Here is a 144,179-nt window from a genome sequence, read left to right as displayed (position 1 = left end):
GTGCTTGGATTTACTATTCTTGTGCAGTGCAAAGCAAGGACAAACTCAGACAAACAGTGCCACCTTTCACCAAAGCAATAACAATCGTACACCCTTTGTGCCACACCCCATACTTGCTTCTTGCAGCTAGGTATAAAATTCCAGTGTCTTTCTCCATTGCTAACTACCTTCCAATCACCAAATTGTTTCCCTCCAAACCTCACCCATGAATGTGAGGTGGGTCCAATTCCTAGAAGTCACCAACCATCAGGAATAACCTGTGCTCATGGAAACAAGTGTCTTCTAGCCAGCGCTCCCTAGAGAGACCAACTCTGCAATTAATGATGTTGTTAATAGAGAAATTATAATCTCCCATGTCCAAAGAGGATGCTTACAATATGTCAGTCCTTTATAGAAGGAAGACTCTGGCAAGTTCTCCAAATACATACATACATACATACATACATACATACATACATACATACATACATATTTAAAAAACCCAATAGGAATGTTTTAAGATGCATTATTTTCAAAGAAAGATGTTGGAAATACAGAGTGTTGTAGTTGGGCAGCCCAGCCCTACTGAAATTCCCACCACCACCAATGCTGCTGTGTCACCAAAGTTCATGCTGCATCCTGTGGGGGAGTTTCAGGTCCCAGAGGTCTCCTCCAGGCAAGGGAACATTTGTTTCCTTCCCTGTGAGTCTCTGCTGCCCAAATGGGTCTGTGCCCAGACCTGTGCACAGATCTGTGCCAGCTTTTGTTATTAAAAACATGCACTAGTCTGAGTGAATCTGGAGGGTGGATCCAGGTTGGGAAAAGGGATAGGATTATAGTGGTGGTGCGGCTATCACTGATAACACCCTTTCTCAGCCTTGAACTGCCCCTTCCTGCCCAGGTCTCCACACTATTCCCCCCTCTGCTCCCTGCTCAGTTCTGCCCACTGGTTGCCCCCCCCCCAACTGATTTACCAGCCCTGGGGCTCTTTCTCCAGCCACTGGCATGTGTCTGTGGCCTGGCCATGCTGCATTTTCCAACAGCCATAATGAACTTGCGCTGTCTGAACAAGTGTACCAGCAATGCAAGTCCCATTAGGAGTGGGTTCCTGACATCTTGTATGCCTGTTGGTATCCAAAAAAGCCTCCAAGGATAAGTGTTGCTGTTTAAAACTCATCTCTTGAATTTTCCCTGCTGTAAATCTTTTTTCCTTATTGGCTCACTAGTCAGACTGGGACTTTAAAATGAAGCAGGGAGGGCTCAACTCAATGTGTCTGGCACTTCATATGCCATTTTATTAAACTGGTGCATGTGTGTGCATTCACACGCATCCTTGCATGTGTGGTTATGCATGATCAATATTTTTTAAGTTCCACTGAGTATTGCAAGCAGATTGAAACTTGCAATTAAATCTTCTTTTGAAATGGTGCCATTACTGGATGACTTTGAAAGGTACTTTCGTTTTATGTGCAAGACACAAAGCTGTGTGTCTGTGTGTGTATTGTGTGTCAGGACAATACACAACAAAAATCTAAAGGCAGAAGGCATGCCTGTTTGGAATAACAATTGAGTTGAGTCAGGAGTTTCTCCTGGAGGATATTTGCAAATACAAAAATCTGTTGCAAAGCTGTCCCCGTCTCCCTTTGATTTTGTATAGCAGCTTGTAAGCTAGGACTGGCTCATAAACACACGCGCCTCACTTTTGTTCTGTGCATTGATGATTGTACTCTTGATTATTGACACAGCTGACAGGCTGCATTGAAAGCGCAGTGTCTGTATGATAAAAAAAGCAGCTCTAGCTGGAGTGTTGAATGCGATGGGCTCACAAAAGATGGGGCAGAATCCAGGGAACAAGATGGGGGGGTTGAATGGGAACAGGTAAACATTAACAGCAGGAGGAAACCTGCGGTGTCCTGGCTTACCTCCCTCATGTTGATTGCTCCGGGACATTTTCTTTCTTCCAGGTTCATTGGTATCAAAGCCAAAAAGAAAATTTGAATAAAGTCAGAGGAGTAATCCGATGACCAGAAAGGTGGTATATAAATACCGAGGAGTTGTTGTTATTATTATTATTATTACGTATTTAAAACTGCCTGGAGCAGCCAACTAGAGGGAGGGAGGACGGGAAGGGTTAAGGATGGAGGAGTCCCTATGCAGTGAGTTTAACCCCACTTCCCTTTTAAAGCAGAATGAGTCAGAGATATGAGTGAGGACCCTCTCTTCATTAATTCTGCCCTCCTCCACTCCCCACCGTGAATGAATTAACATGGATGAATGAACAAATGTCTTCATTGCATCCATGAGAGCTCTTCTTCATCTGTCTGGTTGGGCTTCACAGCGGCTCTTTCAAGACAAGAGGAGAAGACCAGTGGGTTTGCTTGCAGGAGATCCCAGGTTCAATTCCAGGCATCTCTAGGTAGGGATGGAAAAGACCCCTGTCTGCAAACACAGTATAAGGCAGGTTCATATATTCATAAGAGTGGTCTTGAATGAGTTCTTCCTATGACAATCATTGCTAATATCTTACACAAATTATGTACTTGCCATTATCCTTTCTTTTGTTATTTGGTTACTGCCATCCAGTGCTTTTTTTTGTAAAAAAAAAAAAAAAAAAAAAAGTTGCAGGAACTCACAACTTGTTAATCTTTTATTTATTTATTTATTTATTTATTTATTTATTAACCATTTTTTTATTGGAGAAATAAAAGATTTTTTATGTGCTTCGCCCCTAAAGATGAACTTACTTCTGAGTAGACATGCATAGGATTCAGCTGTCAATCTCCACATCCCCTTCCCCCTAGCTACTTTTTCTACACATGGGGAAAAATACTGTACAGGTGCACTTGTAGCGTGTAGAATGTAGTGTGGCACTACTTCGAGAAGAGGAAGCAGTGAATGGATTCCAAAAAATGGTTTACATGAGTTCCATGTAGTAAAATTACTCTAAGCAACTGTGGGAGTAAGAACAAAAAAGGAATTCTTACACGAGAGGGGTCCTTAGGTGCACATAGAAACAGCTACGTTTGCAAACAAGCGATTAAATATGGTTTAATTCTGGTATCAGAATACTCTGTGTCTTTGGGAAGGCGCTTGGCATGCAATTGTATGTTCTCTGCTGCCCTGAGGAGCTGCTGTGCATTGCTAGAGAGGAGCTGCAAACGCTGGCTGGTGGAGGGCATGCTTGTGGGGGAAGGATGACGAGGATCTCTGGCAAGGCTGGACAGCACATTGTACACACATAGAATCCCTTTTCACCTGCCCTTAGCATGTGAAAACGGGTGCAGATATATATCTCTGCCAGGATTAAGAGCCCAATCCTAGGTATGTCTACTCTGAAGTAAGTCTAGTCAATGGAGCTTACTCCCAGGAAAGTGACTAGGATTGCAGCCTAAGAGCCCAATCCTATGCATGTCTACTCAGAAGTCAGTCCCAGTAGAGGCAGTGGGGCTTCCTCCCAGGAAAGTGTGGAGAGGACTGCAGCCTCAGGCGAGAGATTGGAGATGGGGGCAGGAGGCGGTCGTTGTGCGGTCAGGCAGGGGCCTGGCGCCTGCCCACCCAGCACCCCCCAGTACCCACCCAGCTAATGCCTCTGTTTTGCTCCCCCCCTCCTGGAATGCCTCTGAAGGGGAGGGGCCCCTGCAAAAAGGTGCAAAACTCCGTGTCCCCCCCGTCCCGTGTTCCATTAGAAAAAAAACCCTACTGCCATCAGGGTCAGCCCAAGGCAACTGATAAATGAGGTGACATGCCAGATGCTGCCCCCTACTACTCCCTGGTGATGTCCCAGCCTCTCTTCCTCCCATTCCCTTGATTGGAAAGGGAATAGGGGGACGGAGAAGAAGAGGAAGAGAGGAGAGGCCTAGAGCAATTGTCTCCAACACTCGAGCCCAGGGCTGCCCAAACCCCGGCCCTGGGGCCACTTGCGGCCCTTGAGGCCTTTCAATGTGGCCCTCAGGGAACCCTCAGTCTCCAATGAGCATCTGGCCCTCTGGAGATTTGTTGAAGCCCACACTGGCCCGATGCAACTGCTCTCAGCGTGAGGGCGACTGTCTGACCTCTTGCATGAGCTGTGGGATGAGGGCTCCCTCCACTGCTTGTTGTTTCACATCTGTGATGCAGTAGCGGCAGCAAAGGAAAGACCAGCCTTGCTTTGTGCAAGGCCTTTTATAGGCTTTGAGCTATTGCAAGACCTTCATTCATTAATATGTTCATCTTTAATATATTCATTTATGTAAACTTATGTAAATTTATTCAAATTTTAAATGTAAATTAATTCTTTTTTTCCCCGGCCCCCGACACAGTGTCAGAGAGCTGATGTAACCCTCCTGCCAAAAACTTTGGACACCCCTGCTCTAGCCTACCACCATCCTCTCCTCCACACTGCCTTTTGGCTCTGTCCCCTCTTTCTTTTCCAGTTCAGTGAGTGAGAGAAGGAGCAATGGAGGTAAGTGGCTGTTGCCTGAGGCAACGGCCACAGTTGGCCTTGAGGATGGGACAGTTCTGCCTGTCAGGTAATGATACCACCAGAAACACACTTGTGACTCCATTTACTACATACAGGCTTAGAGGGGGAAGCTCTTTGGCCTACACCAGGGGTATCCAAAGTTTTTGGTAGGAGGGCCACATCATCTCTCTGACACTGTGCCCGGGGCCAGGGAAAAAAAGAATTAATTTACATTTAAAATTTGAATAAATTTACATAAGTTTACATAAATGAATATATTAAAGATGAAGTTATATGAATGAATGAAGGTCTTGCAATAGCTCAAGGCCTATTAAAGGTCTTGCACAAAGCAAGGCGGGCCTTTCCTTTGCTGCCACTACTGCATCACAGATGTGAAACAGCAAGCAGTGGAGGGAGCCCTCATCTCACGGCTCACACAAGAGGTCAAACAGTGGCTCTCACGCTGAGAGCAGTTGCGTTGGGCCAGTGCAGGCTCCAATTTCTGGAGGGCCAGAGCTTCATTGGAGACTGGGGGCTCCCTGAGGGCCACATTGAAAGGCCTTGAGGGCCGCATGTGGCCCCAGGGCCGGGTTTTGGGCACCCCTGGCCTATATTATCCATTGTGGGAGTCAATTTTACCCTCTTCATGTTCATATCTCCCTAAAGTGCTACTTCATTTCCCCCATTCATCTTCTACTAATTTATGACATCTGAATGCAAAGAAAACACATAAATATGTGACTTACAATTATGCAGCTATGGCTGAAATCCTACACACTTACCTGGGAATAAGTCTTATTGAACTAAATGGGATTTCCTTTTGCGTAGACATGCATATGATTGTAGTATACATTCCTCATTCTGCAAGACTTATTCAGCATGCTTTATACTGTACATGTTTAGTCACTTTAATCTGTCATAAAACAAGATGTATTTATATACATATTTTAAAATATCAGAGCTTTTGTATGTATTGTATTGATACAAACATATACCGTATTTATCGGCGTATAACACGCACAGGCGTATAACACGCATCTTCATTTTAAGAGGGAAATTTCAGGAAAAAAATAAGGGTAGCTCAGAACTTTTTTTTATTAATATTATTACCACATATAAGGTAAATAATGTAAAAGGACAGTAAAAGCAACTGTTTTAACAAAAGAAACTTGGATATTTTGTTTTTACAAAAGTTTACTCAGAAATCACTATCTGGGAAACCAAGAAACTCTTCATCTTCACTGCTATCTTCAAAATCGCAATGAACACTGCTGCTTTCACTGCTACTATCTTCATAAATCAGCTCATCTTCTTCACCATCCAAAGCATTACTTATGCCACCTCACCTCAATCCCTCCCCCTCCCCTCCCCAAAGAAAGGGTCTCCACTTACCATATTCATCAGCTGCCAGCGGCTGTGATAATATGCGGCGGGCGCAGCGCACGACGCTGTGCCGCCGCTAGGCACTATTGGGAACGGGATCCCTTAAAGAGACATCGCCGTATAACACGCATACATCATTTGCCCCCTATTTTCAGGGGGAAAAAGTGCGTGTTATACGCCGATAAATACGGTAGATTCCTTATGACATCATTATGTGCTAAGTGGCCAATCTTCCACATAACTACACCTGTTTTTTTTACAACACAACTTTTTACAACCTTCCTTTTAAGTCTCGTGTGAAGTTTTATGATAGAGAAGTGCACAGAGGAAGGTATCCAGTTACAGGACCCATGGTCCAATCCTATCCCATCAGTCCATAGCATAACCCATAGCGCTGCATGCTATGTTGGGCGGGATCAGTTTGTGAGAGGTAAGTAAAAAAATATCTTTTACTTACCTCCCAGTAGGCTGCCTGATTGCCAAGGGATCTACTCAGACTCACACCAGCTATTTTGCTGGCATAAGTTCCAGGAAGGAAGGAGGCACAGGTCTGGACCAGGAAAAGGGGATAAGATCCAGCATACACAACTGCTGCTCAAGATCTCACAACCGCTGCTCATGATCAAGGCATGAAAGCAACGGACCCCCTCACAAGTTTCCTCCCCCCCTCGAACCTGCTATTCTGTATGTTATTACTGCCTCTGCATCTGAGCACAGAGTTTCCTTTTAGCCACTGTGTGTAAGAGCTATAGAAAGACCTCTCCTCCATGCACATGTGTCTGATCTCTTCTTAAAGTCATCTAAGGTAGTGGCCATAACATTTTGTGGCGGCAAACAGTGCCAATCCATTTAATTGGATGACTCCAAGTTCTGATATTACAAAACTGCCCACTTCCTCTCCAAAACTCTTGAAAGTTTTGGTTAGTTCTCAGCTAGTGAATTCCATCCTCCCTGTTCCCTGTAACTCCTGGCCATGTGCACTTGTTTTCATTTCTTGTTCTGAGTCTAAATATTCCATCCCCCTCCAAGTCCTGAATCCAATTTATTGAAAGCATCATCCCTCCTCTTTAGTCCCACTAAGGCACAAATGAAACTCTTTTCTAGGAAGTGGACATTGTCCTCAGCCCCAATGCTATCCCCCTAGTTTATAGTTCCCAGCTGTGCCAACAGAAGCTGCACTGCATGCTAAGGTGGGGGGGGGGGCAACAGACAGCCTGCAGGAAGTAAGTAAATGTATTTTTCACTCATGACCTGATAGGCTGCCCAAATCACCTATGCCCATAGACTATGTGTCTCCTTGGACATACACCAACCACTTTGGTGGCACTTGTCCAAGGAGAGAAAAGCGATGGGGAGGTTTTGAAATGAGGGGATTAGATTTGGCATGTGCTACTGCCACCAGATCCAACCCTTCCCTCCCCTGATGTGCCCTGGTTCCTCCCCCTACATGCCCCATTACTCCCCCTCCCCACTCACAGCCTCCATGATGACTTACCTGCTGTGGTGCTGACTGCAAGCCATGACAGTAGGCCTCTGATGCTGATGCTGCTCTGCAGTGGTGGCTTGGAAATGTCTGCTGGCAGCGCATCCTGGTCATAATTGGCAGCCAATTTACGACAGCGGGGCTGTGTTCTGCTGCCATAAATCTAAAGATAGGGTTGGGCAGTTTGTTTGCTAGCAGGAAAAGACTTGGTTTGGAAGGTTAAAAAGTTGAACAGGGTAAAAATGGAATCAAACCCATCTGTCCATCAATATCCATGACAGCATCTTGTCTGGCTGAACTACTTTGCAGCTATTCACCACTAACATTTGGGATTAGGACAGCTCAGTCAATGACAGCTCTTCTAACTGGCCTCCCCCTCTACATCTGGCAGGCAGTGGTACCAATCACAATCAGAGGCGTCATCAGTACTGCAGCCACCACCACAAAATACTTTTGTGATCACAGTATAGATGTGAAGGTGTCACAACATGCTTTTTCCTCTGGTCTCATGCCATCATGTGAAATGGTAAGTGAGAATTGACCCTGTAATTCCAATGAAACTGATCAGATACAAAGCCCTGTCTGAAACCATTCTCTTCTTGAGCTGTGAAAGTCGGGAATAGAAATTGCAACAAAGGATGGAGAGATCAAGGCAAGGCAAAGCACAAGATAGCCTGTAACCTTGTCTCTGATTACTAAAGCAAACTGTATCTTTTTTCATTTCAAGGCATATTGGGGATGGTGGCTAAAAGCATTAAGGAGAAAATAATGTGCAGGTACATGACTAGAGGCAGGGCATGGATATTAACCTGAATGTTTCAAATGTTTTCTCATGAAAACAATTCTCATGAAAACAATTCATTCTCCTTCATGTGCTATCCTTATGATTAAGCACAATGGCAAAAACTGTCCTTAAGAAATGCTGGGTCAATGAATTCATAATTCATTGTCTCAAAGCTACAATTCTCAGAGTGATGATTTGGTCTAATAATAATTCTGGTAGGGAACCCGACCCATATCAGAGGGAGTTTCAAGTCTGAAATCTTATTTTTATATTTGCTGCAGTAAAAGTACAGGTTGCTAGGTTTTAGGAGAGGGATTCAATAAAATACACTTACCAGCTGTCATCATTGCACCTCTTCCACTAATGCTATAAAGTATATACCAGTCACAAACAGCACTCTGGCAGCATGCTACTCAGTGCGCTGCTGGGGAAGCTGGCAAGAAGACTGGCACATTCCTGCACACATCATCAGCTCTAACACCACCCACCGGAGCAGGTAAGTCAATGGGAGAGACAGGAGGGGTGGGGGGAGGATGTAGGGGCAGGGCAGGGACGAAACTGGGCAGGGAGGGGGCAAAGCAGGAAGCAGGGAGACTGCAGGAGGGGGTGGACAGTGGTGTCACTAGGATTTGCGTCACCTGATGCAGTGGGCAGAACAACGCCCCAGGTGGTGGGCGTGGTGATGTACCATCGCCCCGCCCCCACTGGTTTTTTGGCGGTACCTTTTGTTAGAATACAGATATTTCAATGTGGTTTGTTTCATTGCATTCTGCATGAAATTACACATTGATTGATATATAACATGATGGTATTATTCCTCCAAAGTGTTTGAAGAGACACTTTGCCAACAGTCTGAGGCTAAGAGGCAAAGAAGGAAGGCCCATAGCCAGGGAGACAGACCAGGGACAGACTGCACTTGCTCCCGGTGTCGAAGGGATTGTCACTCCCGGATTGGCCTTTTCAGCCACACTAGACGCTGTGCCAGAACCACCTTTCAGAGCGCGATACCATAGTCTTTCGAGACTGAAGGTTGCCAATACAATACAATATACAAAAAATTATTCCTCCAAATTGATTTTAATGATTTTGAAAACTTGTAGAGTCTCTCTCACACATACCCCATGTCAACTTGCAAACACTTATTGCAGCAGTTCTCAAACTTTAGCACTGGGACCCACTTTATAGAATGACAATCTGTTCAGGACCCATTGGAAGTGTTGTCATAGCCAGAAGTAACATCAGCAAGCAAATTAAAATAAATAATTATAAATAATTAAATTAAATAAAAAACATAATTAAATAAGGGGGAGCCAGTCCTGATCCACCAAGTGAATTTTCTCTGTAGTCTGCCTGCAATAACACCCCCCAAAAGAATCAGTGAGATTTCCAGCCCTCCCCAGTGCCCTGTTTATAAAGTCCTTCTATTTCAGGCATATCAAGATAAAGACCCACAATAGAAAATTTTCCCCTTTCCAGTTGAAGCCTCTTTTTTTGTCCTTTTGAGTGGGGGGGGGGGAGGCTGCCTTCTGGAGCAATTGTTGTGCTCCAGTTCCATTGGAATGGGATGCTTCTCGTGTCCTCACATTCCCCTTTGCCTGGCCTCACCACCAGCCAAGGCACGTCTGCCTACTCGTGAGAAAACGCGACCGTGAGGCTGCTTAGCTTTCCATAGGGCTCAATAGACTTGCAGCTGGGAGGGACCTCCTTCTCGGGTGTTTTTGGGGGCTGCATTCATTGGATCAGGACCATTCAGACGTTGTTGGAGTCCTCTCAGCCTGCCCTTTCCAACGGACTATGGTAAGTTTGCCTACTCACGAGTAAACACGGCCACGTGGCTTCGTTTCGCTTTCCATAGGGCTGAATACACTTGCAGCTGGGAGGGAGGGACCTCCTTCTTGAGTGTTTTTTGGGGCTGCATTAATTGGATCAGGACCATTCTAGAGTTGTTGGATTCCTCTCAGCCTGCCCTTTCTGACGGACTATGTCAAGTACACCTACGCACAAGTCAACGCGCAATAAGGCTTGCACTTTCCATAGGGATCCATGCATTTTTTTTCTTTCTGGTCTTTTTGGCCATAACTTTTGAAGGAAAGGAGCTATTTCATTCAGGTTTTTTGCATTGCGTTCCGCTGGACATTCCACATCCAATGGTTTATGGCATGATGGGATAGCTCCTAAAGCCGCGATTTTAGCGCATCATCCCCCCGGGCACGTTCACCCCCCCGGCATGTCACCCGGTGTGGCCTGCACCCCCCTAGCGACACCACTGGGGGTGAATCTGGTGGCAATGGTGTGCACAAGATCTGATCCCCCCTTTTCTGCAGCCTCTCCACCCCTTTCTCTTGCACTAATGAAATTGCTAGGAAAAAGTCTGAGGCGATCCATTGCAGGTTGAAAGGCTTACAGAGGTGTAAGGGTATTTAAATCCCATTTCATCTCTGAAGTCTCCTGATCGCCTCCCCCCCCCCATTGGATACACTCAGCCATTTTTGACACAGCTGTGTGTGTGGGGGGGGGGGAGGATAGGATTGGGCTCTCAAGACAAACTTGTGGAGGACAGGTCAATTTCCAGGGAAACCAATGGGCAGTCAATTCAGGACAGACAAAATGTTGCTTCTCCACACATGCATGATTGCGCGTTGCAATCCTATTCACGCTTACCTGGGAATAAACTCCACTGAATCCAGTGGGACTTACTTCTGAGTAGACATGCCTAGAATTGCACTGCAATTGATAGAATTGCACATCTTTGTTGCCAGAAGATGTGATGATCACTGGCTTAGATCACTTCACAAGGGGATTGTACAAATTTGGTGAGAATAATAACTGACAATATCTTACATAATCTAGGCTGGGAAAGACCCCTGTTTGGAACCCTAGAGAGCTGCTCCCAGCTTAGACAATACAGAACTAGATGGGCCATAGGATGACCCAACAGAAGACACCTTCATATCTTTGTTATATGACAACTCATACATGTTTGTATCCCAGACTTCCTTTGCTGAATTCAAGTGAACATACATGAATGGTGAGGTATCCCATGTGATCCTTACAACAACCCTTTGAGGTAGGCAGGCTCAACTGAGAACAATTGGGCCAAGGCCACTGTAGTAAGCTTCAGGGCTGAGTGAGGATTTGAACTACTACGCCACATTATATCATATATAGAAAAGGTCAAGAAGCTTTATTCTACTTTGTGGAGATCTATTCATCTGTTGAGCTTTTATTTTATACTGTCACATTTTTACTGTCTTGTGATATTTTATCGCATACTGATGTGGCTGTTTTGTTTTTGCCTGTATGCAGCCTTGGAAAAATTTCTGTTATGAAGTGGCTATAGAACCATTTCATAAATTTGAAAGTCCTCTATCGAGTCTGTTCTCCCTTTCCTCTAGTCTAGCAGTTGCCTTTCCCTCCCATGTGCAATTCAGGCATGCAAGTGAAGGAACCCCAGGCTGAAACAGGGTATGTTGGAAATGGGGTTAATGGGGACACTCCAGTTCTTGAGATGCTTTCCCCAAAGTAGTGCTGCCTATGCATGGTGGAACTGCTGACAGAGTGATGCACATTGTAATTGGACTCCACAAGTATCTTGTCAAAGTATTTTTTAAAGTTCTCTGCTGCAATGGCTGTAAATATTCCCTTTAGGGCCTTGTTTGTTCAGAAAGTGGTTTCTGCTGCATATCACTTACTGTAGAAGAGAGAGAGAGAGAGAGAGAGAGAGAGAGAGAGAGAGAGGGTGTGTGTGTGTGTGTGTGTGTGTGTGAGTCTCCCCATTGGTGTTCTAAAGAACTGACTGCTTCAGAGATCTCACTTGTAAGCATGGTCGCATCTTGAATTCTCTGTATCACCCGCTGCTTTCCTAGGTCTATGCCCCCACAAAAGTATATTCTGAAAGACTCCTAAATTCATCTTCTTACTTCTCAAACCACTGTGATTTATAAACAGACCTAAAGATATTTTGAACATAATATTGGGAAGGACTATTTTCATTCTGAATGGGCTTTGCCGTGCATCTCAGTTTTGAAGTGTTGGTTCTTGGCGGCAAAGTTTGGATCACAGCAGTCAAACATTAGAAAGAGACTGAAAGGCTCATAGCCCAATCCTAATGAAAGTCCCGTTCTGCATCCAATGGGGCCAGTGCAGCGTCTGCTGCATCCGGCATGGGACTGGAGGCTGCTGGAGGTCCCCTTATGCCAGGTAAAGCCCCAGCGGCCTCTATGGGGCTACACAGATCTACACCAGCAATATTGCTGGCACAAATACAAGACACCCCTTGTAAGGGGACAAGGTTTGGAAGAGGAAATAGAGTATGGCAGAGGCCTGCTCTGCCATTCCCGCCTCTCCCAGGTCTGATCCATTCCTTCCCCACCCTTCCCCACCCTGTAATGCCTCCCTCACCCCATTCTACCCTCCCTCATCCCCCGTCAGTCAGTGGATCACCTAGCTGCTCCAGTAGGTGCTAATAGGCCAGCATAGGCCTTTCTGCTGGTGCTAGGGTCCACTACACTGTTGTAGCCTGCTTTGTGGCACATTTGTGGCAGTGCACGCACCCATCCCATTGGCAGAGGTTGGCATAGGATTGGGCTGACAGTGACTGTGGCTTGAGATCCTTTTTTGACATACATGTGACATACAGCACAGGAGCAAAATGACAGCTGCTATGTAACCACTTGACTGCTTGCGCCACTGCTGCTGTTTTCTCCTCTTGGGAAATGAAGCACCCTACAGCTACTTGCTTGAGGCAGAAAGAGTTGATAGCTGGAAGATGATTTTGCTTCCCTGTAGCAGCAGTAGAAGGAGAGCATCAGCAGAAGTGGTGCGGAGGAAGCAGGTGAGAAGTACTACAGGTTAACTGAGAGATGCTGGTATCTCCTGCCTGTTCCATCCTTGGTCTTTTCATCTGCTCTCTTCCTGCACCTGCTGCAGTGAGCAGGACCTTCAAGTTTACTGCACAGCAGATTGAGAGCAAACAGGAGAACTGAGGAAGGGACAGACAAGGGAAATAAGGCCAACTGCATTTCCCACTTAACAGAGAGAGAGAGCAGATCTCCCAGGTTGTGACCTGACAACACTTCCCTTGAGTCACCTGCCTGCAACCTGCTTCTTTGTTCTGGCAGTCTTGGATCTGATTCAGTCTTGCCTTTGCCCTAAACCTGATTCTACCCTAGACCTGATTCTGCCAAAAATAAAAATTAAAAAAAATTAAAAAGCCCTTGCAGCCCTGAGTCCGAAAATGTTGTCCCTGCTCCAGCTAGCTCTTTACAGGATACTGTTTGGCTGACTTGTCTGAGTGATCTGATCACTAAATTATTCTGGAACCAGTAGGAACACAGTTGACATGGAATGCCTTTTTGCTTCCTTCCCTCCTGCCATCAGACGTTTTGCACTGCCAAAAAACCTCCAATTTGCTCTGCCCAAGAAAATGTTTTATTGTTATGATCATTTATTTCAATCATTGGAGCTTCTCCTTCTGCCTGAATTCTTATGGCACAGAGTTTGAAAAACATTACCTCCCCCCCCCCCCACCTCCCACCACTACACCATCCCATCTGGAATAAACAAAGAGCATGTAGCCAATAATGGGGATTAAGTGCCCTTTCATCTTAACATACATCAGCACATGCAAAACATAGTCTCCATCTTATTTTGCAATAGCAATTACTGTTACAACCAAGACTAAAACAATATAGAGGGAGCTGCCTTAGAAATTCTCCCACCCAGCTGTGTAGCAGGAGTCCCAGATTCCTAGGAGTCCCCAAAACCGAATGCAGTTGCATCAGGCTAGCAGACATGTAGATGAAGCAGAATGCTCTCCACTAAATCAACCAGGCCAGGCAGCTTTAAGATAAGATTTATGTTTATTAAAACAAGATTAGTAGCCAAAAAAGGGATAAAAGTTATACGGCCAGGCATAGGCAAAAAGATTTGGGTAAAGGAGAACCTAGGCACAGTTTTTACAATGCAATGCAAATACATAAAAGGCAAGCATGTAAAATAACCTAAACCTGATGTGATTTCCTAAACTTAGTCCCTGATCATACTTATTCCAAATGATAGTTCCTGTCCATCATGCCCTCTCTCTTCCTAAAAGGTGGGATGGATCTCAACAATGCACAAATGACTCCGTCAGAGTCAAGAGCAGTGTTTGACTTAACCTTATATGACTTTTGGTGGATTATATCACATTCCACCTCATTGATCAATTCATGGTCTCCTGAGAATTTTTACCTGACTACCTCTTGTCAGGTAGGTAGGGATGCTCAACCTTGGCTCATACCAGCTCCAGTAGGAGGGGCATACTACCAGATGCCTTCTGGAATGAAGAAGCTTAATTCCTACACAACAGAACACGTGCAACAATCCTAAGGCATCTAGTAGCCCATTCTTCACATACAACACATCACAACAGAGATTAGCCACTGACTAAAATCACAAAGAATTTCTAAAAATCTTTCTAGAATCAATAGAATAGTTTTCCATGCTATCCTGAAGACGTGTAGTGATGAGGTCATGTGTACCTCTTTAGGGAGGGTAGAGTATTCCGTAATGGAGAGGGGTATCAGCTCAGTGGCAGAGCACTTTCAATTGTATGCACAATGCATACAAAAGGCCTCAATTTCAAATCCCTGCAACTCCAGGTTGGGTTAGGGAAGGCCCCCCCATCTGGAGAGCTGCTGCCATTCAATGTAAAAAAACAAACAAACAACTAGGTGAACCTGTTGTCTGACTCTGAACATGGCAGGATCAGATGTTCAGAATAGCTTTAGAAGTCTACCTATTCCAACAATTGAGAAGTCCAGATGTAAACAGAAATGTGTCCAGTTTCCTTTGTTTTCCATTAGTAAATCACAATGGGGCCTCCTAAATGCATAAAACATTTTTTGTTTTTTGCCAGATATGACCTTTTCTTAGCATCACATAATCCACAACTTTAAAGTCTCAGCGCTTCTCATCCCCCAAGCAGTTACATGAATTAAACATAAAAACCCCAACACATTAATCAGATCACACAATTCAACTATATCTCCATGCAGGAGCAATGATGACTACCATTAAAATAAAATAGCTTTCACACACAAAAAATTAAAAAATCTACAATTTTTTAAAAATGGAAACACTTGCATACATTTTAACATTAAGGTTTAGCAGCCAAAACAAATGTTTTATCGCTAAAAAGGCATTCAGTCACCGTGTTGCTCACTTTCACAAGCTGTGATATCCCACAGGCTACTGTGTGTAAAAATAGCAATACTGTACTATGCTGAAATACAAAAAATGTAACTGGAGGAAGATTTCAGGCTAGGCTGTTGAGAAGGCCCTCCTTCTCAAATCCTTCCACTGGCCTCCTTTCCCCCTACTGCATCCAGCACAAGTTCCTAGGCCATAACCTTAAGTCTATTTCATCAATGTATTTATTTGTCCCTCATATCCTAATATATCCCTTTGCTCCCATGACCTTTACTCCTCCAGTTCTCTGATTCCATTGCCCTCAGTTGCCCAAAGGACTCTGATTCCATTGCCCTAACAACAACAACAACAACAAGTATTTATATACCGCCTTTCTTGGTCTTTATTCAAGACTTTATTCAAGGCGGTTTACATAGGCAGGCTTTATTTACATCCCTTATTAAATAGGGATTTTTACAATTTGAAAGAAGGTTCTTTCTTTCAAGAACCACTACATTCAGGTGTTTCATTCCGATCTGGCTTCACATTCTAGCCACCATCCTCCCACGCTCAGAGCAGATGGAATAGCTCGGCTTCAGCTTGTCAGCTGCTTCAAGGTCGCACGGTGCCGGTGGCCTCGAACTGGCGACCTTGTGGATGTTATCTTCAGGCAGACGGAGGCTCTACCCTCTAGACCAGACCTCCTGCCCCTAGTTGCCCAAAGGACTCCAGAGGGGTAGCCATATTAGGGCCAAATCTTATACAACTTTCCAGCCCTAGTATAGCTACAGCCCAATCCTGAGCTGCCCGGGGCACCCAGGCTCGGTGGCACCGAGAATGGCTGCCACCGGATCCTGCATGCCCCGGGCTACCGTGGGAGGTGCCTCGGGAGAAGGGGACTTTTGTCCCCTTCCTCCAGGTAAGGTAAGCAGCCCTGCAATGGGGCTACTCACTTTACAGCCAACCAAAAAGTCGGCGGTAAGGTAAAGGCATTCGTGTAGGGCGTGGAGCCCTCCACGAGTGCCTTGGATCCTGGGGAGCTCTGCGGACCCGCCTCCCTCCCTCCCCCCGGCATGCCTCCAGCCCACCCCCTCCCCACATCACACCTCCACGTCACGCCTCACCTCTGCCCTCTCTCTGCCTCCCACCAGCCTCCCCCTACCCAGAACGCCTCCTCCCCACCCCGTCCCCACCCCCACTTACCATGCCACGGCTCGGTGGTCTGGGAGACCGCTGAGCCGCGGAAGCTGGGCGACCGTCCCGCGCTAGCCCAGCACCCGGCCCAGTGCTGGGCCCACGGGAGCCCGGCGGTGAGGCTAGCAAAACGTGCCGCCGAGCACAGGACTGAGCTCTCAGTGGGGTGTGCACTGCATCCTATGGAGGCCTCCACATTTGTTCCCTTGCCTAGGGACTGCATTACAGCTGCACTGGTGCTGGAAAGTTGGATAGGTTTCGACCCCCAAGACTGTTATAGCGAAAGCAAGAAGGGGTCTTGCAACACCTTAGAGTAGTGATTTGCACATTTTTCTTCTCATGGCACACTGACCTCTATGGTCTTCACCTCTTATGATGTCACTTCTGGTTTTTGGGACACTTGTCCAGGTTCTGCAGTTCTATTTCTTGGGCAATTGTATGTAATAATAAATTGTTTGTTCCTTTTCCTCTCCTGGCTCTGCAGAGGAAGAGGGATAGACAATTCAGTACTACTAACAGTTGTCATAAAAAAAGAATTGTAGAACCCTGAAGTTTTTCAGTGATTGTTAATGCTGTGCTCCAAACTCCTGTGACATACCTGCAGGCTTTTTGTGGCACACCAGTTGAAAAACACTGCCTTAGAGAATATTAGGTTTATTCCCAATTAATCTTGGTTGGCCAATATTAGTAAAAATATATACAATATGGGTGCTGCCAAATAATTTGATGTATTGTATCTTGCATTTCAGTTATGACCCTAGCTAACAGGGAAATCACACTGAACTGATTATTTTTTTAATTGAATAAATGTATGTAATGTTACTCTTGAAGTGCAATAAGACTCCTTTTTGTTATTGTTCTCTCCTCCTGTGCTTTGCTGTATTTTTCAAATCAGACAAGGACTTTTGTTGGGGGGGGCAAAGTTTAGGGGGGCAAAATTTGTAGTGGACCCAAAGAATGATGGTTGGGTGAGGGAGGCAATGTAGGGAAGTGTCATGGAGGGGAAAAAAAAATGACTTTAACAGTGAAGAAATGAGTTTGATTCAGCTGTGGCTTTTGATTCCAGTTCTGGCTTTTGGATTTTGATTCACCTTTTCACTTTTCTCCTGGCTTGAAAAAACAAGTCCAGAGGTCATTTATAAGCAAAACATGCCTATTTGTTTCCTTTTGTCTTGCTGATATTAAACTGGCTTAAACAATGTTTGGGAGTCAGGAAGGAAAGTTTAGGTGCCTATCCTTTTTGCCAGTAGCGTTCGGGGGGGGGGGGAGGACACTAAGTTTTGCAGGTACCTCAATGCACTGTGTAAGCAGCCCCTCCCCTTCGCTTCTGAAGCCATCCTAGGTAGTGAGAGCTACATGGAGGAGACACCTCTGTTGCTCTGGCTGCCTGAAATGGCTCTGAAGGTGAGAGCCTTGCATGGCATGTTGAAGCACCTGCAAAACTTAACATTTTGCCCCCCAGAAGCCACTGCTTTTTTGCAAATTATAAAAACTAAATATTTTCAAGTTTTATAATTATTATTACCGGATATGAACTGAGAGTCCACTGGGTTAAAATGTACGTTTAATGTTCATGCTGAGTAAATATATTTAAGAATTTTATTGCTTCTGAAATATTGAGGCTCTCAAACATCTGAAGTTTATCATATGTGGCTCTTACATTAAGTAAGTTTGGCCACCCCTGTCATGAGAGGGCAGGGTATCAGCTGAAATTGGATGGAGTCACCTAAGGGAGAAGCAACCTTTTGGAGAGCTGAGGCAGGACCAATCTGCTCATAGGGTGGGGTGAAGTGGCTGTTTCTCCACCCCACCCCATAAGCAGATTGGTCCTGCCTCAGCTCTCCAAAGGGTTGCTGCTCCCTTAGATGACTCCATCCAATTTCTGCTGATATCCAGCCCTCTTATGACAGGGGTGGCCAAACTTGCTTAATTCTGTTTCTCTAAGGGCAGGCTGTTTCTCTAAGGGCAGGGTGGACGACTGGTAGAGGGTGCACTGCACACACCCTGTGTCTGCCAGCCACCTCTGCCGGCCAGCTGGCTAGCACCTGCAGTAGCCACTTGCATACCTTCTCAGCCTGGCCAGCCCTGTGCCATCCTTCTCCACTTTCCGGCCACCTTCACTCTCCTCTCCTTGTCTGCTACTTAGGATCAGACAGCCATTTTCAAACTATGGAGCCTGGGAACCAGAAGAGGTGGGTGGAGGTGACAGTGTGCCACATGTACAAAAAAGCTGGGCAAGGGGGTAGCACAATGCCCCAGCTGCTGCATGGGCTTCAGATGACTCTAAGCTGAAGTTGGTAGTTTGAGTGCAGGTGACAGGCAGGAATGCATTAGGATCTGTGTTATTCCTCACCCAATAGCATCTGCATATGAGCACTTTGCTATCATGGAAGCACTTCCAGGCTCACTGGGAATGCACAGGAGGCAACATTTCTTAACCTCAAATGGTACATGACTGCTCCAGGCTGGATTCACACTGCCAGGCCTTTCTTGTCTTCCTGGATCAATGCCATTGTATCTGAGACCACTCTCATTTCTTGGCACTTCTGCATACCTACTATTATGCTACATTTCCCTTTTACAAAGTTTGCTTTTCTTGTGCAGAGACAGTTTGGGAGACTTGGGGTGTTGTTTCTTTAATTTTGGCCATTTCCAAATGTGGAATATGGGGAAGCTCATACCAAATATGAAGTATGGGGGAGGCATCCAGGTGTAAGAATTAATACTTGATATTGGTACAGTGCTTTCCAAGGGTGCAAAGCACTTCATATGTATTCTCCTTTACAACAACCCTGTATGATAAGTATTATTATTCCCACGTTGCAGCTGGTGAGCTCAGGGTGAGATGGCATGGCTTGCCTAATGCCACCTAATGAGTTCATGGCTGAGGTGAGAGGGAAGTGTCCTCTTTAGAGCAACATCAGTTCTGCACAACAGAATGCCATGTGAGCCCCCCTAGTGCGCCTTCTTGCCAGCCAGCTGTACAAATCTTATATTTCTACCAGCTTTGCCAGCTGCATTCAAAGTTCCAAACTGTTTCCTTCAGTCCTCACTGAAGAAGGTGCAGGGCCCAAGGACTGAGTACCACTAGCAAATAGCCACTATCCTGTGGAAACCACAGGTATATATATTAACCTGTTAAGCATAGCCCACCTGGAGACCTTTAAGGAAGAACCTTTTACTAGTATGCAGGCACCTCATGGAATTGATCCAGCTCCTTTTTTGTTTTTTTCTATCAGCCTGAAAAAATGTCAGGGTTACTAAGCATGAGAAAACCACAATACATGGCTGATGGACCGAGTTTGAGATTTGAGGTGCCATGTTGTGCTGGCTTGCTTTAAACCAACTGGTCCATGATGAGATGAATGTGCTGAATATGGATATTTGATATGGATATGAATTTGAACAGAACTACACCAAGAGCAAAATGGTAGAATCCAGAAGTGGTAGCGTGGATTCAGGTCCTTTTTGAGGGCTCCTTGTGCTAATCCAAGACTAGGACACTAGGGAAAACTAGTTCTAATCCAGCCCTGCTCTGCGGTACTAATTTGCTGCTTGCCAGGAATTTTTGTATGCAGGGAAGCATTATGAAATGTGGTCCCCTACCTGGAATCAGAGATGGTGCAATCCATTCTATCATCTCAGGAATCTTCCTCCTTCTTCCACAGCCTGCATAGACCAGGCCTTAGAGATAAATACCAGGATATGCAGTGACAAAGCTGATGGCATTTAGAATGTGGTAAATTATAGCAAAACCATATGTCACCCTGACCCACAGAATTTGATGTCATAGACGATGTGGTTCATTTTGTCATTTAATCAGAAGGCAAGATGGGAGTTTGACAATACTACTGCTTACATGATCCAGTCTTTCCAATGTGTGTGTTGTAGAATTTAGACTGTTTCAGACTCTTCACCTTCCAAGCATGCATTGCTCTGCCAGGTGTGGAATGCAGTTGTCTACAAATTGGCAGTTGTGTGAAGACTGATGAAATGCGAATGTGATAGGTAGTCGAGACAATCCAACCTACCAACACAAAATAGAAAAGAGTCCTAGGAAAGAGACGTCTGAGGGGGGACATGATTGAGACATACAAAATTATGCATGGGAAGGATAAAGTGGATAGAGAGATGCTCTTTACATAACACATAACACCAGAACCAGGGGACATCCACTAAAATTGAGTGTTGGGAGAGTTAGGACAGACAAAAGAAAATATTTCTTCACTCAGCATGTGGTTTGTCTTTGAAACTTCTTGCCACAGGATGTGGTGATATACACCTTTAAAAGGGGATTGGTCAAGTTTCTGGAGGAAAAATCCATTATGGGTTACAAGCCATGATGTGTATGTGCAACCTCCTGATTTTAGAAATGGGCTATGTCAGAATGCCAAATGCAAGAGAGGCATTTGGTGGGCTGCTGTGAGATACAGGAAGCTGGACTAGATGGGCCTATGGCCTGATCCAGTGGGGCTGTCCTAATGTTCTTAATGTCTGCTCAACACAGTGAATTTTAAAGCTAATAAAGTCTCCTGAGATTCTGCAGGTCATATCTAATAAATGTTGATCTTGTCATACTTTCTAATGCTGGATATTTCAGCCTTTATGCTTGTTAATATTATTACTAAACAGTTATTTAGCAATGGATTTAGGATCATTTAGAACAAGACTGGATTATGGTTTCAGTGAATTACAAATTGGTTTACAGAGAGGTTATATAGTGGCAAAGGCTTACACTTCCTGGTCAATTAACCTATCCCTACAGTGTCTTCAATTGACTATACTATCCATTGTGTCATTACAAGTGGAAGCTTAGTATCCACTGAGGTTAGGTTTTGGGACTCCTCACAGATACCAAAAAAATGTTAAGTAAAAGCAGTTAAAATAAAACAAAACAAACATGAGTCAGGCAGTCAATTAGAACTGCTATTTTGCAGCTCGTTCCTCCCTTTGCCCTGGCCCCCCTCCCTTTGCCCTGGCTTGTGGCTAGTGATTAATCACTTCTGCATTCCATTGGTCAGTGAACCAGGGCAAGGGGAAGGGGTCACTTTTCTCAAAGCAAGCTGCAAAATAGCAATTCTAATAGTTTGACTCCCTAGAAAAGCGGTTTATAGAATGGGGATTGTAAAGGGACTTTTTCCCCCCTTTTCCAGGGATTGGCAGGGTCCTTATCATCTGCAGTGGCCATCAGTGTTGAGTCTAATCCATGAATAAAAAACTCAGTGTATAAAAAGGTTGTACCTGTACTTCTGTCTTTGCAATCTAACTGCAACTGCTTTCCTACATACACTTAGGGTGCAATCGTACCCTGCGCTGGAACAGGCAAGCCAAGAGGCTTGCGCTGTATCCAGCACAGGATAGGGATCCAATCGGCTCATCCAGAGGCAAAGGGAAACTTTCCACCTTACCTCCAGGTAAAGCACACTGGCCCCTATGGCCTCCGTGCACCGGCTCAGCTTACTCCTGAGGAGATGTAACATGCTTTACGGCACATTTGCGACCTTTCTGGGCCGGCGCAAGGGACGATTGTGCTCTTAGAGAGCCCTTAGATTGCGCCCTTTGAGAGCAAAGATTACCCAATGCCAAATCAACTGAGGGCGAATCCATGCTGTGGATCTCCACTCTGTGAAAGTAGTCTCTCTCTGCTTCTGCTAGGCCACATCTTGCAGCAGGCCAAACTACACATTATGTTAAGTTCAATGTTTGAACCTAAAGTGCTTGAGATATTTTTTTTTTTAGTACATGTAGGAGATGGTGCATACAAGCTATAGCAGGGGTCTCTAAACTTTTTGGGCGAATGGCTGCATCAAATATTTAGCACAGTGTCAAGGGCCGGGGAAAAAAATTAAATATAATATTTAAATAAATACACTAGAGATGGAACTTAGATGAATGAATAAATGAATGGGTTCAAATGTCCAGGACTTCTCCAAGCATGAACACAACCCAAGAAATAAAGCACACACTTAAATGGACCCACATTTCCTTACCCCACATGCACAACTCTGGTTGTGTTTGGTCAGCTGGGCCAGAGGTGCTCAGGGGATCAGAGACTGACTGCGGGCCAGACAGAGGCTTGCCATGGGCCACATCTGGCCCCTGGGCCGGGGTTTGGAGACCCCTGAGCTATAGCATTGGTGAGGGTGCTTTAACATTTTTCCCCACCTGATCCAGACTGGGGGAGGGCTCTGCATATGCTACTTGCTCCAAGATGGATGGACCTATTTTTAAGGCCATTGGATCAAAATACCTGGGTCATCTTAAAGGGGCTTGAACCAGAAGTAGCTTTAGATACAGGCCAACGGAGACTTGCCTAAAACTCTGAGATGGAAGGGTGCACATATTTTGTTGTCAGTTACATTTAAAGCAAGTATCCTCCCAAATAGCTTTCCCCAATTTCATTCCTAAACATCTCCAACCAAGGGCATAGCCTTCTGTCTGGAGCTAACGAGGCTCCATGGAGAAAGTATTGAGGAGAAAGGGAGAAAGTGTTGGCAGAAAGTATTGAGGAGCACTTCTATGGTGACATCCACAGATGATGGAGAGGAAGCTCCTCAGATCACACATCTTTCATCATGTGACCATGAACATGTCTCTCAGTTAATATCCTCTGATACCAACAACTCATTTCCAGAGAAACTCTTTCAGCTCCTGGCATCCTGACTTAGCTACTTTACAATTTTCACAGCAGCAGAAAGGACATTAGGATATTTGCCAGAATCACTGGCCCATACACCTTACCAGAGGACTACCACTATGGCAGCTGATCTTCTCCAGGTGGTGGATGAAGACCACACACCTACCCTCAGCACTATTTCAGGCCTCAGCAAGCTCAGTGTTCAGTGCTGCAGCAACCATCAATGCTATGCTCCAAAACTCAGCATCCCTGGGATCTATTATTGATCCTAAACCATTACTTATTTCACTTTGTATCCTTCTCCTATTGGCCTAGTCAGCTCACGATAAAGGAGATATGAGGCCTGGTCCATCAGCACAACTAGTAGCAGTGAACTCCATTAACTAATTACATGTATGAAGCCCTGTCTTTTGCCTTTGCTGACCCTCTTGTCAATGTCATTAGGTAATGCCCAGTTTTAGTATTATGAGAGGAGAAAAAGTCCTCCCAACTATCTTCTTTACACCATGGATAATTTTATAATCGTCTATCAGAATTCAACCTCTCCCAGTCATCTTTTTTCTAAACTAAAAAACCCCACATGCTTTAGCCTTTCCTTATGCAGTGGTTCTCAAACTTCTTAGCATTGGGACCCACTTTTTAGAATAACAATCTGTTGGGACCCACCGGAAGTGATGTCTTGGCTGTAAGTGACATCATTAAGCAGGGAAATTTTTAACAATCCTTGGCTGTAATCTTATCCACACTTACCCAGGAGTGTGGGTAAGCCCCATGGACTATCATTGTTAAAAACATATACATAACAGCCTGTTAAAGTACAGATCTGTAACATTTCCCCAAATGCAGTCACATATCTGTCGTATACTTGTCGTACACTCCCAGGGTTTTGGGTGCTCAGAGTTCTTGATTCTTGAACCCTAGAGCCTCAAGGACCCCTGTTCAGTAGTACTGCCACCACCCTGTATGTGCCAGTGTCTCAGTCCAGGGACACTGAGACCCTCTAGGCTTAATTCTACCCCTTGCAGGCACTAAGCACTCTCTTTAACTTAAAGCCTCAGTCCTCAAGTTACTAGTCCTCAATGAGGATTTGGTAGCTTGTTGAACAGCTAGGCAGGATTCTGAACCTTTGTCCCCAACAGACAATGAAACAACATGGTAAAAGGATTTTTACTTTATTACTTACATAGGGTTACAAAAAGTTACAAAAGGCAGCAATTGCTAGAGGCATAACTTCTAGGAAACATATCAGCATAAAACAACAAAGCTAACTGACTATCTCTATTATTCCCTAACTCTCACCTGGGTCAGCTTCTTTTGTAGATCTTCAGCCCTAGTTACCTATGTGGCCACATAGTCCTGGCGGGCAGGATGTACACCCACCACCTTTCCCACCAAGAGACAAAGACCAAAGACAAAGAGCCAAGACACCCCTTTGGGCTTTGTTCTTATACTTCTCATGCCAACAGGATGGGGTGACTCTGTACTGATTTCAAACTGCCTAATCAGAACTCTTGGGGACAGAATCTTCTCGAAGTGGGGCTGGATGCTAGTCCTCCTAGTTCTCCCCCTCCCCACTGGAGACTCATGGGCGCCTCTCTGTCTGCTGAGGTGCTACATCATCACCTTCCATGGAGTTGTAAATTCCTTGCAGCTAGGACTGCAAGCCACTTCTCTGTTATTGTGTTACTGGGTTACTTTGGTTCAGGCTTTGCAATGCTACTAGGCCTAAACTGCACATATTCATGACAATACCACAGTAGCATCAAGTCTAATATATTAAAAATAAAATTTTGAAATGAATGGGAACCCACTGGAAATTGGCTCGCGACCCAACTAGTGGGTCCTGACCCACAGTTTGAGAAACACTGCCTTATAGGGAAGATGTTCCACACTTCATAGTTTTGGCTCTTCTTTCCTACATTTCCTAGCTTTATAGTAACTCTTTTTAGAGGAAAGCTTGTTTGGCCAGATAGCCCCACAAAACCTACACTAGCAGCCATCACACCTCAGGCCATCCTTTTCAAAGAGGTAAATAGCCAGCTTTGCTTTCCACAAGGCAGTGCTTTTGGCTCCGAGTGCTTTGTGGCTCCCTTGCTGCGGTTTTTAAACAATAAACGGCAGGCCACTCTGCCATTTGGCGGCAGTATTCCATATTAATGGTTAACAAGAACGATCAGTCAGAAAACCTCTTACTTAATTTATTGAAAGCTGGATGAGGCCTGTACAGCCTGACCTGCAAACCAGTTTGCCCAGAGCGCATTGAATCAAGCAGCTCTGTTAATCAAATTGAAGCCAAAAGAACAAAATCATGTAAAATCCAAGTCTGGCTGTAATTTGTTTTGTCATGGATCAGCCTGTTAGAAATCAAGTAGTCTGTAAACCATTTATTCTGGTTCTACTGATCTCAGTAAATGGCACTAAATGCATTGTTGCTGTTCTTTTAAGTGACAAATAATCTCCAAACAATAGAAAATAAGCAAGTAAATGAGGGAGCCAACGTGCCTTCTTCTGAGAGTTATCTATGATGCAAGTTGGAAACTATACATATATTCACAAAATAGCTGTTGAGTATGCATACAGTGGGCCTACCCATTGCAAACATGGGAAATTCTCCTGTTTCTTATAGATTGGTCTCTATTCTCAAAAGTCATGTGATTCTAAGAAACCACAGATCTGAAACTTAACTTCTGCTGCCCCCCTACTCCTTGGCTGTTGAGTTAACATATTTTTAGGGAAGGCTGGGTCACATTCCTTGAGCAGAGATACAGTATCTCCTCTTGTTTTGAGTATATCCTTATACAGTATATAGATCTATATAGAAAAACTACTGGTCTACTATAGCATTATGGTATAGCATATGATACACCTGAATTCAAATAAAAATGAGCTCTTAAACAGCTCTTTCAGAACCGCAAGTGGCCCGTGGGCCGGGGTTTGGGTACTCCTGCTGTAAGCCATCTGGAGAATCTCTGCCTGCCCAGCCCGCAGGCCACTTATGGCCCACTGCGGGTCCCCATCCAGCCCCCGGGGTTCCCCCCATCTCCAATGGGCATTCGGCCCTCACCCCAGCCTGCGCTGGCCTGCCGCTGCAGCTCCACACCTTGCCACTGAGCTCAGTGGCAGCGAAGGAAAGACAAGCCCAGCGCGTGCGCAGGGCATTTTATAGTGGGAAGGTAACATGAGACTTGCAGGTCTCGCGTTACTTCCCGCTATAAAAGACCCTGTGTGGTTGCCGGCTGGTCTCTTCCTGCCTTGCCCATGGGCTGGGCTGGGCTCTGCTCAGCTGGGCTCGTCTCCCCTCCTGCCACCTGAGCCAGGGGAGTGCAGGTGAGAGAGAGAGAGAGAGAGAGAGAGAGAGAGAGAGAGAGAGAGAGAGAGAGAGAGAGATCCTGAGGGTGGGCAGCCCAGCCCCCAGCACATGTCTCCAAGGGAGGGAGGGCTGGCTAGTTGGCTGGCAGGCAGCAGCACATGCCGACCTAGCTAGTGAGGAAGGTTGGTTAGGTGGGCAAGCAGGCAGGCAGGCATGCAATTGGGTGAGCAGGCAGGCAGCCCAAGCAAACGAGGAAGGTAAGGAGGGAGGGCAAGGGGGCAGGTGATCAGGGGGTGTATGTGTGTGAAAGTGTGGAAGATCCCCCCTCCATTTGTGTGTGTGTGAATAGGATCATAAACTGGCATGAAGATCTCCCCCCCTTATTAGGGTGAATGGGATCATAAACTGGCATGAAGATTCCCCCTATTCGGGTGAATGGGATCCTAAACTGGCATGAAGATTCCCCCCCCCCCTTATTAGGGCGAATGGGATCATAAACTGGATTGAATTCATTCATTCATTTTCCCTCTCTAATATATTCATTCATGTAAATTTATCCAAATTTGAAATGTAAATTAATTCTTTTTTTATTTTCCAGCCCCCAACACAGTGTCAGAGAGATGTTGTGGCCCTCCTGCCAAAAACTTTGAGCACCCCTGCTCCAAGTAGACAAATGTATTTAGCCCTATGGAAAGCTAAAGTAAGCCACACCAGTGCATTTACTCGCGAGTAAGCAAATGTGCCTTGGCTCCTGGTCAAGTCAGGCAAAGAAGAATGCAAGGCTAGCTGCATGGTCCCCATCTAATGACAGTGGAGCTCCAGAAGGCAGCCCCCCCCCCAAGAATAAACTAGAGGCTTGAGCGGTTAAGGTGGGCACTGGGGAGGGCTGAAAATCTCACTGATTTTGTGTGTGTGTGTGTGGGGGGGTGTTATTGCAGGCAGGCTACAGAGAAAATTCACTTAGTGAAACAGGACTGGCTTCCCCTTATTTATCTGTTTTTCTTTAATTTAATTATTTATAATTTTATTTTGCTTGATGATGTCACTTCCAGCCATGACATCACTTCCGGTGGGTCCTGGACAGATTGTCATTCTAAAAAGTGGGTCCCAGTGTTAAAAGTGTGAGAACCACTGCCTTAACTTAAAACAGGCCAATGAGACATCTGGGTGGGGGGACACCCTAGTGACCAAAATTCTGGAAGTCATGGCTTTTAGGAATAATGCCATCATGTTATATACCATTTGATGCAGAATTTCATCCACTGCTTGTGGGGAAATATTCACTGCATTTATTTTTCTGACCATTATTATTATTAATTCCATGTCATAACAATTACTATCTCTGTCTCACCTACCTCACAGGGTTGTTGTGAGGACAAAATAAGGGGAGGAACCATGTACACCATCATGAGCTGCTTAGAGGAAGGGTGGTATAAAAAGTGAATTAATTAATTAAGCAATATAATTATATGGTTTAATTAATTAATTGTATTGCTTAATTAATTCACTTTTTATACTACCCTTTCTCTAAGCAGCACCCTTCCTCTAAGTCATATGGGGTGACAAAAATTTATGGGTCCTGGGTGTCAAATGACCTAGCTACGCCTCTGCTTTCTTGTACTAGTGTGGGGAAGGGAATCTCTTTCTGAGAGTGCCTAAAGAGAGAAACCTCTGCATCCTCTGCAGAGGTTTGTTTTTTTTTGCCCTTTACAGGCATGTCAGGAACCAAGAATGCTGTGATCCAAAACTCCGCAGCGATTCGTGGGTCCTTGCTTATTTTTTCTGCCATCGCTGCTATTATTTCTAACCTTGTAATTGAATTCCTGTTGCCCTCCTTGGGATCTTTTGCCACTGACCATCATAGCCTTGCAGCCCTTTAGGGTCACTCATTCATCATTCAGACCCCAGTTATTGAGGGTCTGCCATGGCCATCTGCCATGGCCAAGTTCAAAGCATTGATGAACTGGAACCCTCACTCAAACCCATGTATTTAGTGAGTTATAAGAAGTACAAAGTGCCTGTTAGCTGATATAGTAGTGGAAAAGGGAAGTCCACATATTTCTTGTGGGTTTCTTCATTGTTTTCCTCTCCGCCTCCATCCCTGTCTTTGTCTAATAAATTAAATTGTAAGCCTTTTGGAATAGCAGTGCAATCCTGTGCATCAGAAGGAAGCCACATCGGGTCCAAATTTAAGAACATAAAAAGAACTCTGCTGGATTAGGCCAAGGGCCCACTAGTCAAACTTCCTTTATCTCACAGTGGCCTGCCAGATGCCTCTGGGAGCATGGAAGACAAAAAGATACTTGTATCCTGTTGCCATTTCCTTGCACCTGGGATTAGGAGGTAGGTGACCTCTAAAACCCAGAAGTTGCATATAGTCATCATGGCTTGCAATCTGTAATGAACTTTTCCTCCATAAATCTGTCCAATCTTCTTTTAAAGACATTTAGGTCAAGTGCCATCACAATGTTCTGTGGCAAGAAACACCACAGATTAATGACCCACTGAGTAAAGAAATATACCCTGACTCTCCTGCCAATCCATTCTAGTGGATGACTCCTGGTTCTTGTATTGTGCATTAGGGAAAAGAACTTGCCTCTGTCCACTCTACCCATCCCATGCATAATTATAGATATCTTAGTCATGTCCCTCCTCAGGTGCCTTCTTTCTAGACTGAAGATCCCCAAATCTTTTCCAGTCTTAGGTATGTCTTAGAATAGACTGACCAGGTGAGTTGAATAGGAACAGCAGCTTTAGTCTCCTCTGTGTTCAGTATAACACCTAGTACTGCGATGGGACTGAATACACATTAGGTAGCACCTGCAAAATTCTTGATGGTGTGCTGTTGGCTTTGTTCCTTGACTAGATGCTAAACAGGGAAGAGTCTTGCTACCTTTAATGGGAGCAGTGTGTCATGCTGGGGTAAGGGCCAAAGCACGTCATACTTTCAATGCATGGGTAGCCAAAACACACATGGTGGGTGTGTGCATTGGGGAGGGTCTTAACATTGTGTCCCCACAATGGTTCTGATCCTGATCACATGTTCATTAAATGAGAAATAGATGGCAGAGAGCAGTGAGGCAACCTATTTGTGTTCTCAGCTCCACTGCCACCCCTGCTATGAGCAGTGCATTTTCTCCAACACCTGGAAAACCGTATTTTTTAATCCTTGAAATGTTGTGCACTCCTCCTCTTTTGTATAAGAGCACATTGAGCTTTTAAGGGAGGAAGACTTCAAAGCCAAAGCTTTTAAACGTTCCCAGAGCAAAATGATTCTCTTCTTACTTGCATATGGAATATCCATATTACTTGCATATGGAATATCCGGCTATTTGGTTATCATTTATCATACATGCACTTCACCCAAAGCACTCAGTACACGTCAAATGTGGCTCCCAGGGATCTTCTGTCCAAACTTGTTTCAACGCTAGGGCTCTTTAGCTTTTCCACAGTCAGCTAGAAGCAGAATTAAAATAATGGTTTCACACACCACTTAATACAGCACAATACAACACAATCCCCATGGCCATGATCCATAATGTTTACTCAGGAATAAGTCCCATTCTTCAAAGGTCCCCTGTCACTCTTTATTAAATTGAAACTTCCTCCATGTGGCTTATGCCTGGTGACAGCTGCCTCTTCAGCAGGACCCTGCATTACTGAATTGCTTCTTAACTGCCCCTTAATCAGTCAGATCCTGTTCCCTGAAGCGGCAGAACTTTCTTTATTGGTTTTGAGAGCAACTGCAGCAAGCTCATTTTTAAATTTTATTTGTTGCTTGCAGTTGCAGTTGTAAAATAGTGCTCATAAATGATTTAATTAAAACGAATTAATGAGCAATTGTTCTGGCTGCAAAGAGGAAGCCAGTAATTAACAGTGTACTCCTAGGTGTATCTGCTCTCAGAAGTAAGTCTCATTGTGTTCAAAAGGTTTACTCCCAGGTACGTTTGTATAGGATTACTGCCTAATATCCCCGCCCCCTTGCAGGGAACTGGAACAGAGAGCCAAGGAAAGCTGAAAATGAATCAGCTGCAGGGGTAGCAGCTGCAAAGAAAAAAAAAAGTCTCATTAAGGGCACAGTTGCCCTGAAAAGCCTCAGTAGTTGTCTTGGCAGTTCACACTGGAAAGGTTGGGGCTGCCACTGAGTTCTGCATGTTTATAAATTGCCTCAGATAAAAAATGGGAGGACAATCTAGAAAACACTGGAAGACAAACGCTTAGCAAAGACATCCTTTGGATTCTCATAAAAGGAAAATGAGTGAGGGATGGTAGTTCCAAATTAAATGGCCGGTGTAGAAGCAACCTAGGAAGCAACGAGGGCCAAATTTGCTTGGCTGGAGCAGTAGGAGTGCATCGCGTGTCTTCAGATAATTTCTCTGGGCCCATAATTGTCACTTGGATCAGGGTTTGTGAGGGTTTGTAATTTAAAGAATAAAATACGATTACGGCAAATCTTTTCGGATTGTGCAGATAGGCCCCTAATGGTAGCACTTGGGCTCTCTCATCTTTAGCTATTGTTCATTGCTTTCAAAACAGGATCCAATCTCAATTGTTCATTTTCTGTGACATGTAGTGTAATTTATCGTCATAGCTTCTCCAGCCCTTCTGGTGTCATTTTATGGGAAATGGATGCTTAAATGTCTATTTGAATTGGAGAACAATATGCTACATTCCTAGAAACAAGGACAAAGATGAAGAAACAAACTTGCTGCATTCTTGGAACTATGGCTAAAATTAAATAAGTACACTTGTGTTAGGAAGAGGTTTCTCCTCGCTACTCTTCTGAGAAAAACACTGAGACACAAACTTAAGAACTCCATTCCAAATTAAAAAGTAAGGAAGTTTCAGCAGAAGGACTGTAGCTCAGTGGGAGAGAGCCTGTTTAGCATGCAGAAAGTCAGGCAGAAGGAGGCCCAGGGGAAGGTAGTGGGAGCTGGTGTAGCAGCTTTGTGCTCAATGGTGCCTGCTCAGCAGGGGCTCAGCAGGGCTGGAGCAGGGTTTTCTTTGTTGACCAGGACCGTTGGTTACCTCTCCTTGATACTGGCTTGGCACAGTGGTTCTTGGATGCTTAATACAGTGGGTCCATGAATGACAATAACAACAGCAAGGAAGAGCATGAAATGAGGAACAAGGAACAAAGACCTGAGGAATCCTGTGATGTAGCTTTTTAGACCTTGGGCAGCCTAATCCTACTCCCACCAGCCTACATGATGTAGTTGTGCCAACAGAGCGCACACTGCATCTTATGGTGGATGGGTGACCAGATGGCCCGATCAGGTAAAAATATTTTACAAACTTACTAAGACTTTCATGGCTGGATGAGTTTAAAACATAATTTCTCATGTTGCTCGAGACTTCAAGCCAGTGATTAAAACACATTGTAGGGTCTAGTCCCAGCATTTCTCTTTCAACTGTGGAAAGCATCTGAAGGGGTTACAAAGAATTTGTATTCTCTCATCACTTAGCTGGCTACTGGCTTAACTGCCAGTTCTGCTTGAATTTTTAAAGGCATACTAATACTCTTTTGCCTGTTCATCATTACCACAATTTCTTATATAGGTTTCTCTTCAAACTTTTAAAATTCTAGTGTATTTGAGTGCTAGAAGCCAGGCATTATCTGAATATACTGAGAGTCTCTTCTTTTTGGTTCATGTTGTTTTTATTTTTGAATTTAAATGGTCTCTCTATAGAGTGAAATATTTTCCTTACCTCTTGTGCCAACAGAGTGCATACTGCATCTTATGATGGATGGGTGACCAGATGGCCTGGGAGAGGCAAAAAATATTTTACTTGTATGCATCCTGACCGCCAATGAGTCTCTTCAGCTATTTAGCCCTCAATAGGATTGGGCATTTATTTAGTTACATTTTGACCTTGATCTGCCCAATCTAGTCTGTCTCATCTCTGCAACCTAGGATGGTGGCAGTGGATATAAACTACTGTACCAAGGTTTTTACGTCATTCAGCTGCTGGTCCAGTAAAGCAGGGGTCTCCAAAACCCGGCCCAGAGGCCAGATGCGGCCCGCGGAGACCCTATATCCGGCCAGTGGCCAGCCTCTGATCCCCTGAGAGCCTCCGGCCCAGTTGACCAAACACAACCAGAGATGTGCTTGTGAAGTGGGGGAATGGGGGTCCATTTTAGTGTGTGTACTTTATTTCTTGGGCTGTGTTGGTGCTTGGAGAAATCCTAGACATTTGAGCCCATTCATTCATTCATTTCAGTTATTCATTCATTCATTTCATCTAAGTTCCCTCTCTAATGTATTTATTTAAATTTTATATTTAATTTTTTTTTTCTGACCCTCGACACCATGCCAGATATTTGATGCAGCCCTTTGGCCGAAAAGTTTAGGGACCCCTGCAGTAAAGGAAAGCAGGGAGTAGGAAGGGGTTCTTGTATACTAACCACCAGGTGCTAATCCTTGTGGTCAGCTGGCCTTCTCTTGGGAATCCCTTTCCCTGAGATACTCAGAAGTATTTATCACTTATTCATACCATGTTTCCTCCAAGGACCTCAGAATTCCTACCCACAACAAACCTATGAGGTAGGTAGGGCTGATGCAGAGTCACTGGTCGAAAGATTGGTCCAAGTGATTGGTCCAGAGTGATTGGTTCAAAGTGATTGGTCCAGCAAGTTTCATGGCTAAGCAGGAATTTGAATATAGATCTTCCTGTTCTTAGTTCAACACTTTAACCACACCACACAGCTCCACTGCCTAAGGCAGCATCGTCATTTGTTGAACCTCGACTACAGACTTTATAGTGCACATAACTGTTGTAACATAACTGGTTTCTTAACCAGGTTATATATATAGCTTTCAGTAAGGGCTCTTAACACAGACCCGCAGCATCTAGTCTATAAAAAGAGTGGAAGGGCGAGATCTGGAGGCTGGGTTGTGCATCAGACAGCAGCACTAAGTTAATTCATGGTATTTGAATGCAACACTCAAGCAATTTCACCTTGCTTCATGATAGAGCTGGCTCAGCCTCACTATGTACAGTAATGGAATAAAAGCAACTAAGCATCTGCCAAATACCGCTGTCCCAAGTGGCATTTTGAGTCTTTGGCTTAAAGACTCAAGCACCCCAAGACGAATGAACCCCATCACTGCACCTGCTAAAGGAGAATAAGCAGCATGATGCTATAACTACTCAGCTCAGTGAACAAGAACTGCAATAACACCCTGAACATTTGTTTATATCAGCAGAGAAAGGAGTAATTTCAGTTCTGCCCTCATTAGTGAACCCCACTGGTTAAAAAATAAAAGTATTCATAGCCATTTATAAAGATGTTTTAGTATTGCTGTTCAGTTAATAGGGCTGTTATCTCTCCCAGTGGATACAACCTATGCAGTGATAGTTCCCAATAGGAGTCATATCTGAAGATGAAATTCAGGCCTTGCCAACTCAGACTATTCATTAGAATGCACCAGAAATCAGTACATTTGCCAGAGGCTGTTTGAGAAATTCTGTATATTAAGTCTTTTTACTCCCCTATTTCTCGCTGCCACACAATCTGTTAATCATAATGCTTGTTATATCTTGCATCTGAACCAATCTGACTTGCCATTGTTTTTTCAACCCCATGTTATGTTCTGAAATGGTCACAGAAGCTGTTTCATTTTGCCTCCCTACACCAATACCCTCTTTTCAAACTTAAAAAAAAAAAGTCTTAAGAAACCTCATTTCCCTCTGCACCTTGTTAGACTAATTGGACACCTTCCTGCCAGCATCCCCAACAGCATGCTGAGCTTGAGTGCTGTTGGAGTGCCTTTTACGACTGGCACTGACTGCTTTGTGGCAGTCAGCGCCGCAGAAGATGCCAGATAACATTGCAAGATAAGTGTAGGACTGAACTCGGGCAGCCCAATCCTATTCCCAAGTGCCCAGGGCTACAGCGGCACCAAAATGGCAACTGCTGCATCTTATGGGGCCAGGGAAGCAGCACCAGGTCTCCTCAGGGTAAGGGAACAAACGTTCCCTTATCCTATGTAACACCAAGGTGATCCCAGTGGGTCTCCTTGGATATGCGCCCATTACTGAGCAGGCACAGAACTGAGGAGACCTGTCAGTTTCCAAGTTCATGAAACCAGAGCCTGCTGCCCACTCCCCGTCCTGCTCACCCAGCCCTCCTCCTGCCCATTTCTGCCCCTTTCCCACCCACTTCCCTACCCCAAAAAGCCCTGCTGCCAGCCAGTGGCCGCACTCACCACTGAGAGTTTGCAATGTTCGTCTTTGGGTGCTGAGGTCCAGTTCCAACTGGTGCTGGCCTCAGCACTGATGGCACGTTGTTAATGCAGGCACAAAAATGACCTATGGCACTTTTGCGACAGCCTGGGTTGGTGGAGCTAGCACCATGACCCATATGATTGGGCCCTAAGTCCCACTGACATTAATGGCACTTAAGTATGCCAATTTCAATGGGCCTTAGTCACGAATACCTTTCTTTGGAAACACTCCAATGTTCCTCACTCCCTCTTCCTCAAGCAGCGTGATGTTTTGATCATGGTAAGAGTTGTTTTTCTTTTGGTGCATAAACTCTGATGTGAAGAAGCTGCTATGGAAAAGTGGCTTATGAATGAAATGGGCAAAGTTCTTTCTAGAAGAGAAATGAGAAGCAGGTTCTTTGCTGCTACATATTCATTGTACTCCCATCCCCGAAGACTGCATTCCTCCTCTGCTCTCCACATTTATATGACTGCTATCAAGAGATTAAGGGGTGGTTGGCCTGTTACATGTGAAGGGCACTTAAGTGTGCCAGTTAAAAGAAAATCTAGGCCTATCCTCTGAGCTACGAAACTTCCATTCAAAATATTATTTCCACAACATTTCCTTGTGAAACCTGATGACTGTTTTGGAAGCGTGAAATAGGCATGATGGATCCAACGTCTCTATCCTTTGAAACACCACTCAAGGAATTTGAATTCATGACCAGACATTTCCATCCAAGAGTGTGTACTTCTAACAAGTATGCTATTATAGGATTCCGGCAACGTCTTTTAAAGTTCAGAGAATGTAAGAGATATTACCGGGGGAACTCTTAATGCAATTTATAGTCTGTTACTCTCCATTATTTTATTACTTGGAGCTATCTTTGCCTCTGTCCCTCATGGAGGTCAAGTCTAACTCAGAGCCATGCTTAAAAAAAGCAGAAAGATTTTGGACTTGAAAAGGACTGTGTGAAGCTGCATTCAGTTCCCAGCAAGGATACTTCAGCCAAGGAGTTTCTGTAGTGCCTGAAGGAAACTGGATAGCAATTGTTGTGAGCTGCTTATATTATTGTTTGATGGTTTATTTATATTTAAATTTCTAAAAATATTCATACTTCAAAACTCTGCCCAGTATTTGGCTGCTCCTTTCTGGTTCCATAAGAAGCAACTCTAAACTTTCTACAATCTTGAATAACACATACAGGAGAAAAGCTAGAGCCAAAACAAAAGTCTATAACATTTCAAAATACAGTATGTTTTTTAAATGTTGATTTTGATGTTGAAACTTGACAGTGAAAGTTCATGCAGGCTCATATTAGTCATTAATTACACAAATTGAGAAATTAATTACTGTATATTTGTTCAGCCAATCACTGAAAAAAGTCATGTTTTAATTGGTTGGGTGAACAAATATAGTTAATATGAGCCTGCTTGCATATTAAGATTCTCTTTGAAAGCTCTACTCTGGGTATCCTTGCTGACTGAGGTATGCTGGCATGTTACCTGGGATGGGGCATTCTCAACTGTGGCACTAACAGCCCAATCCTATTCTTTCCCCTCCCTCGCCAGTGCAGCAATGCTAAAATGGCTACTTGGCAGGGATGGGCAAATCCAGCATGGCTTGACTTGAGTCAAGTCACGAGTCCCCACCCCCTGTGACTTGACTCAAAAACGAGTCATAACAGGAGTACTTTCCAGTCGCTGAGTTACCTTTCACGACTTGAAAAGACTCTAGTCTTGAGCTGTTCCCTTAAAAAACCTAGCCGTGGGAAAAGAAAAACAGGACTGGTGCTGGGGTGAGTGCATGGGTTGGAGTTCCCCCCCTGTTGTCCCCACCCCATCTGTAAACAAGGCAGGAAGTGGTGGGATGGACCACATGAGAGCAGGGAAGGAAGTGACAAGAGGGTCACGCGCAGCAGCTGGGAGGCTTACTAGGATGACCCAATCCTTTACAGCTCTACACAGAAGTACTCCCATTTGCACCAGTTGTTCAATGAAGCTCCCTCCTCCCAAGTAACAATGGAGCCGTGAGGTTGGCAAACTTGATTATGACAAACCGCTTCCCCCAGCTTCTCTCCCTCCTCCCCCTCCCTGAGCTTTTCTGGCCAACCGTAAGGCAAAAACCCCCTTGGGCTCCTCCTCCTGCCCTACCTCAACCAAATAAAATATAAAACCTCCCATCCTTCATTCAATGATGGTTCTTTCAGAGATGGACAAGAGAACCTCCCACCTCCTATTTGTTGCAAAAGCAAACATTAACACTTCCCTGCCTCCTGACTGGAACTGTCCTGTTGCTTGCCCAGTTTGAATGATGGCCCCATGAGGTTTTTTATGCTGCAAAAACAGTAAGCAAACACACCCAGACACAGGCAGACTTGAGTCTGCATGCGTGGGGATGAGTGCCGAGTCAAGGGGCCCTTGACTCAAGTTCTTAGCCGAGTCTTCCATGTGCATGACTTAAGTGTACATGAGTCAGCAAAAAATGCACATTTTTGAGTCAACTGATTCAAATTCCCATCCCTGCTGCTTGGACCTGAGCTTGTGAATTTGCTAGTGCAGGTGCACGTGGACCCTCACTATGGGATTGGTCTGGGAAGGGGGCGAGGATTCAGTAGTCAAGCCCACCCCCTTCCCAGGCTAGATCTGCCCTAGCCCCCATTACCACCCCTTTCTGCCCTCCCCACCCCACTGCCAGTTCATTCTATCCCCCTCACCTTGTTCTGCCTTCTCCCCACCCTATCCCACATTCCCTGTTATCTTACCTGCCTCAGCAGGTGATCCACTGTGATTCACTGATGTGTGCTGGAAGGCTGTGGCCTTTCCTCTGGTGCTCCTGCAGCGCACTGCTCTGCATGCTGCTGGAGTGTTCTTTATGACTGCCATAAGGCAGTCACCGCCAGCGGAATGTACGTTCCACTGACGCTTGGGCCCAAAAGGATTAGTTTAGCTCATTGCTGCTAGTTTATGGGCATCGGGCAAAGGAAGGGCTGTTCTTCATGGGCTTTCAAGAATCATTTATTATTTCTCAGATGAAACATTTTTGATGCTCTTAATAGTTTTGTTGGTGGCTCTGCAAAGTTCAGAGGCGCTGACTAAGCTGGAAAAAGCAACGTGCTCGGAATTTGCTTCACATATTTGCTTCATCATATATACAGTAAAATATAGACATCATTTTTACTTCTGTTTCCACCAATGGCTGCTCAATTGTTTTCTGGTAAAACTGTGCCAGTCATGTCAGTGTGAGGTCAGATTCTGGCTCTCAGTCTTTGCCTTCATACACACAAAAGATGCCCTGCTTTATTTAACAATGTTACATGGCAACAGCACGCAGGGATGTTGAGAAGAACTAGTTCAACATCTCAGAGCGCCTTCATCTTCTAGGAGGCAGGTCCAGCTGGAACATTAATCAGAACTTGAGAGAAGAAAGAGAAATTGCATGAAGAGAAAGTGCCTCTTGGAGGAAAGGATAAATGTAATCTGTGGCCACCAGAAAAAGAAAACAAGAGAGAGTTTAAACACTTAACTGAGTCAGCTCTGCCAATTTGCTGCTGTTAGGAACAACCATTTCAAGCACTACTGTATAGTGCTAGCTCCTTTCCTGAGCTCTCTTTTACACACACAAGCACATAATGTAAAGAACCATACATATTATAGGCTAACTAAGAGTTCCCAGAGAGGAGCCTTTCAGCCCAATCCCATCCAACACTGTGCAGAGGAATCACTATATCCAACGTTGGATTTGCGAAGTTGAGAGCTCTCCTCGGGGAATGGGAACATTTGTTCCCTTACCTAGCAAGCCCCAGCTTGCTCAATGGGGCTACTTGGATTTGTGCCAGCTAAATCACTGGCACAGAACCAAGTAGCCCTGTGTAGGGCTTTCAGGCCCAGAAAGGGGGCTAGGATGTGGCAGGGCCTGCTCATTCTGAGCACCAGTCCACCACTAGCGCTGAGTGTTGCAAACATGCTGTAAGGCATGTCAGCAGCCCTCAGTGCCGGTCCTAGTGGGGAGGCGGAGAGGAGGTGTTCTGGGGCAGGGGGAGGTGGGGGAGGGCGGGAAGGGGGCGAGGAGGAGGTGTGCAGGGGGGGCAGCAGGACGGGAGGGAGCTGGGACCAGAGGAGCTCTGCTCCACTGCATCCAGAGACTCCGTGTTGGGCCACCAGCCCAACATGGAGACTCTTGATTCAAGGACTGCCACAGAATCGAGTAGCCCCATTGCGGGGGAACGAAAGTCCCCTTCCTCCAAGGAGCTGGCGGAGGCTGCCTGTTGTGTGCAGGATGCAGCGGCAGCCGTTTCGGCACTGTGGCAGTCCTGGTACAGCCCAGGCCTGAGCTGCCCATCTGTTATGTATGCATTTATTTTTATCCTGCTCAGCCCAAAAAGCAAAACTCAATGCAACTTCTAAACAGAACTGAACAATACAAACCCTTCATAAATACATACCAAAATAGCATAAAATGCAAATAAAAACAGAGAACACAGCCAATAGTAGAAGCACAACAAAACCAATCACAAGACACAGTCATGACTAACCAATGAAAAACTTCCTAAAGTGAAAAGTGTTCTTAACAATAAAAACGTATAAAAAGTTTTGCTGGATGAAACCCAGGGCCCATCTAGTCCTTCTTCCAAGGTTGACCAGGCAGGTGTTTTTAGAAGTTCAAAGGGTCTAATTATTATTATTATTATTATTTTATTAATTTATACCCCGCCTTTTTGCCCAACAGGCACACAAGGTGGCTTACAAACACTTTAAAAATACAACATTAAAAACAATTTACAATAATTAAAAAATCTAAAAACAAACAAACCCCATGGATTTTCATATAAAAAGCAAGAACGCCTGCCAGCCTGTCAACAATTAAAAGCTTTTTGAAATAAAAAGGTCTTCAGTCCACGCCGAAACGTTAGCAACGAGGGAGCAGTTCTCAGTTCTAAGGGGAGGGAATTCCACAGTTCGGGGGCCACCACCAAGAAGGCCCTCTTCCTGGCCGCCACCCCTCTCACATCTCTTACTGGTGGCACAGTCAAAAGGGCCCCCCAAGATGATCTAAGAGCACGGGCAGGATTGTAGTGAAGGAGGCGGTCCCTCAAATACCCTAAAGGACACTGTCTTCCTCTTGCTTGTCTGTATCATGTTCAAAGGCTTCTTAGGCCTTATGTGAGAAGCAACTCCTTGGCATGTTGTAGAAGAAAGATCAGATGAAACCTAACATGGCCCAGGAGAATTCCCAGCTGTTCTACACCCCCCTTCTCTGCTTTGAGCCCTTTAGCATGCTGAGACAGCAGTATCCAGTCCAACACTACAGAAGAACCCTCCACTCATGGGAGATGGGTTTAGGATAGTTTGGAAAGTCATGGCGCACACAGTTTATGAATTAGGGACTTCCTGATTGAAAGCTCAGCCATCACTGCAGTAGCTCTGTGCATGCGTGATAGTTCAGTTTCACAATGCAAAGTGGGGGGTGGTTGCATCAGCCATCACACAGAGCTACAAAATGTCCACATTCCAAACACGAATGCCCAGACTCGTGCCAGGCTTCCTGGAGCTCTCAGTTATAATTGATGAGTTTGGAAAAGTCAGTGATGGAGCTTTGCAGATTTATGGGGAGCTCCTCTGGTGCATCATCAGGCAGCTGTGTGAAAAATGGCAACACTTTCAGCTCACCGTGCCTGCTTCGAGTGTCTAAATATTTAATTTGTCCCTGCATGCTCACAGTTCTTCCCCATTGCTTGAGGCATAAATGATCTATTTTGAGATGTGCTCTTTGTCCACATCATAATCCTTTTTCTGTGGATAAAATATTAATATGCCTAAATTCTCGGCGTCACCTGGCAGGACAAAGTTCCTAACAACACAGTCCTGGAACGTGCTGGAATCCCTAGCATGTATTCACTGCTGAAACAGAGACGCCTGCGTTGACTTGGTCATGTTGTGAGAATGGATGATGGCCGGATCCCAAAGGATCTCCTCTATGGAGAACTCGTGCAAGGAAAGCGCCCTACAGGTAGACCACAGCTGCGATACAAGGACATCTGCAAGAGGGATCTGAAGGCCTTAGCGATGGACCTCAACAAGTGGGAAACCCTGGCCTCTGAGCCATCCGCTTGGAGGCAGGCTGTGCAGCATGGCCTTTCCCAGTTTGAAGAGACACTTTGCCAGCAGTCTGAGGCAAAGAGGCAAAGAAGGAAGGCCCATAGCCAGGGAGACAGACCAGGGACAGACTGCACTTGCTCCCGGTGTGGAAGGGATTGTCACTCCTGGATTGGCCTTTTCAGCCACACTAGACGCTGTTCCAGAACCACCTTTCAGAGCGCGATATCATAGTCTTTCGAGACTGAAGGTTGCCAATACAAATGCCTAAAAATAGCAGGTGCAGTGACCAGGAATAGAGTTTATCTTACCCCTTTCAACTTGAGTTGCATGAAGGAGACACTGGTGAAAGATAAGCATCTACCACACCCAGAGTATTTCACCAGATGTGGCATGGAAAGAACCCTTGCCAACTGCCACAAATTCCTCTTATTGTGGAGTGGATATTGCTCCCCAGGTCGACCTCTCATGGCTAAATGAAATGGAAAACTCATGAATGGAAGTTTATTATCTGAAAACTTGACAACAGCTGGAAAGTAACAAGATTATCTGTCTAGTCTTATACTTACATGCTGTTGCTGGGCCTTCTTTTCTGCTGGCATTTTACAGCAGTCAGCACCAATCACAAAAAGGCACTGATGGAAACAAATCAGCTTTGAATTCATTGTCCCCATCTTTACTGTTTAATACAGTGGTTTTCAATCTTTTTTGTCTCATGGCACACTGACAAGGTACTAAAATTGTCAAGGCACACCATCAGTATTCTGACAATTGACAAGGGATACCATGCTGTTGGTGGGGGACTCATATCTCCCAATGGTCCTACCAATAAATTACCTTCCCCCAAACTCCCACGGCACACCTGCAGACCATTCACGGTACACCAGTATGCCACAGCATAGTGGTTGAAAATGGCTGATCTAATATGAAGTATGTGTATGTTTAAAATCTTATTTATTTTTGCAGGAATTACATGGAAGGTGAAATTACATGGAAGGCTATGCATATAAACAATACAACAGGAAGGAGGTAGGCGTTAAGGTAAACAGACATTCATGCCATGGCTAATAGTGATTATGCCAGGACATGAAGTAAGATGTAAGTATAAGTCTTACACATTTATATATTTTCAAACATATTGCTACATCTCATCCCATTATGTGCAAGGGTGTAGGCAAAGGAGAGCATAGGGGGGCAGAGCTCTGGAATTTCTCCTACAGCAGAAGCAGTGATATCACCAGCAGAACACAAATGCTATCGAAACGTTTTTCAAAGGACCTTAGCAAAGAAGAAATGTCAGGTTCAGCAAGAGGCAAACTAAGAAATTTGCCTAGGGGCATATGTTACCATGTAGGCCAGGAATGTCAAACATAAGGCCTGGGGGCCCATGAAAGCTTTTCATCCGGCCCTCAAGCTCTCAGCTACTGAGCAGTGCTGAGATGTTACTGCTGAAAGGGCAGCCCGCATGAAAATTGGCTTCTCCCATATCTTGCAATATGATCAAGATTTGTGTATTTTCTCTTCTGTCATTTGCAGCTAATGAGTTCCTAAGTGAGAAAAAATGCTTATTTTTGGTTATGATCTTTTTAATGACATCACTTTCTGCCTAATGACATCACTTCTGTCCCTCAGCAGTTGTCATGAATGATATTCGGCCTGCTATATGAAATGAGTTTGACACCTCTGATCATTTTTCCATCATTTTTCCTAAGGGCTACCTGAGAAAATACTACATGTATGTAGTTCATATTACATTAAGGCTAAATTCTTATGCAAAGATACCCAGCAGTAATTCCTAGTGAACTCAGTGGGACTTATTTCTGAGTAAACGTGTTCAGGCTAGCACTCTCTTCAGGACCAATTGGACCAATTGCTCCCAATTAGCCCCCATGCCTAAGGGCCCTCCCCCACCTAGGGTAATCTAGTCTTGTATGCAATTTTCTGTTAAAATATGCTTAGATCCATTTGGTACATTATCTCACATGCACTTTTTAAGCACAGATTTTGATTCTTTTCCATTCTAGTATAGAGATATAAAGTCTATAATAATTTTTATTTATATCTCTAAGATTCTACAAACCTTGGCTGTGAACTTGGGGCCCCTCTAAAAATGTTTCCAATTGGGCCCCCTAGGTCCTAAACCATTCCTGACTCTCTTATATTTATTTGGGGGCATTTTCAGTTCCATTTTCCAGTTCCTTTTAAACTCCACTCAACAGAGTTTGGAGTTTAAAACACAACAATTTCGAATGAAATCAGTTTGGAATGAACTGATATCCCAATCCTATGCATGTCTAAAATTTCAGTTGAGTTCACTGTGGTTTTCTCCCAGGAAAGTATGTATAGGATTTCAGCATGAGATAGATCTTTAAACAAACCACAATAAGTTTAAAAGCTGAAATAAGTGGCAAGAGAAGAAAACCCTCAAATTTAAAGTGTTTTTGTTGGGTGTTGCTATGGGGGTACATAATAAGTTGCACTTCAAAATTTACCATTGCGCCATTGACTGAGTGACAGTATTATGGTAAATTGGTCCCAGCTGGTTCAGGAACAATTTACCATAATCAAACTCTATTATCGAACTCTTTTATCAAACTGATGATCAAACTGTAGCCCAGCCAGCCCAATATCAAACTGTAATCCAGCCAGCCAGAGATCTTACGGAGAGGGTCTTAGCCGCTGTGGCAGAAGCCTGCAGGACATCTGCAATAAAACATAGTGGCCTTATAAAATTTATTGGATTACAGAAAAGCATAAAAGTGAATACATTAGTGCATCCCAAGGTTATTTGGTAATTTTTCTCTATCTACTCACACTCACACAGGCATGCAATTAAGGTGGCCAGCCCAAATGTAGTGTCGTCCCTTAGGCCTGGAGTTCTTGAAATGCACATCTTTTGTCAGCTCTTTATCTTTCTGCTCTTGGTGCCACTCACTCCTTCTGGATATCATTAATCTGCCAATCTGGGCGTTATCTCTCCCTTCTTCCTTGGCACATCCTGATGACCTTCAACTTGACTGGCCATCTCTTATTGCCCTTATCCTCCCATGTCCGTGGCTGTTTCTAGCCCTATTAATTAGTACAATTTATGGTTCTGAGATACTTGAAAGTCTCTCTCTTTTCTTGAGCCAAAGACCAATTAAAATTCCTGGGGAATTTGCTTCCAGCCAGCAGTCCTCAGATCATCTTCCACTATATCAGAATCTCTCAGCCTGTTTCCAGACATGTTTTGTGAGTTCATGCATAAGTATCCTAAATGTGGCTAGCATTTACTGAAAAATAAAAAATCTAAAAATGACTTATGAAAGTAGTAATTTGTACAACACATTGCCAACGGGGACAGGAATGGGGACTGCCTCGTTTTTGAGCCCCATGTATTTTACAATGTCTACATCTACCTTGAAAGTCTATAGCAGGTTGAAAAGTCTATTTTCAACCACTGTGCCACAGTGCATTGGTGTGCCACGTGTCTTTGAGGGATGTCATTTATAAGTAGAGCCACTGGGGACAGAGAACCTATGTCATTCTTCAGTCAGCTGTTCAGATCGGGTGTGATCTTTTGTGTAAGCTTGCACTCATGCATTTTGTTTGTTATTTCAATATCTTAATACTCATTTTTAAAATGATGAAATATACCCTTAAAAAACTGATGGTGTGCCTTGACAATTTTAGTGCCTTGTCAGTGTGCCATGAAATGAAAAGGGTTCAAAATTGCTGAGAAATACAGAAAAATATCTGTAGTACAGAGGTAAACCTAACTCAGAAATATGTGTTTTTGTTTCAAATTGCATCTAATTTGCCAAAGATTTTTGTGTAACTCAAACATTCACATCCAGCATTTTTGTCACATATTGTTCCAAATAAAATAGTGTTTCTCGAACTATTTGAGACCCACTATTTGAATAGTGGGTTGGGACCCACTACTAGCCAATTTAAAGTGGGTCCCAATTCATGTCAATATTTTATTTTTAATACAGTAGACTTTATGCTACCATAATATGTGACTGCAGTTGGGGAAATGTTACAGATCTATATTTTTAACAGGCTATTGTGTATATGTTTTTAACATTGATTGTAAAGGGGAATTATTTCTGGGTAAGTGTGGGTAGGATTGCAGCCTAGGATTGTTGCAAATTTTCCTGTTTGATGATATCACTTCTGGTGGGTTCTGACAGATTTTCATTCTAAAAAGTGGGTCCTGGTGCTAAAAGTTTGAGAACCACTGAAATAAAAGGTATTCTTCCTTGCTCTGTGTATTCCTCACCATCAATAAGATAGCAAAAGCGTGTTCTGGGCAGTGTATTTTTGGGAAGAGCAAGCAGCTTCTATGGTTGTTCAAGAACATCTGAAGTACCTTCCAGGGTCTAACTGAAAGTTAAAGAACTTACTTTCTGCTTCCCCCCCCCCTTCATACATTGTGCTTTTCCATCATCCTGTTCCAACCGGTCAAGCTAAGTGATTCTATTCTTAACTTTTGTGAATGAGATCACAGAGTTGCTGCTGATTAATGATGTCATCCTTCCCGCTCCTTTTGCCAAAGACATCACAGAAATTCTAACACGATTTGCACTTACAAGCTGAACAGCGCCGCGGTTGCTGCCTGTCGCTGAATGCTGACAGGCTGCGAAGTATTTCCATCTGTCTCATTTGTCATGGTGCTCAGAATGTAACACCCCAAAGGAGAACTGATCCCCCCACTCCGACACAGCTCGACTATATGGACAGGTGAAATTCCCAGGGAATAACTCCAGAGAAGCAGGAGTAACCATTGCTGTAATGTCCAACTTGGAGATGCACCATGACTTTTTCTCAAAGCCTGGGTATAGTTTGTTAGGTGAAAGTGCTTGTTGAATAGTCTTTTGGTGGCTGCTGGTGACTAGCGAGAGGACACACTCTACCTGCTTGGGTGGGGACTGAAGGAAACTCTTTTTCAGTTTGCTTATAGACAGTGAAAGATATAATTGGGTTTCTGTAGCTAGCTGAGAAGAAGGAGCTTTTGTGTTGCTGGATGGGTTCCAAGGGTATGCTGTTGCTTTGCAGGGGACTGATGGTGTTGTCTGTCTGAATGCCTGCCTCCATGTTCAGCATGTATATTTGTAATAAATTAATGCTTTGAAAATGCCATAAATCTATAGTTCTCTTGAGTCCTAAAATTTCCTCTTGCCTTGGCAGCTAGAAAATGCTAAACACAATTTTGGAGCCAGTTGTTACCAATGCAAGGTTGAGTCTAGTAATAATTAACTATATAAACAATTTATGAATAAGAGACTAAAGTAGCAGGCTGCTCTCAACATGGATGCAATGAAAGAACCTTCCTGCGGCACTATATGCAGATGAGACCTTTTGGGATAGCAGATTGTTTCCTCCCATTACATGCATGCACCCACACACAGAGTATCCAGCAGCACAAGACAATTGTATTCCAAGGAGCTCTCCATTCCAATTCTGTAAGCTGAGTCAACGTTTGTGCCATTAACTGACTGTATCAATTCCAGGGCATGCTGAAATTTTTTCCCTCCACAGTTCACCTTTAATTCCTCTGTCTTCTCTCCTATCAGGTATACTTATTATTATGCAAAAAAGAGTGAATCTCTCTGCTTTTCAATCTGTCTAGCTACCTGGATTACAGTTAGCAGAGATGGAGATTTGCATGACACATCATGGCTTGGAAACATGAGTCATAGGGGCTTGGAATACTGGGTTCAGGTGAGCGTTGACCCCCCCTCCCATTTTTCTCTATCTTGGAATTTCATTTCTTTCCCCATTTCCATCCATCCAGAGTGTAAGGCCCCTTCCACCTTCCTTCCCACCTTATTTACCTGGCTGGTGCTGATGATCATATGGCAGCAAGTGGGAGGGAGGGAGGGAAGATAGCTGCTCTTTTTGTAGATCATATTGATACAGGCTAATGAAAGCCAGCCAATTATGTTAAAACAGATCATTTGGGCAGAGCAAATGCTTAGCAGTTTAATAGGAAAAATGTTCAAATGTTTACTTATGTTTATGAACCAAATGTCAATGCTATGTTATGGGTGTTTATAGATAAATAGTTTAAAACAAATAATGTTTAAGAAATAAGGAAAATGATGCTTAAAACATATGAAATCCACTATGTTTGTCTAGTCTCTGTCTGCAAACTGAAACAGAGACAGGCTGTAAATCAGTCTCACTGTCAAGGACATCAGATAAGGTGAACTGCTTCATGGAAAAGGGAGTATAAGGCTGAAATTTCCATCTTCAAGCTAATTGCTAGTATGGCAGATGATTTAAGCTTCTCTTGGAATTAAATTTACAGCTTGTATATTCATTATACCAAAGCATCAGATAAAGCGTTGTCTCTGAATAGAGAGGCAAATTCCACCTTCAAGTTGCTTTTAAGCAGAGAATTGAAAGGGGAAAAAGCATTATTGCATTTTAAAACATTCAGGCTTTCCTGAATACAATACAATTTGATAAACACTGGGAAGGGCTTTTGAGACCAAAGTTTCATAGAAGTTCCAAAGAGATTATAATGGCATCAACATTTGCTCCCTTCTACATCGCTTTGCTGGTAAAGCTCTAGATTTGCAAGAAGACCCATTATTCTAAGGACACTGAAGACCTTAGTCCTGTGGCTTTCAAGGAAACTTGGCTACCCTTAAATCCCCATGACTTATGCAAAGGACTGAGCCTGAGACTTCTGTTATCAGAGTGTGCACTCCTTCACTTAACAACAGTTCATGTTCTTACTTCTCAGTACAAGTGCTTAAGAAGCAGACAAAGAAGCTAGAAGAGGCTTCCAGTTGTTATCAGCTGAAGGCTGCACTCCTATGTATCATTTCCAAGTAAGTTCCATCAAACCTAGTTGGATTTGCTTCCAAGTAACATACATAGGATCAGACTGCAACCCAGACTTTATCATCTTTGGTTCCACCCCCAGAAGTGACAGAATCTATATTCGCATCTAGACAATGTTGGCACCCAGAACTGTAACATATAAATGAACCTTAGGTCAAAATGGAACTAATGGGTGATTGAAGTCAGGGTGCAGCCTGGAAGCAAAATATGTGCCCTTGCAGAACCAGGAGGCACACTATGGGAAAACTTGCCTGCTGCATAACAATCAAAATCTGGGCACTTGGAGTCTCTCTCTGTGCACTGCCTTTCTCTCACAGACCTGATCAGATGACTCTCCATTTGTCTCGCAACTCGTTCTGGCTTAAATGCAGAGCTGATTTCCCCTGCAAGAACTGTGGATGTAGCTAGCTAGCTGCACTGCGGCAGGAAAGAAACAGAAACCTTTTCAAAGGGTGATTTCTCTTACTTGGGGTGGACAGCATACACATCAACTCACCACAGGGATGTGGCATGCTTGGTTCTCTGTTATGCAGACAGCGTAGTAGCTGCCCAGTGTATCTGCTGCATATGCCCCAGGTAATTGGTATTTATCTTTTCATTGTGTTACCACTTGGCAGTGATTTGGTGCCTGAAACCTTGAATCCCATCTCTCAAACAAGTGCTAGTGTCCTGTAGTGGACAGGGGGTTGCGGCTGAACCTGGGTTGCATTCCCCACTTAGGCAAAGAATTCATGTGCTTATCTTTGTCTTTCATCTTAATCTATATTTAGGATTGTTGTAAGCATAAAATAGAACAGGCCCCCCCCCATGCACACAGCAACTATATGCAGAGTTCCTATAGGTTAAAGTTTAAACATTATCATGGGTACTACAGTTTTATTAACATATCAAAAACCATATACAGTATATTTCTTGATTTTGCAGAAGAAAATGTGCCTTTTACAGATGGCCAGGGAAATTGCACTTTGAAGTTAAGATTTCTGAAATGCTTCAGTAGGGTGTACCAGCCACTGAATTTAAGAGAAGCAACCTTCCCAAGCTGCTCTTGCTACTCCAGTATGAAGAGTAACTCTAATATTAAAGAATTCTTCCATCCAATGTGATTCTATGATGAGAGTTTGTGCTCAAATGATAGTGTCACAGGAAGCTGCCTTATACCACATGATACCACTTGTTCATCTGAACCTTGTCTGAACACTGACTGGTGGGAGCTCTCTAGGGTTTCCGAGAGGAGTCTTTTCCAGCTCTGCCTGAAAATGCCAGGGACTGAAGCTGGGACCTTGGGGAGAAATAGCTTGTGATTTTTAGCAGGAATTATTTTTAGATGAGTGGTGAAAAGGTTGTGCAGTCTTTTCTCTCCTGCTCAGAATTGCAGTATCTCTAAGTTGTTTTTGATGGGAGGAGGAAACATCAGTGATACTATTACACACACTTTCAAATTGCGCTTCATTTGCCCCTTACGTCCAAACGACATATGACATGGGAGCTCTGTATTTGGAATTCCCCATGCTTTTTTATTTCTCATTGGGGTTTAAACCACAGCTCCAACTTAGATCAGTGCTCTGCAGCTCCTGTTAGCCACTGGGGGAGGGGATACTGTTGTTGGCAACCTTCAGTCTCGAAAGACTATGGTATCGCGCTCTGAAAGGTGGTTCTGGCACAGCATCTAGTGTGGCTGAAAAGGCTGATTCGGGAGTGACAGTCCCTTCCACACCGGGAGCAAGTGCAGTCTGTCCCTGGTCTGTCTCCCTGGCTATGGGCCTTCCTTCTTTGCCTCTTTGCCTCAGTCTGTTGGCAAAGTGTCTCTTCAAACTGGGAAAGGCCATGCTGCACAGCCTGCCTCCAAGCAGGCCGCTCAGAGGCCAGGGTTTCCCACCTGTTGAGGTCCACTCCTAAGGCCTTCAGATCCCTCTTGCAGATGTCCTTGTATCGCAGCTGTGGTCTACCCACAGGGCGCTTTCCCTGCACAAGTTCTCCATAGAGAAGATCCTTTGGGATTCGACCATCGCCCATTCTCATGACATGCCCAAGCCAACGCAGGCGTCAGTTTCAGCAGTGTATACATGCTGGGGATTCCAGCTCGTTCCAGGACTGTGTTGTTTGGAACTTTGTCCTGCCAGGTGATACTGAGGATGCGTTGGAGGCAGCGCATGTGGAAAGCATTCAGCTTCTTCTCCTGTTGTGTGTGAAGAGTCCATGACTCGCTGCATGCAGTACAGAAGTGTACTCAACATACAAGCTTTGTAGATCTGGATCTTGGTATGTTCTGTCAGCTTCTTGTTGGACCAGACTCTCTTTGCGAGTCTGGAAAACGTGTTAGCTACTTTGCTGATTAGCTTGGTATCGAGAGAAAGAGTGTTGGATATCGTTGAGCCAAGGTACACAAAGTCATGGACAACTTCCAGTTCATGCACAGAGATTGTAATGCAGGGAGGTGAGTCCACATCCTGAATCATGACCTGTGTTTTCTTAAGGCTGATTGTCAGTCCAAAGTCTTGGCAGGCCTTGCTAAAACAGTTCATGAGCTGCTGGAGATCTTTGGCAGAGTGGGCAGTGACAGCTGCATTGTCGGCAAAGAGGAAGTCATGCAGACATTTCAGCTGGACTTTGGACTTTGCTCTCAGTCTGGAGAGGTTGAAGAGCTTTCCGTCTGATCTGGTCTGGAGATAGATGCCTTCTGTTGCAGTTCCAAAGGCCTGCTTTAGCAGGACAGCGAAGAAAATCCCAAACAAGGTCGGCTTGAGAACACAGCCGTGCTTCACATCGCTTCGGATGTCAAAGGGGTCTGATGTGGGGCCATCAAAGACTACATGCCCTTCAAGTCCTCATGGAAAGACCTGATGATGCTGAAGAGCCTGGGTGGACATCCGATCTTGGGGAGAATCTTGAAGAGGCCGTCCCTGCTGACCAGGTCAAAAGCCTTCGTGAGATCTATGAAGGCTATGAAGAGTGGCTGTCGTTATTCTCTGCATTTCTCCTGCAGCTGTCTAAGGGAGAATACCATATCGGTGGTGGACCTGTTGGCTCGGAATCCGCACTGCGATTCTGGATAGACACTCTCTGCAAGTACCTGGAGCCTCTTCAGTGCAACTCGGGCAAACAGCTTTCCTACAACGCTAAGGAGAGAGATGCCGCGGTAGTTATTGCAGTCACCCCTGTCACCTTTGTTCTTGTACAGCGTGACGATGTTTGCATCCCTCATGTCTTGAGGTACTCCACCTTCTCTCCAGCAGAGGCAGAGGATTTTATGCAGCTCAGTGGCGATGATCTCTTTGCAGCACTTTAGGACTTCAGCAGGGATGCTGTCTTTCCCAGGTGCCTTGCCAGAGGTGGGGGAGGGGATATAGAAGTACCAAGTCATTAGCAACTTCAGTGGGCTATTTGAATCAGCAGGGTCATGGCCAAAAGAGAGGGGTTAGATTGCTCTCCCTTCACAGCCCTGATTCAAATCATTCCCCTCCCAGTGACTGCTTTGACCATGCCCCCCACCAAAAAAGATGTCAAAGGGTTCTAAACATGCAACCCCTTTACTTCTACTGTGGCCCTGAGGGTCAAACTATTTGTTCTGTGTAATGCATATTTTGTCCTCAGAGAATCCCTGGGGAGGTAGCAAAGCTTTTGATGTTTTGTCCCTTTTGATGTTTTGTTCCCACTGGATCAGGCCATAGGCCCATCTAGTCCTGGATCTCACAGCGGCCCACCAAATGCCCCAGGAAATGCCCCTGCCTTTGTTCCGATCTGGATTGCACTAGCTCCTTGCAGTGGCGTAGTTAGAGGGGATGCAAAGCACTAAGTTTTGCAGGGAGCCTCACTGTGGCATGCAAGCGGCCCCTCCCCCCCTTCAGAGCCATTCCAGGCAAATGCCTCCGTTTTGCTCCCACCACCCTGAATGGCTCTGATGGGAAGGGGGCCACCACTAGTTACGCCACTGCCTCCATGTACTGTTTACTAATGAAAACTGTTTTCCATTGTAAACAGTAGAGAGGGCACAAGGACTAGAATCACTGTGGGGCAAAGTATTAAAGTTCTCCCATTTCCTACCATGGATTTATCACATTATGGTTCCCTCAAAGCACTATTTAATTAGAAAATCAAAAAAGTGGACAAAACACACATTATGCATAATGTGCAGCTTGCCCCTTTGATTCCACTGTATAATCCACTGAATAGGGATTCTTAAAATCAGCTATTTAAAGTGCTGAAACGGTCGGTAAAGCTCAGGCAGAACAAAGACTCCTTGATCCGTATGACAATGAAAAATGGCAACAACTCAGTTGATGAAGTACTACAATAATCATGTCACAGGTCTAAAAATACACATTGGCATGATTCACCATGATCTATAAATTATCCCAATGAGCTCAACCAGCAATTGTAGCCTGTCGAGCCAGTCATCTAAAGATTAATTATTTTCTTACACACATTAGGATAGTAGATCAGAAATGCTTCCCCCAAGACTCATATAATTTATTGCAATATTTTTATGACAATGAGCTACAGTGCTTGGAAGTTCCCCTTGCAATCTCTCTCCTAAATGAAGGATAGAAGTCAACAGAAAATGGTCAAAGGCAGAAGAATGAGGAAGATCAACTCAAGTATAGAAATGTGAAATACTAGGTGGCTGTTTGGGGGGAAAAAAACTGTGCATTGGGGTGTTTGTGGTGAAGGAGGAGCACACTCAGGCTTGTTGTGTTTGCTCTTCCACTGGAAATATTGTACAGCCAGGACTGAGAAGGTAGACACAAATTGGTGAACTGGGTCTACTCATTGGGACATGAGGTTTGCCTCCTTGAGGTTTCATGAGATGATAGTGATCTGGTTCTCTGTCTTTCCTAAGATCCCCCAGGCAGCTAATACAACTAAATTTATCAACAAAATACAAATTTTAAAATGCAGATAATAGAACCAAGGAAAATCAGCCATGATACAGTAAAGTACTATCCTCCCACCATCCACCCCCGCTCCTTCAAATGCTCTGAGAAAGAACCATATCTTTACAGTATGGCAAAAGACCAGCAATGGAATGGGTCAGAAGAGTCTCTGTTGCTGATCTAAATGCTCAGCTAGGCAGATATGGGTGATGATAGTTAGATATTATTACTCCATTTCTACTCCCAAGCCCTTATACAGGCTTGTAACAACCCTGTGAGGTTGATGTAATGACTGGGAGAGGAAGCCATTGTGTCAATGTCTCTTCCCTTCCCCAGATCTGTCTCTATCCAGGGCCAAAAGTGATACAAAGACAAGAGAGACTCTCTCTCTCTCTCTCTCTCTCTCTCTCTCTCTGTGTGTGTGAGAGAGAGAGAGAGAGAGAGCGAGCAAGAGAGAGCGAGAGAGAGAGAGAGCGCTCCCAGTTGCATGAAGAATCTCCCTAAAACCTGTATAGTAGTACCACATAGCCTGTGATCCAGAAAGAATACTATAAAGCTCTGATGGAGTTCAACAAACAACAGGCAGGTGAGAAAATAGAAAAAGGTGTTTATTGGAGAAAATAATACAAGGAGGTAAGAAAAATAAGAAGAAGGCTTACAAAATGCCTTGGATGATGGAAATGCACAGATGTGGATCTTAGCAAGTCCTAGAAGTTGATCACAGGAGAACAAAATAAAACCATTGTATAAAGGAATGTATAATCAAACTCACTGATCCAGTGCTGCCCCATCCATGGAGCCATCTGATGGGGCTGAATTGGCAGCAGAGTGCAAGGGGTCTGAGGGGGTGGCGGATTTAGGATGTGTTTCACTCTGAATCTAACCCACCCACCCCCATCCAAACTGGACTCACGTGCAAAGCAGTTCATTCTTACCATGCTCCTCATGCTAATCCCTGTACTTATTCTGGGCTTTTGGACTCCATTACATTTCTCTGGTACACATTACTCTGAGCTCACTCAAGTACACCTGGGCTTGTCTTTAAGTAACCTTTGCTAGATGAGCTCACTGCTCCATTCAATGGGATGTTTTACAACCACCAGGCACCCACTACCCCTAACCTAACCAGGTGAGCGTGGATGCTTACTGGTAGGCATGAGACAGAGTCTACTGCCCTTCTGGATGATGAAGATGCCCAACTGGAAAAATTAAAAAAAAAAATGGCCAACTGGTTTCTTCTATGGCACATAAGGCACACTATGGCAGTGCAGATGGCGCTGGAGGCCATGGCACAGCTTCCACCAGTGCTGCTGCCATGCCCCCCCCCGATCTACCATAAAGTTTCAGTCCTTATGAAAATTTCCAGTTTTGAATAGGAATATTAGGAACCCATAGGGTTGTGAGTCATCAGTATGAAAGACGGGAAAGGAAAGAGATGAATGGGAATCCTGGCATCCCACGAGCAGTCTTTGGAAGTGAGTCAGTAATCTATGAGGTGGGGAATGAGGAGGGAGGCATGAATGGGAATTCTAGGATCACACAACGCAAAGTGCCTGGGGGTGAGTCAGTAATTTGAGGCACACACTGGCGAGGAATAAGACTGAAGCATGATGGTTCTGACTGTGAAGTGCAAGAGTAAAATAATGTTAATTCCATTTGTGGGGCTAATCAACTCTGGCATTTGTTTTGGCTCCATCAGAAATACCTCCTCTTGTTTCGGAAGAAGGAATCATATCATTACATTACCCTGGGAACTTGTATCTGAGCACATTTGCAGTTCCACATGCTCTTTTTCAGCCAACCCAGAGAGCCAAGGAGAGAGTTTGCAATGACAGTCGCTTCTCTCACCAACCAGGCCTTGGTGATTCACTGTCTCGACTCTACCAGTTCAGTTGCAGGGCAGATCAGAACCCAGCAGTGACATGGAAACCTTTCATTACTCACCAGTGATGTTTATTCTATGCTGGAAAACAAACGCACCCACGGAACATCGGTTGTGAATGATGACGGATGGGCTGTGCTGTGTTTCTACATAAAGCATAAATCTCTCTGTCAACATGCATCTGTCTATAGGATGAAGCAGTCCGCCTTATGGCTGATACATCAGTATCAGTCATACTGGGCAAATGTCAGGGACCCACATGCTCCCTGGAGGCTTATATTGCCCCTTTCCCCCAAGCAACTAGGTCAGCGTGTGGTAGTCACTGACTGCTGAATTACTTGCGATTTTTGCTTCAAAACATATTTATTGTAGGTATTTAAATCCCACTTGATCAAAATTCATATCAAGGTGGTTAACAATGAATGACAAAATCACAAAAATAAAAAAAATGCTAAAGTGCAAACTATGACAATAAAACTTAGCGGCTTAAAAGCAATAAAATGCAAAGAACCATAGCTGATTTGCACAACAGGGAGAAAAGTACCAAAGCCCATCAATATTGTAAAATGTTTGAGAGAACAAAATACGGTTTGCATGGCATCAGAAAGATAAGAATGGCACCAGGCTCAAATGTCTGGACATTCTGGAGTTTGGGTGTGTCACCACCAAAGAGTCTCTCTCTCTGGTTACCACCCACCTCATCTTGAAGGACCTCAGAAGATGACTTCAACTGCTGGGAAGGTTCATATGGGAGAAGCCAGAAACTGACATGGAAAGGGACAAGGGTTGTGATTTGTAAGAGCAACAAAATAGTTGATCTCAACTATTACTTCAGTGAGGATGGACATCTTTGAGTGGAATTTGCTTGCAGTTTTTTTAAGGAGTTATGGAATGAAAAGCAATGCAATGTGGAATGCATGCTTTGCATGGGGGTTTCTACTGTGGGCTAATAATATGGTGAGAGCAAACATTTTATGTAAAGCAGCCTGATTAAGATATCAAATCTGGAAATTATGGCATGAGTTAAGGATTTTTGTCTTTTTTTTATGACTACTTCATTTAAAGTAATAAAATGTAATGCAATCATGTTGAGATGTTCTTTAGCTGATTAGTTATGATAGGGTGTGTGTGAAATCTACATTTAAGACACTGGCTGAGAATCCGTCATCATAATAAGCTGTACAATCAATGTGAATTGTGGACAATTAAGACCGGTTTAAAAATTAACTGCAGGAAGATTTCGCCAGTGTGAAAACTGAAGGTGTGTTCGGCTGTCTTGTATCGTTGGCTTTAGGAGAGCAACAGTAGCCATGCTGTAAGCCAGTGGCACTGCAGCCTTTTCCCAGCTGGAAGAAAAGTCACAGAGCATTTCTGAGACAGACTTGGAAGTTGCCACTGGTCACCAAAAGTTTTCAAACTCCTGTGGAAGCCATTGAGCTCAAATTCATATGTAGACTTGACATTCTCAGAAGGGCTGGGAAATGGCTGCAGCTCAGTGTTAGAGCACCTGCCTGTTATATAGGGGGCCCCTGGCACTGCCAGGTGGGATGGAAAATACCCCCTTCTTGAACCCTAGAAAACACCCCCAAGTCAGTACAGGTGGTACTGAAATGGAGGGAACTGAATTTGTAGGTTTATAGGGAATTTCATGTGACTGTTGCTACAGAAAGTCATTGCCCCCCCCCCTTTAGGCTGGGGGTTATATTTACAGCTATATTTCCTATTCATGCACACAATTCCTTTTGCTTTGTCAATTCATTAGTGAGGGGGAGGAGGGCACCCCTGTGCCAACCAGGTCTTCTATAATTTCTACCTGACCTTTGATTTTATATCTCGCTTTCACTACAACAGACTCACAGCCCAATCCTATCCACACTTTCCTGAGAGTAAGCCCCATTGACTCTAATGGGACTTACTTCTGAGTAGACATGCATAGGATTGGGCTGTCACATGGCTACTGCTCTGGAAGTAAAGGCAAATGCCCCAATTCAACAAGGACTATCAATGCCCAGAAACACATCTCTGCACACAGTGCAAATGCACCTTTGGGTGTGAATAACTGTCATGATGCTTAACTGCCTCCACTAGCTGCTTGCTTTGATGTGGGATGGAAGCTGGATCAGGTCTCATGTGTTGTGGATCAAAGTCTGTAACTTGCCGTTCCATCTCCACTAGCTTGTTAGGGAAATAAATCCTACAGGCAGAATGGACACTTCTCCCTGTTGGCAGAGAGATTTTTCTAGTGCCATCAGTGGTAAGGGACAAACACTGGTCCCAGAGCTTTAAAGTCAGTGCACTGAAGTGAACCCAGAAATATACTAGTAATTAGAAACAGATGGGCCTACTATGGCCAATTCCTTGGCCCCAGATAAGACCCTGGCAGGAAGTGTCCGCCATAACTATGGCAAGACTTGGCCAAACTTGGCACCTGCCTGAGGCAGCACCCCATTTTTAGTCCTCTGTGCGCATACGCTGCCTTTTACATCTGGCAGTGGCAGTTTTTTTTGGTTTTTTTTAAGGAAAGCCGCTTGGTGGGAAGGGAGGGTGAGGCAAGGCAAAGCAGTGCTGAGTCCAACCCTCTGCCCCCTTACCTTGAGCTCCAGTGCCACTTACTTCCTCCATGCTGTCCTGTCTGAAATAAACAGGCTGAGCGGAACATGCTGCTCAAGGAGTAGGGCTTCCCTAATTTGTCACTCAACATGAGCCTTTCAGTTGATGTCAAGCTATGCCTGTCTCCCCTCTTAAGGCACAGGTTTAAAGAGGTCACAGGAAACAATGCTAAGCAGTGTCCATACTTGGCAATAATAAATTAAGAGTCTATGCAGTGGACCTTTGCAGCAATATTCACAAATTTGTCACAGAATATTTTCTCTTCAATCTGTTTCTGCTCTGCAGCCAAACTCCAAAGAGCACACATCACAGACCTGACTCTTGCAGAATTCAAAAGGCTTCTGCTTGCTATGAGCTGGGTGGGTAAAATAACACCTAGATGTTCTGAGGTCTGTTTACCAAAGGGATTTGACTGAATTTATTTTCCTTCAGCCATCAGCTTGTAAAACCAGAGGATGTTCTGTTTGACAAATCAGATGTACCTATTTTAATAGCAAATATCATAACTTGCTCTGGCTTGTTATAAATATCCTCTTTTTCCCAATACATGTAAAGCCTAACCACACTCAATCTTGGTTTCTCTCTGGCATTTCTGAGTGCCAAGTAGGACTTTGCTTTGCAAGGGGTCCTGTCATGCTGAACTCTCAGGAGAGATCAGGTTAATTAAGGGTCATTAAGAGGAAGGATGGCTGAGGCACTGCTGGGCATCTGTATGTCTCCTTTCCTCCCAGGGTCCTGCAAATTTCAGTGCTCCATCTTTATAGACCTTTGCTGCAAGCACAAGGCCAGCTGCATAAAAGGTTTCAAATTGCCCAGTGGCCAGGCTGCTGGACAATCTTTCTGATTCCTGTGCCAAGAAATGTCTCCCATCAAGGACTGGAGCTTGGGGAGCAATCAAGCCTTTTGTGTGCTACTGGAAGGATAGGAAACTTGTGCTGCATACATGAAGAGAAACTCCAAATTCCCCGAAGTGCTTTTGTTTCCTTTATGCAAAGTCCTCTAGCTCTGGAAGCAGAACTTTGTCACTTCTCCATCTCTTGGAAGTCTCCACACTAAGTGTATTTGTCACTTCTGGAAGTGTCTATGCTGCACTTTGAGCCTTCTTGCTCCATAGAAGCCTCCTCCATTTTGGCATTATGGTTCATCTCTTTCCCCAGCAGAGATGCCTATGCTGAGCTTTGAAGTCTCTTCCTCAGCAGAAACCTCTTCCATTTTGGGTTCCTCCAGAAACCCAGTTGCCTTCTGAAGCTGCTAATCCAGAAACAAGAGCACCTCATGAACTTAACTTGCTGCAAGTGGGCTTACTGGGAATTCATTTTGAAAGGTAGAGAGAGGGTTTTGGACAGACCACACCTCTCATCTTCTCTGCAGAGCGATCCTTCCCTAAAAACATTTGCTAATGTGTTCAAATTCATAAATATGCTCAGGAATGAGTATATAACCAGCATATAACTGCAGAGTGACTCAACCACCAGCATAGAAATCTCAACCCTTCCTCTGCTCTCACCCCCCCCATGGAACCCTGTCCTATCCTGCCAACTACGCCAATTTGTCCTATCCCAATTTGTCTTGCAATCCTGCCGACTACGCCAATTTGTTTTGCAATCCTGCCAAGTACGCCAATTTGTCCTGTCCAAATATTCCAACTCTCTTCTAATGCCCACTTTTTGGCTAATTTTCCTCCTTTTCCATGAACAGCTGTGGTGTGCAAAGAAATGAACAGAACGCCTTATCAGTTGAGCAATTAACAATAATTTATTTACTACAAACACAAATACTCCCTGCAAATCCTCTTGCCCAGAGGCTTTCCCTCCCCAAAACTCCACTTAACTCAGTGGGTAAAGGTCTGAAGCCTCCAGTCCAAGTCCATGGTCTAATCTCCAAAGCACAGTCCAGTCTTCCCAATTCAGTCTTCTGCAGCAGTGTCCCTCCTCTCCAGCAGTGTCCCCTCCAGCAGAGTGTCTCCTCCAGCAGGGTCATGGCAGTCCCCTTCTCCCGTAGGTCTGGGTCAGAGTAGCTCTGTCTGGCCAGGTAGCGTCTCCCTCTGGGTCAGGGTAACTCTTGGTTCCTTCTGAAGCTGACTTTTATCCTGCAGCCCCTTGTTGTCCAAAATGCAGCTCAGCTCATTCAAAGTCCCATCAAGGTCAAATGGAGCTCAGGTGTCCATCCAGGTCTCCATTGGCCTTGTCTGATTACAGCTGTGGAGCCAGCCCTGCCCTTCCCAGAGCTGTCAACCAGCTGTCAAAACATGGGATCACTGTCAACACCACATCATCCACCTGAGGATCTTCTAATCTTCCATTACAAACCCTAGGGCATGTCCGCAAATTACCAATTTCTTAATATGGTTGATTAGCATCTCCATGGTATCTGGGAGTCATCTGGTCAGTAAGATTCAGTTGAGTTTGAATGCTGGTGCAAAGCATGAGTCAGACTTATGAATGCAAACATAATTAAAACTGGATAACAACTCCCTGTTGCCTATGGTGTACTACCTGTACTGGTTGTGCCACAGTACAGATCACAGAACCTGTCCCATGTCAATACCACACAGGAGCTCAGCCCAGCCCGAACAGGTGGACAGTGTCCCTGCTAATATATGTGTCCAGAGGCCTTTATAACTGGTGCAATATACAAGTGCCCTGAAACATTCCCAAGAATGACCCAGACTGAGCCGGAGGTAGGAAAATTGGAGCAATAAAGCCTGAGGAGGAAGCAGCAGCAAACACTCACAAGGTGAGTGACTCTGGTTTGCAAAATACTGCAGGGGCAAGAGGTGGTCCCCAGATTGATTCAGTTAAGGCCTACTAGAGACATCCACAGCCATGTGCAGAGGTTTCTTCAGAAGACACCATATGCCTGTGAAGTTCCATAGCATAAGAATTGTGGTAACGGCCACAAGTATAGATAGTCACAAGCATATCAAAAGGGTTAGACAAGGTCATGGGGGGGTGGTCAGTCTATCACTAGCTATTAGACATGTTTGTGAAATAGATCCTCCATGTTCAGGGGTAGTATACTTCTCCAATGCAGGTGCTGGGATAAGCAATATTCTGTTTTCTTCATGAGCTGCTTTTGAGCTACCCAGCAGCTCTTGGCTAGCTATTTCTAGAAGCAGAAAGCTCAACTAGATAGATCTTTGATCTCATACAGCATGACAATTCTTCTGTTCTTACATTCACCTTAGGCTGAAAAGCACAAACATAAAAAGGCATCAGCCAGCGCATTCATAACACTGAAAGTACAAAAGGTTTATTTGCTGGTATAGAATTAACATTTGCAAAGACAGAAAATGCAGCTAAGGGACTTGTAAAGTCTTGATAGAGAATCCTATCCATGTACATCCAGAAAACTGGCCGGATGTTGCCGCCGCATGACATTTCCTTCAATTCCTTATTTGATCTGTCAACAGTTGTAGGCAGCCCCCTGATACACACTCATGTGGAATGAGGCCCTATTGAAAGCCATATGACTTCCTCGTATCAAACCTACTGTTCGGAGATTGGGGTGTATTAGACAATGCAGGCAAGCTGGGGGTGGAGGGGTGGGCAGCAGTTCATTTATCAGGCCTTTCATTTCAACTGTGAATAATGATTCTGCTGGCTGGAACAAAACAGGGCGCTGTGTCAGCTCGAAGACAGCATCATAAAAAGAAATTGCACAGCCTCCTGAAGCTTTACAGCCCCAACTCCATTTCTAACCCTTTACACGATCCATTCAGCTAATAACTTCTCTCCAGTGGCATCGCTAGGGGGGTGCAAGGGGTGCGGTCCGCATCGGGTGACACACACAGGGGGGTGACATGCACAGGGGGTAACATGCTAAAATCGCAGTGGTTAGGAGTAACCCCATCATATTATATACCATTGGATGTGAAAGTTTGAGCGGAATGCAATACAAAAAACCAGAGTGAAATATCTCCTTTCTATCAAATGTTATGGTCAAAAAACGGGAGAACAAAAAAATGCATGGATCCCTATGGAAAGTGAAAGTGAGCTGTATCGTGCGTTTACTCATGAGTAAGCGAACTTGCCTTAGTCCATCAGAAGGGGCAGGCTGAGAGGATTCCAACGACACCAGAATGGTCCTGATCCAATGAATGCAGCCCCCAAAAACACCTGAGAAGGAAGTCCTTCCCTCCAAGCAGATGAATGTATTGAACCCTATGGAAAGCGAAACTAAGCCTCACGGTCGAATTTATTCGCAAGTAAGCAAACGTGCCTTGGCTGGTGTGGAAGATCAGGTGAAGGAGAGTGCAAGGCTACCAGAATGGTCCTGATCCTATGCACCTGGAGCTAAACAAGTGCTCCAGAAGGCAGCCTCCCCCACCCCCACTAAAAAGGATCAAAACGGAGGCTTCAGCTGATAAGGTGAACTTTTTCGAGACTTGCAAAGCCAGGTGGATCCTGACAGTGATCTGGTTTAAACAGAAGTTCTTCAATTGAACTGGGCACTGGGTAGGGCTGAAAACCTCATTGATTTTGGAGGGGGGTGGTGTTACTGCAGGCAGGCTACAGAGGACATTTACTTGGTGGAACAGGGCTGGATTCTGCTTTTTTAATTATTTGTTTTACTTTAATTATTTATACTTATTTTAATTTGCCTGATGATGTCACTTCTACCACGTCATCACTTCTGGTGCGTTTTGCACAGATTGTCATTCTGAAAAGTGGGTCCCAGTGCTAAAAGTTTGAGAACTGCTGCAATAAGGTGTTAGTAAGTTGACACCAGGGTGTGTGTGACACCACTAGTGACCAAAATCACTAAAATCATAATTTGGAATAATAATACCATCATGTTATAGATCAATCAATGCGTAATTTCATGCAGAATGTGTTCTATCTTTGTTCTAACAAAAGGTACAGCCAAAAAACCAGTGGGGGTGAAGTGATTGTACACTGCATGGGGGGGGGGTGACGCGCTTGCATCCCGCACCGGGTGACATGAACCCTAGTGACGCCACTGCTTCTCTCTCAAAGCCTGTTATACTGTATGATTTTTCTCAGCACCAAACACTGTATGATCACCACTGCATATACAGTGAGTGCTCCTTCTGACCTGTCACATCTATACTTCGGTTTTTTGTGCGTGTGAGAGGGTAATTTCCTTTCCTTCTCTATCATTTTCTCCTTCTTCCCCAGAGTTGATCCCCTGAGTGACCTGCCATTCTATATCAGTCACCTGGCACCCATTTTGGATACCATATCTGAAGCCAACTCCATCCCAGTGACAGTGTGAGCTGTCTCCCAAAATGTCAGCTGATGATAAGGGCAGCAGCTTCAAAGGTTTTTAAAAAAAAAAATTTTTTTTTAAATAAAATCCTATAGTACAGATTATCATGCTATATCCTGCCATAGGGTATGTATCCTATGTAGGGTATCTGACTATGGTATGTCCCCTGCAGAGCACCATGCTAGCTCTATGGAACAATCACCAGCAATCACTATCTTTGTTCTGTGACTGAGAAACTGTATGGTGTGGGGGACAGAATATCTGCAGGCCAAACTATCGTGATGTTAGATCTGCCATTGGCCCCAACGTATTTCAGTTTCCTTTTAGCAAACAGCCAGATGGACCTTCCTGCATAGATCAAGACAATAGCAAAGGTGGCAGGGCTTTAAGTGGGCGGCAAGCAGGAAGTGCACATTTTTGGGTTTTGCTTTCCTTGCCCTTTTAAAATCAAAATGGAGGATTTTATGCCCAGGACTACATTCTTCACTTGCATGGGAACAGCAGAATAAACACAGCAGCCCTGTTTGTAGGACCATAAGCAAAAGAAGGATGTTTCTTTTGGTGCACACAATACAAATTGACAAAGAAAGGGTTCTCTCAAGGATGGAGAAACATTAAAGAGACTTCCCAGTCTGAACACAGAAGAAACAGTTCAATAATAGAGGGAGGCTGGGAACAGATTCACCACATGCATACTGAGACTTCATGGATGAAATGTCCAATAGTCTAACTTAAAATGTCTGGGTTTGAAGGCCATGGTCCAACAGAGTATCTTTTGCCTGACATTTCACCCCCACAGTGCCAACCTTGAGCAACTTTGTCTCTGGAACAGACAGGAATACCAGCTGGGTAATCACTGTAGGGCGCTTTGCCACAGACTCTCTCTCTTCCTTAGTAATCTTTACGAAGAAGCATGACAGAAGCATTCAAACTTATCACTTTGTACTAACTGTTGTTGGCATCCTTCAGTCTTGGAAGACTATGGTATCACGCACTGAATAGTGGTTCTGGAACAGAGTGTTCTCTCCTGTGCGCAAAGCCTGGGTAAAGTAGGTATGGAGGATAGACTGTTACCCATGCAGCAAATCCCCCCTCTCCACGTCGCTGAAATGGTCCAATGGAAATGCAGAAGCCAATACTGTTGGTTCCAGTGGCGTCGCAGGAGTTGCCAGAACGTGACTGTGTTCAGCCATGAACTGCCTCAGGGACTCCGGCTCCGGATTTTGCCTCGAGGCTGACTCCTGAAGCCTTTTCCATAACTGGATGTAGCCACAAGGCAGTGGAGGTTTGGGATCAGAGTTTTCCTTCTCTCAGATCAGCTGCCTTCCCAGACTAACAAGTCCCATCTACCCAGTACTAACGAAATGACTAAAATCCAAAGGAGTGACAGAGGTGGAAAATCTTGGCTTTTTGAGGGACTTGAGGCTGAGCTTATCTAGCAAGAATCCAAGCAATTGCGCTTTGGTTAATGCAGACAAGACCCATCCATAAAGTCCATTAGCACAACCTATTTGTCCTCATACCCGACAGTAATGAATCCTAAGTATGCAAACTGCAATCAACACACCGTCTTCCCTTGTTTACCCCTGCCTCCATCTTTCTATCCTTTTCTGTTTTTCCCCATGTTGAATTATAGATTGAAAGCTTCTTACAGCAGAAACCTACTACAGTACTTTGTAAAGTGTCACAATCACTATTAGTGCAGCATCTAAGAGACTGAGGGCCCAATCTTGAACTGAATTGTCGCAAACGTGCTGTAAGGCACGTTTGCAGGCCCTGCCACCAGGCAAACAATAGTGGTAGTCCAGCGCTTGGCAGTCGCACAGACTGCTGAGCAGCGGAGAGGTAAGCGGGGGTGTGGGGGAGGCAGGAAGGAGGCATTCTGGGGAGGGGGAGGGGGGCAGAGGACAGGGACAGGGTGGGGAGAAGGTGTGCTGGGGGAGGGAGACGGGACTAGTGAAGCTTTGATCCACCAGATCCAGAGCCTCCGTGTTTGGCTCACCACCTGACATGAAGGTTCTTGATTGACTGCTGACCTTTGGGTTGGTGATGAATTGAGTAGCCCCATCGCACGGCTGCTCTCTTTACCCAGGGGAAGGGGACAAAAGTCCCCTTCTCCCGAGGAGCAGCCAGCAGCTGCCCAGAGTATGCAGGATGTGGCGGCAGCCATTTTCGGTACTGCTGCATCCCAGGCAGCTCAGGATTGGGCTGTGAGCCACCAATCAGGATTTCCTGGGTTTAAATCTCACTTCTGCTATGAACTTTCTTAATGGCCTCTGGCAAGCCACTCCCTCTCAGCCTCTCAGCTGTGATATAACCCTGGCCTACCTTACAAGGTTATTGTAAGCACTACATCAAGACAATGCACATGGAGTGCTTGAATGATAGAAAGCACTACATACATACCAAGAATTATTTGAGATGTTAATCTCATTTTTCCAATTCATATGAACTGCTCAAGCCTCTAACATCAATAAAAATAATGTAATTGCAAAATCATTTAAAAACCGATAAGCTCAGCAGATAAAAATAAACACATGAGAAGCCAAGCAGAATAAATTCCAAGATCAGTCAGGTCAAAGGCCAACCAGAACAAGAAAGTAAAGACTAATGATAATCTATTCATCGTTCAGTGTCTTTGAATGGTCATCACGAAGCTCACTGGCCTAGCAGACTTCACAAATGATCTTCTTTCCACCCACACAAGAAGTGCACAGTCATGGGGTTGCTCATCGGTTGCAGCAGGAGATCATGTCTCCCTCTTCAGACTCCTCTGCAAACAATAATTTCTCACAGGACATTTCTAGATCTCTGCTCTATGCTTCTATCTCATCATATGTCATGATTATTGCCAGCTAATTTTCTGGCTGCTCCAGTGTCTTAACAGTTGCATGCAACCCAAAAGAAATCCCTGGAGGAGAAGCTTTTACCAGTACTGTACCCACAGGTCAGGAAAAGTCTTCACTTGTGGTGCAGCTATTGCCAGCATAGGAGGCCTCCCCCCCCCCCAAAAAAAAAACAAAAACACAACGGTTAGCTACTATCATAATGGACATCTTTGGCATTCCCCTTCTCATTTGCTCCTGAATTGTCATAAAACAGAATGACCCAAGGTAGCCATATCTGACATGAAGAACATATTTTTTTTCCTCCTTCTTGCCTGTCTTGCTAATTTTTAACAAGGTTTCTGTTTTGGCTTCAGCAAGGGGATGAGGGCTCAGTTAGCCCAGTGCCATCTATTGACTTACACCCATGAAAGCTGTGATCTAGGCTGTGATGTAACCCTTTGCCTATGAAAATGAGCATCAGAAGTGCTTAATAAAAGAACTCTGCAAAAGCCTCTGTTCCTATTAACACCAGGTAGAAAAGCATTAAAGAACCCTTACAGATTGCAAAAAGTGAAGCAACTCCTTCCCCTTTGCACATTTGCCCCATTCTCTCTTCTTGTGTGTGAGATACATTGAGAAGAATCTCTTACCAGCTACCTATCTAGCTAGGTATGGAGCTAAGGACCAAGATCCTAGACTGGCAGGAGTACTAAGAGTAGGGAAAGTACCTAGAAAATCATGATACTCTTCTGTGTGTTTCAGTTTGCATTTTAATCTTTTTGCCAACCTTTGTCAAGCACTGCCCCCTTGTTTACCCTGGTATAGTTGCCCCTTTTCTACCATTTTATCTTCCTTCCCACTGTTTTGAAACATATTGTAGTCTTTTTAACAACCTCTGTTTATTTTACTGTTTTCACCTGCCTGACTTCATACACTTGGGAAGGAGCTGGCTGCCCCACCTCTCAGAGCACCTACCTGCAGCTACTGCTTTTCTCTCCTTTATTTGTGCATAAAAATAACGACAGAACAATAACAACGATTGCAGCAAAACAGAACAAAAAAAGGGAAAAAAGGAAGCACATACATAACGTGCATGATATACACAACAGCATATCAGCAATCTACAAAAAAAATATTAGTAATCCATGCATAAATCTCTTTTAAAAAGGCATATAAACATCCAAAAATATATCCATGCAGTCTTCAATAAGCAGTACATTCAAATGTTGATAAACTTACAAAGTCTCAGTTCACTGAGGAATTGGAGGGGGGGGCGCTTATTTTTCCGAAGTGTCACGACAGCCACTCTTTATAGCCTTCATAGATCTCACGAAGGCTTTCGACCTGGTCAGCAGGGATGGCCTCTTCAAGATTCTCCCCAAGATTGGATGTCCACCCACGCTCCTCAGCATCATCAGATCCTTCCACAAGAACATGAAGGGCACTGTTGTCTTTGATGGCTCCACATCAGACCCCTTTGACATCCGAAGCGGCGTGAAGAAGGGCTGTGTTCTTGCACCAACCTTGTTTGGGATCTTCTTCGCTGTCCTGCTGAAGCAGGCCTTTGGAACTACAACAAAAGGCATCTATCTCCGGACCAGATCAGACGGAAAGCTCTTCAACCTCTCCAGACTGAGAGCAAAATCCAAAGTCCAGCTGAAATGTCTGCGTGACTTCCTCTTTGCCGACGATGCAGCTGTCACTACCCACTCTGCCAAAGATCTCCAGCAGCTCATGGATCGTTTTAGCAAGGCCTGCCAAGATTTTGGACTGACAATCAGCCTGAAGAAAACACAGGTCATGGTTCAGAATGTGGACTCACCTCCCTGCATTACAATCTCTGAGCATGAACTGGAGGTTGTCCATGACTTTGTGTACCTTGGCTCAACGATCTCCGACACTCTTTCTCTCCATACCGAGCTAAACAAACGCATCGGTAAAGCAGCTACCACGTTTTCCAGACTCACAAAGAGAGTCTGGTCCAACAAGAAGCTGACGGAACATACCAAGATCCAGGTCTACAGAGCTTGCGTCCTGAGTACACTTCTGTACTGCAGCGAGTCATGGACTCTTCACTCACAACAGGAGAGGAAACTGAATGCTTTCCACATGCGCTGCCTCCGACGTATTCTCGGCATCACCTGGCAGGACAAAGTTCCGAACAACACAGTCCTGGAACGTGCTGGAATCCCTAGCATGTATGCACTGCTGAAACAGAGACGCCTGCGTTGGCTCGGTCATGTCGTGAGAATGGATGATGGCCGGATCCCAAAGGATCTCCTCTATGGAGAACTCGTGCAAGGAAAGCGCCCTACAGGTAGACCACAGCTGCGATACAAGGACATCTGCAAGAGGGATCTGAAGGCCTTAGGAGTGGACCTCAACAAGTGGGAAACCCTGGCCTCTGAGCGGCCCGCTTGGAGGCGGGCTGTGCAACATGGCCTTTCCCAGTTTGAAGAGACACTTGGCCAACAGTCTGAGGCTAAGAGGCAAAGAAGGAAGGTCCATAGCCAGGGAGACAGGCCAGGGACAGACTGCACTTGCTCCCAGTGTGGAAGGGATTGTCACTCCCGAATCGGCCTTTTCAGCCACACTAGACGCTGTTCCAGAACCACCTTTCAGAGCGCGATACCATAGTCTTTCGAGACTGAAGGTTGCCAACTACTACACTATGAGTAGTTTGGCTACTATAAGGATACAAAGAGTTCATTTTCACTGTCTTGCAGATAACTTCCATAAAGCAGGCAGATAATTCAAAAGAATTTAAGCATCTGCAAAAATCAATGTTGGTTGCAATACCAAATTAATACAACAAATAACCTCTTCCCCAAAGGATTGCATCTCTACACAAGACCACATCATGCGCCTAAATGATGCTCCAGGTTCATCAAAACACTAATATCTCCAGGATTTGGGGGGAACCCTGCGAGCAACTGGGATATCCTCTGCTAGGAAAAATATTTTAAACTCTGAACAGGTAAGATAAATGCTAGGAAATAAAAAGGGACAGTGCTATAATTTATTATTTTCCCAATGGTCACACTAGGAGAAAAAGTGAAACACTGAGGCCCCGTCAACTGTCTTTGCTGGGTCCAATGGCCATTTGGTTCCTCTTCTCTCAGAATTGTTTTCTCAGTGATTATTCACTGAGGTCACTATGCGACTTGAGAATGTTGGTACTTGAATTGATTTTCTCTTTCCTTGCCATACCTTTTCCGCTTTTCTGTAGAGTATGTATTAGTTGGTAAACTTGGGCTTAAAGACAGCAGTAATGATCATAATAGCAACTAGTGACCCCATGGCATAGTGAAACAGGGACACAAATATGTGACACACTCACAGGCAGGGGTAGTGCAACCCCGAACACCATCTGATGCCATCTTGAGTTTGCTACAAAATATACAAACCACCTCCTACCATGCTTCTCGCGTGCCACCATCAAATGTGGAAGTGCAGGACTTTCAGTTTCATTTACAGGGACAGCACAAACACTAGGCTTGATGGCAGCACACGAGGAGGGGAATGGTCTGCTTCTCACTCAACCAAGCAGAAAGCAGATGATTAGGACTTGTATTGGTGGCAGGTTGGAGGAAGGTAGTGGCAGCAGCAGACTCAGGGTGAAAAGGCACCCTGAGGGTCCAATCCTACCCAGCGTTCCTGCAGTGATGCAGCCATGCCCACAGGGTGCGCGATGCATCCTGCGGTGGAGAGGAAGTCAAGAGGCTTCCTCAAGGTAAGAGAACATTTGTTCCCTTACCTCAGGGCTGCATTGTGGCTCCATCAGCACTGGAAAGTTGGATAGCATTGGGCCCTGAATCCACCCCCCTGCCCCTTCACAATCTGATGCACACTGCATCAGGTGGCTTCATGGATGTGCCAGCCATGCTCATAGGTCAGTATACACAGCAGATTATCCAATTTTACCAAGAAGTGAGGTGGTGATTGACCACAGACCATAGTCTTCAAGCAAATATTGTACAAAGATTTGGATTCACTTCTCCCCTGAGCTCCCCAAGCTCATATTACAAGATTAGCTGCAATACATGTATACCTCTAAGTATGGATTTAGAAGGCAACTGAAGGTGGGAACAGACAACTATTGTGGTAGCGAAAGTTGCTTCCCCTGTGATGCAGGAAGTTTAATATTTATATTTGGCTTCAACTGTTGATTTGATCATTTATGCACAAACTTTTGAGCTTTTTTTCCCCCAGACTTTTTTCTTGGCATCATAAATTTTGTTAAATATAAACGCACGGAAACACACACACAAGTATTCCCTAAGCAGACAGAAGAGCAGTGAAATCTCATTCTCCTCAGCACCGAAAGAAATGTTCTGCAGTGCTCACAATGAAATTTCTTAGCCCTGTGCTGCAAGATGTGCTGCCTTGTGCCCCTCACTTTCAGGGAACTCTGTGAGTTGTTGACTCTCAGGTCTCTCATGTCTATACCACAGACCTGTATTGATTTGGGATTTTTTTTTTGCCATAGATTCATCTGAAGAATCCTGGGAATTGTTGATTTTTGAGAGTGCTGAGAATAATTCAGTTAGTGATCCAGAGCCACCCGCACAGAACTGCAATTCCCAAGCTTCCCAGGGAAGAATGAATGACTAGGCAGCCCTTTAAGCTTATGGTGTAGACAGGGCTGCAACACCTTGGAAGTGTCCCAACACCCTGGAAGTGTTGGGGCTGCCATAGGCAAAGGGCTCAATCCTATCTAACTTTAAGAACATAAGAACAGCCCCACTGGATCAGGCCATGGGCCCATCTAGTCCATCTAGTCAGGCCATGGGCCCATCTAGTCCATCTAGCTGTGAGTTCCTGTATCTCACAGCGGCCCACCAAATGCACCAGGGAGCACACCAGATAACAAGAGTACTGCATCCTGGTGCCCTCCCTTAGGGCATCTGGCATTCTGACATAGCCCATTTCTAAAATCAGGAGGTTGCACATACACATCATGGCTTGTAACTGTGATGCAGCCATGCCAACAGGGCATGAGCTGCATCCTGCATAAGAACATAAGAACAGCCCCACTGGATCAGGCCTTAGGCCCATCTAGTCCAGCTTCCTGTATCTCACAGCGGCCCACCAAATGCCCCAGGGAGCACACCAGATAACAAGAGACCTCATCCTGGTGCTCTCCCCTACATCTGGCATTCTGACTTAACCCATTCCTAAAATCAGGAGGTTGCGCATACACATCATGGCTTGTACCCCATAATGGATTTTTCCTCCAGAAACTCGTCCAATCCCCTTTTAAAGGCATCTAGGCTGGACGCCAGCACCACATCCTGTGGCAAGGAGTTCCACAGACCGACCACGTGCTGAGTAAAGAAATATTTTCTTTTGTCTGTCCTAACCCGCCCAACACTCAATTTTAGTGGATGTCCCCTGGTTCTGGTATTATGTGAGAGTGTAAAGAGCATCTCCCTATCCACTCTGTCCATCCCCTGCATAATTTTGTATGTCTCAATCATGTCCCCCCTCAAGCATTTCTTTTCTAGGCTGAAGAGGCCCAAACGCCGTAGCCTTTCCTCATAAGGAAGGTGCCCCAGCCCCGTAATCATCTTAGTCGCTCTCTTTTGCACCTTTTCCATTTCCACTATGTCTTTTTTGAGATGCGGCGACCAGAACTGGACACAATACTCCAGGTGTGGCCTTACCATCGATTTGTACAACGGCATTATAATACTAGCCGTTTTGTTCTCAATACCCTTCCTAATGATCCCAAGCATAGAATTGGCCTTCTTCACTGCCGCCGCACATTGGGTCGACACTTTCATCGACCTGTCCACCACCACCCCAAGATCTCTCTCCTGATCTGTCACAGACAGCTCAGAACCCATCAGCCTATATCTAAAGTTTTGATTTTTTGCCCCAATGTGCATGACTTTACACTTACTGACATTGAAGCGCATCTGCCATTTTGCTGCCCATTCTGCCAGTCTGGAGAGATCCTTCTGGAGCTCCTCACAATCACTTCTGGTCTTCACCACTCGGAAAAGTTTTGTGTTGTCTGCAAAGTTAGGCACCTCACTGCTCACCCCTGTCTCCAGGTCATTTATGAACAGGTTGAAAAGCACCGGTCCCAGGACAGATCCTTGGGGCACACTGCTTTTCACTTCTCTCCATTGTGAAAATTGCCCATTGACACCCACTCTGTTTCCTGGCCTTCAACCAGGTCGCAGTCCAGGAGAGGACCTGCCCTCTAATTCCCTGACTGTGGAGTTTTTTCAGTAGCCTTTGGTGAGGGACCGTGTCAAACGCCTTCTGAAAGTCCAGATATATAATGTCCACGGGTTCTCCCACATCCACATGCCTGTTGACCACATGCCACATGCAGTTGAGGGGCAGTCACAGAATCCTCCTCAAGGTCTGAGAACAAACGTTCCCTTACCTCGGGGCTGATTGCAGCTGTATCAGCACCAGAATGTTGGATAGGATTTGGCTGCCCTCTGCTCTGCAGGAGCCACTACCCTCTCCCCCCATACCTGTTACTCTTTGTCCTATACAGCAGGGGTTCTCACTCATTTAGCACCGGGACCGGAAGTGACATCATCAAGCAGGAAAATTTTTAACAAGCCTAGGCTGCAATCCTACCCACACCCAGGAGTAAGTCCTATTGACTGTCATTATTAAAAGAATATACATATTAGCTTGTTAAAAGTAAAGGTCTGTAACATTTTCTCAAATGCAGTCACATACTATGGTAGCATCAAGTCTAACATATTAAAAATAAAATATTGAAATGAATGGGGACCTACCAGAAATTGGCTTGCACCCATCTAGTGGGTCCTGACCCACAGTTTGAGAAACACTAATATACAGGCTTTTAAAACAGAGGAAATGCGGAGCAAGCTGGGATTGGTCAGCATGCTCTGCACTTCCTGTTTTGATTCAAGAGCTGCAGAAGAGGTGCCAGGAAGCAGGCAGGAATACTAAGTTCCAACCCTTCTCCTGAAGAGCCATGTGGAGGAAGGAGCAAAATGCGGGAGCCAGATTCCGATCACGTCTCAGCAATCTCACTCTTTCCACTGCTCATGATTTTGAAACAAAGTAGGGAATGCAGAGACTTCAGAAATCCCAGTGCACCCTGCGTTTCTTGCTTTAAGGGCCCATGTGAAGAAGGGGCTGGTAAAGAGGCGAGCTCTGCCCATGATGGACTGGAGGGAAGTGGTGGGTGTCTGCTTGCTGTTTCCCCATCTGCCACCAATGTGAATGGCATCATTTGCTTCATGAACAGGCTGCCCCTACAGGTAGATATGTCTCTTTCTGGAGTAATATTACATTTTGAACATAAGAGTGATTTGGGCTTCCTTCATAATCGACTGGAAGATTGTTCCCACAAATATTTCTACAGTACAAATATGTTCATTTTATTTATTTTACTATAGCAGTGGTTCCCAAACTTTTTAGCACTGGGACCCACAGTTTAAAGTGACACACTGTTGGGGCCCACCTAGCTTTATGAGACTGAAAAAAAAGTTTCACCTTACCAGTGGCTCAAGCCTCTGTTTTTATCCTTTTTACTATGGTGGGGGACTACCTTCTGGAGCATTTGTTGAGTATATCAGATCAGGACAATTCTGGAGGCCTTGAATTCCCCTTCACGTGACCTTTAATCGGAGATAAGGCATATTTGCCTACCCATGAGTAAACATGCATATGTGGCTCAATTTCACTTTCCATAGGGCTGAATACAGTTTACTTCTCAGCTTGGAAAGAGGGGATTTCCTTCTCAAGTGTTTTTGAGGGCCTGAGTTCATTGGACCATTAGGTGTTGGCCTACCCTTTGAAGTAGACTGAGGCATGTTTGCCTACTCATGAGTAAATGCACACATGCAGCTCAGTTTCACTTTCTTCAGAGCTCAATGCATTTTCCTTATCAGCCATCAGCTTGTCAGTTTCATGACCCACCAGCCATCAGGTTCCAAACCACAGTTTGGAAAACACTGTAGCTTCTCTTTTAAAAACAAAAAAAGTGGTTAACAGTGGAGACAAAAAAAATTAATACAATAACATAAAAAATTTAAAAAAATAAAATATAACTAGCAATTTTAAAAAGTTGAATATGTATGCCAATTTATACTGTTGCATAGGGTTGACAACACTGACTTAAGAAAAAAAATCTACAGGAATAACTTAACATGATACAGTGTTGGAAATTCTTGAAAAAGCTATCAGAATCTCTAGGTTTGCTTTTGGTAGTCAGCTGAAGATGTATCCTTATTCCTGCAGACTTCAAGTCAATCCTGAATGGTTGGCAATCCTATTAATGTACCAAAACTTTTCCATAAGAAGGAAAGACTGATCCTATGTAACTCCCTGCATGGTGATACAGCAGCATCAACAGGGAGCAAACAGTATCCCACAGGGGAGTTTCTTTTTTTATTAAGAGTAAATGAAAATAAGAATTAATAAAAAAAATACAGATATGCAAGTTGTGTGGCAAGTGCAGAGATCTTGATCTACATTTCTTAGTTCTACTACAAAATCATACAACATGTTAGGTATCACATCTTAAACAATCTATTAATTATTCAAAAATACATTTTCAACTCCAGAGAAAAGAGAAAAAAATAATATCCATTATATCATTATCTATTCATCAAATCCATGTTGTTTGACCCATTTTCCCCTTCATGTGCAAGAAGTCCATGAGTGGTTTCCAGTTGTCTATAAAAGTTTTTACTTACTTGTTTTTAAGAAGAATTATAAGTTTGTCCATTTCTGCAAGGTCCAACATCTTTAACCACCATTCTTCCAGTGCTGGTGTCTCTGGAACCGTCCAGTATTTAGCATACAATATTCTTGCAGCAGTTGTCATATATAAAAACATAATTTCAAAATCTTTCCAAATCAAATCATCCAATATTCCCAAAAAAAGCTTCTGGTTTCATTTGTAAATTTACCTTAAATATCAATTGCATTTGCTGGTGTATCAAAGTCCAATCTTTTTTCGTTTTGGTACAGGTCCACCACATATAAAATATTCCTTCTTGTCTTTTACACTTCCAACATCTAGTTGGTATGCTTTCATACATTTTTGCTCATTTAATTGGTGTCAAATACTATCTATACATCATCTTATAAAAGTTCTCTTTAAGATTTACATTTAATGTAAATTTTAATCTTTTGAGCCACAAGCTCCATTGATATTTCATGACCAACAGTTCTTGCCCACTGTATCATGAACTCCTTAACCCTGTTCCTCTTCTGTCTTGTATTTTAACAGTAACATACATTTTGGTAATAGCTTGTTCTTCTACTAGACATAGTTGACTCTCCAATAGAGATACAGAATCCTCAAAACCATACATTTTCTTATCCATTTTGAATTTCTCCAAAAGCTGTATATACTGAAACCATCAACAACCAAATTCTTCCTCTAAAGGCTCTTGTCTTCATCCTATATTGTTCGTGTAAGAATTGTTAGAGTTGCAACCCTTTGTCTGGTAAAGAGTTGTATGGAACCTTGGATGAGCAGGCACACAAAACAGCATACACCAGCAGAGTTCTTTGAATGCAGTGGTTATATTTCAGAGCAAGGGTTATCACAGGTAGAATAATCAGTAAACAGTCCTAGTCAGCACGATGAGCAGTCAGTCCATAAACAACAAATCCAAATCAGTTTTCCAAGATACACAGTCAAAGTTCATTCCATGGTCAGTAACAACATGTATATACTCACATCCAGCCTCCCAAGTTACTGGCAGCAGTTCAGTAGTCTCCTACTACACTCCTACTGCTGCCCTGGAAGCTCAACAGACCAAACATTAAGTAGTTGGAGTGGCCAATCAGTGTAGGCTAAGCCACACCCAGGGTGAGGCAGTCACAGGTGTTTGCTGATCCTGCTGACTCCAGCAATCTGCACCTGTTCCTGAACCACCTAGTTGGCTGTGTTTCTGTCTTATCCAGAACATAGACCTGACATCCTCCTCCTTGGTTCAGGACAGTTTATCCTGCCCAGACCCTTAACCCCAGCATCATACAGTTTTCTTGATGCTTAATTGTGGATTGCACTTTTGTTAGTGCATCCACCACGTTTTGGCTGGACTCGCAGTAGGTCAGGGAGATAAGACCATCGGAAACACATTGCTTTACATTATGGAAGCGCACATCAGTGTGTTTCGATCTCCCCCTTACGCCAGGTGTTGTTGCCATCTGTATGGCCGTCTGATTGTCTTCCATCACGTTAATGGGTTTTGGCACTTGTATGCCAAGATCCATTAGCAGTTGGTTGTGCCAAATAAGCTTGGTGCACATTAGACTCAGTGCAGCAAATTCCGATTCACATGTTGACAAAGACACATGTCTTTGTTTCACAGTTTTCCACCCGATTAAGGCTCCAGCTAGAAACAGTGCCATTCCCGAGGTAATTGCCTAGTTTCAGTGTCTGTGGCAAAGCTTGCATCTACATATGCAGTGAGTCTCAGATCACCCTTAGGTTCTAGATACAAGGACATGTCTATTGTCTGTTTCAGGTACCTTAATATAGGCTTTGCTGCTAGCCAATGTCTCTGTGTGGGTTGGTTTGACGCTCTGGCTAACAAATTGCACGCCATAGCGATGTCTGGCCTCGTCCATTGGCTAAGGTACATCAGACTCCCCAGTAATGACGTGTACATTGTGGTATCGAACATGGGACTGGGTGTATTATCTTTATCAAAATCAGTCACCATAGGAGTCTTCACCCCATTACATTGCTCCATGTTGAATTTCTTTAGCAATAGGGCTATTTTTTCTCTTTGAGAGATCTTCTAGCCATTAGACACCTCCGTAATTTCCACCCCAACATATTTGCGTATCTTACCCATGTCCCATAATGTAAACCTTTTTTTTCAATACCTCAACTAGTTCTTTTGCTTGTTCTGTTGTTTTGCACAGTATAGCTAAATCATCCACGAAACATAGCACTATGCATTTTCGCTGGCCTTTACCCCTGGTAAATACACATGGGTCAGCTATACCCTGGTGGAAACGTTCATCTTTCAGTGTCTTAGAAAGGCATTGGTTCCATTCAAACCCTGATTGCTTGAGCCCATATAGACTCTTCTTAAGTAACCAGTATTTCTTATCATTTTCAGGAGTTCCTGTAGGCTTTCGCATGTAAATGGTATGTCTTAGAGGTGCATGCAAATAAGCAGTTTTTATATCAAGATGTCTGATCACATAATCCTCTTTTGCCGCTATCACCAGAGCACTATACAGTAAACTGTTTCGAAGGGTAGGTGCAAACAGTTCGTCATAGTCAGTTGCATCTTGCCCAAACCCTTGCGCAACTAACCTAGCCTTGCACTTGGTTTGACCATTTGCATCCCTTTTTACTTTGAAAACCCATTTACACCCAATTGCCTTTTCCCCAAGTGGGAGATCAGTCTCTTCATATACATCCAATTCAGACATGGATTTTAACTCAGAGTTCATGGCATCTTTCCAGGCTGCTTGTTCCTCTACGGGCATGTCCTTTATGGAGTCGTAGGAGGAAGGTTCAATGAATGCCTGACAAACAGTCCCTGGTTTAATCTGGTCAGGTTCCTTCCTTTCCCTAGTTGATCTACGAGGTATAGTAATTTCCTCCTCCTCAGGTTGTGTAGCTGGTGTTTCAGGCTCAAGTTCAGGTTGGGGTCTACTTACATCCATATCAAGGGATGTCTTGCTTTCCATAGGCTCCTCCTTCAGCATTGGAAGTTGCCTTTTAGGTGATTTCCCTTTAACAGGGACAGTTTTCTGTGGTTGTTTTCCATTGTGGTCTATCATCAGGTAGGAAGTGGAGACACAGGGGCCTAAACATTCCCACCCCCTTAGTATCTTTCAAGAACTTTGCACTTGCACTGATCACAATGGCCTTAGAGTGCAAATACCCAAACCTGTAAGCCTTATGGTTTGCATCGTAACCAAGGAAATACATTTTCCTGCTCTTTTGTTGCCCTTTGCATCTCAGTGCTTTAGGGATATGGACATATGCGGGGACACCAAACACATGTAAATAGTCCAGAGAGGGTGTCCTCCCGTGCCAGAGCTTGTACGGTATCTATCCAGTGCCAGAATGCCAGATTGCGTTTAAAGTATGTAAAGCGCACATCATTGCTTCGCCCCAATACTTAAAGGGTAACCCACTGTCCTTTATCATACAGAAAGCCATATTTTGTAATGTCTGGCCCCGCCTTTCACAATGTGCATTGTGCTGCGGTCGGTACGGGGCTGTCAAGCGATGTTCAATGCCATTGTCTTTTAGTAACCTTTCAAACTTCAGATTAACAAATTCTCCTCCCCAATCAGTAATGATGGTTTTGGCAGCTTGCCTGTCTTTCTTTTCACAAACTTAAGCCAGTACTCTACAGTCTGGCTTGTCTCTGCCTTTGTTTGCATCAGATAACAGAAAGCATAACGAGAAAAATGATCCTCAATGGACAATACAAATCTTGCTCCCCCCATGCTGGGAGAGAATGACCCAATCAAGTCCATGAAGATTAGGTCCAGGACCTCTTTAGTTTCATGATTACCAGGCTTCCTGGTGGGTGCAGCCTTGGACTTCACGGCTTTGTACACCTCACAGTCCAGGTATAGGCCACAGGGTTTTAATTTTATCCCTTCAGAATGTTCAACAGTCTTTCTGAGGGCTGGGAAACAAGCATGACCAAGTTGAAGATGTAACTTATGAATACAGTCTTTATGCGCTGGCTCATGAGTAAACACAGACCCCACAGTTGCCTTTGAAGTGGTGCTTAACAGATACAACTCACCACGCAGTTCAGCAGTGGCCACATGCCTAGCATCCTTCTTTATCACACACTCCAGTGAATGTCAGAGTGTATCCTTGCCTTGTCAATGCAGCAACAGACAGGAGTTTATAAGTGAGGTTAGGCACATAAACCATTTCAAGGGTTCTGTTCAGTATAGGTAGAAAGACCTTTCCTTTCCCACATACATTGGCAGTGACTCCATCAGCAAGCGTGACACACTGGTTGTTCACTGCCTCAAACAGTCTCTTGCTGTTGCAAGTGTTTGCTGTGGCCCCACTATCAATTACAAAGCAATCAACACAGTCCTTTGTTTCTTTGGTGACTGTCAAATTCACCCCTCCTCCTTTGCCAGAACGCAGGGGTTTCTTGCCTTTCTTGGAAAGACAGTCCTTAATTAGGTGAGAAGTGCTTTGGCATCAAAAACATCTTTTCACAGCATGAGCCTTTGCAGACTCAACAGGGTCAAGGTCACATTCCACAGCTGCTTTCACTTTGTGCTGAGCTGAGGAATGCTGCTTGTTATCTCAAAGCACTCTGTTGTCTTGTCTCCTCCTTTCCTCATCAAGGAGTCAACTGGTGAGGCTGGGTATTGTCAATTCCGCTCGTGGTATCATTTCCAAGTTTGCTACAAATTGGTCATAGCTTTCATCTAGTGAGCACAGAATGATGTACACTTGCTGAAGGTCAGTAAATATTAGCTCGTGTTCTTGGAGTTCCATTAGAGTTTGTTTCATGAACTCCAGGTGATTAAGCATGTTTCCTCCTGTTTGGAGGCAAGCCCGGAGCAATTTTTGCATTAGGTGTATCTGTGCACCGACACTGTCCCTTACATAAATAGCTCAAAGGGCATCCCAGCAGTCTTTTGCTGAGGTTAGTCCATCTATATGGACCAGCTGCTGATCCTCCAAAGTCAGGCCAATAATACACAGAGCCTTTTCATTGTCCCTGTGGTAGGCCTCTATAAGTTCTGCATCATCTTCCTCATCAAGGGCTCCCAAATCTGGTGGACCAACTACCACATTCCACAGGGCCTCACGCTTCAGTAGCAATGTAACCTTGCGAGACCAAGTGGCATAGTTATGTCCATTTAACCGGGTTATCAGGAACCCAGAGGCTGTGACTGCACTCATCTCCATGCTCTCTCGAGTTGTAGCCTCCTGTAGCTTTAACAGAAACAGCAACAGTAGCTCTTGTAGCTCACCAGCCCACCAATTCAGCAGTTGCTGGGCCCATAACCCTTGTTAGAGTTGCAACCCTTTGTCTGGTAAAGAGTTGTATGGAACCTTGGATGAGCAGGCACACAAAACAGCATACACCAGCAGAGTTCTTTGAATGCAGTGGTTATATTTCAGAGCAAGGGTTATCACAGGTAGAGTAATCAGTAAACAGTCCTAGTCAGCACGATGAGCAGTCAGTCCATAAACAACAAATCCAAATCAGTTTTCCAAGATACACAGTCAAAGTTCATTCCATGGTCAGTAACAACATGTATATACTCACATCCAGCCTCCCAAGTTACTGGCAGCAGTTCAGTAGTCTCCTACTCCTACTGCTGCCCTGGAAGCTCAACAGACCAAACATTAAGTAGTTGGAGTGGCCAATCAGTGTAGGCTAAGCCACACCCAGGGTGAGGCAGTCACAGGTGTTTGCTGATCCTGCTGACTCCAGCAATCTGCACCTGTTCCTGAACCACCTAGTTGGCTGTGTTTCTGTCTTATCCAAAACATAGACCTGACAAGAATTATTAAGTTTCTATCTATCATAGATATAGATATATATATCCTGGGGGTAGGCCATTGTCACGTGAATGGCTTACTTGGATCTACACCAGCTAGATAGCTGGCTATGTTCAAATGAACCTGGGAAGGTGGATCAAGGCCAAGAAGGGGAATAGGATACTGGTGGCACCATTGCTGCTGCTACCACCCTCTTCCTGGCCTTGTTCTACCCTCTACCCCACAATGGCTCTTCCCTGTCATGCTCCCTCCCTGCCCCATTCATCCCTGGACTGGGAGATTGCAGAGAAATTTAATTAGTTCTTTGCATCTGTGGGTGTAAATGGGCAATTTTCTCAATGGAGTGAGGTGAAAATTGACTGACAGGAGAGTCAGAACGGAGAAAAGGAAATATTTCTTCACCCAGCATGTAATTAATATGAGGGATTCACTGCCACAGGGTGGCACTGCCACTTGGCCTAGATGCCATTAAAAATGGATTAGACAGATTTATGGAGGAAAAGTCCATCACAGGTTACAAGTCACGATGACTGTAATTTCTGGGTTTTAGAGGTAGCCTGTCTGTGAATGCCAGATGCATGGGAGTGGCAACAGGATACAGGTATCTTGTTGCCTTGTGTGCTCCCTGAGGCATCTTGTGGGCCACTGTGGAATACAGGAAGCTGACTAGATGGGTCCTTGGCCTGATCCAGCGGGGCTCTTCTTGTGCTCTTTCTTAAGAGTAAGAAGTCTCTCGTGCTACCACAAATGCAGGGCTTTTTTTCTAATGGAAGGACAGAGTTCCGGCACCTTTTTGCAGGGGCCCCTCCCCTTCGGAGGCATTCCAGGAGGGGGGAAGCAAAACAGAGGCATTCGCTGGGTAGGTGCTGGGGGGTGCAGGGTGGGCGGGCGCCTGGCCCCTGCCTGACCACATGACGACCTGCTCCTGCCCCATCCCCAAGCTCTCGCCTGAGCCCAGCCTGCCTCCCCTCCCCCCGCACTCTGCTTCCCTGTGCAGCTTCCAAGCTGGGGGAGGGTGCAGGGGACATGCGCCGAGGAGGAGGATGGACAGCCAGCCAGCCAGCCAGCCAGGGAGATGGGCTGCGGCACCCATGGAATGCCCAGGTACTGGCTTGGTGGAGGAGGAGGGGAAGGAAGCTGGCTGGTGCAGCCCCTGTGTCAATCTGCAGCACGAGCCTAGGCGTATCTACTCAGAAGTAAGTCTCATTGTGCTCAATGGGGCTTGCTCCTGGGAAAGGGTGCATAGCCTTGCAGCCTGAGAGCCCAAGCCTATGCATGTCTACTCAGAAGTAAGTTCCATTGTGTTCAATGGGGCTTACTCCTGGGAAAGTGTCATAGCCTTGCAGCCTGAGTAGACAGGCAGAGGAAGGGCTCTGAGGCTGCAGTCCTCTCCACACATTCCTGGGAGGAAGCCCCATTGACTCTAACGGGAGTGACTTCTGAGTAGACAGGCACAGGATTGGGCCCTGAGGCTGCCATCCTATCCACAGTAAGCCCCATTCACTAAAGTGGACTTCTGAGTAGACATGCATAGGATTGGGCTCTTAGGCTGCAATTCTAGGCACTTTCCTGGGAATAAGCTCCATTGACTAGAACGAGACTTACTTCAGAGTAGACATACCTAGGATTGGGCTCTTAATCCTGGCAGAGATATATATCTGCACCTGTTTTCACATACTAAGGGCAGGTGAAAAGGGATTCTACGTGTTTACAACATGCTGTCCAGCCTTGCCAGAGATCCTCCTCATCCTTCTCCCACAAGCATGCCCTCTGCCAGCCAGCATTTGCAGCTCCTCTCTAGCAATGCACAGCAGCTGCTCAGGGCAGCAGAGAACATACAATTGCATGCCAAGCGCCTTCCCAAAGACACAGAGTATTCTGATACCTGAATTAAACCATGTTTAATGGCTTGTTTGCAAACATAGCTATGTGCACCTAAGAACCCCTGTCGTGTAAGAATTCCTTTTTTGTTCTTACTCCCACAGTTGCTTAGAGTAATTTTACTGCATGGAACTCATGTAAGCCATTTTTCAGAATCCATTCACTGCTTCCTCTCCTCGAAGTAGTGCCACACTACATACTACACGCTACAAGTGCACCTGTACAGTATTTTTCCCCATGTGTAGATAAAGTAGCTAGGCGGAAGGGGATGTGGAGATTGACAGCCCAATCCTATGCATGTCTACTCAGAAGTAAGTTCATCTTTAGGGGGGAAGCGCATAAAAAAGATTTTATTTCTCCAATAAAAAATGGTTTATAAATAAATAAATAAATAAATAAATAAATAAATAAATAAATAAAAGATTAACTTGTGAGTTCCTGCACCTTTTCTTTTACAAAAAAAGCACTGCACAAATGTATTTATAAATGGAAATGTATTTCTCATTGTAAAGCTGTTCTCATCCTTTCACTTGTTTATTAACAAGCTACATTAAAGATGCAAAAAGGTTTGATTCTTCAGAAAGCAATAAAAAAATGTGCTCTTACTATCACATTTCTTCCTGTGGGGCTGCTGTGAGTTACAGAGGAAAGGAACTCTGCATTATTATGATATTGCAAAGAACATTTTCCCAGCAGTGTATGATAGGAGTGTAGCTTTTCTGCTAATAGGAGTCAAGCAGCTCAAATCCCTGCTTGCCACTTTCAAAATTCAGGGGGGTTTGAGTGCTAAAACCTTGATCATCAAAACACAAACGGTGTCAGGGAAGAGCCCCTCCAGCAGCAGGCAAATAGGCATTGGCCCTGGCTGACTGTCGAGGTGGCATTTTTTAAACCTGACTGCCTACTAGAGGCAAACATTCATTTTTACCACAGTAAGCCAAATTTCAGACACAGCAGAAGAAACAATGGATCAAATATTAATTTAGTACTTTCATCACAGAACACAATTGAATAATGCAATTTCCATTTGCTCATTGTTTTGAGAATGAAATTAGTCTTGATAGGAGCCAACTGCGGTGTGTCAGGGCTTTTTCATTAAATAGTTTCAAACACTTTTTTCATTTAATAGCTAATGGGCTAAAAGTTCTCATACCAAATGAGTGTGCAAGAATAAGTCTCAGTACTGCAGATAGATTCATGGCGCTCCTTGAAACCACTGTCACTTGTCTAATCAAGGAAGGATAAAAAAGAAAGCACCCACTCCAGAACAGGCAGGAAACGAGACCTCAGTAGAGCAATGAAAACAATGTATTAAGGCCTTAATGCCTTGCTCTCACTGCACCTCTGAGATCTCTCAGAGATTGTCTGCCACCACAGTCTGCTCATTAAATTTGTGTGTGTGTGTGTGTGTGTGTGTGTGTGTGTTCCATCACTGATCTAACAGGCTGGGTAGAACTTTTGGCCCAATCCCACCTAATCTGCGTGCCAGCCGAACGTACACAGTGCAGGTTGTCACAAAGCAGCTATAAAGTGTTTTGTAGCAGCGCAAGTGGCTGGTGTGCTGGCAGGAAGGCTGGAGTCTTCCCTTGTGCACTGGTGGACATCAGGAGGCCTGCCAGAGCAGGTGAGCCCATTGCAGGGGGTGAAAAATGCAGGGGGGTGGGGAGGGAGTGGAACAGAGCAGGAGGAGGGTGGAACAGGGAGAAGATGGGGCAGGGGATGGGCAAATGGAGTTGGGGAGAGAGCAGGTTCGGTGGCACCTGCTGAATCCAAACCCCCTTCCCCTTCCATGCAGGATGTATCTGCCTGCATGGGTTAATGCAGACTCCGTGAGAAAATGTTCCCGAGAAAAAAGTGCTATTTCTTGTCATCACCTGCTTAAGCCACTTCTGCCCAACTTTGCATATACACAACGCCAAATGTGTATACCTGTGGGCAGGGCAAAAATGTTAATGACATCACTTCTGCCTCAGCAAGCGTCATGAATGCTATTCAGCCCTATGTATGAAACGAGTTTGATACCCCTTTTCTTTGGGCATTTATCAGCAGGTCATGGGGGTTCACATGAAACAGAGGCCTGGTTCACCACATTCATGCTTATTACTTAATTTTTTATTTATTCAATCCATTTGTACCTTTCCTTTTCACCTGACAGGGACACTCAGTGTGTCTTCTGAGATGAAACACACACAAAAACTGCTGAGCGCAATATCAAGTGATGACAAGTGAAGGGACCATCATGGATACAATACCACATGGAGAGCTTTTGAATCCCCTCAAACTCAAAGCTTTCCAATGAAGACAATCTCACATTCTGCTGTCAGACATCAATAATCAAGCAATGGCAAATCAAGCTGTACAGTTTGCACACGTGTACCAGTCCTCTGAACTGTTCATAATGAGAACATTTAATTTCCATTCTGTTTCAAGCCCATAAGCGGCAACCATGATGTTTAAACTAACTGCTCTTTCTTGCTACAAAAATTCCCAGGCACAATGTGCTGTGAAGAGAAAAGAAGAATATGGGCATAAACTGAGATTTAGTGGGAGAATTTTGGCTCCATTGCCATTTATATTAGTCTCCACTGTCCATTTATATTAGTAAGAGTAAATGGATGAAGCTGTGAGGCTGACTGCCCAATCCTAACCTGCACTGGAACAGGCAGGCCAACTGCTCTGCACTGTATCTAGCGTAGCGTAGGAGGTGGATCAAGTGCAACTCAGAGTAAGGAGATATTTATACTAAATAAATATTTGCTAAATTTCTGGCATAAATCCGGCCAACGCAGTGCAGCCCGGTCCTCTAAATGCCAGAGGACAGTCCTACCCTCCTTCCAGAACTGGTCTGCCCACTGGCCCACCCACCCTTTCCCTGCCCTGAAATGTTCCCACTCTGTCCTCCCTGACCCTCCCCAACCCCCTGTGCCAGTCTCCCCAGGCTGGCACAAACGTACCCCTGCCTGGTGGGGTTCTGATGTGGGGAGGCCACTGTGCACCCTTGCGTCGGCCTCCCTGACTCCTAAGGAGGTGCAAACGTGTCTTATGGCATGTTTGTGACACTCCTGGGTCCAACAAGCGCTTAGGATTGTGCTCTTAATTTGCAAGATACACATTTAAATTTTGCTTGGCCACAGAACTTACTGTGTAGCCTTTGGTATGACACAGCAGTAACCCCTCTCAGATGCACAGTCTGCATACAATGAGCACACAGGTAGGCTCCAGATTGTCCAGAGAGATCCCCATCGGCATATGCTTATACACACCTGCTCTTTTCTGACATTCAAATGAACAGGTCATGGGGCAGAGCCGATCATGATGCTACTCCCCCCATTTGATGCACCCATCTTGAATGTCTGTGAGGTGCTTGTATCCCAACCTAACCTTCCTCACAGAGCTATTGTGAGGTTTAAAGTTATTTGTTTTAAGCTGGTCAATAGCTCAGTGGTACACTGCATGCATTTCTGCATACAACCACCAAAGTTCAGTTCAAAATATCAAGATCTTAGGTCGCACAAGCAGGGGTCTGAGTTAGCACTCATCCAGGTGAAGCAGACACTTTGAAAACAGCATGGCTGCAATTCTAACACAGCCTTGGTTTGCAAGGCACTAGGAAGTCCAAAATCCAGGACTCAAGAAACCAGACCCTTTTACCTGACTGGTTGCATCATTATGCTAGTAAGAAGCTGGCCTGCTTTCTTTTCTAATGTGCTTAGGTGCCACAAATGCCAGTGGCCAAACTAGGTAGTGCAGCTTACTAATTCAGTAACTGTCAAAAGACTCAGGGAGCCCATGGTGCATCACCCTCCTTGGCTCCTCAGAGCAACCTGTCTCTGGACAAAAGACAACACACGTCTGCCCTGTCCTGCCTGATTTGGATGCAGAAGTGCCTCCAGGCTGCCAGTCCTGGCATGGATGAGTGAACAAATTGCCTGAAATAGATTAATAAGATTTATACTCTCTTCCGTAGCCTGCAACATCGACTATGCTTTCTGGTTAGCTTCTTATGCATCTGGGATTTGTTGGCTACGGTCCTGAATCAAGCTCATTCTTGTTTAAGAATGTTGATGTGTTTTGTCTTGATAAATGGACCATCTCTGCCCTAAACCCACACAAGCTTCCACCCGCTTGTTTCCTCTGTTCCCCGCTTACCACACCACAAAGGCCCTTCAATTTCGAAAATGGGCCCCAAGTTGGAAATGCAAAAGGAGCCATTTTAACTCAAAGGATAAAGTCATCCATCACGTCAGAGCCCAAGTTTGTATTTCATCAACAAAGAAAGCTTTTTGACTTCCAGCACAGGGAAGAAGATAGCTCAGCATTTTTCAACCAGTGGGACTTGTATCCAGGCCAGAACAGAGCGGGGAGCCAGTGGGGCCAGCTGGCATGGGCCTACAGTTTTTGGCAATGGAGCCAAGCCACACCATGGCTTCCTCATGAGGAAGCTGCTTGAACCATTCACTAAAGAAGCTATACTATATCTCCAAAACTAGATGTGATAGGGCAAAACGGATGCCATTTTTGGAATTGGCACCCCCAAATTCATATCAAACCACCTTAAAGTTTGGGGAAAACTTTTCTGACCCTCAATTTTGTGGGCCTATGTTATCATTAGCTGTCTGGTTGACTGCCCATTCTCCCATGCAAAATGTGTATTCATAGTACAAAAGGTGTTAAAAAAATATCCTGTACTCTCCTTACAGGGAAACTGACCCTTCAGTACCTGCCCCTGAAATGTCCTATAGCCATTTATTCTGTCAATCATTTGGAAGGACAGCAGATGGATTGAATAAGATTCTAAATGTCTTTTCTTGCACATTACCATATACTTAATGGTACAGCAATTCTGTACATATGTTGCTTCATGCATAAAATATTTCTGGTGCTGCAAAGCTGGCTGGGGGGTTCTTGCCTTGGGAGGATTATCCATTCCCTTTTAAAAGTTCTCTTTTTATCAAGCCAGTAGGTTCCCTTCTTAAAAGTAACTGACTGATATTCTTCAAGCATGTCATCACAGCGGGAACAGACACGGCTGGAACATAACCAAAGGTGATGGCTCTATACTTGACCTCAATTGTGGCAAATGGAGCATATGCTGATTTAACAAAAACACACAACTAAAATATATTGTTTTTTCTCCATCACAGGGTTGCCAAATGACTTCAAAAAAAGCAGGCTGTTAAAAGCAGAGGAAGAGTTGCTGCTAAAGAAGTTTACAACCTTAATCATCTTTTGTGGCACAAGTGATTTATATTTTTAAGAGCAAAGTGAGTGAATTTCCTCCTAGCACCCTTCCCTGATCCTGTAACAGTTAGCATTATAACTAACATCATGTTTCTTTGTTGTTGTTTTTTAATAAAAAGGAAAGATGTGCACTGCATGCTTCAAACAGGTACCAGCTGTAGGAGAATTTCTGTTTTGTTAGCATCATAATTAAGATTGCCAATTTTTGTACAAAATCTGTTCCTGTGCCTTGTACAACGGTCTGACCAAACAATATAGAAATTGAGCTGTTGACGTTTTCCTCATAATTACGTTTATCGTAATTTCCACAGAAAGCGTCAGTTTCTGCATCACACTGCTGTTCAAGCCAGGTCAGTACAAACAGTGACAATCCTACTCACACTTGGAGTCTCTGCAAGGATCATTTACCTGTGGTGGAAGAGCAACTTGGACTGAGAAAGGACATTCATGTGTATCATCTACAGCTGAGGGGTTTGATGGATAGTGGTGATCTGCCCCCAAATATCTCTATAGTTCTCAAACTCTTCAATCTCCAGAGCAGTGGAGCCTTTTACATTCCTAAAAGATGTTTCAGGGAGCCCTGCTGGTACATTTGTGGAGTCTCTGGGAGTACCAGAGTGATGGCTCATGGATGGAGGGACACAATATCAGGTCCAACTCCAAATACCAGCAAAGATCTGGAACAGAAGGGGAATGAGGAAGAAAAGCCATGGACAGAAGAGGTGGGAGGGACCAACAAGCAAATTGGGTATGACGCAGAAGGCAGCCACTTATGGTGTGCTCATGGCACCCGAGGAAATCCCAGGGAGCCTCAGTGCTCTCAGGAGCACACTTTAAGAAATGTTGCTTGAGAACACCATCGTAACTTAAGGCCAGCCCTGCTACATCAAAGGTCAATTAATCCAACATTCAGCTTCCAGCAGTAACCAGCCAGATCCTTCTGCGTGCTTAGAAGCAATGCATGCAGAAAATAGTCCTCCACTCTCCTTGTTTCCAGTTTCTGCCATTCAGAGGTCTGTTGCGTCTGTACATGGGGAATCCGTGTGGCCCCCAGCCCTTGGCAGATCACCCCTGCGCAAGATTAGCACCCTGCACCAAAGTAACATCTCATGAAAAATGTGAGGGGCCATTAATTAGTCCTATTAAAAAGGAGTGCCTTGTTCTCCTGCCATCCTTTCACATTGAATTGAGCTGACAGCTTCCATGTGGAGCCCTGCTCAAGCTGCAGATGGAGCAGCAGTCTTCTCTGCTGGAAGAGTGGCTAACTGAGGAAGCATCAGCTCACCCATCATTGCTGAGGAGGGACCAGTTGCTGGTTTCAAGATTTGTGAGTGGCAGGCTGCTGCTGCTAGACCAGGCTTTTTATTTAGGAGAGACAAGTGAGCAAAATTAGAAAAAAAAATAATTGATGCTCAAGAGGGTTGCAGTTCAGGAGTCTGTATTCTGCACTGACTAGTGAGGAGAGAAGGAGAGAAGGAGGCTATGAAATAATGGTTGCAGCTGAAAGGTAAAAGATCTTCAGCCCAATCCTGGGATTTATAATAGCAGAACGGTAGTTCCACTGTCATAAATGGCCATAATGGCAGCAATCTGTAGGCACCGCTGCTGCCACAAGTGGCAGTGGTATTAGAGGCCCACTGCTACTGTCAGTTACTGATGGGAGCACAGGTAAGCCAGCCCAGTAGGGGTTGGTGGGAGGAATGGGGGGAGAGGGAAAAGAATGAGGGAGTGTCTGGGCAGGGGGGCGGGAGGCGAAACAGGGAAGGGGGGCAGATTCCAGCAGCATCAACGTGCACCACAGGTGGCAAAACATCATCAAAGTGCAGGCCAAAAGGATCTCCTGTACAAGAAATTTCATAGCCTGACTGCCCAACCCTATCCCCTGCCAGTCTATAGCATGCAGCTATGCCAGCGAACAGGCACTGCATGATGGGGGGGGGGGGATGGCAAGATCTACAGTGAGAGATAAGTAAAAAACTTTTATGCTTACCTCTTGGTAGGCTATCTAGTTTCCTATAGTTCTTCTTGGCTATTTTGCTGACATAAGTCTGAGGAAACAAAGGGAGTGTGTCAGGCTGCAAAAAAGGAGGTAGCATCCCAGTGCACATTTCTTGCACTGAGATCTTCCCCTGAACTGCCCCCCACCCTCCTCACCCTGAACCTCCTCTGAACCACCCACAGCCTTCCCCACCAACACCTTACCTGCTCAGGCACAGGCCAGGTCCACTGGTAGAAGGTGCATGGAGTTGCCAGCTATTTGTGCCAATGGGTCCATAGTGGCCCTTTAAGTAACCTGACCCCAAGAAAATTAAAGGTAATAGCCAGTACTCTGAATTGCACACAGAAACCGATCTCAGTTTCACTGGTTTCACTAGAAGTCAATGAAACTAGTACAAAAAGAGTCAAATGCTCCTGTTCCAGCCATTTTGTTCACTGCACGTTGTGCTACCAATGGACATTTCTGAACACTTTTCAGAGGTATGAGACCAGCAGGCTGCCATATTTCAACCTTGTTGTGACAAAGGCATGTGTGACCATAGCCATGTCTGCCTTTCCCAGAAATGGCCACAGTTGGTGAAGCTGCCTAAACTGGGCCAAAGCTGTTCTGGCCACAGCTGCCACCTGCAGATCAGGGAGAGCCGCCAAGTCTGAAAGCCCTTTGGAATTTCTGTCTGTTTTCAGTCTTCCTGTGAGCAAGAAAAGACTTGTGTTCGTGTTCCAAGTGAGTGACATATGTAAGGTAACCACTTCCTGCTGCCTCTTCAATCAGCCAGGCACAGCCCATAGTCATGTTCTAATCTGCACCACTGGAGCTCCTTGATTTGAGACAGCAGGCACACGCCATGTTCATTGCAAGCCATTCAATCTGCCTCTTCAGTGAGCAATGTCTTGTGTGACAATGTACACATGATGCTACCAAAAGAAATAGTTTCAGTGTAATGTGATAGTGAATATCTGGTATTTAATGTATGTTGACAGATGTGGGCAAATACCATGAATGTCTGTCAGCTTTCACTTGTGCATGCCCAGAAGAGGGAATGAAGGCTTTCAGAAGTTCATCTGAGCTTGCAGAATGTACATATGAATGGCAACACTCACTACATTTTGAATATTCATTGTGCCAGTGTTGGGACTAAAGATGGGACATTTGGGTTGGTGATCTAGGACGCCTGTATAGCTGAGATGGCTGAGATAGCTGAGATGGCTGTATAGCTGAGATGTATAGCTGAGAGTGCCTTCAAGCAACCAATTTTGCCCATAAGCACGTAAATGCCAAGTGGTAAGAGTCAAATGGAACTGTGCTGAAGGAAAGGGAACAATAATGGGGGGGGGGGGGTTTTCAGGGGAGAATTGAAGATTGTCCAACAAGTGTCATCTGGATAGTCTATTGTCAAATAAAACCTGTTAGGTAAGATTTCACCTGAGGTCCACCCACCACTTAAGGGTGGAAAATGTTCATTTCATTGGCGGAAAATCTGGTTGTCTGAATATGCCCAGATCTGTGACAACTGAGGGCACAATCCTAACAAGGTCTACTCAGATGTAAGTCCTATTTTGTTCAATGGGGCTTACTTTCAGGAAAGTGTGGTTAGGATTGCACCCTGTGTGACTTGGTTGCCTGACAGAAAGTAAGGGAAAGTTATGGTCCAAAACACCATATCCTCATTCCAGGGATCTCCAAAAAAAAGGGGGGGGGGGTTTCAAAAATTCTGTCTACCCACAAAGTGTTAATTTACCAGTTAAAAAAACCTCAATACCACTGTTTGAGTTCTTCAGTAGCACTTGATGTTCTGGGTTCTGACCTGTTTTCAGACTGGCAGCTTAATTCAATATCTGATGAACACATTTCCTTTCTTTTGCATACAAGTGGTTCCAAACAACTAAGCTAATGCAGTTTATTATTCTATTTAAAAATGTTTTCACCAGCCCAGGCCTCCTTTTTAAAACAACTGCCAACACTGTGCACATCAGTTCAGGAAATTGGGTTTCTGTTATGCTTATATTTGATCTTCAGTTAAAACATATTTAAATAATGAGATGACTGATAAAGGAAGCAAGAAAAAAAATCCTCCATTGCAGACTTGAAATGCATCCTGTTAGTAATGAATGAGGCAGTTAATTCTGCATTATCGTTGCACTGTACACTATCGCATCATTTAGCCAAATGGCCAGAAGAAACCACCAAACCATTTGATTAACCAGAGCTTAGTTGCACAGATGCTCACTCTGAGATAACGTCTGCCTGTATGGGGTCATCTCTTAGATTTGTTTGCACAAGGATAATCAAAGACTGAGGCAGGGACCTGGTCGACATATGCTGCTGAATGAGGTGGTGATGAGTTTTGAAGTGACAGAATGGCTTGTATCATTTTGGACTGTGGGTGAGAGGGAACTCACATGTTTCGTTTAGTGGTAGATCACCTGGCTTGCATGCAGCAGATCCCAGGTTCAAACCCTGGCATCGAAGGCTGGAAAAGAAGTAACAGGAAAAAGGTGCTGGTGATGGAGCATAATGGATTAGTGGTCTGATTTGCTAGAAACAGTTTTACATGTTCAAGTCTAAAGACAAAGTGAACTAATACAGAGGAAAAGAGCTTCTGGTTACCAGTGTCCTTTTTCATCTTGGGCTAGCTATGCAAGCAAACAGATATTAATACATTGAAGGGTAAGAGAAGTAGGGTAGATAGAGCTGGCCCATCCGTGAAGCCAATTGAAGCAAATGCCTCAGGACCCAGATTGGTGGGAGGTGTCCTTTTCTTCCACCTACTTGCCTCAACTGTTCCTTTTCCTTCTACTCCCTGGATTGGAAAAGGAAGAGGAGGACAAAGAGGAAGAGGCAATGTGGAGAGGAGCTAAGCTACAGCATTGGAGAATGGGAGGAGCAGAATCTGGCACATTGTTGGGGAAGTTGCATTTGGCATGCCACTCCAAGGAGGTCTTGGGCTAACCCTGGGTAGACAACACATTTCCTAACAAACATTTACTTAGTCAAGAATGACCTTAAATGATGGATAATGGATGTGGGTGGGAATAGAATCAGGTAACTTTTTACAGTGAAGAAAAGAAGGCAAGAAGATTTAGAGCCCAATCCCATGCCTATCTACTCAAAAGTAATTCCCATAATAGACAATGGAGCTTACTCTTTGAAAAATGTGATAGGATTGCAGCCTTAGTAACTATTTAATGAGGAACATTGGAAACTGCCTTGTCCTTAGTCTGGCATTGTTGGTCTACATTGACTCGTTATCCATGATTTCAAACAAGGGTCTTTCCTAGCTCTATCCAGAGATGCCAGAGAATGAACCTGGGACTTTCTGCATGCAAAGCAGGTGTATCACCATCACCTCTCTCACCAGCTCACACAAAGATATTGATATGCTTACTTGGAGAACAGGCCCCTTTGTTTTCAACACCTGTATAGATCTGGACATTCATAGGACTGTGGAGTAAGGACTGAATACACCATGCTCAATAAAAATAACATGAGATGTTCTGGAGTTGTTCTCCACTCTTCTTTCCAGACATGACTCCTGGCAAGACTGGTAAGCTGTCAGGAGCCCATGAGTATTCCAAGAACTCACTGTGCTGAATGCCAGCTATGGGGGAAAAGTCATTCTACCACCTCTGCTGCTCTGTAGCTCTCTTACCATCCTCAGGAGACCAGCAGAGCAGAAGGAACATGGAAGTAAGGAGAGTGAGGGTGTACACTCTCCAGGAGTCTCTTGGCTGGGGAGTTACGCAGGCAGTGCAAGCAAGAACCATCCCCTCTCCATTCAGTTATCCTGATTCAAGGCTTGCCTCTCACACCACTGTCCTCTTTTACCATATAAATAAAAGAAAAAGATCAGGAAGCTGCTTGCCTCTTCTTCCTGTCATCTTTCACTCCCGCCTGCTCCATATTGTTGGTGTAGGAGACACTGAGAGAGAATGGCATCATTTCAATGCTCTACTGTTGAACCTCCCCATCATGCTAAGGCTGCCACTTCCTGACTCTGGTCTGGTACCTGTAACTTTAGCAAAATTTGGCAAGTGCCACTTTCCCCCACCATTGTGACACAAGGACAAGAGAAGCAGCACCTGCCAATCTTTCTTCTATCCAGCCACTTTGAGCACAGAGACACCTTTCAAGACACTTCCATTTCCAATCACTGAGTGCTGCCTCCACCTTCCAAGACCTCCCAGAGAGGAAAGGTCTCTGCCAAACAGCTGCAAGGCAGTTAGGGACGCACTCCGTTTGAAGCAGGAAAATGGCAGGTGGATAAGGAAGCACTTAACCTTTCCCCAGCCTGCTTCTTTTCCTCCTGCATCTCTCTCCTGCCAGCTGTTATCCTCCCACCTGGGTTCCAGGTAGGTGTTTGCCTGAGAAAGAGTGACTGGCTCAAGGACATCCAGTGAGCTTCCTGGTTGAACAGGGATTTGAACCCAAGTATCCCCAACTGCAGTTCAACACTCCAACGTCACTGACCCACACTGGCTGTTTATATCTGGCAATACCAGCTCACTTTGATGCTCTCTATCACATGCACTGTGTACAGCAACACACACACACACACACACACACACACACACCTCCCCCATGACACATACAAACACTTCCTGTCTCTCTCTCTCCCCTCCAACAATGCATTGATAAAGACTTTTTTTGATGGAGTTGCTGACAAAAGCTAGTTTGTGCTGAAATATTAACAGATGATGTTTCATTTATATACAGAAGGAATACGTCTCGCTCTACCAGTCAACCTGAGTCCATGTAGACCTTGTCTGGGAGAGAAACAGCTCCTTGCAGTCAAACAGGTTAATGTCAGTCCACCCTATCCACAGTCTGGAAAAGAGATGGTCCTTTTTTAAAGAGGGGTGAAAGCAATCTGATAGGGAGGCATCCTTGCTTTTGTTGTGTGCACCCCTTTCATCTATGTTCAAACAGGTTTGGGGGACCAGGTTTTTGGGCTGCCTCTTTCAATTCACCTTAAGCTCTTGGAATTAACTCTCTCCACCAGTCTTTCTTCAAGACAACTGAGTTGATAATGGGGGAAGGGGGAGAGAGACGACCTATGTAAGACTCTCTCTCTGTGTGTGTGTGTGTGTGTGTGTGTGTGTGTGTGTGTGTGTTTCTTTGCAAGGCCACTTTGGTTTTGAAAAAATTGTCTGCCACACACTCATGCATTCATAAAGACAGAGACATGTGTGAGACAGTGCTCTATCGACAGATACTCGAGAAAGACTGGAAACTGTTGTGAACTGTCTGCAGAGACGGTGCTGGAAACGCGAAGCCTTTTTGAAAACGAAGTCCTTTTATGGCTGGTTCTCACTGTTGCTTCTGGAGACGATCCTACCGTGGACCAGCCTCTCCCCCCCCCGCCCCCCCCCACGAAAACATCGAGTAGCAGCATCTGTGGCACAAACAGCAACAAACACACAAGCCCCATAAAACCCCACACCCCCAACCCGAACCCTCCCGGTTGGTGGGCAGGGCGGGCGCCATCCACCATTTTCCTCTTGGCTTCGGATTGGGTGCTTTGCCATCCACGGATGTGCCTCTGAAGACCCGAGAAGGCAGCCGCGGTGGCTGATCAACTCCCCGGCTGGGAGTTGGAAGAGCCCTCCTGCCCCCGTCGGCCCCCGGAGCTCAACTACAGGCGGGGACAGACGGGAGTCGCGAAGCTGCAGTGCGCTATCCGTGGTGCTGAACAGCCGCACTACCTCCACCAGCCCTTCGCAGCGTTCAGGAAAGCAAGGCGACCCCCACAGGTTTACGGGAAGCCACTTCAGCCCCGCTCGGGACTTCACACTGCACCTTCCCGGGCGTCAGGTGCACTCTGGAAAAGAGCCTGGTAGGTGTTTGCTCCCTGCTGGGTCCAGGGGAAGCCTTTGGCCAGAGGCTGCGGTTGAGGGAAGGGGGGGGGGCGAGAGAAACGCATCGCAAGAGCCAGGCTTGAGAAGTGGAGGCGGACAGAGCAGCCGGGAACAGGTAGCTCTGTCAGGCTCAAAAGAAAGGGAAAGGGCAAAAAAAGTACTAGGTGGCAAAGCACATCTTTACTGCCGAGCTTTGCTTTTGGCACCATGTAATCTGGATTCTGTTGGAAGGATGATGGGGAGGAACCCTGCTTTAAGGAGGGGGTTGGACTGGATGACCTTCTGTTCCATTCAAGTCCTTTTGAAAAAAAGAAAAAGCTTCCTGCTTAAGATCTTCGAGGTAAAGTAGATGCTCTCTGGTCACTTGGTTGGTTGGAGAGGTGATGTGGGTTCTTATTTTTGCAAAGATCAGGTTCACGTTTGGGACAATATCTGAATGCTTGCCAAAAGGCAAGTCAACCACATAACAGAGGACTGCTCTGTTTCCTATGTGGAATCTTTGCTAGAACCAAAACCTACTTAGAGTGTAAAATCTTATCTAATTAGCAGGGCAAATCTTATTGAGACCTAAGTGAAGTTATCCTGGTATCTCACTTCTGGACTAATGAAAACAGCTACCACTTTTCTGCTTTGCATCAGTCAAGGCAGTTGTGAAATTTATTGAGTCAAATGTAATTTATTTTGTCACAGATGCATGAATCTTTTTAAAAAAACTTTTTTGTTTTCTTCTTTTTTAAAAAAAAAGTATTTCTCTGAGGCTTTGTAATGACTAAGTAAAAAAATGGAATTCAAACCAGCAAAGGAACTGGTATCTCATTAATCTAGATTGTTCCAATCCAAGGAGATGGCCTCAGAGTTGAAGCAAATGAGAAAGGCAGAGGTTGGTTGGATGGAAAGATCCCTTTTAAATATTGATTGGCTGCATCTGAAGAAAGACTGTGTACATTTGCTCTCCTAGAACCTTAGAAGATGGTGTTGAGCGCAGCTGGTTGTCCTGACATTGTCTCATGTTGCTGTCCAAGTACATCCGGTACACTAGAAGGTGACTTGCCCAAAGAATCTAACAGACATGACAGTGAAGAAAAGTCTACTTTTTCATGTGTAACTGAAGGAGTTTGATTTCCAGACCTGTTCAATGAAAATGGTTGAAGGGTGGCAATTAGATGGTGGGAGAGATGTGGCTCTTTGCAGAGAGGTGACTGACTCAATTGAGAATCTCTGAGGAAAAAGGTGAAGTTCATATTGGCCTTGCCTTTCACATCCTAGCACTACTGAAATTGACTGAAAACTCTCCCCGCTCCACCCCACAGTAGTAAGTGGCAAAACAAACTAACCCTGTCTGCCTTCAGTTTGGATAAAGCCTGGAATACAAAGAATATGGCCATATGGAGCTATCTGGGATGGAAATGTAAAGCCATTCCTTGCAAGCAAACAGTCACTCTGCTTCTGAGATCAATGGTGAGTTGCAAAGATAAAGGAACTTCCAATGTGACACGAAGGAAGTCTTTGTCTGTAGGCTGATGTGGAGGAGACGCATGGGATACAGGCTGGAGGAATTCTGCAAGGACAACAAGCCAAGATCCATGACTCAGAAAGAAAAGCCCTTCTGGAAAACTTCAATGCAAGTTTTCCTTTCGAACTCTTTCATTGGACGGTAGCCCCATGCAGGTATCTCCAATGTGGTGTTGGTCGCTGTCCGTGGACTCTGTGGTGCTGAAATTTGGATGATGTCTATCAGGGGATCTAAGGGCTGCTGCTGCGTGTCGCATTTCAACGAGGACAATGGCAGGTTTGTTCTCTTAGCTGTGCTCATTGTGGCATACCTGACCGCTGGAGCCACCATATTCTCAGCCATTGAGAGTCCATCTGAAGCAGAAGCTCAGCATCGTTGGAACTGGACCCTTCAGAACTTCAGCCAGATTTTCAACATTAGCCTCCCTGAGCTAAAGGCCTTCTTAAAAAGTTATGAGGCAGCCATGGCTGCAGGCATCAGGGCAGATGCTGTCCGACCAAGATGGGACTTCACCGGGGCTTTCTATTTTGTGGGCACTGTAGTGTCAACTATAGGTAAGTCTGTTTCTTTCTCTCTTACACATACAGTACCTAGAGTATTTTCTTCATAAGCAGGGAATAATCAACAATGCTCTTCACCAAGTCTCTGCATTCATACTTGCATCCAACTTTAATGAAATCTAAAATGGTTCCCTTCTAGATAAGGACACATGTCTAGAGTTCCGTGTTCAAATGTGAAACATTTGTGGGTTGGGCATTTTTCAAGTTGTTGTACTTCGGAATGAACAATGTTGGAACAGTTAATTTAAATGCTATTTACCTCTATCTCTATGCTTCCCCCTTTCTCCAGTTTTCTCCAACTTCTCTTTTCTCAACCCATCACATTTTTGTGTCTCCTTCTTGACTTAAGGCCCAATCCTATCCAACTTTCCAGCACTGATGCAGCCAAAAGGCAGCCCCAAGGTAAGGGAATAAATGTTCCCTTACCCTGAGGAGACCTCCATGACTGCCCCTCTGTTGCAGGATGTAGTGCACACCCTGTTGGCACAGCTGCATCCATGCTGGAAAGTTGGATAGAATTGGGCCCTTAGTTCCCTCTATTTTCGGTGCTTCCTCCCTCCTTTTCTTCCTTTCAATCTTTCCCTTTCTGACTCTTTAACTGTTTCCCATGCTCCCAACACTTTTTCATTCTCTCTACATCCCTCCCAAGCCTATTCCCACCCTACTTCCTGATTCTGTTTTAACCTGGAATTTAAGAGATCTGTTTCCCAAACATCTATAACACTAAGGAAATTTTCATATGTTTTACATAAGGTTGCATAAGTATGCATTATGAATATTGCTAGCATATGGTAAACAGGAAGACAGCCAATTTTAAATTGTACAGTCTAGCCAATGTAAGTTTCACATTCAAATCACAGATGCTATATGTGCAAAAACTATATAGCCATCATTTTGAAAAAAGGCATTTTCAGGTGTGAGACTTGGGGTGCAATCCTAACCCCTTATGTCAGTGCTTTCCAGCACTGAAATAAGGGCAATGCAGCTCCGAAGGAAGGGAACAAACATTCCCTTACTTTGAGGAGGCCTCCGTGAGTGACACCCAACTGCAGGATGCAGCACATCCTATGTCCCATAAGCCAGTGCTGGAAAGCACTGACATAAGGGGTTAGGATTGTGCCCTTAAATGAGTTTCAATACTTCAATCTATAATGCGAATATAGCATCCGTATTGGTGGGATATTTGTTCATGTCTTTTCTGTGGTCAATCCTGTAGCGATAGCATGCACACATGGCACAAATATTGCATGAACATTGCAAATGCATTTATGGGTGTCTAGTATGTAAAAGGGCTTAAGGAAAGCAATGTAGTAGATATGGACTGAAGAGAATAAAAAACAAACAAGGATTCAGCAGCATTTGGAAAGATTGCCAGGGATCATATATAGATCATATATATGGGACATTGTTGTTGGTTTCATTTTTCTTTTCCAAGAGGCAAAAGGAAAATATGGATTGAGTAGCATACACTAGCCTGCCCCTTCAAAAATTCAAACAAACACAAACAGCTGCTACACTTTAATGAAGTAGATTGGGTGAAGTTCAAGAAGTGATGTATTTCTCTTTCTAGAAAGCTTCCTAAAGTTGCTATAGCAACTGGAGTTTGGAAAGTGGTTGAAAGTCAGAATGTGTCCAACACACGCACACACACAAATACATAAAGCAGAACAGGTATCTCCCAAATGAACTGGAGCAATTGAGGAAGGGAGGAGAGAGAGAAATGGTAAAATTCTTATATCACCTTGCCACTGTGTAGGCTTTGTCAATTCAGTTGTGTTCTTCATTTTCCCATTCATTGCATATTCCCTCTTCTCCCCTCCCACATGCTGGTTTACATAGGATTTCATCTCTGCCCCCATGTTAAACAGAACTTTAAAAATGATATTTCAAAGCAGAAAGTAAATAACCCATTTTGTTTTTGTTAAAAAAGAACTAAGGTTACAATCTGATATACACTTACTAGAGTGTATCCTATATGTCTTCCTATCCCACAATCCTCTATGTGCCTTCTCAGAAGTAAGTCCCTTTGCATTCAATGGGTCTTACTCCTGGGAATGTGTATATAAGACTGAAGCCCAAGAACCATTAAACTCAGTGGGGCTGACTTCTTAATTGAGCTATATAGAATTGTTAGACCATTTTGAGAATTTTTGGTTCATTGCCATTTTAGTCTCAATCAGCAGCATTAGTCTTCCTGGTGATGGGTAAGATTGGCAACACCTGAAGATCAATGTGCACAAAATCCACACAGAAAGTTGTGTGGGAGACTCCATGCATCAGTTCCATTGCAAAATTAAATCTGATTTAGAGTCTGTGCACATTATAATTGTTCAGCATTCACCGTGAGGCTCATTGATGTAAGGGGGAGTGCTGATATTTTGTGCCAATTGAAGAGACAGCTGTCTCTAGGCTTTTGTATAGCTAATAGCTAAATCTTTTTCAGCCCATTCATGGACACTGGTGACCAGTTGATTCTGAAGGTGTTTGATGAATGATCCTTTGCTGGCTGGCAGTGCCTTCCTCCTGGAGGCAATCTACTTGTTTCAGCAGATGGTTAAGAAGATCCAAGGGCACCTTCTTTGCTTTTGGGTAAACTGATACAGCAAGTTCTCACTTAAAGTAATTTCACTATAAGTCATTTTGTTTCAAAGTTGCTGAGAGAAAAAAAAAAAAGATTCCCAGCCAGGGCCACTGTCTGTGTAGAGTCTGCGTGTTCTTCCCATGTCTGCATGGGTTTTCTCCAGCACAGAAAGCTCACACTTATTTGAGTGTTTGATATTAGAGGTGTTTGAGGTCTTTATTTAGAAGTTTGGTGAAGTTTTTGTGACCAGAAATATACTGTAGGAACTTAACTCTTGTTTACATACATCAATTAGCCTACAGTAAAATTGGTTCCGTTATAGGTTGTTTTGCTTAAAGTTGCTGTTTCAAGAATCTATCGACAACTTTAGTGAGCACTTGCTATATTGTGTTAAGACTAGCACTGACTGTATTGATGTCTGCCTTTTCTTGTAAGGTAGACCAAAGTTCCCCATTCTCTCCCTTCACAAATGAACAGATGCTGAAGTGATTGTCCTGAAATATCCTGTTGCTTAGGCAAGTGGCACCTGAGAGTTGCCACTTGTCTCCACATGTTGCTAGAGTTGCTAGAGCTGCACTTCCTTGACTCTCCTACTTTAACTCTAGCTACTCCTCTGCAGTGGCTGCAGAACTACCTTGAGGTCAACACAGCATAAAATCATAAGAATTGACATACAGGCTCACAAGGGTGTGCCACCCAGCTGAGCATTCTGTCTACCAACAGTACTCAGCCACCTGCCACAGGCAGGTTCACCGAGAGGCCAGGATGGTAACACCAACCAATTGCTTCTTGTTTCTTGGCAGCAGTTACTTCTCAGTAGAAAAAGCAGAAAGAAGTGTATCCTTAATGTAGCTCTTAGTCCCATTGACATCCATGAGGCATGCACTCATCCTACTCTAAATATACAGTGGAGTGTGTGGTTAGGTGTAAAAAATCCAGTTCTAAATCCTTCCTTGGCTTAGAAGCTGAGTGTACATTTGTATTTTCTATCAGTAATCTTCAACCTTTTCTGAACTGGGATTTATCTTTAATTCTGACTTGCAATATGGGATCCAGTTTTAATGCTTTCACATACACACAAAGACACACAGACAGACACACATACCTGTTTTGCTTTCTTTTTTCTATTTTCTTCGACGCAAGACTGCAACTAGACAAGATAGTGGGTTTGCACTTTTTTAAAGGGTAAATGAAGACATCAGAAGGGCCATGGTCAGCAACATGAGTAGGATGCTGGGAAGGGGAATTAACCTTTCTCATCAAATGCCTAGGCAGGACAACAGCTGCTAGGACTGGTGTTCCAATGCATTTCAATATGAATCTTCAACAAGGGACTACTCAATTCCTTTATAAACCAGTTCAATAAAGTTGTACTGCAGTGACCTTTAACATTTATTAGACCTCCAACATCTATTTAATCCTCCCCATTCCCCCTCCCCTGTTTTTCCTATCTGAATTACATAGAAAAACTATGAGGTCAATTTGCATGCATGCTAAGAGATCTGGTATCCTACACTTTCAGTTCCAATATACCCCCCCCCCCGCCCAACAAGATAGCTTACAAAGTGAATCAAACAGTAAAATGTAAATCAACATGCAACAATAAATAGCACATAAAATTCACAAAAGAACAGCCAAACAGCCTCTCAAAAAAAGCATTGCACCATCATCCAGCTGCAGACAGCAGGAACACCCACAATCTTCTGGGCACAATTAAGTTTTTGCTACTCACTGAAGGGTAAGCAGTGAACAGGCTGGGCAGAGCTCCCTTGGGAGAGTGTGCCCCTTCTGAAGGCACAGAGCAGTGTGGTTCAGAGCATGTGAGTAGCTTACAGCACAGTGTGGTTCAGAGCACATGGGGTGAGCAGCCCTGTGGATGTCCTATTCCTAACCTCCCTAGGGATTTAAAGATAAGCAATCAGTGAAGTTTGTGTCATTTGATATCTGAGGGGTCTCATTCATAAACGCAAGATTCATCACCTGCTACTTTAGCCAACAGGAGATGAACATTCGGGATGTGCGGTGTGGGGCAGCAGGTGAGACAGAACTGCCCACCAGAGTGCTCCAAAAGTGCAGCTGCCACCACCGCCTCTGTGAGTGTGCAAACACTCACAACTCATGCACTCTGAACAGTGGCTGGAGCACTTATGTTGTGAGTGCTTGTGCACTTACAGCAGTGGTGGTGGCAACAGTGCTTTTCAGAGGACACAAATGGGGCAATTCTGTCTCACCTGCCACCCCCACACCGCATGTCCCTGGTGAACATGCTTGTCTGCATCAGTGGCATCACTAGAGTTTGTGTCACCCACTGTGGGAGGCCCCCATGATGGACCTTCTCCCATGCAGTGGGTGGGGCAACACCCAGGCAGTAGGCATGGTGATACACCATCACCCATCCCCATAGGTTTGGGGGCTATAACTTTTGATAGGATAGAGATATTTAAACGCAATTTGTTTTGTTGCATTCTGCATGATATATAACATGCATTCTGCATAACATGCATTCTGCATTCTGAATGATATATAACATGATGGTATTATGCAAATATACCAAGACTTTAAAAATTTTGGTCATTAGTGATGTCACACCCTCATGTGTGTCACTGGGCGTGGTCTGCACCCCCCTCCACAGTCCCATAGAGACACCATTGCAGACCATGGCAACTTTCTCACATACGAAAATTGGCACATGAACGAGAGATCTGAGTGCCTGCCTGCTCTCCACACACAATCTGTATGCCATACATATGCAGCCTAGGACTATGCAATCATTTCCTTTAAGTGACTGACAATTAGGTTCCTGAAATGACTGTGGAAAATATTCCTAATTCAAAAGACAATCATAATATCATATAATTCTTCTATAAAATAAATGGCCAAATAATAGCAATGGATTTCAAGAAAGTATCTGATTGAAGCACAGTCATAGAGAGATTGTGTTTTTAATGGATATGTTTATTTGCCTGCCCAAAGCACAAAAACAAACAAAAAAACAAAAAACACCAAAAAGAAACACAATTATCTTAATTGAACCACCTCCCCAAATTTCAAAGTCATTTCTGGCTTTAAAAAGGCATGCAAAATCAACGATATGCACCAATAAAGCTAAAAGGATTTTTAAACATACCAAATGATCTGCTCACTCAATACAACATTGATGGTGCGTAACTGAAACTTGCTGTTTCTAACTGAAACTCTGTGGTTCAAACAGAAACGCAATTTCATTCAGGGTTGGGGAGGGAGATAAATATATAATGAAATATAATTGCTCGCAAAAAAAAAAGAGGAAAACATTAAAAATCAGATGGCTATTGTGCACAATTCACTACATTTTTCTACTGTTTCACTCTTCCCACTTCCCTGACTGATAGACAATGATAAAATCCTGCTTTGCAAGATTAGCCTGCGATTCCACCCAGTTCAGTATTTTGTTTACAGCAATGGGCAGCTAGATGTCTATGAGCTCTCACGAGCAGAGGGAATGAAGGCAATGACTCTTTCTTCCTTTTTTCTCCAGCATCTAGTGTTCAGAGATGCTTCCTTGAAATGCAGAGGTTCCATTTAACTATCTAGGCTATGAGCAGAGACCTTCTGTGAATTGGTCTAAAAATCCTTTAGAAAGTCCACCTAAGCCAATGGCCACCATTGTACCTTGCAGCAGTAAGCTCCTCAGGTTGATTGTGTGTTGTGCTTCTTTTTATCAGTCTTGATCCTCCCTGCAATCAAGTTTATTAGGTGACCCTGAGCAGGCTTCTCTGCACCTGAGGTGGCCTGTCAAATGCTGTGCCCCTTACCTGATGATGTGCCAACCTCTCCTCCTCCCACTCCTCAGGGTCAGAAAAGGATGAGGGGGTAGAGCAGGAAAAGAAGTGTGGAAGAGAGTGGTGAGCAACAACACTGGACAAGTGCTCTGGCCTGCCCCTCTCCCACATTTCTCTTCTACTTCAACCCTCTCTTCCTTCTCTAATACATAGTAGTAGTAGTAGTAGTAGTAGTAGTAGTAGTAGTAGTAGTACTGGAGGTGAGTAGGCAGACATAGGTGATTGCTATCTGATAGACTGCTGCCTAATGCAATTCCTGGACCAGCCCTGACCCTGAGTTCTACAATTACTGAACCATTTATTGATTTATTTTACTATGTAAACCACTTTGATGATGATGACGAATAAGGGGGGAAAGTGCCCTCTCTCCATTTTCCCCACACTGTTTATAACTTGATTAATCACTTATCATGTCCTCCCAACATTTTTTCCAAAGCTAGAAAGTGTCAGTTGCCTTATCCTTTCCTTGTAGGCATTTTAGGTTGACTTGAGGTACTCTAGAAAAGCCTAGTGAGCAGATCATCTCACATATCCAAAGAGCACCGTTGCAGCACTGTTATTAAGACCGCTTTTAAGGAATCCCGCCAGATTTTGTGTCAGCTAACAATATTGTTGTCAAAACTGTCACTGAATTACAAGAAGACTGTTTTGACATTTCCATGGAAAAAATACAGCTATTTGCTCCACATGTATTAATAGGAGCTTCTGGATTTATTTATTTTTTAAATCAATCAAGCAGTTCATCACCAGGATGCAAAAAAACAATGATGAATATAATTCTGTTGATTAATATTGCAATATTTTTACACTGAATAATTTATTTTGTGCTTTCAGACTAGACACATTTGTGGTCCAGATGTACACTCCAGCAGTTTGTTGTCACAGCTAACAGGTCACTGTGCCAGGATACATGCTTGTACTGGGGCATGGTCCCAACCCCATAGACCGCACTCCAATGGCTGTCGCAGCCAGTGCCCTCAAAGGGGGAAGAAAGTGTCATCTGTGGGTTTGTGGATCACACTGGAAAGGCAGCAGTGCACAATGACACAGGCACATTTTGCATCATGCTCTGTCAATATAGCAATTTACAACACCTATACAGTGCTTTAGAGAGCTGAAATAGTTTCACATCTGAAGCTGCCTTATACCAAGTCAGACCATTGGTCCATCCAGCTTCGTATTGTCAACACTGACTACCAGCACCTCTTCAAGAGCTTCCAAGGAATTGTTCTCTGCTGTACAGATTGCAGGGATGAATCTGAGGGAGGGGTTGAATTGAGCTTCAACCCCTCCCTTCCCATGCAGCTGTAGGACAATTCTGCACAGTAATTCTGCATGGTTGTCCTGAGAAAGGTTTCTGACTTTTCCAACTGCCTGAAGATGGGGAGACATTTTTTCTCCCTTCTTCACAATGTGCCTCCCTTGAAGCAAAGGGGCCAGCAGTGAGAGAAAGGGCCTTCTTGGTGATAGCTCCCCAAATGTGGAATTCCCTTATGGGCAAATTACAATCAGCCCCCTCCCTGGACACTTTCCAATGGGGCTTGGAGACTTTTTAAAATTTCAAATGACTTTTAGTCATGGGGTGGGAGGGAGATCTGATAGGTGGGTAGTTAGAAGGGGTCGGCTTGAGTTTTTACTATCTATTTTCTTTATGCTTTTATGTTTTAGCTGCTGCTTTGAGGTTGATTATTTTTGAGACTGTGGTTTTAAGCATTGTGATTTTATTATGCATCTTATGTTTGTTGTAAACTGCCTTGGGCACCAGGTTTTGCCACATAGGAAAAGGGAGTATATAAATCTGCAAATAATTAATAAATAAATAATACAAAGAACTAAGGAAAACCTCATAAAATTGATTGGCTGCAGATTTGGGACAGACAGACCAAAGTGCTTTGCTTCCTCACATAATGGTGTAATTAGTTTGGGAAATTCATTGCCATAAGATGTGATGAAGGCCACTTACTTAGATAGCTTTAAAAAGAAGAAGAAAGGATTAGACACATCTGCAAAGGCTAACTCGGAATGAGGGCTACAGGGAGCCTCTGAGTGCAGGAGAAGCAACCCTCTGCATACCACCAGAAGCAGATTCAAGCTCTACTTGTGATCTTCCCAGAGACACCTGGCTGGTTGATGGGCTTGAAGGTTTGTGGAGGTGCCAAGGAAATGATATGAAAGATCCAAAGTTTACTTATGCGGAGAGTTTATTTTAAGAGTCCCCAAGCAGCCATGAAGTCACACACCATCGCCAAAACCAGTTCAAAGGGCAGAACATAGCAGCATGGTGTATATATACAAGGGTAGTTTACTTCCAAAACCTTAGCTAGGTTGCATGAAATGTAGCAACCATACGAGCCATAGTGAGCCTAGTAAACAAGTGACAACTAGAACAATAGATGCACAGAACTCAAGCGAGGTTGGGCTGCTCTACAAGGAAGGATGCAAAATGCAGATTGAAATGCAGGTTGTTGGCAGGCAAAGCAACAAGCAAGCACAAGTTAAATGCCTGTCTTTTGGCCCATCTCTTTTGCTTGGAATATGCCAGGACTTTGCTTATGCAAAGAGATGTTAAAGCCAGGGCAAGCCTTGTGGCCTGGAAGCCTGCACTGCTGCTGGAAACAATGGTGGACCTCTGGACTGAACCAGCCCAGCAGTCTTATATTCTTATCCCCACATTGCAGATGTGCAAGGAGATGAGCGTTGAAAGAGTGAGAGTGGCTTGCCTAAGGCCACCTAGCGAGTTCAAGAGTGAGCAGGAATTTGAAGCCAGCATTTCCCAGCTCATACTGTTAGCTATAGGACCAAACCAGGGCTCTGTTGCAACCACCTTTTCTATGCAGCACCTTCTCTCCCAGCCCTGGGACCTCAAACACTGGGGGAATGCTGCTCTTCTTGTGTTCACTGGTTTTCCAGCAACTTTGTTTTTATTTTATTTTATTTTTTTATTTTTTTGACCAGGCTTGGAGAAGAATGATGACCAAGCTTTATATTATTTCTCAAATTGCTTTAAAGAAAGAGAAATAATTTAATCCTAATGCTTCAATCCTATTGAATTCTCCAGGAGGCCCTAACAATATTAGTCTGCCCCTGACTTTAAAACACGATTGCTAGGAAGCTGAATGGAGCCTGTGGAATGAAGTGAGGAGAATGCTGGAATGGTCGAATGCACTATTTCGCTTCAGACTGCATATATCTGAATGTTCACCCACATTAAAAGCTCTCTGCAGATACAAGATGACATGTCTCCAAAGTGCATTTTTCGTTCTCTGCTTCCGCAGACTGACAAGAGCACCATGGAGTGTAATTGACCCTGGCAAGTAAAACCAGTTTATATTCTTGCCAAGTTCAGCCAAAAAGTTCCCAGAATAACATTTCCAGTGGAATAGATTGCAAAGACGCAAACAGATGCAATGCTACTTTGGGTTCTTTGCATTCATCACATCTAACACATACATCTGAAATACTACACTTTTTATAGCCGTTGGAATCTTGAGAATGCTGGCTTGCATATAAGAAAGTGAATCATGTTTCTCGTCCTCACCATTTCTAAAAACAGTGTGGAAATTTGTCTGGTGAGTAGTGGTGGTGGGGAGTAGGGTCAGGGAAATCTTAATTGAGGTGGCAATCTAGAAGGACACCATGGTTAATGAGAATGAAAGTCACTGAGAACTTCAGCAGAACTAACAAGAATACATTCTCCCTGTCTAGTCCCCAGCATAAATTCCTAGAATTAAGTACCTCTGTATTTGCCAATCCACAAGTATAGCTCAATTTTGAGGACAGAAATAGGTTTTATTTTGACCCAAGTTCCCAGTTGTGACATGAACAACTGTGTTTGAGAAAATGGGGTAATTGCAATGATTCCCTCACCCATAGTGCCTGTCTGGGTTGGAACCAAGGGGCTCGGATCCTTCTTGGAGGTTAGATTCCAGAGATGGGGCTGGGGGACTCCTGCTCTTTTGCCTTAGCCTTTGGTATTCTGTAGGGATCCATCTTGTCATTTACATCTACATGACACTACTGGGAGAGGTCATCAGGGGGCTTGGGGTTGGGTGTAATCAATATGTATTTCTTGGTGCTCCATAAACTGCTTTGCAAGCCTTTTTGTTGAAAAGAAGTACATAAACATTTGTTGTAGCAATAATGCGTAGATGATACCCAGCTCTACGCATAATTTCAGTCTCATACTAGGGAAGCTGTGAAAGTCATGAAGTGCAGCCTGGAGTCAGCAAGGAGCTGGATGAGGGTGAACAAGTTGATAGAAACTCTGGATAAAACAGACGTTTTGTTGGTCAAGAAACCTGCCTCTGAATGATAGTCTGTTAATAACCTGTTCTGGGTGGGATAGCACTATTCTTGAAGGAACAGATCCACACTTTGGCTCCTGAATCCAGTACTACTTTGAATGCCCAGATGGCAGCAGTGGCCTAGCAGCCTTTGCCCAGCTTAGGCTGAAACACCGCATCCATAACTGAGTCACTCAGAGTGGGCTATGGTTATCCATGGGTAGGTTACACTGAGATTGGACTGCTGTGATGTGTTCTGTGTGGGACTACCCTGAACAGCATTCAGAAACTTCAACTGATACAAAATATAGCTGCCTGTGTGATGAGTGGGAACAGGCAGATTTGACTCAATTCTGCTGCTGCTGTTCCAGCTTCACTGGCTATTAGTCCATTTCTAGCTGTAGTTAAAGGTGCTGGTGATTGCCATAAGAGCTGTTGGGTGCAATTCTAACCCCTGGGTTAGGCTGGCACAAGTCACTTGCGCTGACCCGGAGGTGTCACAAATGTGCCGTAAGGCACGTTTGTATCAACTTAAGAGTCGGGGAGGCCAGTGCAAGGAGCTGAGCTGGCCTCTCCTCACCAGATCCAGGCCTGACACAGTAAGATTGCATCAGCTGAGCTTGGCCAACACAGGGGTCTGGGGGAGTGTGGGGAGGGCAAGAAGGCGGGCATTCCGGGCAGGGGAGGATGGACAGCAGGTGTTCCTAGGAGTGGGCAGGCAGGTGGGTAGTGGGAGGCAGGGCCAGGACCTGGCAGTTATCCCGGATCCTAGCCCCATGCACCAGGCAGCAAGGAGCGGCTCCAGCCACTCCACTCTGCTTTGATCTGCGCCACCTCCTGAGGTGGTGCAGATCCAAGTAGACCCATTGGGGCCGCTTTGGCTCTCCCTGAGGTAGGGGGAAAAGTTTCCCCTTGCCTTCAGCTGTGCCACAGTCGACCCCCAAACTTCCGTTGGATGTAACACAGGACCGCTGACCTGCCTGGTCCAGCGCAAGTTAGGATTGGGCTGCCCGTGGCTTAGAATCAGGATGCCTGAAGAATCATCTCCCCCATCTTAAGTGGCCCATCCCATGAGTTCACCTGGAGGGGCTTTCCTATGGCTACCGCCATTATCACTGTTGGCAACAACATGAGACAAGGCTTTCCTTGTTGTGGTACCCCATATGTGGAATTCCCACCCTTCTGAGATGGGAAGGTATGGGAATAGGAAGGGTCCTTTCTCGAAAACCTTTGTTCCCCTCCCCATTTTCCTTTGAACTGAAAAAGTTCACTGCAGAACATTTGGCTCAGCCCCAGTGTTGCCCCCTATAAACGCTAAACCAATCAGTTTTATTATCTTAGCCAAAGGCCATAACATAATCATGAATCTAGCTATAAGCAGTACCCTGAGATAATAAAAATATTGCTTCAAGAAGAATCAGCAGAACAATCAAAACATTTGCTTTAGCCATACTGTGTCCTGGTTTGTATTACCTACAAACTAGAGAACACTGCAAGCTGAAAAGGCTTCACTGGTGTGACAGAACCTTACTGTTTTGCCGGGGAACCTGATATTTTTGTTCCTGCTCTCCCCCAAAGTTCATGATGGCCCAGAAATCCAGGCACAGAGCCTGCTGGGGTGGGAGAATGAGGAAGTGACTGGCTGATGCAAACTTTGGGGTAGATCAGGAATGAAGATAGCAGGCTTCCCGGCGGAATGGTAAGCTCCATTCACATGGGGAAGGAGTTAGCAAGGGTACCATATCTGGAGGGCCCTGCTCTATAGCAAGTCAAGCAACTCAGTGCGTTACTGTCCCTCTTTCCCCTCTCAGCTAAAGTTTCTGATAAGAAGACCCACAAAGAATTCTGCTTGATAGATGATAAAATCACTTCCCTAGCAATTTTACAGAGTGAAAAAATGGTGATGGTACACCAAATTCTCCATCATGCCATCTTCACATATAGATATACCCACGCAGCTTAAAATTCCACATCAGCATTTGTCTGCTCTCTGACTGCATAATTTTCATTATCTGAAATCTTAGATATGCCTTTATGTGAAAGCCTGTCTTCATACAGCCAACTCACAGCCTTTTTGATGATCTTCCAGGTTATGACTGCATTAAGAGATATCAAGAACCAGAGAAAGCCTAGTGGCTTGTGTAGCTCTCAAATCAGCTTACGTGTATAAATCCAGTATTTTATGTAGTATGGCTATTCAGACATATCTCAGAAAACCCATATTTTTGAATTCATTCCACAAATTGGTATATTTCATAAGTTGGAACAGGCTAAATTTGTTCAGTTGAATGTTTTCCTATTAAGATAACTGTTCTAAGAAGTAATTTCTTGAGAATCTTTTTATAAACTATGGAAGTCACCACTATGAGGTGTGGTGATGGCCACATTAGCTTAGATAACTTTTTTTAATTATTAGTTCAATTTCTGGGGGATGGGGGGGGGAGAAGAGGGAAACCCAGGGCTGGCCTGCCCATGAGGTGAGTGAAGTGGATGCTCTGAGCAGTGGGCTGGGGGAAGTAGTGAAGAGAAGGTGGGTGCCCTCAGATTGCCACCTGCCCTGCCACAATACTGGTTTCTGACTCTCCTCTCATTTGCCGTCTGTGCAGAATGAATGAGAGGAAGAGAGAGCAGCTTTCCTCCTCGTCCAGGCCAAAGACCTCAACAGCAGAGCTGGAACATGAGGTAGTGGCTGTTGTAATTTTTTCCTGATTGCTCTCGTTCTAGGAGAGTGATCAAAAAGGGGGTAATGGACACTGTGGCCATTACCTGTACCTGCTGCTTCTTCAAAATGGACCAACTAGGGAGGATCCTGAGAGTGACAGATGTTTTGGTCCCAGATCCTCCCAACCAGGACAAAGAAGCAAAGGACGGAGGTGAGGGGGCAGCAGTGGGGAGTGCAGTCACCACCAACACTACAAGGGAGTTGAACAAACACCAAGAATCAGTTAAAGAAGGCCCTCTTTACAACAGGGTGATAACACTGACAAAAGAGTGACAACACTGATGTGGGAGGGGGAGATATGTTTCAGCACAGCTCTCAGTAATAGAATGAGAAGTATACACACTGTCTATGAAGAATATAGGGACAACTGTGTAAACCCAAATTAGAAAGCATGAATTGACTTTGCACTGCCCCTTAAGCATAGGGCTCAGTGTAGGGCTATTCACGATATATGTGTGTACTGTACCAAGTCCATACATGTATGAATGATTGTATTCATTTCTACAGATTAACAATCCATGTACACTACACACAGATTGTACCTTCACTGAAAGGAACATGCACAAAGCTGTACCCAGATACAAACTAACAATGACTGTACCTGGTACAAGTTAACACGTGGACAGCCCTTCTGTCTTGGTTTTCTCTGCTTCTGCTAGCGAGTTTTAGTAATTGTTCTGGGTGTACCTTTATTATTTGCTTCCTAAGGTTTTGTTTTTGGATTGTTAGTCTCCTATCATTTATAGGAAAGGCTAAGTATAAATCCTTGAACAAACAAGCAAGCAAGCTCACTATACTTGAAGAGCACATATGAGCATCCACACAATGCAGCTACCCAGAGCCCATATTGCTCTGCTGCCCTCCCCTCTGCTTTCCTTTTCTCAGTAGGTGCTGAACTGAACAACCTGCTTCCTTAGAACACTGTGTGGGCTACACAGTTCAGGCATGTTTGCTAAGTTGGTGCTGCTGCTTTTCACTTAAATAATTCTGGCAACTAATACAGTATGCATATGTATGTGTGTACACACACTGGATTGTGACACAAATACAAATAGGTGATATCAACAACAACTATTTATATACAACAACTATTTATATACCGCTTTTTAACAAAAAGTTCCCGAAGCAGTTTACAGGAAAAAAAAATATTCAGGGCTTCTCATCCATGAGGGCTTCTCATTCAGGGCTTCTCATCCATGAGGTTCTATTACCTGCAACAGTAGTAAGTCTAGATATTTTTAAGCATCTGCTTTGTACAGTCAAGGCACAAATCCACTTTACTCATAGCTGGACACTGACCAGCAGTGGCCATCTGATGAGGTTCCTTCCTAGCTCTACCTGGACCTGCTGGGAATTGAACCGGGCACCTTCTGCATGCAAAGCAGGTGCTCTACCACTTCCCTTCCGCATCATCATCAACAGGTCTGGCTTGCATTGATTTTCTAGTATCAGGATCATTATTGGAAGTCTCTCATAAACACTACTTACAAAAGGAATTCAATTTTCTACACTTCCTTGATACAAGAACAGCACGAAATGTCTGGCACAAATGCTATTGAATATTCTCAAAAACGCAGACCAGCTCTATTGAATTTCAAAGAGTCGTTTATCTGCGCTCACAAGGCATGTTCAGAGGAATGTTCATGCAGTTTGATGGAAAGCCAATGCAGACCAAGGAGCACTGGCCAAACAAAAATTTAATTCTGTTTCCTAATCATCAATACAAGTTTCTTGGCATGCTGGCTGTTATGCTTGGCGTAATTTGAAAACATGGCCCATTGGCCAGCTGCAATTAGTCATGGTAAGTCCTGAAGCAAAATCAAAGCATTACATATTAAGTGACTCCACATTCTGTGCTATGATCTCCTCTCCTGCTCATTTGCTAATGACGTTAGCAGCAGTGCTTTTTAAAACAGGGTAGCAGGCTCGAATGTGGGAAAAACCATTGTGTGTGGTATCCAATGACATGACTGATTAATTCAGCAGTGGATGGAAATGAAGACGAGGGTGAAAGTGCACAAAAGTTCATCCAAATGCTCAAAAGCCAAAAAGTGGAGTTCAAACAGGGCCTAACTGAATTAGCTCACTCACACTTAATCTATGCAGGGGGAATTCTATGGCTAACATTCATATACAAAGGAGACCTAAAAGAAGCGGTTAGATTAGGAGGAGGAGAAGTGGGGAAGAGAGAGGAACGCTAGAGGTTCAGGCTACATCAAATGGCTGTGGCTGGGAATGGCTCTCTGTAGCCTAAACCAAGGGTTACAGGCAAAGCCAAGAAACAGGCCAGGAATGTATTCACCTGCGGTTGAGAGCTAGTCTCAACACTCGTAACCAAGAGCCCAAACCTCCACAGGAGATCACAGTAGGCAAGTAAGATTCTCCTCGCTTTGAGGGGTCCTACGGGTATTTGTTTGGAAAGGAGACTGGAGGCTGATCTCAGGCTTCCAAAACCAGTAGGGACTCAGTAGGTCACTGATGAGGCTATACTTAAGACCAAAGTTTCCCCTCCTTATTCTGCGAGATTTGAGAGCACTGTGTTGCAGGAGCCACAGCAGCAAAGTGCTAGCCATGCAAGCCTTCCTAATTAAATGATAGGCCTCACAGATAAAATAGCACCTAATTTGCAAGAAGGAAGAAACCTGAAGACAGCTGGGCAAGGGAGCTGAGCCACCTTTCTTGGAAGACCTCCTCTGCCCTAACATCTGGAATTCAGAGGTAGATTCCCTCTGAACATAGAGGTTCTAAGTATAACTGCTAACAAGAATACCAGAACTGTCTTCCTGCATCAGACCAAAGTCCCATCTAGTCCAATATCTTGTTTCCAATAGGTTTCCTCTGGGAAACTGCATAAGCAGGATCTGGAGCAAGTGATGATGCATGCTAATTAGGTTGTGTTAATTTTACAGTTAGTAAAATGTTAAATAGACTTTAATCAAAAAGTACATGCTCTATTTGTGACCAGATCAGCCTCCCTTTGCAGCCATTTTGTGATGGTTCCTGTCACCCCTTCTCAAAATTCCACAAGTGCTCAGAGGCTCCCCAAGTCTGAAGACTCCTACTCTGAAGAGGTCACAATAGTATATGCTTTCTTCACTCTTCTTATTTATCCTCACAACAACCCTGTGAGGAAAGTTAGTCAGAGATGGGACTGGCCAAAGATCACCTAGCAAGGTTCACGGCTGAATATAGTTTGAATATAGATCTTTATGGTCCAAGTCTGACATCCTAATCTCAAAGTATTTCACACTTAACTCTAATAAAATCTATGGGTCACAATGTCCAACAGGATGTTCACTGACTTTGCAGACTATTTCAGTTACAACATCATTCAAGTCAGGGAGCCAAGTCACATTTTCCAAACTTAGAGAACATGAAGAGAACAAAAACAAACCATGCAAAACAGATTATTTATGAAAGTGACCAAGACACTTTTTTTTCAATGAAGTGCATAATTAGCAGAACTCAAAATCTTTGCAAAGCAAATTACTCTAACAACTGAGCCGAGTAACACAACACATTGAGTGAAACCAAAGCAAACAAATTAGAACACAAATCACAAAGACTACCTTCACCCACTCTTCAAGCTTCTGAGTTTTTCTGAAGGAGCTTCTTTTATATAACCATTGTATGCCTGGCAGAAAAACAGTATTCCACCATTAGAAGCTCTGAATATTCTATCCATCATAAAATCTGAATGCTCCATTCAGTCTTCCTGAAATTTGGCACCATTAGCTAGGTCACAGTCTCCATTTACCCCTCCAAAGTGCTCTTTTGGGGTGTTCAGATACATTTAATAATCTCCTCAGTCACTACAACAGATCTGTGGGGTAGGCCAACAGCCACAAATTCTCTGATCTGCCAAACCTCTCCCCCCCCCCCCCGCCCAAACATCATTCTGTTAGGAGTGAGGCAAGGTTAAAGGTGCAACAGTAGATAACTTTTACAATATAACTGGAAAATACAGTAACTAATACAATACAATAATTGGGATGGGGAATCAAAATTCAATGCAATGCAATGTTTTCAGCAATCACTCACACAACTAGGCCATAAACGTCAGCAGTGTGAAAGGGGGCATCCTTGCAAGGAAAAGGGAGCAAGGCACAAATGGAGGGAGGAAGGTAGGATGTGGAGCTGAAAGTAGGGAAATTGGGGGGATTACCTGGGGAAATGAGGTTGAAGCATCAAGGATTTTGCAGTAGCAGGAAGGGGGGGAGAAAGCACCATGCACCACTCCCTGTAGCCTGAACCATGGCTACAAGCCAGTGAGCCCACTGCCAACCTGTCCATGCAATCACCTGATATGGGTAGCATCAGCAGATTCACAGCCCAATCCGCCATAACTCTCACATACTGATTACAGCAGTGGCAAGGAGGGGGGAATGCAGTGGCAACCATGGGTGGAATTTCAGCCTCTGGAGGCCTCCTGGGGATAAGGAAACATTTATTCCCTTGCCCCAGGGTAAGCCCATGCTGGCTGCCAAGTTTACCTGAACTTGCACCAGCAATATCACTGGTGCAAATCCACATGGACCCAGGAAAGCAGATTGAGACCAGGAAGGGGGTTTGGATTCAACCTGTGCCACTACCGCTGAAACCGCCCATCCCCAGTCCTGAACTGCCCTCCTTCATGCCTCATCACTGCCCCATTCTTTAATGCCTTTTAACGGCACACAGAAACTCACAGAATTTCAAATGCAGCATGCAGAAATTCACCCTTTCTCTCTGTCTCTTCATGGATCAGGGGCTTAACTCATTGCCAAATTCCTTTTCTGACAGAGCTTCTGTGCCTTTTCATGGCAGGCAGAAATTAAAAGAAAACTAATCACAGTCCCTGTGCATGTTTACTCAGACTTATTGAGTTCCAAGGGGCTTTCTCTCAAGTAAGTGTGCAATGCACACTTACCTGGGAGTAATCCACATCATAAAACAGCCTGGGGCTGACGTCTAAGAAAAATGTTCCTGCACCACTTCACAGATTGGAACATGGTGTCTGCTTCCTTGTTTCCAGCAATCCCCCTGTCACCTGCAGGCTGCAGAACCCACCATATCATTCCCAACAAAGCAATGAGAAACAACCTCTACCAGATTCAGTGGATCTGTATTGGGCTTTGGGAAACAGGGGTGCCTGACCTCTGCTCACTTCAAACCAAATTTCAGGAAGATTGGAATGGGAACAGAAGAGTGGTCAGGTTTGAAAGTGCTGTATCTTGCTCTTTTCTCTGCAAACCAAAACCAAGGTTGACTGTAGAGTGGATCATGATAACTAGTTCATTCATACTACATTTCAGGAAGAATGAGTAACAGGGGTGGTCTTATAGACATGGTAGCTTAAGGGAAGAAGGTACTAAGATGAAAAGAGAGCTGAAGAAAAACATCACACAAGAGAGAGAATATGTGCTCTTAATATGACATGGGGCATAGCTGAGCCGGTTCATTCATCAGGCCAACTGAAGCAGTCATCTCAGGCAGCAGATTGGTGGGGAGGCTCCCATCTCTGTCCACTTACTTGCCTCCACTGCTCCTTCCACTTCATGGATTGGAAAAGGAAGAGGAGGACTGAGCGGAATAGCAAATGTGGAGACAGGGTGCTGAGCTAGAATACTGGAGAGTGAGAAGAGCAGGAGCTGAACCATCATTGGGTAAGGAAGGCTAGCATTTGGCATGCTGCTTCAGACATCAGTAGGTCTTGGGTCAGCTCTGGAGCAGAGGCAGGGTCACACTGGCTGACCCTCCTTCCCTGGATTGTCTGAACTTATTTCCCTTCATATACCAGTATGAGACATTTGAGGGAAGCCTTGAACAAAGTGCACACAGCATACATCTTACCCTAATTGTGTCAACTGCAGCCATACTAAAGCCAGCTGTGTGTGCTGAGCATTCTTAGGATCTTGGATATTAGGCAAGCAACCTAAAAGGAAGCAAGAACTGCTGGCTGCCTTTCTCTGCCGCTTGTTTATCTCCACTTCTCTTATCTCTCCTTAGCAGCGATGTGTTTCAGTAACCAGAGATCAACAAGGAACAGAGAAAGTCAGCCAGTGACTCCTGCTTCCCTGTATGTTTATCTAAAATCCACCTCCAGCCTTCTCTGCTTGGTTCTGCAGGAGCTTCAGAGTTCTCAAAATTCCAGCCCAGTGGGCTCATGTAGCTCAAAGAGGAAGGGCTGTACCTGAGTGACAGAACACATGGACTGAACCACTTCAGTCTGTAGGCGAGTAGTGCCAGCTTTAAATACCCCCATGTGTTTTAAACAAACAAAAACCTTCTCTGCAAGTAATTCTAGCAAATCAGGGAGAATGACACTGACTATTCCCTGCCAACCTAGTTTTCTTCTTGCAAAGAGTTCTTTTCCACCTGTGATTTTCCCCCACCCTTTCTGGAATGCTACAGTCTGTTCTGTCAGCCAGATTCTGCTGCCTGTGTAGACCAGGCTGGCAACCACCACACAGCATTGTCAGGCTATATGTTGCTGCCTTCCATGTGCTAATCATTGCTAAACCAGGCACAGTTGTAAGTCAGCAATGTCTCCTTCCACACACCAATCTTCTGTGGAGAAAATGGACAGTACAGTAGAAGTAACAGAATGTTATGAATTACAGAGCTATAAATCTATCAGGAAGAATTATGAGGAACTCTTGGTGTTATCACCAGAACCCTAAGATGGAATTATAGCCTCATCAATTAAAAGGAGCTCATTTTTCCCCCAAAGCATTTCCCAGTCTGAGTCAAAAAATAAAAGGGGGGGGGGAGGAAACACAGGAGTTTGAGTACAGTTTTGCTCCTTTTCTCCTGCATTCGGTCACACGCATTTCCTTACTAGGTTGGTGAGTTAATAATACGTGCCATTTGTGTAGTGCTTTTTGAGTATTCAGAGCACTTCACATGTACCTTGTTAGCCATACAACAACCCTGCAAGGTTGGCTCAAAGGCAGAATGGGGATAGTGATTTACCAGGACCAGTTCTCAGAAAACAGAGACTGAGAAAACAGAAAACAGGGACAACTGGTGTGAACCTGATTCCCTCCTAGGCCACATAACAATGAAAGCTACAGGAGCCCTTTTCAGCACCTGATCTAAGTCCTTGCCTCATGACTGATGTGTAGACAAATGATTCCTTATCAGCCAAAATCATGCAATATTTAAGTAAGAAGCACATTTCTCCAGTTGTTACTTTCTGTAGAATCAGCTATGCCAAAAGAACTTGGATTTATACCACAGTGGGGACAAACTGTCTTTAATCCAATTACTCAGTTCATTTAAACTAAATTATGAATCAGCCACTGACCACTTGTGGATGCTGTAAGTATATTTTCATAATTTAAGCGTATTGTATTTTGATTATAGCCTATCATAACAAGTAAACATTAAATAACATGATGTGTTGGTGATGAGGGCAATATTGAGTAGCCAAGAATCAAATATTGTAGCTAGAAGATTTAGAGCTTAATCTTCCATGCAGGTTTGCAGTGGCCTGTCTGTGCTAGCCTTGCACAGAGGGTGGAAAATGAGATAAACTATACAGGAGCCAAGAGATACAATTCTAGGTTGCCCAGTGTATCAGGACACCAATGACTTCCCTGACTCTATATCATTTCATTTACTAGTACATGGATATCCACACCGGGAGCAAGTGCAGTCTGTCCCTGGTCTGTCTTCCTGGCTATGGGCCTTCCTTCTTTGCCTCTCTGCCTCAGGCTGTTGGCCAAGTGTCTCTTCAGACTGGGAAAGGCCATGCTGCACAGCCTGCCTCCAAGCAGGCCGCTCAGAGGCCAGGGTTTCCCACCTGTTGAGGTCCACTCCTAAGGCCTTCAGATCCCTCTTGCAGATGTCTTTGTATCGCGGCTGTGGTCTACCTGTAGGGCGCTTTCCTTGCACGAGTTCTCCATAGAGGAGATCCTTTGGGATCCGGCCATCATCCATTATCACAACATGACCGAGCCAACGCAGGCGTCTCTGTTTCAGCAGTGAATACATGCTAGGGATTCCAGCTCGTTCCAGGACTGTGTTGTTTGGAACTTTGTCCTGCCAGGTGATGCCGAGGATGCGTCGGAGGCAGCGCATGTGGAAAGCGTTGCCTCCGACGCATCCTTGCCTGCGTTGGCTTGGTCATGTCGTGAGAATGGATGATGGCCGGATCCCAAAGGATCTCCTCTATGGAGAACTCGTGCAAGGAAAGCGCCCTACAGGTAGACCACAGCTGCGATACAAGGACATCTGCAAGAGGGATCTGAAGGCCTTAGGGATGGACCTCAACAAGTGGGAAACCCTGGCCTCTGAGCGGCCCGCTTGGAGGCAGGCTGTGCAGCATGGCCTTTCCCAGTTTGAAGAGACACTTTGCCAACAGTCTGAGGCTAAGAGGCAAAGAAGGAAGGCCCATAGCCAGGGAGACAGACCAGGGACAGACTGCACTTGCTCCCGGTGTGGAAGGGATTGTCACTCCCGGATTGGCCTTTTCAACCACACTAGACGCTGTGCCAGAACCACCTTTCAGAGCGCGATACCATAGTCTTTCGAGACTGAAGGTTGCCAATACAAATACATGGATATGCTGGTGTAGATATCCAGGAAGCTTAAATGCATGGAGGGCAGGGTAACAAATGTGAGTAGAAACATGCTACCTTTGCAGAAACATATTGGATCAGAATTGCCCTCTTTCTCCTCCCTCACACACATCCACAAACTGGCTGAAAAATGGTAATTTTGAAAGGGAACCTCATTTGCGGTGCTGGGGCCTTAGATCCTACCTCTGGCTTGCTCTACATTTGCACTTTCAGCACTAGCCTCTGCATAGTCCAGCACTTCCAAAAGAGGACATTCCCATGCCTCTGAGAGGCTTACAAGCAGGGCATAAGGAAAATAGGCACAAGGATAAAGTGGATAGGGGGATGTTCTTTTCCCTCTTACACAACATCAGAATCAGGGGATATTCACCACAATTGAGTGTTGGGAGAGTTAGGACAGACAAAAGAAAATGTTTCTGTAGTCTGCAGAACTTCTTGCCATGGGATGTGCACTGGCGTCGCGAGGGAGGTGAGGAGGGTCCGGGCCACACCAGGTGACACGCGAGGGGGGTGACGTGGATTGGGGGAGGATGTGCTAACATTGCGGGGTTAGGAGCTACCACATCATACCATACACCGTTGGATGCGGAATGGCCAGCAGAATGCGGTGCAATAAACGGAACTGAAATCGCTCCTTTCATTCAAAAGTTATAGCCAAAAAACCAGAGGGAAAAAATGCATGGAGCCCTATGGAAAGTGAAAGTGAGCCTTATCGCATGTTTACTCACGAGTAGGCATGCTTGCCATAGTCCGTCGGAAAGGGCAGGCTGAGAAGAATCCAACGACATCACAATGGTCCCAATCCAATAAATGCAGCCCCCAAAAAACACCCAAGAAGCTCCCCCTCCCAGCTGCAAGTCTGAGCTCGAAATGAAGCCATGTGGCTGCGTTTACTCACAAGTAGGCAGACTTGCCTTAGTTGAGGCAGGCTGAGAGGCTCCAAGGATGTCAGAATGGTCCTCATCCAATGAGTGCAGCCCCCAAAAACACCTGAGAAGGAGGTTCCTCCCTCCCAGCTGCCTCCTTCCCTGTCTATGGAGCCCTATGGAAAACAAAGCAGCCTCACAGTTGTGTTTACTTGCAAGCAGGCAGAAGTGCCTTGGCTGGTGGTCAGGCCAGGCAAAGGGGAATGTGAGGATACCAGAAGGGTCCTGATCAAATAGAGCTGCTCGAGAAGGCAGCCTCCCCCCCACCCCCCTAAAAAGAACAAAAAAGAGGCTTAAATGGTAAGGGGAAAGTTTTCTATTTTGCACTTGTGAAGCCAGGTGGGTCTTTATTCTGATGTGCCTGAAATGGAAGAACTTTAAACTGGGCACTGGGAGGGCTGAAGAGCTCACTGATTCTGTTTGGGGGGTTGTTATTGCAGGCAGACTACAGAGTTAGCTCCATTGACTACTATGGGACTTACTTCAGAGTGGACATGCATAGGATTGGGCTCACAGTCTGCAATCCTACCCACACTTTCCTGAAAGTAAGCCCCATTGACCACCATTGACTTACTTCAGAGTAGATTCACTTGGTGGAACAGGACTGGCTGCCCCTTATTAAATTATTTTATTTTAATTTAATTATTTATAATTATTTATTTTAATTTGCTTGATGATGTCACTTCTGGCCATGACATCACTTTCAATGGGTCCTGGACAGATTGTCATTCCAAAAAGTGGGTCCCAGTGCTAAAAGTTTGAGAACTGCTGCAATAAGGTGTTAGTGACATGGGTGTGTGTGTGAGAGAGAGAGAGAGAGAGAGACTACAAGTTTTCAAAATCACTAAAATCAGAATTTAGAGGAATAAGACCATCATGTTATATATCAATCAATGCATACTTTCATGTAGAATGCAATGAAACAAACCACATTGAAATATCTGTGTTATAACAAAAGGTACAGCCAAAAAACGGTGGGGGCGGGGTGATGGTACATCACCACACCCACCTGGGGCATTGCCCCGCCCACTACATGGGGTAACGCACAGGCATCCCACACCAGGTGACACGAATCCTAGTGATGCCACTGGGGATGTGGTGATGGCATCTGACCTGGATGCCTTTAAAAGGGATTAGACAAATTTCTGGAGGAAAAATCCCTCTCAGGCAGGGTGAACCAGATACAATGGAAGATACAGTACCTTTAACCATTCTCTAGAAGAGGGAATTTTGGCAGGTGCAGCTTTTTAAACTCTTCCTGTTGAGCTGAACCTGTCAAAATTCCCTCTTCTGTACAATGGTTAAAGTCACAGCCATTCTGTCCTCCATTGTATCTGGTCACCTGGATCACAGGTTACAAGCCATGATGGGCATGTCCAACCTCCTGATTTTAGAAGCAGACTACCTCAGAATACCAGATGCGAGGGAGGGCACCAGGATGCAAGTCTCCTGTTGTGTTGTGTACTCCCGGAGGCATCTGGTGGGCCACTGTGAGAGACAGGAGGCTGGACTCAATGGGCTTTTGGCCTGATCCAGCCAGGCTTTTCTTTTGTTCTTAAGTCACCCCCTATTGATTGTCCCCAGGATCTGGTAGTCGAAGGTAAAGGCTTCTCAACATGGTGATTCAACTGAGCTATCGTGCTTGATTGGAGGGGTTTCAGTGGGGGAAGCAGGTGGAAGGAGGTTGGGTGGATCCTGTTGAGGGAAGATGTAGTCTTGGGAGGGTGCTTGAACTTCTGGTACTATCATTTTTGGCAGCCATCCCTGGTGAAGGAATGACAGGGCTGGATCAAAGTTGAGGGAATCTGTACCCAAATGTATCCGTGGGAGTGGCTTTGCTTTCCCAGCTGGATTGCTGGCTCACCAATTCAGAAGCTGGTTCTGCAGCTACAGATACAAGCTGAAACTGGAGGCTAGGTCACGAGTGGCAACATGCAGAAGATTGATGGGGGGGAGCAGAATACCACTTTTTGGGTATTTAGCCCAGGCTTGGGTAATCCCTACTCCTTTCCCATCTCTGTGGCTGAGCTAGCACACCCAACCTATGCTGCAGGAGGCCTTATACAGCCACAGTCTCAGATGGTTCCATCACTTAAGTCCTGACTTCAATTCATGAGACTCCCAGCTCAGTCTCAGATGCCTTGCCAAGAAGTGTCAGTTTGGAAGGTCCAATTTCACCCATTGGAAATAAGCCCTATCAATAAGGCCTAGATAAGCAAGTATTAACAGCATATTCTTTTTTATTTGCCATTGCTTCACACAGAAAGCACTTTCAGGCTGTTTTACTTGCTCTTTTTTAAATGTGTCCTGCAAATATTTGAATGATTGCCTGTTTTTTTTCAGTCTTAAACATCCAGGAATTTGGAGATGCTCTAATAACATTTCCACCCCTGCTGTACTCTATGAAGAAATTTCATTGACTGACCTTCAGATTTTCCAAAACAACATGCTGGAGCATTTCAGTACAACACCAGACGGTTGCTGATTGCAGCTTCTTCTCCCTTTTCCACAGAAATGGCAGGGCCAGCAAAGTGTAGTGTGGCATATCTGGCCTTACAGAGCCTGTCCAGAAATGGAGCCCAACAATCCATTTATCAAGCAGAACTGGAATCAGACACAGGATCTGGCCAAACAGTTTGTACTTTGGGAAGGGCTGCGCATTCACTGGCATAGGCCAGTGTTGCTCGTCTATCTGTACTATATTGATTCGTCTGCTGCGATGAATGCTATGCACAATTTGAGTGTGCGTCTGAATTTGAATGCTGGCTACCTGCACTGCTCTCCCAGGGCAATACACACTTGGATAAACATTCATCCCAGTAGGTAAAACAGGGTCTCTGGGTAGATCTACTGGTGTGCTGATCTGCTCTCAGTTTCCCTATATTTCAGGATAGCTTGGGACTGGAGTTGCCAAGTGGCCAGTTCTTTGCCTGCTCATGCTCAGTCAGCATGACCATGTTTTCAAGGTTGATGTCTTACTGAATAAACCATCTATTTTGGGATGGGAGGTGAAAAATGGTTTTTATTGATTCCCCTCCCCTGATTCTCAAGGCTTGTTCCATGACCTGCCCAAACCTGTCAGGCTCACTCCCTGAGCTGTTGAAAACTCCCCAAGCTCTGCCAATTGATGCCAACCCTGGTCCTGCCACCAATAAGGAATTATTTAAAATTCAAGCTATCCACTCCACTTCAGACCTTCACAAGGAGCAGTAGGAGAGAAAATGACTCATTGATTCTCTCCCCCCATTTTGGGGTCCATGTGAAAGGTGAGATATGCATTTTTTCTAGAGGTACATATGCTTTATTTCTGTGTGGGACTAGACTGTGCCTCCACCCCTTGACAGAAATGCTGATCGCTCCCTTTCAAATGAGACCCAGAAGCATGGAGAGAGCAGGCTTTTTCTCTTGCCTATTTCTTCTGAATGGCAGGATAATCAGAAAATAACAGAGAACCTCATTATCTTCCATCTTCAGTAGTATATCAAGCACACACACAAAAACACTGACCTACCATATGCTACACCGAAAATGCTTTTTTAAATGTGCAGAAGATTGGAAAAGCAGCTTGTGTGGTGTGCATTGCCAGGGAGGCTGTAGACTGGGGAGAGGAGGTAGAACTCTTGCTACAAACATCTTCTCTGAGGCTTCCCTGGAGCAGAGCCAGCCTTCTGCAGGAAATGACAGTCCCAAACAAGATGAGTTTTCACTTGTTCTAAAAGATATTCAAACAGTTCAATGGCAGAAAAATGTTGCGGTGGTATTTTAAAAATACTCTTGACATTTTGAAGTGCTCAGTCCACCCCCACCCCCCCAAATTACGTGTTTTGTTTGCGCTATCCTGTTGATGAGAGAGAGTGAAGGTGAGAAATGTTCTGGTGATGCTACTAATTGCAGAAAATCCCCATTTTTCTCAGTGAGGAGAGGCTGGAGTACATCTGCTTACTCCATGGCATGCCACTTGTATTTTATTAATTAATACAAACATTCAGAAGTTGTGGCTCTTCAGTCAGTATTGCTTCTGAATAAGGCCTGGTTTACACAGGCATGTGCAGTCCTGGGGCAGGGTGGTAGAATGGAAGGTATCATTTCAGATTGTGAGTGGGGGATCCCCATTTAAAAAAAAATGTTCTGCATTCAGAAAACTAACACAGCAGGGAGGGATTGGAGCTGGCCTGCCCATGAGGCCAACTGAGGTGGCTGCCTTAGGGAGCAGATTGGTGAGGGCCCAATCATCTCCACTGTTCTTCCTCCTCCCAGTTCTTGAAATGGAAGAGGGCTACAGGGTAGAAGACGAGTGAAGAAAAGAATAGCAAAGGCTGGTGCATCACCAAGTGGGGAAAGCATTTGTCATGCTGCCTCAGTCGGTGGGAGGTTTTAGGTCAACTCTGGCTGGAACAGAACTGTTCTCCTCAAGGCGCAGTTTTTATTTTTGCTTTTTTTTTTTTAACCATACATGTGCAGGGTCACTGAAAAATGACATCCTCCACCTGATATTGGATGCAGTCCATTCTATTATAGCAGCCTTCTACCATCTCGTTCTGCTGCATGACAGACTAGTCTACACATGCAGGAGAATGAGGTGGTGGAATCCTGATAGGATGGGGCGAACTTTGCCACTACAAGTGTCAAAGCACATTCTGGGACACTTTTAAAATAGTTGCCTACATTAAAAAAAAAAAACTGCCTGCAAACAGAAAATTACACAGCTGACAAAGGGCTGGATATAACCTTTCTCTCTGCTGCACTAGTTTCATTTTGAACTGTTCAATGTAATTGCATATTCACATATTATATGATGAATACCTTTTTCCTATTAAGTTTTGTTCCACAGAATACAATATGCTCTAGTTGCTTTTAAATCTTAAATCCCCTTACTCTGAGTTGCACCCTGGGCCACACCAAACCTGCACTGAATACAGTACAGGCCAGTCTGTTTCAGCGCAGGTTAGGATTGTGCCCTAAGTTATTTATTTATTTGTAAAGCATAAAATTCCTTACATATAACACACCTTCCATATAACCCTCTTTCAAGATGAATATTGCCAACATTTTTGCTGTCCTTGATGCCTGTGCTTTGATTAGTAACTTGATTTAATGGCATGAACAAGAGGTAGTATTTATTCCCATGCCAAGAAAAGCTTTACCTGGTTAGCAGAGCAAAATGCTGTTAAAGACACAAGAGTAGACCAGGCCATTTTTTTTCTGGTCAGGTGACAACCCTAGTCAAAAGAGGAAATGTGTCAATTTCAGTGAATTAAATATTCATTGAATAGTTTAAGCATAGTTGCATTTTTTTAAAAGAAATGTTTGAACATGGTCAGTTCACTAACACAAATTTCAGAAGTCAGTGTAGGGCAAGTTCTTGTAGATTAAATATAGCATATTGATCTTTAGTGTGTGTTAGAACAAAGTTCATGCAAATGTCCCGGTTTTTACCTGTGAAATGTCAAAGGGAGCATCCACTAATCTCAACAAACCTGCTGAATGATATTTGGGGCATGAACAAAACTCATCTACCCCTTTCCTTTTCAGTGGGGTCAGCCAAACATTGAGGTGTTGTACACCTTATTCTGCAAGCTCTCCTATCCCCTGTGAAAACATGCTCATAAATCTTCTCATTCTGCTTGTGTCAACTACAACTACTCCTATAAATCTTTCTGCTCATTTCCTCACTACCTCATGAAAGCCTCTATAAATCTCACAGTGTCTCTGCTTCCCCACGTGAGATGGCTGCAGCTTAAGCTGCAGGGCCCTTTCATAGTTGGTACTGTACCGCAGGCGTCCATTTTCCTAGTAGAACTTTGTCAAACATCCACATGAATGGCTGTTCAGGAACTGTATTGTGGCATCTGGATAAATCTCCAGCCTTAGGGTTAGATCAAGTTTTGCCTCCACTGAGTAACAATAGACTGAGCTTGGAATAATCCAATGAGTCAAGTATGATTCCCACTGATGAGTAAGATAAACTGTCACCTGCAACTATTAATGAGAGACCCCCAACTATGTTGTATGTTACTCTTCTGATCATGGAGTTCTAGGGCCATGTTTGAAATTGAAATGAAACTGAAATGCTTGTGGTACATTGTATTTGTATTGGCAACCTTCAGTCTCGAAAGACTATGGTATCGCGCTCTGAAAGGTGGTTCTGGCACAGCATCTAGTGTGGCTGAAAAGGCCAATTTGGGAGTGACAATCCCTTCCACACCGGGAGCAAGTGCAGTCTGTCCCTGGTCTGTCTCCCTGGCTATGGGCCTTCCTTCTTTGCCTCTTAGCCTCAGACTGTTGGCAAAGTGTCTCTTCAAACTGGGAAAGGCCATGCTGCACAGCCTGCCTCCAAGCGGGCCTCTCAGAGGCCAGGGTTTCTCACTTGTTGAGGTCCATCCCTAAGGCCTTCAGATCCCTCTTGCAGATGTCCTTGTATCGCAGCTGTGGTCTACCTGTAGGGTGCTTTCCTTGCACGAGTTCTCCATAGAGGAGATCCTTTGGGATCCGGCCATCATCCATTCTCACGACATGACCGAGCCAATGCAGGCGTCTCTGTTTCAGCAGTGAATACATGCTAGGGATTCCAGCACGTTCCAGGACTGTGTTGTTTGGAACTTTGTCCTGCCAGGTGATGCCGAGGATGCGTCGGAGGCAGCGCATGTGGAAAGCGCTCAGTTTCCTCTCCTGTTGTGAGCGAAGAGTCCATGACTCGCTGCAGTACAGAAGTGTACTCAGGACGCAAGCTCTGTAGACCTGGATCTTGGTATGTTCCGTCAGCTTCTTGTTGGACCAGACTCTCTTTGTGAGTCTGGAAAACGTGGTAGCTGCTTTACCGATACGCTTGTTTAGCTCGGTATCGAGAGAAAGAGTGTCGGAGATCGTTGAGCCAAGGTACACAAAGTCATGGACAACCTCCAGTTCATGCGCAGAGATTGTAATGCAGGGAGGTGAGTCCACATCCTGAACCATGACCTGTGTTTTCTTCAGGCTGATTGTCAGTCCAAAATCTTGGCAGGCCTTGCTAAAACGATCCATGAGCTGCTGGAGATCTTTGGCAGAGTGGGTAGTGACAGCTGCATCGTCGACAAAGAGGAAGTCACGCAGACATTTCAGCTGGACTTTGGATTTTGCTCTCAGTCTGGAGAGGTTGAAGAGCTTTCCGTCTGATCTGGTCCGGAGATAGATGCCTTCTGTTGCAGTTCCAAAGGCCTGCTTCAGCAGGACAGCGAAGAAAATCCCAAACAAGGTTGGTGCAAGAACACAGCCCTGCTTCACTCCGCTTCGGATGTCAAAAGGGTCTGATGTGGAGCCATCGAAGACAACAGTGCCCTTCATGTCCTTGTGGAAAGATCTGATGATGCTGAGGAGCCTGGGTGGACATCCAATCTTGGGGAGAATCTTGAAGAGGCCGTCTCTGCTGACCAGGTCGAAAGCCTTTGTGTGGTACATAGAAGCAACTGAAGGAAGTAAGGTCAGGTGCAGGTCTAAGGTGAACCTCAGCAAAGTGTCTAGAAGGTGTCTGTGCAAAATGGCGCAGATCAGAGAAGACCCATTGAGGAAACAGAGACCTGCCTCAAGGAGGCTTCTGGAGCTGCCTCCCTCCTGCAGTATGCAGCAAGCACTCTTTTGGTGATTTGTGGGGGGCTTACAGCCCATGCCTAACAAGATACCCGCTGCCAATGCAGTCATGCCACAGGAGCGTATGCTGCACCCTGTGCGGGGGGGGGGGTAGTCGCAAGGGTCTCCTCCAGATAAGGGAACATTTGTTCCTTTAATTGAGGTTAACATCCAATAGCCCAATAAGTCACCTTGGATCTGTGCCAGCTACTTTGCTGGTGAGGGTCTGAGGTAAGTAGGGGAGAGGGAATGGGGGGAAATGGGATAAGGAGATTCAGCACGTCACCACAGCTGATATCTGCCCCATTATGCCCACTGTTCTGTCCCCCTATCCTAGACACATCCCTGCTCCTTCCTCTCCTCACCCCATTCCACCCATGTTCTGCCCCCAGTGCTGGCTTGGTGGCTTCGGTGGAGGCAGCAGCAGGCTCTGGTGGCAAGGCAGTGGCAGTCACAAAATCACCACCAGTAGTACACTACACACATCATTAATGACCATTTTATAACTGTTCTGCTGTCATAAAATCCGCCATGCACCACCTAGTTGGGATTGGGCTGCTTATTAGGATTGGGCTGTTATGCATCGGGGTGTCAAACATAAGATCTGCAGGCCAGATGCGGCCCCCGGAAGCAATTGATCCACCCCTGTTATAATTGTGCTCCCCCAGGGTGATAATTGGGCTCTCTCATATCCTGAAAATATGAAGAAGATTTGCACATCTTCTCTTCTGTCATTTTTAGCTAATGAGTTCCTATATGACTGCTGATTTCTGGCCATCATTTGCTTAATGATGTCACTTCCTGCTTATTTGTGTCACTTTGAGCCCTCAGCAGGAATAATGAATGCTATTTGGCCCACTGCATGAAACTAGTTTGACACCCCTGTTACACGCATTATAGAACAGCAAATTCAACACAGCCAGCTACTAGTGAAACCTAACTGCAGATTCGCTTAACCACATTGAACATACATAGCACAGTGGCTCATGAGGAGACATAGGTGGGCAGCAGTGGTAGTGGTGGTGAGTCTTTGTTTGCACCTCTTGGTGGCTGCCAGCTGCTATTTTCCCCCTATGTTCCCCAAAACAATGATATGGTGGCCATCAGCAAAATTATGGTCAGGTGGTCCAGATCTCCCAATGGGGGTAGGACACCCTGGTCAATCAATGCCCTGCTGGTTGAACAGCTGGTAACTGGCCAATAAGTGCCATGTACTGATGCCAGGCCCAGGAGGGCAGGAAGTTGCAGATGAAAGCCAGCTTGCAGATGATGCATTACTCCCTTCCCTCCAAGCCTTTCTCAAATACAAATTTGCCATTGGTATCCATTAAGTGCAACTGACACGTAATAAGTAGTTTGTCCCTTAGGTGTACACCAAAAAAATCTAATGTGTGAAATAACCTTTCCTGGCCAATCTGTTTCTCACAGCATATGCTAACTCACAGTGTTTTGAGAACAAGCCCATCCATATTACCCTTCACTCCTGGAGAGAAAAGTGGACATTATGTAAAATTTGAATAAAAATCGAATCCTGAGGATGAGTGATTCTTGAGATTATTAACCAAGGAGCAGAGCTATTTTCTTCCGTTATAGACTGGAATCTGGAATGCTAATAGTAGCGTAATATGCAATTCAAGCATAATATAGCCATAATGTGCATATTAGTGCTCACTCCTGAATTCCATGCCCTATATCAAAATCACAGGCTGCTCCTATTACTACTAAGAACTATAATTTTCACTCTTGGGAACGGATTCAGCCATCAGATTTTCAATATGGGCATTTGCCAAGACCTATCCAGTAATCAAATGGTACTACAAAGAACAATTTTGGCAGCATAGCATAGCACCCTCAATTACAGTCTTTCACTGGGGCACTGCATGCTTCATACCTGTGTCATACCAGGCCAACACTGGAGAAGAAGATGAGAGAGACCAAGGGTAGGAAGACAGAAAATGGTTTTACTCTTTTCCTGTGACCTCACTCCAACAGCGTTGTTGGGTTGGCAGGTACCCAGTGTGGAGCTTCACTCACAGAGGCTTGGCATTCCAGAAGTTTGGGGTTGACATGATGGTGTCATCTTGTCACCATCAACTGCTTTTGGAATGCCCCGATTTGGAGCCAAATTAATTGATGGGTGGGAGGACCCTTGCACTGTGCCTCTCTCTCATTCGTTTTCATTTCAAAGAGATCATTAGAACAGTGGTTCTCAAACCTTTTGATCTCCAGAGCCCTTTACATTTGGGGAGCCCCAAAGTGCTGATGTGTGTGCAGAGTAGCCCAGAGTGAAGCTCAACACTGGATACTAGTGAAGAAGCAGAACAGGAGGGGATAGAGCCACAAACAAGGGAAGTGGGATGGATGAATAAGCAAACCAGGCAGGGGTAGATGGTGGCCATTTTGGGATTCCCAGGGTTCCTAAGAGCACACTTTGAGAAACGCTACATGAGAAGACCACTAAATATGGGATAAACAGCCACTTAACTGCAATAATATTGTCTTGTGGTCTGGCCCCAAAGAAGCCATCATGGAATGATAAGCTCTCGTAAATGCAGAAAGGCTTTACAACTGTTGGCCTCACTTAACTTGCTGCTATTTGCTGCCTATGGGAAACTGAAAAGCAAAGGGCTTGGAGAGTCACAAGTTGTGCAGGCTTTTTGGAATATGGCACAAGTAAGTGGCAATGCTGGACCTCACTGCCTCTTGGTACTGCTTCATTCTGCGATCTTATGATTTGCTTAAGTTGAGTTAAAGTGTGTACATTGTATACTTCACCAATGAACTAAGCAACCTAATGGATGAAATACCCTTTTTAAAAAAAAAACACCCAAGCAAGGCCCTTTCCAAACAAGGATTTTGTGGAGCCCAACATACCTAGATCTGGAGAAATGATCTCTATTTATTATATTTTCACTAATTTATCATGGTAGTTGCCTACCTTTCCTTAAAGGAGCCAGGGTGGTGTAGTGGCTAGAAAGATGGACTTAGACCTGGAAGGTCCAGGTTTAAATCCCCCCTCAGCCATGAAGTTTCCTGGGTTACCTTGGGTCAATCACTTTCTCTCAGCCTCACCTACCTCACAGGATTGTTGTGAGGACAAAAGGAGAGGAGCAACTATGTACACCGCCCTGAGCTCTTTGGAGGAAGGGCGGTATAAAAATGTAAAAAATATAAATAAATAAATAAATAAATAAATAAATAAAGAAAGAAAGAAAGAAAGAAAGAAAGAAAGAAAGAAAGCAACATAAACAGGATTTGAGATCCAGTGTAGTGGCTTCCATTTTAGACTAGGATTGAATAAACCTGCGTTCAAATGCCTGCTCAGCCATGCAGTTCACTGGGCAATCCTGGGTCAGTCACTCTCAGCCTAACCTACTCCATAGGCTTGTTGGGAGGGTTAAATGGGGGAGGGGAGAGAATCATGTATGCCACATTGAGAAGTAACAATTGACTGTGTTCAGTCTCCTGGTGAACCATAATAGCTGACTACCAGTTTGAACCTTTTCACTGTCAAAGTCTGAGATTCTGTCCACCAACAACATCACATTGGCTTGTTGCTGCTTTTCCTCTCATTCCAAACAGTGGCATTTTAAAATATATCATTTTATTTGTCATGTTCCATAGAACCAATAGGGCTACCAGCTGATTTAATCTCCTTGCTACACTCCAAATGTCGCAGGGCACTTCCATATGTCTCGCTCAAGAGTGATGGTAGCTGTCAAAATACCACAGGAAGTACCTCATTAAAGAAGTATTTCTTGCTACTGGAGTTTAGCATGACCATTGCTGTTTTGGCATGACAGAATAGCTCTTCACACCAGGCTGACCCTGCTAGTCAGTAATTGGAAAACAGATCATCCCTTAAAATCTGCAGGTGACTTACCCTGTGATGGAGGTCTCAATGACACTCTAGACTTGCACTGATCTATCAAGCATTCCCTCTGAGGTAATACTGGGAATTGTAGTTCTGCGGCAGGGTCACTTGGGGTCCAGTTGTAAATACCTTAAATTGTGCAATTTGCCTTGATCAGGCCTGAGGTTTTAATACAGATAGAGGTGTTTGGTTTTGGTGAATAAAATCAGATTACAGCCTCAGTCTTACTGAACACAATGGGCTTATTTCTGAGTAAAACAAATAACACTGTTTTCAAACACCTCTACAGACAGCAAGGGGAAGCTATGAAAAGGGGTGAAACCACAGTAGGGGAGCAGAGAGTGCTTTACAGCCCAATCCTATGCATGTCTATTCTTAGAGTCAATGGGGCTTACTCCCAGGAAATGGTGGATAGGATTGGGCTGTTAGTCACTTGCCCTAACACAGTTTTGATCCTAATCATCCCCCAACCCTGAACACCATTATTAAGGGGAAAAGTATATTCCAGTGATTTCAACAGACATTTTAAATTTTAAAATGGTGATGTAGGGTGTGTGATCAGGATTAATTTGAGACAAATGGGCTTGTGGGGTGCGTGTGATCAGGATCCATACTCCCCCATGTTTTCACTGTTTTGCAGCATGCACGCACCTGCTTGCTATTTATCATTAAACCTGTTTGGAGAAAATTGTGTGTGTGAGAGTGTGTACATGCATGTATGTATGTAAAATCTCAGAGGACCACTCACCCACAAGCCCATTTGTCTCAAAGCATCCTCCCTACAGACAAATTCTGTACTTGAGGGCTGCACAACTTGAGCTCCACCAAGCCGAAAACAACTCATCATCATGTATTGTGACTGTTGCAGTGCTTGACAAATCTCTGATTTATGTATTCCCTAGTGGACAGACCCAAGGTCCATCTGGTCCAGCTTGTTGCTTCCCACCATGACCAACCAAATGCTTTGAAGAAGTCTACAAGCAGACTTGGAAGCACCAGCCTTCCCCTGTTCTTGTCCCAGCAGCTGCTATTCAGTGGTATACATTCTCTGAGCATTCATATTTTATTATCTAGTAGTTCCCAAATGGTTGGTCTGTGGCCCACCAGTGGGTCACAACCCTAGTTTTGGTGGCTCGCGAAACTGAGAGGGTAGGCTATGTGCATCAAGGGTTAAACAACCTACTGCTTGCGGGGAGCACTGATGCCCAATCACCATTATAGCCACAGAGGCTTGAGTGGCTGGTAAAGTGAAACTTTAGGTGGGTCCCAATGCCAAAAGGTTTGGGTGCCACTGATTTATGCATTTTGTATACACAAAAATGAGAAGATGCCTCTGCGTCTGAAAGGGTCTCACGATCAGAAAAGAGGTGGAACACTGGAAGAGAAGCTATGGCTAGGGCTGAATAGGAACAGTCGCCCTAACAGTTGCTAAATATAAGAGAGCCGCCACTTTAAAAGGCTAGCAGGGAACATGGTGGTTCAGTTTAGCTTACAGCCATTGCTAGATCTCTCTCCACTCCCCCCCCCCCATTTAATCCCTTTTAAAAGCCATCTAAGCTGTTCCATCTGGTGGGTCAAGTTGCTCAGGCCTGCGGTATTTACTCTTTTGGTGTGCTGTAACTGGTGGTTGTTTTTCTCTTGGGTTTCCATGGGCTATTTCTGTCCTGCATTACCATTTCTGCTTCCTGTGTATGATTCCCCTCTGGTATGATCTAGCAGTACTGCAAACGTGATCTTGTTTCTCCTAAGAGCCGATAACATTATTTTGAAAACACGGTAAAACCAGCCAGAAGGAAAGGAACTTGAGGGAATTAACCAAATAGTTTAAGAGTTGTAAGGGGGGGGGGAATACTCATTCCAAACACTTCTCATTTCCAAAGAGATGTTGTTGATGTGTATGGTTGTTATGGAGATATTATGTTTGCTTTGCTGTTGTTGTAGAAAGAGCATGAAGAGTATAAATCAAGAATTAGACACTGGGTGAAATGTTACAGATTGATGGGAATCAAAAGCAAACAGCATATTTACTGTTAGGATCCATCTGTTAACTGGGGGCAGTTGTAATTTAATAGTCGGAGGAGTTTACACAACTTCAGGCCAATATTTCTATTTAAAAGATCTGACCCATAGCACAAAGCAATCTTCTATGCTGAATCTCAAAAACATCTCTTTGGTCAATAACGTTATAGCTGTGAATCTTTTAATACACATTCAGATTCCCCGTTGTCTTCTTTCAAAAATACCCTGATCCATAAACTTTACCAGTGACTGGTTAGATTGAAAGGAGTTATGGATCTTCTGCTTAAACCACCTGTTTTGCATCATATATAGTACGCACATTCCTGCAGCATCCTAGGAAGGGGGTTACTATAATCTTGAGCTATAGTCACTCCCTATGGCACCGCTATTAATTACACAAGCACAATTCTCCTCTGCAGACATGGAACTAGGCAAAGCCATTCCCTCTTTTGCACCTTCTCTGCACCTCTTCCTCCTCTTCTACCAAGGAAGATTCAGAGTGCAATCCTAATATGGTCCAGTGTAGCCAGGCTGAAGTGGCCTGTGCTGTATCCTATGCAGGTTAAAAGCAGGCTGCAGGTCATCTCAAGGTAAGGGGATATTTTTTCCCTTACCCATGTAATACCCCATCCTGCCTTCTGGGCAGAGGTGGCTGAAAACAGTAATAACAAAATAAAACTACATAATGTCACATTCTGCACTTCTCATTTTTGCAAAAAAAAGAAAACCAAAAACCGGCTGGCCTGCGCTGTATCCAGTGCAAGGTTGGGACTGGCTGCAGCACAACCCAGGGCAAGGGGAATTGACAACACTTTCTCCAGGCAACCTGGCAGTGGCCTGAATGGGGCTACTTGGATCTGCACTTCCTAAAGAGGTGGTGCAGATCTAAGCATCAGGTCTAATAGCTTTTAGACCCTAATAGACCCTCTAATTAGTCTAATAGACTCTCTTCCATGAATTTGGGGATTTGTTTAATCCCCTTTTAATAATATCTAAGCCAGTGGCCACTACCACAGTTTGTGACACTGAAGTCCATACATTAATTATGTATTGCATGAAGAACTTTCTTCTAGCTGAGAGCTGCTTCTAGGTTACAGTGGAGAAGATTTGGGAAACTTGTAAAATGCAATCTATTCACCAGAGGCAGACCCACTCTCTGGGTCAATCCAATCTTTGAGGGTCAAAACAGAGGTAATGCTGGAAGTGTCATCCATCTCTATGGTAGTGGAGAAGAATCAGCATCAGGACCGTGGTGCACAGGAGCATTTAGCTCTTTCACCTCACATCACAATCCTGACAAAAAGACACCCACACCCAAGCTGTTGAAAGACCTAGGAAAGAAGCCTCCATTTGTGTCTATGGAAGCTTCCCTTCTGGGGCTTCTAGTAGTGGGGAGGCATTTTTCATCAGAATACAGCATGGGGGGAAGGAGCTGAATATCCCCTTCCCTGGGTATCAAGGTCCCAGGGCTAAACAGCATCCAACAACTGCCATTTTAATGTAAAAAAAGGATGGAAGGATTAATGTTGCTAGCATCTGACTCTGAGTTAGGTAGTAAGCCCTTTAGGCTGCAATCCTAACCCCTTATGTCAGTGCTTTCCAGCACTGACATAAGGGCAATGAAGCTCTGAGGTAAGGGAATGAACATTCCCTTACTTTGAGGAGGCCTCCGTGAGTGACACCCAACTGCAGGATGCAGCACATGTCCCATGGGCACCGCTATGCCAGTGCTGGAAAGCACTGACATAAGGGGTTAGGATTGTGCCCTTAGTTGAACTGCCTGGGCCACCCATGCAATTGCCATCTTGAACAGCATGATCAGTCCTGATCATTGCCTGTCCATTCAGGAGGTTACCTGGTGCAGGTTGCATCAGCGGCAGATTGCGAGGGGTCTGAAAGAGCAGCAGATTTGGGGTGCTTTCATCTAAGTCTGCAGCCACCACCTCCCTGCTGCCAATGCAAGTTGAAATGATCTGCTTCCCACTCTCCTGAGAAGCCAATCAGTCTCCTCATTACCATATTCTGTGTGCACACTGCTGTGAAACCCAGAAGTGCAAGACTTTAGAACATAAGAACAGCCCCACTGGATCAGGCCATAGGCCCATCTAGTCCAGCTTCCTGTATCTCACAGCGGCCCACCAAATGCCCCAGGGAGCACACCAAATAACAAGAGACCTCATCCTGGTGCCCTCCCTCCCTCACTTTGGCAGAGTGCAAGGAACACAGTAAGAGTTGGGGGAGGGTTGTGGCACAGAGAAGGCAAACCTGAAACAGCATCAAACAACGTTCTGGGTCACACTGCCTCTTATCCTCATGATACATTTTTAGAATTCACTAAAGCTACAATCTAGTGGGGCAGGACAGCCTGCTCAAGCCTTTTCTTATCTCCAAGTCTGGTCCTGAAACCTAAGGGGCTTCTCTCTCTCCTCTCTTGATTAGGCTCCTTGAGTGCACTGATGTCTACCCTAAGACTGCAATGCAGAAATTGCAAGGGACTAATGTCATTGACTAAACTGGACATGGGCACATGTAGAACACACTGGGAAGCTGAACTGGCAATGTCAGTATCCCTGCCAAAGAAAGAAGGTCTTTTGCTAGCCACCAAATCATGAAGGTTAGATTACAGCTAATTCAAAAAAATTGCTCTGAAGAGCTTATTGGACCCTACGAAGGGTGTAAAAGTCACATGCAGTGCAATCAAATGCATATCTACTCAGAAGTAAGCCCAACTGAGTTCAGTGGGATTGACTGTCATGTAAGTGTGTATAGGATTGTAGCCTCAGGCTTGCTGGAGATGTGGTATAGGTGTGGACGCCTTCATTGCAGGTGCAGGTGTGGTGAGCAGGTCCAGGAATTTATGCCATATACTATGGCTGGCAGTTTGCAAAGACTTCAACATGAGGCAGATCTGTTGTTTAAAGGTTGTGCTCCTGCTAGCTGTACCCACAATCTGACTCCATATAAGACAACTTCATGTTTACATGTGATATTAGACAATTTGCTCTCGCTACAGCCTTTACATGTGGTTTTTGGACTTGTTCCAAGAACTTAGAAGCTACAAGACGGCAATGTTGCTCTTCTCAAATGAATGTAACCTTTCCATCTGGACTAAATATGAAGAAATGTGTCATAGTGATCATAGAGTTGTGCATTCATTTCATAACGAATGAAAAATGGAAATAAACGGACTCATTCATTGCTAGTAATCAAACAAACACCAGAGAGCTCTAAATGGTTTTTGAATCTTGTCATATATATATTGATTTGGTTCATTCTGCACTCATTTTGCATTCATCAGCAGTCAGCTGCTCTTTGCTCCTCACCAGGCATTTTTGGGCATGTGAGGTTGCACCCTGGAGATCAATGATGCACGTCTGAAAGGGTGGTGAAATGGTTCTGGAGTTAGACCTGAAAAATCAAGGTTCAAATCCCTGCTCAGCCATGAAGCTTCCTGGTTCATCTTGGACCAGTCACTACCTCTCAACCTCATCTATCTTACAGAGTTGTTGTGAGGACAAAAGGAGGGGAGGAACTATGTACACAGCAGAAAACACAGACGTTCTGGGCAGCAGCAGTTGAGTCTCCCATTGAAAGCAGTGACTCGATAATGAAAACAGATGAGATAATAAACACCTGTGATTTTAATGGATGAATTAAACAAATACAGTTTTAAATAACAAAAATAGATGGAATAACTAAATGAAAGCAGGTTTTTGAACACTCCTAAAATACCATCTTCAAGGATATTTATTATTCACACAACGGCCTTTGATCGAGATATCTAAAGACTGCCTACTCCATTTGGCATGTTCCATGCCCCCCTTTTCTGAGATTTACAGCCAATCCAAAAGTGGAGCTGCACCGGTGCAGCCCCCCCTGCATTGGCTCATGACTATTGCAAACATGCCATAAGGCGTGTTTGTGCCAACTCAAGAGCAGGCAGTCCTGGCATGATGTGCGCCTGCCTGCCAGCGCTGCCTCTAATCCCCACATCGGTTGGCACAAGTAAGTGTTGAGCCAGGCAGTTCGGGGGTGGAGTGGGAGAGAGTGGCAGGAGGGCTGTGTGGCGGTGAGGAGTGGCTATCCTGGGTGGGGGAGGGTTACCAGGGGTGGATCAGGCCCGGGAGGGGATGGGATCAGCAGTAGCAGCACTAGCTGTATCCCACTCCTGGGCCTTGGAACCCTACACAGGCTTCTCAGAATTGCACCAGCTAAATAGCTGACACAGATCCAAGTAGCCCCGTAGGGCAGGCTGGGTCTTGACATGCGGTAAGGGGGAAAATATCTCGTTGCCCTGCGGTAACTGTTACCAAAAGGGCTGTTTTGTTTAGGGAATTATTATACTGCCCTTATTGGAACCTTAGGATCGCAGGCTGGATAAGACGGCGTAATGCAGAGAAATTCCCTTTTGCTTAAAGAGGAAACTGAGAGAAAGATAACTTTTAATAAAAGATTATAGTTTTATTACAAAAGCACAAAGGTAAACATAAAGCACATGGAAAAATGATAAGTATATGTTTCTTGGTCCTAGTACTTAAATCTAGTGTACTTAGCTTTCATGGTGGTTGCTTGTGGAGAGTATTTGGTGCATCCTAGGAAATTAGAAAAAGGAAAGGTTGTAGGGAAGGATTTTAGGGGTCCCTGATCTGCCAAACCCAGCTGCTAACTAAAGATGGGGAGAGAAGGGGAGAAAAAAGGGGGGGGGAGAAGAGAAAGAGTTTCAGGCGCAAGATAGTTACCTGTCCTGTAGAGCAGTTGGGGGGGGGGGAGAGTCCTGTGTAGAGGACCCTCTGACACAACACAGATGTGTTGGTCCTTGGAGGGAGAGCCAGAGAGAGAGCATGTGGGAGGAAGCCCTCTCTTAAAAAGGGGTTCGCTTACTGTCTGAGCTGGATTGTAGCTTGCTTACTACCACACAGCAGGGTACTTGGGAATAAGTAAGATAGTGAAAGGATCAGTTATCAGCAAAATCAATGGGGTCTATGGCTGGCTTCCTGGAAACAATACAATGAATAAGAATACAGTTCAAGTTTGCATAAACAATGATTGGCTTAAAACAATACAATGAATACAGTAATGTAGGAGACACTTAAGCAATGATTTAAGATGCCAGACTTCCTCCCATAATGTGCGACCATGGGGAGGTGGATTTAAGATGCCAGACTTCCTCCCATAATGTGTGACCATAGGGAGGTGGATTTAAGATGCCAGACTTCCTCCGATAATGTGTGACCATAGGGAGGTGGTTGTTGTGTAACCATGAGCTTGTGATTTGACCAGAGTTTTGGAAAAGTGTGCTGGGAGAAGTTTAGCCTGCATGATATTTTAGTAACATATTTTACTATTTTATTTTATGATATTTTAGTAACATAACCAGATATAGAGAGAAAATTACAACTAAAAGGACAAAGGGAATTTTCACGTAACATAATCTCCATCCTGCTCCAACCCTGCATTGGATACAGCACAGGTCATGCAACCTAGCTGTACTGGCTCAGAATTAGAATTGTACTGTTAATTCTGAGGACCCGCAACAGGACCTTCTTGGAGATGGTCCCAGGCCCTAGCACTCCCTCAAATTTGGAGACCTACCTGGCCCCTCACTTGTGGTTTTTCACTTTACTAACCGAACACCTTTCTAAACAAAATGTACATTTTTGTTTAATAAGGCATTCAGTTAATTTCACCCTCCTGTAGTTTTTTTTTTTTTTTCTCCTGCTCTTATTACTGGTCTCTTATTAGTCCATTTGGTCAGGATTTTTTTTTCATCTCTTTACTTTTTTGTTTTATTGTTCTTAAAATGTTATAAGCTATTTGGAGAGAGTCTTTGGAGGCAGAAGGCAGTTATACAATATTAGAATAAATAAAAATAGGAAGACAATGAAAAATATTTAAGACAAAACACCAAATAACTTTGCAAGTTACTCCAGATGCATCATCATATCATAATGCGCTCTACGTGGGGATGCTCTTGAAGATGGTTCGGAAGCTGCAACTAGTGCAGATTGTGGTGGCCAGGGTGGTTACTGGAGCTAGCCGGCTTGATTCTGTCGAACTGCTTCTTCAGCAGTGGCATTGGCTGCCCATTCGTTTCCAGTCCCAATTCAAGGTGCTGCTTTTGACCTTTAAAGCCCTTCACAGTTTGGGGCCAGGTTATCTGAGGGACCACCTTCTCCCGTATAGTCCAGCCCACTCTCTTAGGTCATCTGAGGGGGGCTTTCCTGCAAGTGCTACCTTTCTCCCAGGTTAGGGGGATGGGGGCACGGGGGCAAGTCTTCTCCGTAGTGGCACCACAATTATGGAACTCCCTACCAGGGGAATTAAAATTCACCCCCTCCCGCATGGCATTTCAGCGAGGACTTAAAACATTTTTGTTTCATTTTGCTTTTGGGATGTCTGCCTCCTGTGCCTCTATAGCAATTCCTTGAATATTTTTGCCCTCCTTCAATTGCTGTTTGCCCCTCTCCATTGTATTCTCTGTTTTCTATTGTAGTTTTGTATTTTCTATTTTTTATTGTATATTTGATTTTTATTCACTTTTCACTCTATAAATTATAAGCCATCTTGGGCATCTGCTTTCAGTGGAGGAAAGGCAGGGTAGAAATCTTTTAAATAAAAAATAAAATTGATGTTCTTCTGACCTCCTGGTCTCTCCCTCCATATATTTTCTTTTCCATCTTTTCCTCCTCCCTTTACCCTCAGATTTTTACAAACCAACCTACCCACTCCTGTTTTTGCTTTCTTTCCTAGAGTTTTTTTTAACCCTTCCCCATTTGCAATGTTACTCAATTATTCATGCAAATTTTTAATAATACAAAAGTATTAATCACAAAAAAGAAAAGTTGTCTTGGGAGTGTGGAGCTTCGAGCAGAGACTGGCAGCACTTAACCCTCTTTCAGTCTTCAATTTCTCTATTCCAAATCTCTTCCCAAGTGATTTTCCCCCACTTTCCAAGGGCTTCCAAAAGCATATTTGCAAACTATTACAATGAACAAGATTGTCCTGCCCATTTCCTAGGTACAGTTGTTCACTCTGAATCTCCAAATTGTCTCTTTATCCAATTTCTGGAGGCTATGTGCCAATGAAGCTTAATCTACTGGGCTGTTGTTCTAACACCAGGTCTGCTTTTCTTCTGCTTATAAATTGCTCATGTTGTTACAGCATGTTTGCTGTTTCTAAAATTAGTCCATGAATTGTGCCTAATTCTATGTTGGTCAGATTGATTTTATTTCCAAACCCATGGGGCCAATGCAACAATGCCAGAAAGCCATGTGGTACTACTGTTGGATGGCTGGTAGAAGGCAGTGTGCTTCCTTGTTTTTAAAATAACTTCCCTGCATTGGAAACCTGGCATGCCAGCAAGAAGGCTAAATTTGACGGCAGCCCAGTCCTAAACTGTGCCACAAAGCCTCTACTGCATCCAACGCAGCTTGCCACAAGCTAGAGATCTCCTCTGGGGAAAGGGCTATTTTTCCCAACATGCTAAACACTATACTGTTATCACAGCCATCCTAGGTGATTCTTGTTTGCTTATGCCAGTGATTCTCAAACTCACAGGGAATTTGAGAGCCAAGGTAAGTCTTGGTGGAGGGTGATGATGTGATTGGAATGATCATGCTGCTGACAGGTCCACAGGGGTTTTTAAAAAACTTACCCATCTTCAGTGGTCTCTGGGGGGTTCAGGGAGCCCCATGGAGCCCTTTGCAGGGCTCCATATGCCTCAAAGCATTGAAAAATGTGATTGCAACCCACTTCTAGCTTTACGATTGCAACCCGGAAGTGGGTCACGATTACATTTTTTAAACGTTTTGAGACATGGAGAACTCTAAAGAGGGCACCGTGGGGCTCCCTGCAGTCCCCAGAGGCTTCCATAGACAGGGATAAGTTTTTTTACCTTAAGTCCCTGTGTCCTCGATAGTGGTGCAATCATTCCAAGTGAGTTATCATCATCCCTTTGCCCCCACACCTTAAGGGAATGAGACAGGGCTTCTTGGGCTGCTTGGTCATGACCCAGCAATTTGAGAACCCCTGGCTTATGCACTTATAGGTCATAACATTTATAGGGCAGTGTTCTTCAGCCTTGGGATCATGACCCCAATGGGGTCATAAAATCTCGATTGTAGGACCATGACAGCTTAGGAGAATGAAAAGGTTGAAGACCACTGAACTAGAGCACCATCAGGTAAAGGGGGAAGCATCTGGTGTACTCTTTCAGGAACCAGGAGATGGTGTCCCAGTCCTGCTCAGGTTCATAGCCGTTGTGCTAAAATAGCTTTCACTAGTGCCAGGCTTCATGGTAACTTTTTTTGCTCTCTTTCCAAAGAATATTTGGTTACAGTGAATAGTGCTGGGAGGGCATAATGGGGGCAGGGAATGGGTGGCGGTGGAGCCAAGGAGTGGGCAGATAGGGTCCTGGAAGGGGGGCAGGATCGATGGTGGGTCCCCAGTTGCATGCTTTATTTATTTGTTTGTTTGTTTGTCTATCGGGGTCATGGCATTAAAAAAGGGTTGAAGACCACAAATATAGGACCATCATAGGATCCAACCACAGAGAAATGGTTCTCATGCCATTATGGTTAACATTTGAATTGAGCCCCTGAAAATATAGCCATTTAGCACTAACCTCTATACTCACACTGCAGTGCATTTGTTTGTTGTCTCTAACCAGATTACCACTTTTCCAGTTTCCCCAAAATTATAAGCATCCTATTATGCTTATAATTTACACTCTATACTCACACTGCAGTGCATTTGTTTGTAGTCTCTAACCAGATAACCACTTTTCCAGTTTCCCCAAAATTATAACGCATCCTATTATGCGGTCAGAGGCTATACACCATTGCCTCTCCTTGTGGTTCCAACTGCTGCGGGGGAAATTTTAAGCTGCTACTGTGTGTTGTTTGCAGTTATCTTGTTTCCATTCCTTGTATGCCAGCTTTGGGTAGAAGGCTGCTTTTGAAGACTCGACCTGTGATTTACTGTTGAATGATCTGAAAGCATAATTGGCAATGTCCTATTTTTTGAAATGTCCTTGAGTTGTTTAGGCACCACAGAAAAGAACTTGATTGGTGTGGAGGTCAAACAAGGGTGTAATTTTTCCCCCTGCAAGAGCTCTAAATCTCTACAGCTGTCGAACTCCCTGGTAGTGTATTATCATACTTTAGCCTCTTGAATATGGGGGTTTGCTGTACGTTTTGATTCATTCAGCACCAGTATGTTATTTAAGTCTTCCCGCTCCTCCCTGCAACAGCCTCACACTAGCAAACAAACCCTTGAATTAAATCTTTGGATTGTCACTAAGTAAAGTGCGAGCAAGCCTGTCAGATACACATTTCAATTGTAAGGGATGCTGAGGAACTGGGTCTTTCCACAGACCAATGAATGGTGCTTTCACATTCTGGAATAAGGGAAAGTTCTTGGGTATAAAGGGCATCCTTTCAAATGGGGATGTAAATCTACAGAGGTGTTGTGAGTCCGATGCAGGATGAACAGATAAAATGGAGGACCTTCGTATAGAAGAGGGAATTTTGGCAGGTGCCAAACTTTTCCATGTTGAGCTGCATCTGCCAAAATTTTCTATTTCAGGCCATTGAAGTTTATAAGTTTCATTCTGTGTTTGCCTCTCCAGGTTTTGGAATGTCCACACCAGCCACGGTGGCTGGCAAAGGCTTCTTGATCATCTATGGTCTCTTTGGATGTGCTGCAACCATCTTGTTCTTCAATCTCTTCCTGGAGCGTATCATCTCACTGCTAGCTTTGATCATGAAGGCTTGCCGTGAGCGGCAGCTACGGAGAAGTGGCCTTCTACCTCCAACTTGCCGAAGGAGTTCCGCTATCTCTGATGCCGACAGCCTGATTGGGTGGAAGCCATCAGTCTATCATGTGATGCTGATTCTGGGAATCTTTGCCATTATTCTTTCTTGCTGTGCCTCAGCCATGTACACAGCTGTGGAAGGGTGGAATTACATTGACTCCTTGTACTACTGCTTTGTCACCTTCAGCACCATCGGATTTGGCGACCTGGTGAGCAGTCAACATGCCGTGTATCGAAATCAGGGATTATACAGATTTGGGAACTTCATGTTTATATTAATGGGAGTCTGCTGCATCTACTCTCTTTTTAATGTCATCTCAATTGTAATCAAGCAGGTTTTAAATTGGATGCTAAGGAAGTTTCGGTGCAGATGTTGCCCAGATTGCAATAGACCGACCACTCGGCTTGGGCGGCGCAATGCCATCACGCCAGGATCCCGTTTTCGCCGGCACAACATCTCTATAGAAGCAGATGGACAGTATGACAGTGACACAGAGGGGAGAAGGCTTTCAGGGGAAATGATCTCCATGAGGGATCTCACAGCCTCCAACAAAGTTTCCTTGGCACTTCTGCAGAAGCAGTTGTCCGAGACAGCCAATGGCTATCCTCGGAATGTCTGTATAAACACACGACAAAATGGCTTCTCGGGAGGCGTGGGCGCTCTGGCCATCATGAATAATAGACTGGCAGAGACAAGCGATTCTAGGTAGAAATTTTGAAATTATCTTCTATAAGACAAAGACATTTTCTTACACTTTATTTAATAAAACAATATTTTAAAAAAAACCATTGAGCCAATCTCAAGGGCAAGTTTATGGAAAGTTTTGTGGGGTTTGTAAAATTACACACTGTTTGTTTAAGAGAGCTTTTTTTTTACGCCTTTCCTAGAATGCAATAAGATTTCTTCCCCTTAGGTTTTTTATTGATTTGCAGCTAGGCCAAATGGCACATGATGACAAGCACGCTGTTGGTTCATGCATGCTTGAGTTTTTTCCTAAATGACAACTGGGGGTGCAGAGAGTGATCCAGAGTGCAGTACTGGGGTCTTTCACTCTTTATTCCTGCCACAATCCCAAGCCGGCTTGGTGGCCTCAGGGCTGTTTTTTTTTTCTCTTGAGAAAATGCTCCTCTACTGCTTATGCCAAGAACAGCACCTGATCAGCTGGGGCCTGTGAAGTGGCTCATTTTTTGTGGAAACTGCCAGTTCTGTAGAGTGATGGGGGGATGGAATTCTCATTCTGGGGGCACCTCAGTCAGCACTATGCGCATGCGAAATTGCTTATTGGCGAGACATTTCCCCATGAGGGCATTGGCTGCTATATACAAACTCCGAGTTGTAGAGGTAGCTTACCATTGAATGCCAGGTGCAAGGGACTGGCAATAGGATACAGGTGTCTTGTGGGCTCTCTGAAGCATCTGGTAGACCACTGTGAGATACAGGGAGCTGGGCTACATGGGCCATTGACCTGATCCAGTGGGGTACTTTTTATGTTCC

At 44.6% G+C, this 144,179-nt stretch overlaps 1 protein-coding gene and 1 long non-coding RNA gene across 3 annotated transcripts; both read left to right on the top strand.

Annotated features, from left to right (window-relative positions):
- Nucleotides 1-45,274: 45,274 nt before the first annotated feature.
- Nucleotides 45,275-86,903, top strand: LOC136636684 (uncharacterized). 2 transcript variants are annotated; one of them, XR_010793537.1, is made up of 6 exons: nucleotides 45,275-45,409; nucleotides 46,299-46,390; nucleotides 47,421-47,508; nucleotides 67,778-67,921; nucleotides 86,455-86,574; nucleotides 86,863-86,903. It is a non-coding gene; the product is annotated as an uncharacterized lncRNA (long non-coding RNA). The 2 variants fall into 2 exon arrangements; XR_010793536.1 differs by lacking the exon at nucleotides 86,863-86,903 and having other exon boundaries at nucleotides 86,455-86,811.
- Nucleotides 86,904-96,129: 9,226 nt separating this feature from the next.
- KCNK12 (potassium two pore domain channel subfamily K member 12) lies at nucleotides 96,130-143,394 on the top strand. The gene is made up of 2 exons (XM_066611890.1): nucleotides 96,130-96,472; nucleotides 142,499-143,394. The coding sequence occupies exons 1-2, from the start codon at nucleotides 96,130-96,132 to the stop codon at nucleotides 143,392-143,394; spliced, it is 1,239 nt and encodes a 412-aa protein (XP_066467987.1).
- The last annotated feature ends 785 nt before the right edge of the window (nucleotides 143,395-144,179 follow it).

This window comes from Tiliqua scincoides, chromosome 1 (assembly GCF_035046505.1).
Source record: "Tiliqua scincoides isolate rTilSci1 chromosome 1, rTilSci1.hap2, whole genome shotgun sequence".
NCBI classification, from domain to species: Eukaryota; Metazoa; Chordata; class Lepidosauria; order Squamata; family Scincidae; genus Tiliqua; species Tiliqua scincoides.
This window is presented reverse-complemented; position numbering and strand designations above follow the sequence as displayed.

Coding starts and splice junctions, on each gene's coding strand:
- KCNK12 (XM_066611890.1), top strand. CDS start 96,130: ATGATGTCTATCAGGGGATCTAAGGGCTGCTGCTGCGTGTCGCATTTC. Junction 96,473..142,498: donor CACTGTAGTGTCAACTATAG/GTAAGTCTGTTT, acceptor TTGCCTCTCCAG/GTTTTGGAATGTCCACACCA.